The 143,750-nt window shown below is 45.0% G+C and overlaps 2 protein-coding genes across 2 annotated transcripts; both read left to right on the top strand.

Annotated features, from left to right (window-relative positions):
• The first annotated feature begins 26,501 nt into the window (after nt 1-26,501).
• SF3B5 (splicing factor 3b subunit 5) lies at nt 26,502-26,829 on the top strand. The gene has a single exon (XM_059835746.1). The coding sequence runs from the start codon at nt 26,533-26,535 to the stop codon at nt 26,791-26,793; it is 261 nt and encodes an 86-aa protein (XP_059691729.1). The 5' UTR covers nt 26,502-26,532; the 3' UTR covers nt 26,794-26,829.
• Nucleotides 26,830-55,217: 28,388 nt separating this feature from the next.
• On the top strand, nt 55,218-129,612 carry FNDC1 (fibronectin type III domain containing 1). The gene is made up of 20 exons (XM_059833123.1): nt 55,218-55,242; nt 84,843-85,052; nt 86,699-86,797; nt 88,636-88,750; nt 89,974-90,161; nt 90,822-90,929; nt 94,254-94,442; nt 95,246-97,615; nt 99,436-99,557; nt 101,329-101,440; nt 102,413-102,793; nt 106,433-106,498; nt 108,452-108,613; nt 110,617-110,847; nt 112,269-112,377; nt 121,795-121,874; nt 123,967-123,996; nt 126,265-126,426; nt 127,472-127,594; nt 129,065-129,612. The coding sequence occupies exons 2-20, from the start codon at nt 84,851-84,853 to the stop codon at nt 129,178-129,180; spliced, it is 4,965 nt and encodes a 1,654-aa protein (XP_059689106.1). The 5' UTR covers nt 55,218-55,242; nt 84,843-84,850; the 3' UTR covers nt 129,181-129,612.
• Nucleotides 129,613-143,750: the final 14,138 nt, after the last annotated feature.

Genomic DNA, 143,750 nt, shown 5'->3' with positions numbered 1-143,750 from the left:
CCTCTTTTTTCTTGCTTCTCGTCTGTAAGAGCTCGAGGAAACACCAAAAGTCATAATCTAATGATTAGATAGTTTGCCTTCTGGAGGTGTGATGAGGGGTCTGGAGCACAAGTCTTATGAGGCACGGCTGAGGGAACTGGGGTTGTTCAGTCTGGAGAAGAGGAGGCTGAGGGGAGACCTCATCGCTCTCTACAATTACCTGAAAGGGGGTTGCAGAGAGGTGGGTGTTGGTCTCTTCTCCCAAGTGACTAGCAACAGGACAAGAGGAGATGGCCTCAAGTTGTGCCAGGGGAGGTTCAGGCTGGATATTAGGAAAAATTTCTTTACTGAGAGAGTGGTGAAACACTGGAATAAGCTGCCCAGGGAAGTGGTGGAGTCACCATCTCTGGAGGTGTTCAAGGAACGTGTGGACGTGGCATTGTGGGACATGGTTTAATGGGCATGGGGGTGTTGGGTTGATGGTTGGACTTGATGATCTTACAGGTCTTTTCCAACCGTAGTGATTCTGTGATTCTGTGATTAACTCCAATATTAACAACTATGACAGAGATCAGCATTTCAAAATCTTTCTGTGGCCTCACTGAAGGGAAGTTATCTTTTCTGGAGTTTCTTGGATTGGGCAATGTTTAAAAATAGACAAAATGTATTCAGGATTGAAAATACATCAGTTAACACAGAACAGCAGTTATAAAGCTACAGAAATCCAGCAAGAAGCTGCAAATGTATTTGAAGACTATTAGGCACTACCCACTTCATACTGTAGTCAAAGCAGTGTGTACAGCAGAACTGTGTACAGCAGAACACCTTCTTTATACTTTCAGTCACCCTAGTGAGAAGTGTATGCAGTTGCAAATGTCTCAGGGCAGGTTGGTTTTTTTTCCCAAAAGCTTGCCTGAAGTGTCAGCTTCTCCATTTGTACCAGAACAAGTTATTTAGTACAAGGGGATACATGCAGAGAAGTAGGGATGGCTCCATTCTTTGCAGGCTATTTCTGCAGCTGTCTGAATCTCCAAGTCTCCAGTGGTTCCTTTCCTACCATAATGGCTAGGAAAAGCCTAGGGGAAAAAATTAACATTCAAATAGTTTGTTGCCTCTAACTTAAAGTAATGAGGCAATAATTGCTTGAATACTGATAGCTTTGGAGGTTCTTTGACTTATCCCAGTATTCAATCTCTTCACTATAAAGTAACTCAATTTTTGTACCACGGCATATTGGAAATTCAAGGATCTAGGCTGCATCTCATACTTCCCAGAGGTATTCAATAAAGTTAACTATCTTGGTATTTTGCATAGGCTGGCTATCAGGTTTTCCAGACACCAGTATCAAAACTAGGAGAAGCTGCTGGTGTATATTAAATGCACACATAATATGCATTTCATTTTTCATATATTTATGAAGAAATTGGCAAAAAACCTGAAGTTTTAACTTGTTACTACACAATAGCACATGCTAAGTAAACGTTATTCTTGCATTGGAGAGGACAGCCTGTTGTATATAGCTTGACTGCTACTATTTACTGTGTTGTCTACATTTTCATTGGAGAGCTGTGGATCACCACTGACAAATGTTCAATCCTGGATAGACAACAGGATGGATTCACAGTATCTTGTCTTGAATTTTTCTCACAAGTTACACTAATGAGCAATTGAAACTAGATTTGGCTTTGTTCGTGTGGGGAGCCTGTACCCACGCTGTAAAAAAAAAATTTCTCCATCTTCACTACATGGCCCACTGAAAAGTGTTAATCTTCACGTGCATTGTCTGAACCCTCTCCCAAAATTGCTAACTCTGCAGCAGTCATCATGCTTCTGTATACAAATGGAAGTTAAGGATGGGAAAGGCTAATGCACACCCCAAATGTAGCCACTTCCTTTTCCTTAGGATGCTAGAAACAGAATATATAGTTAGCAACTGCAGATATTGAAAACCTGCTAAATCCTTGGAAACCTTGAGACCTGTGAGCTGACTCCAATCAGTTTTATCATGCACAGCTTGCTAGAAACAGAGCACCATTACAAAGAGTAGATGAACATGCACAGGACTGTTTTTACCCAAGGAGAGGAGGAACAGCCCCACCATCGCTCCCCATCCAGTGCTTTTCAGTACATGCACTGCACTGTGCTACTGCAGTGTGCCCATCCTTCCTGCCATAGGTAAAACTAAGGTCTTCAGGTAGAATTGGCCTGGATGGAGACAAGGGGAGGGTGAACTGTACCTCCACAGGCTTGGCAAATAGTTAAGGCAGAACCATACCACTAGCATAAACAGTGAGACAGCCATCCATGCATTTCTTGGCAATTACTACAGCTTGGCATTGTTATGAGTCACTGTGCAAGGAAATCAGACGACGCACTCACAGGCAGTGCTGTCGCTGCAGTGCCGTGAGTATATACATTATCTAATTAATCACCTCGGCTTCCCTGAAACACATTGGCTCAGCAAAGTAGCTATGTACATACCACATTTATATAACTACTATTGCTACCACACAGTGGTATTTATAAGTGATTAAGACATTACGCTGGCATCTGAGCAGAAAAATGAGGTTGCATGTGATCATCAGTCAGAAGCAACATGTTCTAAAGACATTTTTAAATGAGCACAACAGCATTACTTTTTAAAATACGCATATATTTAAAGCTTGTAATACAGTGTTACAATCTGAGATCAAGTACTCTTTACTTTAAAAAATCCCTTTAAGATTAAATACAGGGTGTTTTGTTGGTTCATGTTGTTCATGTGGGACAGTACACATGAGGCTTAGTTCCGGATCCTACTGCAAAATCTACACAACCGTAACTGGACCAAGATAGTTTCAGTCAGGAAATAACCCCCACAGCCACACACGCATACCCACAGTCTCAGCCCCAGGACATCTCAGGCGCTGGCAAGCTTTGTAGCAATTATTCTACACTGTTTAGATGCCCATGGGTGTTTACAGGCCCCTTTAAAGTACCAATGAAGTTGAGACAAGATACAGATGTAATTAGGGACACACTGGCCAGTGGTACTTAGAGAATCTGTTCCTGACTGGGCATATCCAAAGCTCAGGCAGGCTTTATTCTTGCTTTCAAAAATAGGGGATTTGTCACTAACACAAATACAGCATAGAGGAAAGGCACAGGAGGAAAAGGTGGTGCGTTCAGTACTTTCTTGGCTTTTGTGAATGTGAGTTTGTCAAGAATAATCTTGGCAATTAACAGGTTAACTGTCATAGTAGATAAAGCAAAAGCTGCACGCATGATACGCCTTCTGAAGTCAAGATATGTGACATCATTCCCTCTGTGATAAACTACAGAAATATGGTCTAGATGAGAAGTGCCAAATACTTTGTGTGATAGGCTACATGAGATGTCATAACGCTCGACAAAATCAGCAAAAGCTATCAGAACAGCTATAGAAACTGAACTGCACTGCCCCCCTCATGCGGAGCCCCCCCACTCCCCATGAGGGTATTCCCAGGAGCCAGCCCTAGGCAGGAACAGTGCTGCTGCTCCCTGGGAATGATGTTCCTCACCAGAAATGGCTCACATGGGGGCCACATCTTGGGGGGCAGCCCAAAATGCAGAGGTAACCAGAAATGGCTTCTCTGCAAAACTGCATAGAAGTGGTAACCCCGCATTCGGAGCTGAGATGAGTTTATTGGATCAAGTTAACATTGTCTCAGTAATTTCTGCACTGTGCTTTGTCATCCCTGCACTACAGGGATATCCAAAGAGTCAAAGAAAATTGATGGGCCAGATAAAAGATAATGGAAAGTATATCTGGTCCAGCATCTTCATACTTGACACAGCAGTTGTCTTGTCATTGTCAGAACTGGTTTTGAATATGCCAACATTATGATGGGTTTCTGTCACACTAGGAAGTTACCCATATTTTCCATTAGCAACTCGGAGAGTGGAACCAAACAAGAGCCTGTACAGTCTCAAGGTGACACTGAACTGGAAGGGGGTGGAAGCAAGCGTTTGGTGGCAGAAGGGAGGAGAAATGATGAGAATTTAAGATGATCTTGGCAAGTAAGAGAAGTACTAACAAAAATAACAGGGAATTCAATAGAGCCGAGCCTGGTATCGTACTTTTAGAAGAACTTATTTGCACATATAGAATGTAGGGAACACCTAGTTTGGTAGCAGGAAAGCATTGGTGGGGTTATACCAGATTGCAAGCTAAAAAACAAGTGCACAATATAATGCCATTGTAAAAAACCCATGTCTTATATGAGAGATGGCATGGGAAGGACTGGTTTTACTCGGCTTCGCATAGGTAAGGCCTCAGTTGGAATAATACATCCTGTACCAGTTACCAAACTAGGAAAGTCGTAGGATAATGGACAGTATCTCCAAATGGTTTAGAAAATAACAATCCTGGAGGAAGAGGAGTTGAGGGAATTACGTTCATTTCATGCAGAAGACCAGGGAGAGAGGCACCGCGCTCTAATGTATAATAGGAGTTTACAAAAAGAGAAATGATCAGTTTGTTCCCTGTGTTGACATTGGAAACACACAAAGTAATCCATTCGTTTCACACATGAGATCTATGTTGAGCTAGCTGTGACTAGCTGAAGATTGGACCAGTTCTCCCTGGGAACACTGTGGGGCCCTCTTCTTTAGAGCGTAGAGAGAGGCTACAGGAACACTTCTCAGGTCTGGTTTAGGTGCACTGCTACAATGTACTGAATGGATTAGGTAACATCTTACGGTCTCCCCTGGCCCTGTGTTTGCATGATTTGTTCAGAGCCCTCGCTCCCAGTCTCGCTGTGTGTTCAGCACAGTGTATATGGGAGCACAGGCGAGCACCGGCCCGCTGCCCGTGCTGGGGAGCAATTCGGGTGACTCTTTTCACTCAGAAGATTCTCTTCCCTCTCTATTATTTCCGCACCAGCGGCAACTACCATTTCTCCTTTTGAAGCAGATCTTGGTTGCTGTTACAGTGTAATGCAAGGTGTCAGACATGGAGCCTAATCCCACAGCACCAGAAATCTCCCACACTGTGATATGAGCCTTCCAGAGAAGGGCAACAAAGCTGGTGAGGGGTCCAGAGCACAAGTCTTATGAGAAGCGGCTCAGGGAACTGGGGTTGTTCAGCCTGGAGAAGAAGAGGCTCAGAGGAGACCTTATCGCTCTCTACAATTACCAGAAAGGGGGTTGCAGAGAGGTGGGTGTGGGTCTCTTCTCCCAAGTGACTACCGACAGGACAAGAGGAAATGGCCTCAAGTTGCATCAGGGGAAGTTTAGACTGGATATTAGGAAAAACTTCTTCACTGAAAGGCTTGTCAGACACTGGAACAGGCTGCCCATGGAGGTGGTGGAGTCACCATCCCTGGAGGTATTTAAAAGACATGTGGATGAGGCGCTTAAGGGCATGGTTTAGTGGTGGACTTGGCAGTGTTAGGTTTACAGTTGGACTTGATGATCTTAAAGGTCTTTTCCAACTTAAATGATTCTATGATTCTATAATATGCACTTGTGTTCCATAACACCATGTTTATCTGTGGTGTCCAGGAGATACTATTATCCCATTATCCCCATTTTAAGGTCTCAAGAGATTTTATGTACCGTGCTTATTTTCTTCATGAAGATCTCTTAAAACAACAGAGGTTAACTTTTAGTTTTAGTCTCAGCCAAAACACCAGATACGTTTGCCATATGACTTAACATGCAATTTCAGTTTCAGAGCAGTGGTCATACAAGGCAGTCAGAGAAAAAAAGAGGTGAGAAAAAGGTCTTCAGAGATGTTGGGCAGCTAAATCATCCTTTCTTAAGGATGACCTTTAGTCTGTTCATCTGTTAGAACTTTGGTCTGTTTTGAATTAAAAAAAAAAGCTATGCTCATCTTGTAGCCTCACCACTTCCATATAAAACTATTTAAATAGCAAGTAACACCAATGGTAGGACAGCAGCATCCTTCAAATTGTATTCTCATCTTAAAAAGCCTTATATTGCCATTCTGATCCCTGACGGCTTAAGAAACGGTTCCTAAAATACCATCTAAAGAACAGGAGCAAGAAGTGTGAATATCCGTTTTAGGCCAGTGTTATTCCTCTAGTCATTTCCTTTCCTGGTATCACACAGTTACATGCAGTGTTCTCAGACATACACGAGTACTAATTCTTTTTGGCAGGAAAGGAGTATCAATTAATAGGAAGCAATCAAAGAACGCTAACTTTTGCGCCCACTTGCAGATCTGGCCATGCTGATGTCCAAGAAAGGAGAAAAAGCTATGATATTTTGCACAGAAACCCAATTTCCTACAAAACCTGCTCTGGAGCTATTCATAACCACATGTGAGCATATTCATAACCACAGATGAGCACTATAAATGAAATGTTACTACTCGCGCCAGACCAACAAGGCAGCTGGATGTGCAGGCACCGGCTGGGACTGGACGAGGAGACTCGTATTTGAAAGCGCCTCTGGTTTTCCCCCATCCTGCGAAAAACCCACCCATCCCTTCTGCCCCTTTTGAGGGACCAGAGCTACCCGAAGGCAGTTAAGGCACCTCGGGACCCAAAAGCCCGGTCCCCATCCCCTGCCGTCCCTTCTGCCCCCGGGCTTCAGACTTCCCCTCTCGACTCAAACGCGGCAGTTTCCTTTACTCTTACGCAAAACCGAGTTGCAAAGCGCACCGAAACCCCCGCGGCTCCTCCCGCCTCGCCGGCTGGGGCCGGGCTGGCTGCCGGGCACCGGCCACGCACCGGGACTCCCCCCGACAGCAGGGGAAGGGACGGGCTGACCGCCACCGCCACCGCCGTAGCCCAGCACTCGGCCCGGCCCGGCCCAGAGCTGCCCTCGGGCCCGAAGCAGCTCCGGGCCGGGTCGGCGCCCGGGGACCCCGGCTGATGCTGAGCGGGGCTCGGGGATACGGCAGGGCTTCCGTCCCGGGAGCCGACGGCGGCATGCCCTCGGTTGAAGGAGTCCAGCCCGGCCGGTTCCCCGAGGGAAGCGACGTCTCGTCCTCCCCCATCCCGGCAGGTACTCACCCCCGGGCAGGACAGCTCGGCCGGCCCCGTCCCGGCTCGCTCCACCCGCGCTGCTCCCCGCGGTGCCGCTGCCACCTCAGCGCCCGCGCCGTCGAGGCAAGCGCTTGTCCCCGCGGAGCGTCCCGCCCCCGCCGCCCGGCTCACCCGCCTGTTGGCTGCGAGAAGGGGGTGATTTGCATCGCGGCGCCCCGCCCCCGCCGGGCTGTCAATCACCGCCGTCGCGGGGCGGACGGAGGGGCGGCTGCGCCGTGCCCCCTTCCTTCTCCTCCTCCGCCCTCCCCTCGGGGCGGCGCTCGGCTCGCGCCACTTCCTAGCGGGGGGAAAGTCCGCCCCGTGGGTGCTGGGAAGCGTGGGTGGGCTGAGGTTGCCCGTTTCTTTGCCGCCCTACCCGTGGACGCCCCTGCCCTTTCTTGCCCTCGCCTCCCCGCCGGGAAGTGGGGCGTTCCGGCCCCCGCCGCCGGGCTGCGAGGGGGGTGAGGGGGCGGTTGGGGGGTGCGGTGCCGCCCGGGACGGGCAGGGAGCTAAAACCGAGGGGGCGTACGGGCGGCTGAGGAGGGAGCTAGGGCCGGGCGCCGCCGTGAGCGGGGCAGGAGCACGACCCCCCCTTATCCCCGCCCCCCTGCTTTTGGGGCAGCGACGTCTGTCCCGTCCTGCGGGCTTGAGCCTTGCATGACGAAATAGGACGTCAGAGGAGCCTGTGGGAACGTAAATTAAACAAATCGCTGCTGCTTAGTGTGGGCAAGGGAAGGGGTGCTCTTGGCACGGTGCTTCAGGGTGAGAGCCAAACTTGACACATTTTTGGGTGGTGACTCCGACTCTGCTAACTTTGACCATGGCCTTCCCCATCATAGTAACTTCAAAACAAAATGTGGCTCACACAATTGTTAACACACGCTAATAACACACATAAGTAAGCCACACAGGTTGTTACAGAGGTTGTTCAAGCCTTTCTGTGACGGGAAGTTTTTCATTTTCTTGAACATCTTGAACATTTATTTGGGTGTACTTTTTTCCCCCTTTCACCACAAAAATTGGAGATAATTTGAATCAGGAAATTTTAAAACAGCGACGTTACTTTTTTGTTGGTGCCAGGTAGGAGCTGAAAGAGCATTTGTGCTTTCCTGCGCCATTGTCAGTACAATAAGGCTCCGAAATGTCTCTTACCTTGCATCAACCCCATCCTGGGCATGCCGAGAGAAAATTCTGTCATGATGGAGACTTCTGCGGAGGCATACAAAACTTCCTCCCTCCTTATTTTCTATGCTGTTGTTGCGTCAGGAACAAAACTTCAGCGGTAGGTAAACACCTGAGGTTTTACAGTTAACAGTCAGTTAAAAATGCATCTGATAGAGTGGCTCTTTCTACTTGAAGGAGAAGTTAAAAAAATCCAAGACCGTACTGCAGGGTTCTTCCATGTGGAGTCTTTGCTGGGATTTTTCTCTTAGACCTTGATTCTGGAGCTAAATTTACATAGGTGAGCCTCATCGGTCCTCTAGAACTACCTGATGGCATTGAATTATGCGTGGGGTTTCCCTCCTTTTCCAAGCTGCTGCTTTGTGAGACCAGCTGCAGCATCCCCAAAGCTTTCTCCTTGCCACTGGACCGCAGAAAGCCAATGGGCCTTTAGCGTTGTTAGTGCAAGTGGAGCTGAAAGTAAAGCTGCCTGTTAATGCAACTTCACGGGTAATCAAAGATATAGGCTGCTTTGCATGGCATGGAACAACAATTACAAGTCAACCTGCTGTTGTTCCAGCACAAGCAAAGCTATGGGTGCATTGACTGATGGGCCTGACAACCCGGTCAAGAGCAAAATTCTCATCTAGAAACACCTGGTATATACCGTATAATTTGTGAGGAGGGTATGGAACACCAAACAGACGAGCAGCAAGTCTCCTCCGCTTTGGGAGAGACTTCAGTTAAAATTTCAGTAGCTGAGTAGCAGGCAAGGTAGCAATATTGTTCTAAGAAAGGAAATGGAGAGTGAGAGGACATTATTATTTCTATAAATTTTGTCACTTAGATTAGACGAGGTTAAAGGAGGTTGACAAATTTCAGAGACGGCCAGCTAATTAAGCTTCATGAATAGGGAGCTAAAAATAATTCACCATTGACAAACAAGGAGCCTGAAGTGCTTGAGCATATTATGCTGCTAGACCCTACAAAGGGTGCCCGTTTGCACGGTGTCATGAGAAACAAAACCAGGTAAGTCATATGAAAAGATTGTCGTGTCATCATACATAAAAAAGACACTTGTTTTGGATTATTTTGCTCATTTCAGTCACTTTTGAAATAGTGTGAACAGTGGAGATTGATAATGAAAATGATTAGACAGAGAAGTGATTTGCACATAAAAGAGATTTAAAATTTTCAGTCTTGTCATTTCATCCTTCTCTGAGTCCTGAGCAGCATTACATATAAAGCTACAAAGGTAGCAAAGTAATTTTTTTGCACTTTGTACTATCTCTCATTATATGAGAGACATTTAATGAAAAATTGTCATTTATCAGTGAAAGGAAGTACTCCGTTTACATAGATAAAGGCAGAATTCATTAGTGTAGGGATCACTGATGCCAATAATTTTTTTAAAGGAGTTTGGGCAACATAATGGGCAATACATCTGGAGGCAGGAAGCCTCCCTTTTAGTTCTTCTTTTCTCTGAAGAGCTTTGCTTTTCCTTAAAGATTTCTAATCCTGACCTAGATCTTGAGTGATGGCTTTGGATGAGCCACATTTTACTTCCAGTTTCCTCATCTCTGGAAAGAGGAAAGGCGTAGTTACTTTCAGTGCTCATAAATGTGTAGTGAAAAGTAATATATAAACAATTTGGAGTCTCATGTATGTTAAAATACCTTGAGGATGTCTGGTAGTTCAAGGACAACCCACAAAGCAGAAGGACTGTCTGCGCCAGGGAGATCCTTCGTCTCTCTGCTCTGGTGCCTGATGCTTCTAACCAAGTTGCCTACCAGGATAATCATGGAATAGCCTGATTGAGTTCCTTCCAAAGCCCAAGAAGTTAGAAATTACGTGGATGCAGATTTCTCTTTGTCACCACTTACCGACATCTCTGGGCATCTGGGTGTTCTGGGGGTCTCAATTTTGGGGAAGAGCAGTTTCACCAGGCCACTTACATTTATACTTCCAATTCCCCACGCTAATCTGCTATACAGAAATACCCCTATATTTGTCTCGAGTTTACCCATGTGTACAGAACAGTTTGCAGCTGATACCAAAGATGTAAACAGTCTAGTTAGCATACAAAGAGCAGACCCCTTTGTGTAAACTTTGTACAGATAAGTTAAGAAGATACTGCGTCAGATGAACTGAAATATGCGTTAGTTTTCCTGGAAATGGGCTGGCTGTAGTGTCTGGTTGTTTTGGGTTATGTTGATGTTGTTTACCTTGAGATAAACAGCGTACTGGGATATAGCACCCTGGAGGAGCTTCTGGGTCTCCAGAAAACAACTGATATACAACCTTGAGACTGGGTGTTGTTTACAGACCAAACAGCAAAGTCAGTGAAATGCCCCAAATGGGTGTCCTAAGGCTGACCTACCTCATTATAATGTGAAAACCACATCTCCTAGCTAGAAAAAGCCCCCAACCCAAATAAGCCCCCTACTCTCTGGGCATGCGTAGTGAATTAAGAGAGAAGTGTATCTTTAAGATGAAGTAAGAAAGATCCTAACCAATAGTTAGTTAAGCGGTGGGACCAGTAGGTGTAACTAACTTTGTTAACTGTTTAAATAATGTCATGATTTCAACTGGGTGTGTGTGCTAGGAGGAGAAATCCCCCATGCACCCAGCGCTGCAATAAACCAATGTCGACTTTCTAAACTATCATTTGGTTTGGAGAGTTTTCTTGGTTACGATTTTCTATAACACAGCCATAGCACCTGTACTAATTTCAAGTACGGAGTTATAGTGTTGTCAGTCTCTCATAACTGACACTTAGGAAACTTTCAGCTAAAAATAGAGTGAATTGCAACCAGTTCAGTTCTGTAGCACAGAGCCAGCTCTCAGACACATATAAAATCCACGTACACTTTTCTGGGTGTGCAGTACAAATGAGCCTCTTTTAAGCTAGAATCAGGTCTGATGTAACCTAGCACACATTGATTCAATGAAATTACTGTTTCATGGTCCTGGACAAATAACTTTATATTAATATCAATTTTTTTCTTTTCAACCTCATGGATCATTAAGTGCTCCTGAAATTAAATATTTTATCAATTGCCAAGGTAAGTGGAGTGTGACAGCGAGAGAGTGATGCTAGGAAATTCTTTCACTGTATTCATTTACCAGGGAAACTGAGTCTTCAGCTGCAGTACTTCCACTGTGAGTAAGGTCCATCGAACACTCCTGCTCTGAGTCGTTCATATTTCCTTGTAGCCTCTGACAAAAGCTATTGCCATTACGGAACAGCTTCTTCACTAAACGTTGCTGATGTAAAGAGATCCTCTTTGGTTGCATGAGGAACAGACTGCTGAAAAGTATTCAGAAGCCAAGTGTCTCCACAGCTAGCTAAATCCACCTTAATTCTTTGTTGAAGCCCATGGAGTGACTTGGATTTACAAGGGATAACAACATAGTGCTCTGTGTATTGAGTCCTGCTGCTGTTTTTCTTTTTGCTTTCCTTTTCTCTCCTTCATTAGGAAGGAAGAAGGCTGTTTGTCAGAAAAGGATGAAGTGCTGAAAGCTGTACAGATGTAATTGCTTCGAAGTCAGAGGATGTCCGTGCTAGGGCCCGGCTGTCTCTCTTGCTTGTTTAGGAAAGGATTTAACATTCTTCTCCAATTATGCCCGAAAGGCATGCGAAGCCAGCCCTGGGTGTAATGCCCCTGAATTCCTTTTGAACCACAACTTGGCACCGGTACATGGCTTTGAAGGTTCATTACCCATACATGAGTTCTTAAAGAGCTGCAAATCTAGTTACAGTTGTATTAAATGCCAGATTGGATGGACTGGAAATAGCCCTAGGACTTCTGTTGACTCACGAGATGACAGCAGGTGCCAGCATGTTTTATTAAGCTAGTAACCAGTAAATGAACAAATTCAAAATATTTTCACATAATGGATGTAAACAAGCATAGTTAACTGGAGCCGATGGAGCGGAAGGCTTGGTTGATTATCAAGTAAGCCACTGGATTTCTCTGCTGCTGTCACAGCTTTTGAATGCAAGAGTACAACCCAAATGCATAACATGACAAGGATCCTGTCATATCAGCTGGCCTAATGAAAAGTATTACCTCAACCTATTTCTACACTTCAGTAAAAATGTGTATTCTAACTCCTGTTATCAGACAGGAGTGAGGTATCTCTTCCGTACATTTGCATGCCCATAGATTAAGAGCAGTTAGCTTCTGCACTATAGGGAGCACTTTGTAACCTGGCAGAGCAGAGAAAAGGACATCTTTATGATAGTCAAGAGGGATCAAAAAGCCAGGCCGGGAAGACATATAGCACGCACTCACATTTGGGTATAGTCCCAGTAACAGCAAAATCATATTGCCAGGGGCAAAATCATATTGCCAAAAACTACATGCCCTGTTTTTCCCTCATCACTACTCTCGGAGCAGAAAACGGCCAGGCTGTATGTCAGGTGTGAAGGGAGAAGTATGCAAGCAGTAGAAACATCCAGGGGTTAAAAGCCATAGAAGGCTTAAGAAGGGTGTGGTAAAGAATAAATAGACCTTCACAAAGAGAGCCATCAGAAAATGAGAACATTCCCATGGCTTTTTGGAGCATCCTTCTCAAATTGTTAGTCATTCAGAGAAATGGTGTTTTTTTTCTAAACCCCACCAAGTTTCGATGAAATAGAACAATTCTACCCTAAAATCATGTGAGCATGAATTTTGCACAGCCATGTTGATGGATCACCTTATTCATGCTGCCAGTGCTTTTCAACAGCACTCTACAATTACCTGAAAGGGGGTTGCAGAGAGGTGGGTGTTGGTCTCTTCTCCCAAGTGACAAGTGACAGGACAAGAGGAAATAGCCTCAAGTTGCGCCAGGGGAAATTCAGGCTGGATATTAGGAAAAATTTCTTTACTGAGAGAGTGGTGAGACACTGGAATAAGCTGCCCAGGGAAGTGGTGGAGTTACCATCACTGGAGGTGTTCAAGGAACGTGTGGACGAGGCATTGTGGGACATGGTTTAATGGGTATGGTGGTGTTAGTTGGTGGTTGGACTTGATGATCTTACAGGTCTTTTCCAACCTTAGTGATTCTGTGATTCTGTGTGATTCTGTGATTCTGTGAAAAGAAAACCCAACTAACATACAATTATGCAAGAGAAGATCCTACATAAATAATAATTTAAAATACTGTTCACATTTAATATTAACTCTACAGCATATACAATTGCTGTAAATACCAATTTGGTGTGGATTTAAAATCAAGAATAATTTAATAAAATACTTCAAGAACAGATAAACAAAAATAATCTCCTCAAATATCCAAAAGCAAATTTGTTTAAAGTTCACCAATAATCAGTACTCAGAATACATCTAGAGAAGCAATTCTATACTTCATTTCCATTCCAAATAACACACTGAATGTCTGCATATCAAATTTTATATGCTCACTACCTGAAGATGACAGGAGATAGACACGTCAATTTGTGATGAAAAATATTTCTACTATGTGACATGGCAAGAAAGTTTTCCAAGTGATGTTTGAAATCTTGCCATATCTGCAGCTTTAGTGACAGCTAAATTAATTACATGTAAGATAATCCTTCTTTACAGAGACTTTTTCTCGCCCTTCATTCCTCAAGAGGGTCAGGTCACCCGCTCAATTGATACTGTGCAGTCCCCTCCTTTAAACCCTATAGCAAACATGGGGGGCCAAAAGACATGCTGAGATGACAGATTCCCTACATTTCCGTCTCCAGCCACCTTGGAATATACAGTTTTCTTAAGGTTATTCCATTACCTATATGGCTCTACTCCTCTGTATCCCTCTGACTGGATTCTCCACATAGGATTTAGCCCCTTATCAGTCACAGAGAAGGTCATAATTACTCTTGCAATTCAAAATCACAGCCAATTTGTTGGGCTACTCTGGTCAGTGAGAAAGTATGGACGTGAGGTTTGGAAACCTTAGTAATGCTCTCACTGCTGCCTTACACTTGGCTTACTCTTGGGAAAGAGCAAGCAGATAAATAACCCTCCCTGTTGCTGTAGAGCTGTATGACCTGGAAAGTACATTATAGGTATAGGAAGAGTTCTTGCTCCCTTTCCTTTCCTTTTGTAAGAAAGTCAACAGTTTTGGGATTCCCAGTATGAGGAGGATGTAGATGAACTTGATCGAGTCCAGCAGAGAGTCACCAAGATGGTCAGAGGGTTGGAGTGCGTGACCTGTGAGGAGAGGCTGAAGGAACTAGGCTTGTTTAGCCCAGAGAAGAAAAGATTTAGGGGACCTAACAGCAGCCTTAAAGTACTGAAGAGGACATTACTGATACAACCCAAGTATATGGCAGGAGAATGAGAAACAATGGTTATAAACTGAGATAGGGCAGGTTGCAGTAGGATATAAAGGAAAATTCCCCACTGTGAGGGCAATGAAGCATTGGAACAGGAGCTTGCCTGGAGAAGTTGTGGTATCTCTGTTTTTGGAGATTTTCAAGACCTGGCTGGACAAAGCCTAGAGACACCTGGTCAGAAATCAGGTTGACTCTGCTTTGAGCAGGAGATTGGGCAAAATAACTCCCTGAGGTCTCTCCTAATCTGTGATTCTAATGTGGTCCAAAATCAGCAGCTGTAGAGGCCAGATCTTGGCGTTGAAAGATGCCTTTAATTAGTAAGTCCTTCAATCTCACATCCTGCAGTGCAAGAGCAGCTGGACTCACCATGCAGAGTCCGGTACTGCACGAACAGCGTCTAAGATAAGCTCATTAGCTGCTACAGCAAGGCCAGCTCTTCATTAGTCAACATTCTCACTGCAACACCCCTGCATTCCATTTTAATCTTGGTTACCAATCTACTGGGTTTATTTTCCAGAGATGTGTTGTTTCTAATGATGCATGTCTGCAGTTCAACCATTTGTAGCTTTCTTTGAAAAGAACCGTCTTCGGTCAGGTGTCTGGGTAGAGCAATCTACCTGCACTGTGTCTGTCAGTGCAAGACATAAAACATGCTCGCCTGGCAGCAGCTGATGGCCTGACAGCGTACGTTGCCAAACTGATACTGGATTAGCAGGTGCTGAGGTGTATCCAGGCTGTTTGTGATTTGGTCAAAGAATTTTAGCAGGCAGTTCAACAGTTTAACAAGTGTTTGAAGTATATTACAAGTCATAAGACAGATTGATCAGATGCAAACAAGCACCCTCCAAATTCTCTTACACACTTGTGCCCATCAGCCTTCAAACCTGTACTACATGGAAATTTTCAGAGTCTTATTCCCTGAAGACGAAAGGAGATAGACATGCCAGTTATTGAAGGACAACATTTCACTTGCAAGATGATTTTCTAAGTAATGTTAGAAACCCTGCCATACATGTGGCTTTGGTGACAATTAAGTTAAGTTGATGGACTAAGCTAGATTTTCAATTTATGTAACAACAATAATAATATTGCATTACATTTATAAACTGTGTTCCACTTCAAGCTCTGTAAACCAATTTGCAAGCAATTACTTTAAAAATCCTGCTATGTGCATTGCTACCCATGTATTATAGATGGGAAAGAAATCACAGAAAGTGTCAAAATGCCTACAGGTGTACAGGAAGCCTTGATCTAACTAGAAGGTGCATCCAAATCCCCTGAGTGCTAGTCCTCTCTTTTCATGAAAAGATTACATGCCTTTTCATGTCTCTGCCTTTTTCTTACAGGTATTTTATTCCTCTTAAGGCTTATGCCTCTATACAGCCATCTTTCTACTTCTCTCCTTTAAATAATTCCTTACATATGAATGCTATACAGTTGGCATAGAAAATATGGTGTGCTACTTCATAAGAAGTCTATGCCAGTTAAAAGTACTTGCCAAATTCTGCTTTCAGTGAAGTCAATGGAACTTTGAACATGGCATCAAGTGAGACAGGCCCAGTATTAAAAAATACAGGAAGCGTGAGATGGAGGATAGGTAGTGGGCTGTTTTGATACTGGTATAGAGTAGAATCAAAACATAATGGTCATGTGTCCAGGTGAGTGAATAGACCATGTGTGTCCTCTAGCCAATGCCCTTAAGACAAGAACCAGAAAGCAAAATGAAATTAATTACACAAATGCTCTGGCAGCTGGCTTTGGCATTACAAGATGTATTTTTGATGAAATGCTTCCCAGACCCTAGAGACAAGCCCAAACTAGCCCCCAGAATACAGGTGCTTACACAACTGCAAATCACAACCAGACTTGTGATTGTCCCAGCTTCCTAATGAGCTGATCCAAAAATCCCAACTCTGATGCCCCAAACCTTGGGAAAGTAGGGGTTCACACCCAGATACAGGCATAGCAATCCAAAACCAGTACTACCACACATCTATAAGACACGTTTTTCACTAGCGTACCTTCATTAGAGTACCTTTCTTAGAAAAATACTACTACCAAAGGTGTGTCTAAGCCCAAAGTTTGTTTCTTTCACAAGCCATTAATAACATTCAGGAGAAAACTGTAAAAAAGAGGTTGAAGGTGAGATAGCCCCCTAATAACCAACAGTTGTGGGATTTCTGAGACAGAGGTTGCATTCAGGCATTCAAGCGGTTGAGAAGAGACTGTCAGAGCCAATGTACAAATTGTTGTTTGTATGGAGCATATTGGTAGAAGTACTTTTAAAGTGTATTCAGGTGCACGCACCTCCTCCCCTCCCCCCCGGCTCATCCTGGGCAAACTCAAATGATACTCAATCCTGAGTTTCGTTTTGGTTTGGGTAAGAAAGTGAACATTTTCAGATTTGCTATAAAAGTGGTAGAACTCGTTGGAGTTAGACTTATGACTATCTCTGCATACAAATCAAAACGCAGCTCTCAGAGGAGCTCCGTGGCGTACAGTGTGAGAAGAGTGAGAAATGTGTCAGCGTGAGTGCGGGCTCAGCTCAGACTCTACTCAAGGACGTAGGAGGAAACAGAAACTTAACTGACAATAAAATTTTCCAAAGGGCTAATTTACCCAAAGCAAACCATTACGGTCATAACAAGTCTCACCCAGAGATGATGTGCTCAGCTGAGTCAGTGACAAATCTTCAGGGAGAGCTGGAGGCACAGCTGGGCGACGGGCACAGTGCAGCGCCAGCAAGGAGCCTGCTCTGCCACCAGTTCAGTGTGGGGCTTCTGGCAAGGGATTTCATCGCTACTGGTGTCAACGTCCTCGTCTATTCCATTAGGCTAGTATTTTCCTTTCTTAGTACGGCCGCCAAGAGTTAGTGCTTGTAGCATACAATACAGTTCTCAGAAGAAAGACTATTGCACTTCCTAATATGTTTTATAAAGGCAACAATGCCATCCATAAAGCAGATGACTGCCCTCAATACTATTTTTTCTCTAGATTTATGACTAGCTTTTTCTTAAAGCACAGTTACATGCTTCTGTTTCTTTGGCTGATAGAGCATCAGCCAAACTACTCTCTCTCAACGCAAATTTTTTTCAAATTCCTCTTGAGAATCAGATCTTCTGAGCTAAAAGGCCATTTTTTTCTCCCACAAACAGCAGTCAAAACAATATACCTATATCTGCAGGAAGATTTTGGCTTATGATTTCCATGCCACAGTTTTGGAATTCTACACATACACAAAAGATCCACCTTCTTTCCTAACCCTAACTTACCATTGAAAATAGTTTATTGCTAAGTCCTTTAAATAGGGTAATAATAGTCCCTTAAAAAAGGTGAAAAGCACTGGTTCTGGGTTTTTGACTTAAGTTCCATGTGAGGATCTGTTGGGATAGTAATGGTGCCTGGTTTTAGTAGTGAAGGAAAACACAGATTATTTTTTTTTCCCTGTGTGAAGGTAGAAACACTTGGCCAGATCCTGGGGGTTATAGGAGAGAGAACTGAACAGCAGAGCATTTCAGAAGGCGACATTCCATGGGTACCATTGAAATGATTCAAACTGTAATTAACTATCCCTGCTATCCCAAAATACAGGTGCATTTGCATTTGGGAATGAGATGAGTATCAAATTGCAAATTGAGTCACTCGACAAACTTGTTTTACCCTTCCAATTATGCAAGCAAGTTTGTGACTCAGCATCTACACGAGTCTGTTCTCCACTGACAGGACAAATCAGTTCTGCAGCTGAGTCAGTCAGAGCAGCCCTTTTCACAGTGATAAACTCAGCAGGTAGCCACTGTATGGAAAAGATTGTGGAGCCTTTATTCTGTGTGCAGTTACCTATGTGAGGCAGAGTAAATACATTTTGAAGGAGAATAATCTTCAGCTCATCTTCACACAAGGAACTAATTAAATGGGGGAGAGAAAAGCTGTCATGTGATTCCACTGATCAGTGTTCATGGTCCTTTAACTGAAAGAGGTTAGATTTTCTTTCCAATAGCATTTTCTGTTGCTACTGTTGTGTGTTCATCCCTTGCTTATAAAAATGATCCGGCAACTTGCTGTACTTGCAATTGTGGTTGAGAATGAATTTCTTTAATTGTCTTTGACTTTTGTTTCAAGGGTTGCACATGATTTCCTACATTTTAGAGTGACAGGGGTGGAGATATCATGCCAGTTACAGGCAGTCACAGACTCATGCACACATTGGCGTGGGAATCTGCCACAGCCTGTTCCTAGAATGCCGACTTTTTTTGCTGGCACATCTGGAACCAACAATAATCTTTCCTTACCCTTCAGGCTTGATCCTTTTGAGGTGCAAAGAATGACTGTTGCCAGCGGTCTTCACACTTGAAATACCTAACCCTCAATGCCTAGGGATAGAACCTCTAGGCTGCATTTGGAGCTTAAAGTGAAAAACCCACTGGGTAGATTGCACTTCCCTCTCTCTGCCTGTAAGAAATATATCCCATTAGTCCTCTTCAAAACCAGGTATCTTTACACCCAGGCCCAGAGTTGAACCTCACCAATAGCCACATTAGTTGGTTTTATAATAATCCTACTGTGAGGCCATGAATGAGGCCCCACTGGGTGAACTGCAGTACAAACACTGCAGGAGAACGCCTTAGCCAAGAGGAGCTTGTCGTTAAGTTACACGAGGCTGAAAAAGATAGAGAAAAGGCAACAGAGAGTTATGGTTTGCGAATGTTTTAATTTCATACTGAAGGCTTTTCCAAAATGTCAAAAATGGGTTTCAATACACAGCTGTACGTGAATACCAAATTGTCTATTCTTCACAACAGCTATTCTGAGAGATGCATCAGCCGTCTCCTACATGATCTACGCACATCCTGTTGGGGCTCCAGATCACAACCCCAGCGCCGACAGTTTTCACAATGACTGGTGCTTTTCTTAAAGCCTCTGTCCCTGCAACCATTTGAGCATGTGAGCATTTCAGCTTTAATTTTCTGAAAATAAGTACTTTCAAACATAATATAAATAAATATTTTCAAACATTTATGGAGAAAAGCAAATCAAACTAAGTGAAATACGGAATCTCAAAATGGAAAAAGAAAAAAAATGAAGGCAAACAATATCTGTTACTCAAAAACAATAGAAAAAGTCACAATTTTAAAAGCTACTTAAAAATTTCCAGGTTCGGGTAATTTCTGAGTGCCTGGGTTTGACAATACTTTGTCCAGCAGTTTTTTTTATTTTGTCCCGTTCAAGGTTCCTCAATCTGCATGATGCTGAGGAGGTGGGGGGAAATATTACAGTCTAAAAAAGATAAAATCTTTCTGCTGTACTCCTTGCTTATGTTTGCTTTCCAAAATCAACAATTCTCTTTCAAGCTCTCAAATCACATGCTAAAATGCATAGGTGGGATGGCTATCATTATACATTACTAATATTGCCCAATCCTGACTATAAATACCTTGCTTCCAGTGGCTTATTCCCTGCTGAGTCTCAACACTCTGGGTTTACTTTTTTATTCTGAGGAATTGGTGAATTCTAAAATTTTCAGCTTGTGACAAACAAGAAATTCCAAAGAATGAAACCAGCAAGCAAGAAGACATTTCTCTTGAGTTATCAAGAGCTTTGCTTTGAACATATAAATTTCACTATGGTGCTTGGTGTTGTGAAAAAATATGTTCTATCTGCCTGAAATGCAATAAACGACAATACTTTGAAAAAGCTGAAAGTGGGATACATTGCATAGCCTTAGTAGTGAAAGCTTTACTTTTACAGTAAATGCAAGAGGCTTATGTACATTTCCTATTTCAAACGAGGAAGTTCCCAACCCAAGCTGAGAAACAAGCGGTTAACTAGCAGTTACTGGTTTGCCTTTTCCTAGAGATGCAAGGAAGGAACAGTTGTATTCTTCCTTCTGTAATGACGCTAATTTCCTAAATATCCATTGCGGCCCTCTCTCTCCTTTGCTGTCTGCCCCACAAGCAATCCACAGCCTGAAACTTCATAACATGAATTAGTACAACACACACCAAATAGACGAGCTGATGACTCCCTGATATCGGTGGCTCCATGCTTCTCCTGCTATTATTTTTTACTTTTATGACCTGACTCGCTGTGCATTAACAGATGAGTTTTGCCCTTGTGCAGAATGCAGACGATGATAGATTTTTGTCGAGATAAGGACGATGACACCAATGTCCTCCGTGCTTACTGCAGAGTGGGAGGTGAAATGATGAATATTTGTGCATGTGTGTGTAGAGGGGAAGCTGGAGGGGGAAAAGGCTGGTTCCAGATAGGCTTCCTTGTACAGAACGTTTTTAAGTACCGTTCTGAAGAAATCAGTATTTTTAAGACATGATACTTATGTCGCAGATGAAAATAGAAACAGCTGCATTAAGCAGCTTCAAGAGTCAGACTTAAAAAAAGAAAAGTCACCTCTTCTATCCTTACTCTTCCCTGAACATAGAAAGAAGAGAGCGATATGATATACAGAGCTATTCAATGGTCTAATTAATTTCTGCTAATTTAAGCTCATGTACACTTCTGATATCTTCTCTAGGGCCTATTTAAAGATGTATCTTTCGTCATTGCTACTTTTGTATACTTTATTGAACACAATCAATAGCAGTATTATGTGCAACAGTTTATCTGGGGTGAAGGAAGGGAAGACACCTGAAGAAAAGCGTGGGCAGAATACAGCTGCATCTTGGATAGTCCTGTAGCCTTCCCTAGTTTTATTACATTTACTATTATTACTTCGTTTTAAAATTCATGACAAGAACAAACCTTTCCCATCACAAAAATGTATACAGAGACAAGCAATTTCAATTCACCTGGCAGACTATTATTAGCTCTACTTTTAGCCTGAAATGGTAACTAATCACATTAGTGGAGGGGCTTTGATTTTCAAAGTGATGGCTTTGGAATCGAGAACTTCCCTCTAAACAGCGAGAGCTGCCTCTCCCAGACCTCCGCTGTGCTCTCTGTAGAGGTGTTCCATCTTCTCCCTCTGCACCACATTTCTCAGATCACCACCTTATTTCAGAGTCTTATCTGTAAGAGCTGTTCTAGTGACCCCTACTGTGGCTCTACTTTTAGGGTGCTCCTACACCATGCTAGGAGAGTCTCAATGGCATCTAAATTAAACTAATTAAATTGTGGTGCACACCTAAGGCACATAGGTGTTACTCAAACATATACAGAAGAAGGACTACTGCGTCATGGTAATAGTCACAAGGAAATGATGGAGTGAGAAGCTACTAGACCAAATCTTAGCGCTCCGTAAGCTGCTCCTAGGCAAGGGACCATTAGTGCAGGTCACAGATCTACTCAGTTTGATAGAGAAGGGCCTAACACAGGGTCAATTAACCTGATCAGGACCTTTACATTGTCACTCTGCCATCATGCAACAATAGTGAACTATAGAATACATTATTTTATAAACGTTTTAGGGAGTTTTAATACAGCTTAGTGCATAACTGGTGATAGATGATATCATACTGTGATACTGACTTACAGCAGTTAACTAGCAGTTACTGGTTTGCCTTTTTCTAGAGATGCAGGGAAGGAACAGTTGTATTCTACTTCAGATAGCTGACATTAAAAAGAGTTGATTTTCAATCCAACATTTCATTTCCTTCAAGCTGCAAATCACGCAGTACAACAGCCTCCTGTCCCAAGTTTCGATACACCGTAACATATCAAAGCCTAAGCGTGGCAGTGCCCAACTCTAAATGATGCCTGTCCTGAACCTCAGGCCAAGATAATTTTTCGGCAGTGAATTTCTCCAGTTGCAGTCTGATTTAAAATAATACAATTCCCTTTTCCAGACAAGAACATTGATACTCAGCAGCTTGAAGTGTATGCTTTCAATGGTAGGATACACAGTATAGTTTCTTTTCCTATTTTTTATTCCATGTTCTTATCTGCCAGCTTTGGCAAAGACTCAGCCGCACGACCCTAAAAGAAGCTTTCAGATGTTTGAGTATTCACACACTATAAAATCAAAGCATAGTTTCTAGTGGTGGAATGAAGTTTAAAACTTAACCATGCTTGCAGGAACCCTATTTCCTCCATCTCAGAAGCAGCCCCAAAAGCTGCAGGCAGTTGCCGTATTAAGGCATATTCTTACACTGGAGCAGATTCACAGTTCCGACTGCAAGGAAAAGAAATTAGAGGACCTTATGCAAAACAAGGTGGAGAATGATACTGGCTTATGAAAAATGTTTTTCACAGGACCTCTGAAAAAAGCAGTAAAAAGATCTTTCACCTGTTACAGGCCGAGGAAAGGGCTTCCTCAGGCTGTTAATATCGGCAGGCTGTAACAGCATTTGACAAACTGCAAAGGCTTTCACAGTGTATGTGATGACACAGGAAATCTGAGAAAAAAAGATCATGCAATTAAAGAAAGGTAATTTTTGCAGCCTAAAATTGCGAAGTGGTAATGTGACCTCTGCAAATAATGATTTAAGAACCCTGTTACAGTAGAAGCAACATATTTCTAACGAAATTGGGTTTTTAACAAAAAAGGTAATTTCCCACATAAAGACATCAATTTCTTATAATTTTTTAATTTCTAGCACCATTCTTCCCAGGCTAATGCAATCTCAAACATTTTTTTTTCTCTAAAATTTTATTTGTGTGCTAAATCAATATAGTGAAAAATAGAGGAATTTCTGAAAAAAGTATGGCACCCCTCTCTTCTCCGTTTTATCATCTTTCTGGGTGTGTGTTGGATTTATCTATTAAAATCGTTGCATCCCCTTGTTTGTGGGGTATTTATGTCTTAACTCTTCTACCCAAAGAGTCAGTAGGAGATTCAAAAACTCGGTGGTATCTTCCAGTGGACAGCTACTGTCTTTCTCTGTTGGTCCGGCTGCCTCCTCTACTCTCTTCGTTTTGAAGGAGCAACCTACTCCCGTTTTCTGGAAGAAGAGTTTATGCAGATCCAACCCTGACATCCAGTGGCCACTGCCGTTCATGGCATGCTCCCGGTGTCTCGACCATTTGAAACTTGGTTTGAAGTGATACGGCTTTAATCTCCAAATAGATTATCTCAGCACTTAAATCAACACATTTATGTGATTTCCATAAGCAAGCATTGGTTGTTTCAGACACTAGTTATTTATCAACATGACTTCAGAGACCAAGAAAAATATGAAATGTTTTGATAATTATATTTAATGGTATTTAGTACAAAAACCTTGAAATATTCTAGAATGCTAAATTAGTCAAGAATCCTAATCACACAAGCGTGTTACCACTGCGTGATAATTCTCCCGGTATATATCTATGTCTGTGCACACATGCATACTTACATACATCCTCTCCCTCCCTGCAGTCACTTAATATTCCTAAACTTGAAATGAAAAGTGCCCAAAGTGCAGGCATCCATTTTGCATGGACCTAACAAGATTTTATTTTTGTGTGGAAGAAGAAATGAAGATTAAGTGAATATAACTGAATGTAATTCTTCAAAGCTAGCAGCTGAAACTTTGTATTTTTCAGGTGAAACTTGAAGTTTGGCAATTACTTGTAAATATTTGTTACTTGCCTGTTGGCTGGTGATTTGATTACCTGTTTTTCCCTCCTTTAAGCTTCTCTTGTACTCTCAGAGGTGTTTTTGATCAAAGCCAATACAGAGTGAAGTTTTTGTACATATTTTCCCAGTGTTCTGGATGCCTGAATGCAGTGTTTTAATCTGGCCCATTATCAAGCTTGCTGAAAATTTTAGGTTTACACTTCCCTTTCAGGGTGTTTTTTTGAACTAGAACTCTAATACCTGTTTGGTTTAATGCAGCTATTACTCCTAGAAACTCCTGCAACAGCTGCAAGCGATGGATAAGCTTCTGGGTGTCTTTTCTATTCTGAAGACTGATTATTTTAATCAATACATTGCCTGGCTTAGAGTTTCCACGATGATAACTTGAAAACAACTCTGAGATCAGCCCTACGTGTCACTGTGTTGGCAATGAACATCTATCAAAAGTTACCATTCTTCATACCGTCCCACTCTTTATAAAGATACCATTTAAAAAAGAAATTAAAGCTTTCCCATGTTCAGAATATGTCTTTCTTTCTCTTTCTGTATACCAGCATATATAGGAACTCCTGAGTTTCCTGCATTTGTTTGTTCGTTTTTTCTCTCTTGGTCTCTCTGGAAGCAACCGCAGAATGCAATTGCTGTAGCCAGCTGTGTAAACTGCTTCCTGCTAAGCAAGCCTTGATAGCAATGACTCAACAGATCCTTGTAAGAATAAAAAAAATTATAGTCCTCATTTAGTTCTTTGCACTAAAGAGTACAGACACTTCAGGACATTGATTTGATGTTGCTTTCCTTGGCCTCGGTTTTATAAGATGCTTGCTTTAAAACAAGGGGCTTAGAATCATCTGGGTTTTCACCCAACATTTCTGTGGATTTCTTTTGACTACAGGGCATTTTCAAGGACAGGAAGAAATAGCTTAAAGTGTCCTATTGGAAAATTTCTGACAATGTGTCTTTCCTATTTTAAAACAAGTAATTAGGAACACGACTACCATACGAAAGCATGAATCATTTAATGGATTTTAAATTTAACATTATGTAAGCACTTGAAGAGAGCTGGAGAAGAAAGTCTACTTATTTGCTGGGTGATAAAATTTATTTCAAGCTCCACTTTGACCAAATAAGATAGGCAATGCAATTTTTAATTTCTGTGCGTTTGGTATCTGCTTGTGAGTTTAATATTCACGTAAAATACTACCTCCACTGTAAAAAAATCTTTTTCACCAGTAATACTTAACTTTGGCTTAAATCCTTTGACCCTGCTCAGCTGCAAAGCCTGCTTGGGGAAAAAAACTCTGCACCTTACAAAGGAACAGGGATGGAACCTACAGTACTTTTCTTCAGCTGCCTGTAACAGAACTAACCTTACCAAACTACTTATTTTGGGAGGACCCACAATTGCTGTCCCACACTTCTTTAGCCTTTCTCTATACGGAGCTCTTGTGCGAGAGCTACCACATAAAGTGCTGCGTTGCCCTCTAACCAGGCAATGGGCTAAGGAAAAGGAGTGGTTTGGGTTGCTTTTGGCATCTCCTGGGCTAGTTTTCTGGTAGCTTTTTCTTTCTTCAGAGCCAGACTTCCCACGTCACTTGTTTAGGAAGCAGAACTGAGATGCAGTTTATACAGGGACGGTGTCAGGAGCTGAGCTAAGCTGCGTTTTGCTTTTCTGCCTTCTGAAGTCTCCTGGCACGGAGACTTTCTGATGTTGCTCCCCATGTCCCATTATCTAGGTATTTTGTAGCCAGATTTGATAGCGTATGCCCCTTTGATTCTCGGGTGAATTAAGCAGTAGCTATAACATCAAAGCCATATCTTTGCTTTACAAATGAACTTGAGGCTCGAGGCTCGGCCTTGTCCCTGTCTTGAGAATACGAGATCCTGAACTAGTCGCTAATTCTCAAGTATGTGCTTTAACATAACGATGTGTTACGGTTGCCGGCCTTACGTTGTAACTGCCATTTGGCTTACTATTGGATTAGGCAATGAGAGCAATTAAACCAGTAGTAAATTATTTTATTACAGATCGTATTAATATTTAATCATGCCAGGGCCCGCCCCGCAGCCCTCCTCCCCCCCCGGGCAGGGACTGCTGCCCTGGCAGGCCGCCTCCGCGCCAAGCACCCCCCGCCGCAGAGGGGCCAGGCCGCAGGGCCCGGGCCGGGCCGGCACCCACAGTGCCCCGCAGGGCCCGGCCTGCCGCGGGCGGGGCGGGGCGAAGACTACAACTCCCGTCATGCCCTTCCGGGCGCGCATGTGCGCGCCGTCCCTCCAGCTGTCGCGCTCCCATCGTGCACCGCGGCAGGAAAGCACAGGCACCACCCCCCCGCCCCCCCCCCCCCCCCCCCGAGGTGTTTCTTTTTAATTTCCGTTCAGAGCGAAGCGCGGAGCCGCAAATAACCCGCGCCGGCCCAAGGGCCGGGCTGCCAAAATAGCTGCTGCGCCCCGGCCGGAGGGGCGGAAAAGGTCCCTGGCGTGAGGGGGCACGTCACTTCCGCTCGCCATTTCGCGCAGCACCTTCCCGCAGGGCCTGGGCCGCCCGCACCGCCGCAGCCGCCATGACGGACCGCTACACCATCCACAGCCAGCTGGAGCACCTGCAGTCCAAGTACATCGGGACGGGCCACGCCGACACCACCAAGTGGGAGTGGCTGGTGAACCAGCACCGGGACTCCTACTGCTCCTACATGGGCCACTTCGACCTGCTCAACTACTTCGCCATCGCCGAGAACGAGAGCAAGGCGCGCGTCCGCTTCAACCTCATGGAGAAGATGCTGCAGCCCTGCGGGCCGCCGGCCGACAAGCCCGACGAGTCCTAGTCCGCCCCGCCCGGGTCCCGGCCCCGAGGTGGTGTTCCGTAGGGGCGGGTTGGCCGGAGCGAGCGGCGGCAGCGCAGAGGCCGCCCCTCCGTGCGGGGCGCGGTGGCGGCCCAGCTGGGCTCCGCTGAGGTCGCCTGCCCGCCGAGCCCGAGCCCGGCACCGCTGGGCTGCCCCTACGCCTGCGGGAAGGTCCAAGGAGCTGCTCCTGTGAGCACGGGGAGCGTTGGCGTCTGCGGCCCTCCGGCCTCGTGGTCCTTCCGCTTTCTTCGTGTGGTGTTCCCTGGAAGGACTGTGACGGGGAGAAGACCTGTAAAATGCCTGCTTCTGGACAGCCTCGAGTCTTTTAACTGTACAATCGTTCGGATTTTTTAAAATGAAAAATAATAAATCTTACTGGGCATTTCTAATGTTTTGTTTGGTAATAAGAGCTCTTTGTTCTGGAAGGAGTGCTGATTACTCAGTATTAAGCGTTTCAGTACAACTATCTGAGGTGCAAGTCTCAGCTACTTTACAGATAGCATTTCTCAGGGCTTGCTTACCAAAAGTGTGTTTTGAGGAGGGAGAGAGGGGAAATTTGTTGACATTCAGAGGGTTTGATTTGTTAGAATTTATTGTGTGGGGTGATTTGTGACACAGCATAGATCAATTGCTCTGGTGCTTTAAAACTCCAGAATGGCTTTTCTTTAAATACTGGGGGTTTTGCCTCATCTTCCTCTCACCTGTACTTTGAATTTTCCAAATCTTGATTCTCTCTGTTCCGGCTTAACTACCTTTTTTTAAAAAAAAAAAAACAACTAATGCTTCCTAGCCATTTAGTAGTTATATTTTTTTTTTCTATGGTACTACACTAAAGATGTGTATTAATGTGGGGTTAGACACTGTTAATATGGAATAAGTGGTTCAGAGGCTAGGGAGAAGCTAAACCGTTTTTCCAGATGACTTCTCCAAATTTCTCTTTCCTTCCCAAGAGGAACATAAGGGTTACCTACTACTGCTTTCAAGTAAAATGCCTTGAAGTGACACAGTCTTAGATCAGACTGCAAAGTGAATTGATGTTGATTCTGATTTGTCACCTAAAATAGACTTTCTGTTCACTCGTCATAGTAGAAATGAATTTTGAATTCTAGTGAATGGGAAGGCCTCAGAGTAAAACTTGGAGCAATTCAAGGTTCATTGGAGAAATTCAGTGCTCCCATTTCTGACATGGAACATTGTAACTGTGGATGGGGGTTTTTTTTGGTGTGGGATTTTTTGTTTGGGTTTTTTTTTTACATTGGAAAGTTCAGTGTTTTTTCATCCTATTAAAACTATGCAAGCTTATCAATGATTTTTTTTTTTCTTAAATCAGTGATCTTAAAACTTTTGAGTGATAAACTTCTCACCCTTCATTGAGTCTTACAAAACTAAGCTATGCATAGTATTGTAAGAAAAAGTGTGCAAGCTCCTGAGGCCACGTTCAAGTCAGTACATCCATCTTCTGAAGAACTGAGATGGCATTTTTCCAATTTTGTTGCACATATTGAGATAAGGGCAAGGGTGAAGTGGTCCTCAATAAATGTTACAAGTTTTGTGGGGAACTACTGCAATTTCCAATAAATGAGAGGGATTTGTAGACAGCTCCTGGTTTGCACTTTTCATGCAAGCTAGTGCAGGTAATTTGAAGAGCATCTGTTCTTCACACACTGAGGAAAGTGGCTGAAAGATTTTCCTTAACTGAGTTCAGGCACTGGCTAGTAGGCATGCAATGCAGTCTTGCAAAAATCAAGCAAAATTTGTATCTAAATCAAGCAAGTTTCTTGTTACTGTTATTCTTAATAAAACTGTTCTATGACCAAATCTTAGAAACTTGCCTTTTCCTGTACAAACAGGCAGCATGCTTAGCGGAAAAGGGTGGCATGGGAGAGTCTCACTGGGAAAGCTGCCATTCCTGTTTCTCTTGCATTACATACACCATAGCTGCTCTGTCTAGAGAGGAAAAAGAACAGAAGTATCAATGACATCACTGCATTGCCTCACAAGTCCTTTCATAAGGTGTCTCGTCTGCTGGCAGCCAACAGGTAGTTGATGTGTGCAACAGACAGCAATACCATGGTCAAGTCAGTGATGGCAAAGGAACTTGAGCCTCAGTGCTGGGACTCAGGAACTCGAAGAGGTGGAGTGAGAATACAGATGCTTTTGTAATGGGTTGGAAACTGAAAGTGCAATGTTTTGTGAAGACAAGTCTTTATTCTCTTACATGGAAGGAAAAACAAACTATGCAACTTAATCTGCTTCTGCATAAATTAGAACTTAAAAAATTCAAGGAAGATACTTTTTTGAGTATAATCTGCTAGCAGCTCTATCCATGGATATTCTCCATATTTGTAGTGTGTTTTAACATGTGAGGAACAAGTATATGACACGTAAGTAAAGATTGGTGCCTACTTGCAGGCCAACTCTTCATTATAGGCCAAACAGCCTTCGGGGACAAGTAGGAGTTATGTGGTGAGTTAGCTCGCTGGTTCTGCTGGGTATACTCTTTTGAATCCTCTGTTTTAGTGTGGTTGGAGAAGGTTTTTGGAGTGTCTGTACTAAGTAGTGATGACGAAACACTACAGACTCTTAAGAAGTACAGAAAACCAAAGGGAAGCTAGAATTCCTAAGAATTCAAGACAAACTTGAAGAGAATTGGGAGACACTGAAGAGTGTATTTCTGGACTATGGTATTTTTCCTAAATCCCAAAACATTTTTAAAACTAATGAGGACAGTGAGCTCTTTTACATTTTAGTATCGGAAAGGGTAAATCATCCTAAGGATAGAGTTAGTGATGTGTCCCACTGGGGTGCATCTTTTTTTGAAAGATGAAACGTACTGTTTATTTATAAATTGGCTTGATATTTGCATTATGTTCTTTTTACATCCAAGTATGGCTTTAACTGAGCTTCCCCCTGTGATCTCTGGCTCATTTTCCTAAGTTTCTGTAGCTTAATTTCATGTAGTGTGAAGTGTGAGAAATACAACTATTTCCAACATGATGTGCGTTGTATTTGGTGAGAAGGAATTTCACCTGCTTTTGTTCTGCTAGTTAACATACCTTTGTAAATTCTCTGTAGCGTAGAACATGTATGCACTTTTAACTAAAAAAATCTAATAGATATTATATATAGTGTTTAACGACTGTTTAGCTAAAAACAAAATACTGAAACAGCGTTACTTAAGATTTATGAATACAGTGAGAAATATGAGGATGGCAGGTGAAAGGAGAAAGGTTTGCTTCTCGTGCTTTAATTATAGATGAGTCAAGAGAAGAAGAACCAAGCTTGGCTCTCACAGAAAAAGCAAGCAAAGCTTCATGCTAAGTTGGTTTATTTTACTTATAAATAGGATATACTTAATCCAGAAAATATTATCATAGAAGTGCACTACCATCTTCATTTTTAATTATGTTTGTTACCATTCTTTTGGTAATGTGTCTGCCTTCTACACCAGGTAGCATAAGTGTGAGGTTTACTAATTATTTTATAAATTAAGATACCTTGGCAGTTTACTCAATTTCTATATTCCAGTTACTTTTCATTGTAAGTGATGTATTCTTTTTTTGCTACACCAGAGGGCAGCAAATGACGCTGCTAGTCATCTGAAGGCACAGATAACTAATAGAATTGCATGCTCTCTTGCAACGTTCCTTTGAAAAAATAGATGGATACTAAAAAAAAATGTTAAAACTTTCCAATAGGCAGAAATACTTAACTTTTTCCTCCAGGACAGTTCTAAGGCTTAAAACATATATTATACCTTTTATTCATCGTGGGTGAATAGAGCAGTATGGGAGCCCTAGCAAAATACCATAGCTCTATAGTTCTGAATACCTGAATTTTTTTATTTTCTGTTTTATCAGAATGATAGCAGTACATTAGTTAACATTTGCACAGTGAAACAATAGCACTAGTGAGTTATTTTCTGCAAACTTTAAAACTTGGGCCACTTCTTTCACTTTAGTCATATTCAGCATAAAACTCAATTGTTTTTTAGGATCATTTACATATATTAAACATTCATGGATGATAACATTTGTAGTCTGGTTTAGCATCAGGATTTTGCTTCAGCACATTCGGTAATTCCTTTTTAAAGATGAGCTATTTTAATCATCACTGGTTTCAGAATCCTCATCAGAGGTCTGTTGGTTCTGTGCTGTTGCATCACTAATTCCATAGATTTTTCTAAAGCAAAATGAAAAAAAAAAAGCCAAAAGACATATTTGGTTTCATAGTACACAAAGGGGACTTAAATGTGCATTTACCACTTTTTTATTTTTTTCTCAGTCATTTAACAATGCAATATTTTGTGACTTACTAAAAGTGCACGCTTTCCACTGCTCTGAGGCTAGCTTTATTGCCCAAAAGAACTTAAATCCATTTAAAACTGATCAAACTGTGGGACATTTCAGCAAGTTAGACATCCTTGTTTGAAAATTCCATTAATGTTCCCTTATTCCTTGTCTATTTGCCATTCTCCTCCTATATTCTTCTTTTTGCTAATTTCAATCAGATCTGTTTGGAAAAAGACCTATGAATATAATACAATATAGTATATTCTTTGGTGCCCTTTGAAACTGAGCCATGAGTCTATGCTATCATGAAGAAATGTGTAAGGATGCTGGCATACCTGAATGTTTCTGACTGCTTTAAAAATACAACTAGAATAACACTTTCCTTGGGTTCAGAACTGTAACCTTTTGCTTTCTCATTTTCATGCCAGCTTGATAATTACTTTTTGTTGCAGTAGCACACAAGATACGCTGGACTTCCCCGCCCCCCCCCCCCCCCCCCCATTAACACATACCAGAAGAGTCTCTGTCACAAATAGTTCATAACTGTAATTTATTTTGAAACCCACCTTAAACAGCTGGAATAGTTCACCTCTGATAGGTCTACTCAGGCTCCTTGTTTTTTGTGAAAAATGGATGGATGACAGTTCAAACTTCATCTGAGTTACAAAAAAATACATAATTCCATTTTGAGGTGATTCATGTGAAATTAGAATTTTAAAACAGATAAATCACAACAGCATTTACTGAGGTTCAAGTGAGGCATAGTTGCCCCATGTTTTCTTCTGTGGCACAGCTGGCTTAGAAGCTGTTCACAGTCTGATGCCTCTTGGGTAATGCTGATATTGGTGTTTGTGGGGCTGCAACGTAAATCACATTGCTGAGATTATGTTAAGATTAAACTTGCAAAGTTAGGATTTGTAAACATCCTACGAAGTCACAAGGTTATGTTTAATGTCTCACTTCTCTCTTTGGATTTACAGCTTGACCACATGCGGTACTGGCATAACTGAATTGTGAACTGCCATGAACAGACTGAGAATAAGCAACTGGAAGCACAAACATTTTTAAGTGGCTTTTGCTAAGGAAGAAAACCAAACATGTTTTATATTCTGAGCCTGAAGAATCTGACCACTATGATTAAACATTGATTACAATGCACAAGGCAGACATCAGATGGCATAGGCAACCAAGTCTTGCATTTCCTTGTGTTTAAGTAGACTCTAAGCATTGTTCTTTTACTATAATATTAAAAACCCCCATCTGCTTTCTGTTTTTTTAAAAGGGAAATTAATCCTAATATTTACCAGTCTAGCAATTTTCCCATCATGTATCAGCAGCTACGCTTGATTCTCAAATTTTTAATATGTGTCATGGACTTATTTTGCTTACTGTCTGAGCTACAGAGTGAATGGAGAAGCTAAAGGAGGTGGAATGTTTTTGTTAAATGTAGTTTTCCAAGAACAAGCAGTGAACTTCCAATCTGATGTTCAGGACCTAGTTAAAATTAGTTAAATTTGAAGCACATTTCTTCACATACTACCTTTTCCAGTGATAGCATGGACCTAGTGTTTAAATACTCATCGTTATTATTCTGACAAAATTTCCTGGAGGAACAAGAAACATTAGGAAAATGGTGACTTTGACAGTTACTGTCTTACTAAATGGAATGAGAACTCATGGAAGAAAATAAAGCAACCTCTTTCACCGTATGCCAGTCTATGTTTGCTGGGGGAAGAGATACTAATATGAACAGGGAAAAAATATGATCTATCAAAGTCCCATAGTTGGTACCTTTCAAACCGAGAAAATAGAGAGTACTTTGTTTTGATCTGAAAAGGATCAAAGCAGTTGCCAAGGTTATGGGGATGCTCTCAATGTCTCTCTCATATCTTTCTAGCACAGGGCATGTGACAGCATCCCTTTTTAACTGTAAGAAAAACAGGCATTCATGGATTGTGGTGAATGACATAGCTGTCCTTCAACTGTCCTTCAGCTGTATCACTGCCAAGACAGTATTGCATGTAAAACATTCAGGCCTTTAGCTGTTACTCCTCTGCTCTCAATTTTGAAGAACAACTATAGGATGAAACTCATCAAACAACTTAAAAAAGATTGAGGATGTAAGTACATGTAGCACCCATTCCTCCTTGCCTCTTACTTTTGCAAAAATAGTCTTCACGTTAGTAAGTGTCCAAAAGCTCTTATTCAATCTATGGAGTAGCAAACCCCACGAGAACTAAAGGAAGACATGTTTCTTTAGTATTCCTTTCCTCTTTCTGGTACATCGGTAAAGCAACAGTCTGGTGAAAAACAAACTAAGCTCTTTTCTACTATCTTAGCACGATAGCGTGATTTCCTGACACACTCTTGCGATTGCAGATAAGGCTGATGTTTAGCCCTTGGCTGAGCTGGGGCTGGTACAGGATTTTCTGAACTTTGCAGCATTCTTATTTTATGTCCTATTTGGTATAAATGAGTATTGAAGAAACAAATGTATGGTGCTGATGAATGTACAATAGTAAAGACTCGTGTTTTCTGTTCACTGCTGGCAGGGTACTACTAGTATAACTCACTTCACACTTGGACATCTTGAGTGGCATGTGTGCAGATTCAGTATGTCATATTAAAAGGCTGAGGGTGCCTTTTGCATTTTTAGACCACTGTTCATGTTGGTTTATGAGATGACCATAATGAGAACGCTAAACTCACTGCTTCACCTACAACTGCTTGACAGTTCCTTTGGGGCGCCCTTCAAAGCATGGGGCTGGGGGTGGACCCTGCAGGGTATCACTGGGTCGGACCTGGTTGAGCGGGGCTTCCACGGGCTGCCCCAAGAGTGTGACAGACCCGGCCGGGAAAGGGGCTTGTGCCCATGCAAGAGCTTTGTGACATGGCTAAGGAGGTGCAACAGGCCTTCAGGCAAGTGGCAGTAAAGCCTGCTGTTTGAAGAGCTATACGCTGCTTTTCATTGCTTGTTAAAATGTTTTCCTTCTAAGAAATTGGTTCTGAAGCAGCTATTTGCAGACAAATGTGTGAGCAATTTAACTTGTTGCACTGCAGAGCTAACTGCAGCTGTCCTGGGATGGCCCTGGGAAGCGGGAGCGAGTGAGCGCCTTGGCAGGCAGCTCCCCCAGCGCTCTGCTTTGTGATTTTATTCCCAGTATTTTGACTGGTTGTTTATGATGAGGCTTTAAGGGAAAGAGATGATCCATATGCTCATCAAGCAAGCCACAGAAAGCAACTCGGCCTGTGGGGTCCCAGCAGCAGCATCGGAAGACTGTCTTGGTGGAAAGTCAAGACTTGGGGCAGTGCAGGGCCACGGGTTGGCCTTACGAGGCTTTGCTCACTTGCAGGCTAGGACTTACCAACCTGAGCAGGGCACTTGGCTATTCAGTCTATTAGTCGTCCAGACCTGGGTTGTATCCAGCTTTTGCCATGCTAGCTGGAGCTTCCCATTGAATCCCAGACCAAGCTTCAGGTACTCAGCATCTCTCTCGAGCAGGCCTTTAGTTGACTTCTCATCTCTGCTGATGAAGTCTTGTATCCTGCTCTTGAGCCAGGTGAAGGAACAAGAATCTGTATCTCTTTTTTTGAAAACACAGATCCATATTGTAACTGCTTTTACCCTAGCCTAAACATGGTGAATCCAGATACCCAGTGTCACAGTAGCTTGGTCTCATCACAGTGCCTTATGGACCATAGGGATTGTTTTGGTCAGTAAGCAGAGATGAAGCACTCCAAGCTTTGGCACTTTGGCATACTGAAGAACTCATGTGAGAGATAAAATGTTCCCCTCCCTGTGAAACTGTTCCAGATTAGGGGCAATCCCTTCTCAGCTTTCACTCTTACAGTCTGCCACCTGTGCACCATCCCTCTCTAGGTGCTTTGCAAGCAAAGGAGAAGCCCCCAAAAGGCTTGCAATCTATTCAGAAGAAATGTATATGTGAAACCCAGTGGAAAAGAGGGTCCCCTAGGAAAGCTGAGGGCCAGGGGCATCTCTTTCCAGCTGCATGAACTTCATACCAAAATCTTGTGGCTGAGAGCTCCAGAACATGGGCCTCATCCTGCCAAGGGTATCACTCTGAGCTGCTGTTTCCTTCTCAGATATGGGGCAAGGTGCAGACGAGGCAGATTTTGGTTGATGGTTGGACTTGATCTTACAGGTCTTTTCCAACCTTAGTGATTCTGTGATTCTGTGATTCTGTGAGGCAAAGAAAAGCCAAACTTAAAACTCTGAAAACGAATTGGAGCATCACTCCCCAACACATGCATCTCACCAGCGAGACTGCCAACACCAGCAGAGAGAAAGTGGGCTGGAGTCAGCAATGTATGAGGACTGTGTTAAGGCACTATCTTTTGAGCATGATATATGTTTACTAGGAAATGAGGAGGTGAGAGGCAGTAGGGTTGAGGTATTACAGTGCTTAATTATTCTTTGAGGAAGAGATTTCATCCCTCATGCTACCCATGTGGCAGTTAACTATAAGCCTTTTGCTGAAATCTTACCTCCCGCCACCACTTCTCCAAGGACACTACCAGAAAAGCTAACATCATGAACGAGGAACAGAGCATTTTTCTTGGCAAAGCTGAGCAGAGAACTTCAGGACTTGTCTGCACAAAGAAAATAAGGGAGGATGTGAATGCAAAGTAAAATGCCTTTTCCTGGCTATCACTCTGTGGGAATGCTCTTCTCCTGCAATAAAGATATCTTAAACTGAAGATAAGGACTCAGGAATAAGTTACTTGTGATAAATGAACTGTGAGGACACATCAGCTGCTCCTTAGCTAGTGCCCATTGCACATCCTTACTTCAGTGTGAAGTACAACATCTTCTACCTCTTTCCTTGGAGGCACTTTCTTTGCATCACTGGGGCACTGCAGGAAAAACAAAAACAGGGCAGAAACCCCCCCTCAGGCAGCTGCCACAAAATAGTTATCTAGTGTGCTGCAAGTCCAAACCCTGATTCCCCTTGCCATAACTTGCATGTCTTCGGTGAGAGCCCTTTAAGAAACCAACTGCAGTAATTCAGGATGTCTCTTCTGCTGAAGGATAAGAGTGCTTCGGCAGACCAGGGAGCAGAGGGTTTCAGGGAATTTACCAGGGCCCTGTGACTGGGTCCTAAAGACATAGGGGATGGTAGCCAAACCAACAGGGCAATCCTTGCTTACATGCATCTCCCATTTCTCCATGGTGGGCAGGTGAGAAGGTGGCTCAGGAGACCCAGGGTTGCACACCCACAAAATACTACTTCCCTTCACATATGTCACAGCTTCATCTGGTTGTTTTTGGGGATGTGTGGTGGGTCATATAAAGAGTTTTTCTTAGGAAAACAGTAGCTGCCAGTCACAACCAGAACGTGCCAGTTTAGTCGTTTGCCAGGCGAAGTGGATCTGTGAGCTGTCTGTATCTCTGCAGGATGGGGCAGGGGTGCTATGGGGCGTTGCCGAGGGCACACCGCACCCCTGCTGCTCCACAGGCTCCGCCAGCACTCGGCTTGTCCCACCAAGCCACAGGCACCCACCTGAGGCCCAGTGGTCGACCCTATAAACCTTTGATATCGTTGGGAAGGGATTCACACCTCTGAGGGCAGCTACAGCCTTTGGTGACCTGTTCCTTTTCCCTGACAGTCGAGCCCTCTCTGACTTGCCTCCCACTGAGCTACCACGGGGGTGCGAAGGGTGAATCGAAGGAGTAACTGGTTTTTCTTCAGTTTTCTGCTTGGTTTGGAGACTATCCTCATGTGGTCCTGCAGCTCTGCTTGCAGGTTTTCTTTTGTTACCTGCCAGGGTTTGATCAGAGACAGTTGTGTCCCATCCATGTTAGTGCACAGGGGGATTAAAGAAAGGGGACAGCTGCTGCTGCGGTAAAGGGGACAGCATTGTGGCTGAATTCCCAAGGGGCAGAGCCAAAGTGCCACTATTTTCCCCTAAACTGGGGAACCAAAGAATTCCAGGCCTCTCTGTGACCTCCTTCACTTTTAATCACTGTTTCCCTGATGTCAATGGGTCCCCAAGCAAGAGGTCAGCGCTGAGCTTGACTGTTGGCCTTGGTGTAGCCTCAGTGCAGATGACTGCATCCCTCTCCTTACTCAGTCTTCTGTCTGTCCTTTCCATCCCATTTTTCCCCTCTAAGCAGCTGGTTACACTGTGACACCCCACCCACAGCAATAGCACTATTTTGCTACTGCTTGACATCCCAGCCACGCACACTTCTTCCTGGTGCTGATACCTTGGTTTCTTCTTTTAATGACGTTTGAGAAAAATAAACAATCTTACTTTAGCAAAGCCCATTAGCCTATGAATAATCGCTCTACTTTGGGCTGTCAGTGAGCAACTGGCTTGCATCAGCTGCCCAGAGAAATAATTTGGGGAAGACTGCAGCTCCAAATTAATTCTAGATATACACATTTTGAGATACATGTGCATGAGAACCACAAACCCGGGCTGGAGACCTTCCAGAACTGAACTCTCCCCCCCAAGTCGCTCTGGCTAGAGTAAACAGCGAAATGCCATCCATGGAGTTTATAAAAGCAGTCTAGGTGTGGAGCAGTAACTCCAAGCAGCTTTTCCGTGGTGCCAGGGTCCAGGCGGTGTTAAACCCACATGCCCGTTGCAAGGCCGGGCACTAGTGTGATGTGCTGCAGCCCGTAAGTCACCTGCTGATGTGCTGCTTCCCACGGGGACCTGCCTCTCTCGCCATACTGGGCAGCTGGCAGCTGCCTCACTGGTGAGGAGCGCGGCTGCAAGGGGATGAAGGCCAGGCGCTTTGCCAGCTGTGGCTGCCCATGCTGGGGTGCAAAGGGCTGGCTTCTTTTGGGGAACGTAGCTGGATGAATGGTGTACAGCTCTAATTGCTTTTTCTGCTGGTAGTGCCCCTGGAGGTCATCCCAAATCCTGCAGTCAGGCCCCTGGGAGCGCACTTTGTACTCCATACCAGGCTTCATATCTATAGCATCACGCAGCATGTGCTTGCGTGTAGGCCAGTCCCGTGGGGCTGTGTCATTTCCTGGACCGCAGGAGCATCCTTCAGCTCCCCACAGTGCCCTGACTCATTTGCCCACCCCTTTCAGCCTCTCCGACAAGGGAAGCACCATTTTACAGAGTCACCTGCTTCCCCACGCACTGCTGGTAGGTGGGGTGCAGCATGGAAAAGATGGCATGTTTCTGGGAATCGAACAGTCAGAAGGTATCAATGGGGAAATGACTGAAGCTGATTAGCTAGCAGGAAACTTTTTACCTCAGCATGGATTTCTGGGGGCAAGGAGAGGGAGTACTAAGAGAAGGAGAAGAGTGGTGAGGACAAGGCCCTTTTTAGCCCTGTGTGTCAGGCAGTGCAGACAGCAGTCTGTATGGTGTAGTGGAGGACAGGCTGCATGGTCCAACCCCAACATCCTACAGGGTGGCTGGATCCAGCCCTTCGCCTGCCTTCCAAAAACCACATCCAAAATGCTCCTTAAAACTGTCTAGGTTTTACTATTTTCCCTCTCATGGCATAGGACCAGATAGCCTTGGGGTTTTCAGGAGCAGCAGCAGGAAAAAAAGTAATCTCATGTTGAGCTGACGCTCCGTGTGTGTATGTGCGTGTGTATAGGCGCATGTGTATTATACACAGACTGGGCCAGCAGTTGGATTATGTATTTTTAAGTGCTACTCCTTCCAAGTATCATCTTGGCACACTCTAGATATCTATCTTCACTTGCAAACCATCTTGAAAACTTGTTTTCTAGACACTATGAAGTTGCAGCTTATGAAAACATACTCTTCCCAAGGATGCTACTTTGTTTATCATTTCACATTGCATAGATGTGTTGAGGATGCGAAGAGCCTACAAACAAACCCCTCACCTTCTTGTAAGAACACTGCAACAACTTGCCAGATGTGCCAGAAACAAGTACATGCCAGAAACAAAACTCAAAAAGGGCAGGAGTCTGCACCACACGCAACACAAGAGCTCAAGCACTCTGAAGCAATAGCAGCTCTTGTCGTTCTGGTTTTACCCTGCTTTTCAAACAAATTGATTTAACATAATGAGATTGTTGTACCTACTGGGAAGGCTACTCACCATTGTGATTTCTCCTTTGTTGCTGTGTGTACCTGGAGGAGAATCCTGTAACACCCATGTCTGCTTATTTTCAGCTTCAAATCCCCCCTTAAAATATTTTTTAGACATAGTACTTCCAAAAGACTTGACAGTGGTTAGATCCTGAGTGAGATGGCCACCTCTTGGGCTGTCTCCCTGTTTCTTCATGCTCTTCTACATCTTTCTAGAGTCATGGCGTGCCCCAGCCTGTGGTTAGACCTTTGATGGTTATGGGGCTGGTTTAGGTTTGTGTGTGCTCACTGCCACTACTGAGGAGAGAGAGAAAACTGCTTAAAACAGCAAGATTAAGTTATTTGGGTGGTTGGTTAGATGGGCTTTGAGCTATTGGTTCAACGGTGTTATCTGTGTGTCTTTCCTCATTCAAATGGTCCCTGCTTCGTACCACCCAGTTGCTCAGAAACTCATTTACTGGCAGGGCAGGATTTAATGCACACAAGTGTGGCGAGCTGGGCTGCCACCAGTTGCAGGGGCATCACCAAGTGAGTTGCAAAACCATGTCAGCTGCAAGCCCCGGTCCCCACTGCAGGAGCAGGGTGACAGCCCCCACACAGGGGGGCTGGATGTGCACACGGAGGGGGCTCCTACAGCTGCTGCTCTGCCAACACCCACCCTGCCAGCAGTGGGGCCCGGGCCAGACCCCAGGCATCTCCTGAGCTGCTCATCCCTGCGCATCTGCTGGCTTCTGCTGCTCCCTGGATGGGTGGCACAAAACTGTCACCCCAGTCCCTCTCTTCCTCCTACCCTGCTCCCATTTTTGGCCTCCCCAGGGTCCAAGAGGCAGCCCAGAGACCTCTCCTCCGGCCCTCCACTGCCAAGCTGCCCATGCACATACCGTGGCTGAATTCAGGCACTATGCTATTAATGGAAAGATGACAACGTGGCTGAGCTTAGAAGGTGTCAGCGCTATGGTCCTGGCAAAATGTAATGTGTCATAACAGGTCTTCTGTGGGCTCTGCCAAGGTAGTAACTACATTAGGACATCCTTCTTCTCTTGCGGAAACCAGTTTGTTACTTAATATGTTCCACTCAAGGACAGCAATAAAAGAGGTTTCTCCTGCTTTTCTTCCTTCTTCTCTCTTCTCCTTCTCTTTCCATTCCTCTTCATCCTACCTCTTCCTCCTCCTCTCCTTCCTCTTCTTTCTCCTTCTCATTCTCATCCTCATCCCATCCTCATCCTCTTCCTTCTTTTCTCCTCCTTCTCCTCCCTCTTCTTCTTTCTTCTGCTCCTTCTTATTCTCCTCCTCATCCTTTTCCTGCTCTTCATCCTCCTTTTTTAATCTTATTGACCCTGACAAATGTCAGCGCAATCTCTGTGACCTTCCTGTGAAGGAAGCCTCCCTCCTTGTGCCCCGTCCATACCTGAGCTCGCCACCAGTGCCACCACGTCCCCGCTGCAGGGGGTTGACACATCCCCTCAGACAAGCAGCAGGCCCGTAGCCACGGATCTCTGCTCTGCACCAGAGTCTGCACCATCTGCTGCCTGAAAAGAGGGCTGCTCCGCTCACGATTCCCACTCTTTCCCTCCGTTCCCACCTTTCTTCCCACACGTGCACACAACCCCTTTCCGAGACCTGTGGAGTAAAGTTAGCTCACTGATGTTTCCAGCTCCCTGCCCTGGAAACAGCCCCGTACAGGGCTTCAAGCCAGCGGTACAGTTTTGGGTGAGCCAAGTGGCAAGGGCAGGCTGTGCTGAGCAGCAGCGTGCCCTCTCCCCCGTGCCCGTACCTTCTTACCTGAGTGGAGTGCAGGAGGGTTCAGCCCCAGCGGCCCTTGACCTTCTCCTGGTGCCTCCCGGCTGCCGGCACAGCCTGGGAAGGGGAAGCTGTGGCTGGAGGAAGAGGCAGCCGGGGCTCCCCGGCTGCAGGACGGGTGTAGGCTGGTCCGGGTACTCACAGCAGCCTGGGCTGGCTCGGGTGGCAGGAGGATGTGTGGGGAGAAGCGCAAGAGAGGAGAGGCCCAGGCTGATGGTCCAGGTCGAGATGTTCAGCTGCCTGTTTGAGCGCTTCATCCTGCTGCTCATATCGCTGCGCCATCCATACCTGGCGCTCTGGTTTGGCCTCCACACTTCAATTATTCACATCTTTGCTGAACAGCATCTAAGGGAGGAAGTCGGTGACGCAGACTTTGCCAACAAGCCGGGGACCCCCACGTCTCTGCACCTGCTCCAGTGTGCAGAAAGAGAAGAGGTGGTTGGCCATGAGCAACACAAAACAGCGCTCTGGGGTGTTGTCTGGGGAGCATCCCCTGTCCTCAGAGAAACTTTAACATTTCAGTGCATATTTTTGTTCACTTCAACGAATTGAAAAAACAAAATACTGAAAGGTTTTGTGCAGCAAAGTATTCCAAACTGTTTTGGTTAGGGATAGTTGAAAGATAAAGTTTATTTTATAGTGTGACAGTTTACACCAAGTGAAGAAAATGGAATCTAACATAATAAAACCACTTGAAATAAAACACTACGATGCCTTTTAAAACTATTTTGTTAACACTTTGATGAAGATCAGTGCATTCTCCTGAAATAGTTCAAGTGTAGTTAAGGCATTTTTCTACTTCAATACTCTTGTCTTGAAAACTTTTCACCGTTTTCACTGGACCTAGAGCATTGTCTCTTCCTGCAACTTAGCCATTCACCAGAAGATGGGGCTTAATGTCTTGTAAGTGAACTAGAATGGAAAGAGAATTTTTACAAAGTCCTTTGGATTCAAGAGCTTGAAATCTGTCTTCCCTACTACCTGTTTTGCAGAGGAAATCCTTCTGGATCAGCGTGACAGGTCCCCAGGCCATAAAACCTCAAACTCGGGAGTCTTAATGGCCCCAGCCTGTCTGGTCCCAGCACAATCTAATCAAGCCAAAATATCGTCACCTACGACACATCAAAGTCCAGAACCTTTGTACCAAGAGCAAGAATCATTGTGCCCCTGGAGATGCTGCTGACTTTGTTCAGGATTACTGGGAAACTAATGAATGGGAGAGAGAGGAGCATTTGTCTCGTGTTTCTGCCCCAGTCTCAGAGTGCAGTCCCTGTGTATCTGCAGGCCAGAAGCTGGTCAGCTTGATTGCTGTGTGGTAGGTCACGACGCTGTGCTCCGTGCACCTCTTGGCAATCTTGGTCTCACACAAGTTCCCAAGAAAGCTCTCTCTGGCACCCAAACCACTGCTGCCTTGCACTGGAGAGTGCTTCTCTACCAAGGTGCTAACGTGTCAACTGTAATAGTTATGCTGCAGTAGCAGGAAGCCTTTTGGATAGTATGGACCCAAACCACACAGTGCTTCAAGGTCAAATGTCTCAGATATTGAACCCGAATGAATTCTTTGTGAGGCTGTGACAGAGCAACAGGGGTGGATGAGGGTGTCTGCAGTGACCCATGTTACTAGGATGCTGCACAGCAATAGGCTGCATGAAAAGGAGCTTTCTCATGGCTTTCTGCTTAGATACACAATGTTGCTTAAGTCCATTCCAGGTCATGCTAGGTCATGTTTAGGTAGATAACTGGAAGCTGGTTAGCTTTGGCTAGCTGCTTTATGGATGTGCTCGGGACTAAGACTTCATACTGAACAGTACTTGACTAAAAACATAGCATCTCCCTCAACTTTCCTCAGCTGTGGTTTGGGAGGAAGGATAGCTGCCTTCTCTGCATGATGCAGGGAGTGTTTGACTCAGAGCAGCCCTTGTTTATGATCCTCTTTTATGGGCCAGAAAGATGCAGTTTGGGTTCAGATATCTTTGGTGCGAGTTCATTTAGATCCTTTTCCTGGAGGATGTGGGTGGGATGAGGTGTTGACACCTTCCCCATGTGTGAACTTTCTACTGAAACTGGGTGACCAGAGCAGCTGCCCTCTGTAGTGGCAACTTACATCACAGCCAAAGAAATGTCTTTTTTGGGTCACACCAAAGTTTCATGTAGATCAGTGTCCTGGTTTTGGCAATAGCCAAAAGCTGATGCCTAGGGAAGAGAATAATGGAGCAAATGCATAGTGATTTTTCCTTACAGTACTCATCTGACCAGGAGCGATTTCCAGCTAAGGGATTCATTGAACTAGAGATGATGCCATTAGGTTTGATTCCCCTTTTAGAGACTTCAATCAGTTCTAGTGGGCAGTTTTCCTAGCTTCTGTTTGTCCTAAGGCTAAATTTCCACCGCCTCAATTTAGAGACACTTTGAAAAATGTTTAGCTGTAATGGACCCATTGGAAACCACTTCAATGTTGAATGCAACAGATTCCTTTATTTAGTCATCTAGGTGCTGGCAACATTGATTAGTGAAGATCCAGTTCTTTCAGTTTTACACCATTCTGATGAATGGTACAAACCCATTTGCTCAAAACAGCAAAACCCAAGAGGGGTGGCCAAAAATTTGACCTATTGAATCAGAAGGAGTGGTTCAGTGTCCTCTCATGAAAAAGAAATGAGAAATAATTTTCTGCATATTTTATTTCAAAACAATAGCTTTATCTCCATTTCAATAAGTGCGTGGTTTGTTAACAGTGAAGATAAGTCCCACTGCATATTCAAAACATTCCTCTCTTTTGCATCCTGAAAAGCAATCAATAGACTGATAGCAATATTAGCACTTAACAGAAGTTAACCACAACTAAGGGTGAGGTTAACAAGGCAAACCCACTGGCTCAGGAAGTTCTTGAGACAAATCTGAAACTCAGTGTTCCTGTCTGGCAGCAGAGAACAAATTAAGCATTTTTCTTAGCTCTTAAAATGCATTTAAATGCTAGCATTCTTATGGGGAAAATAGGTTTCTGAAAAGAATTTGCATCAAAATTATCTTTTTACCCACTTCCCTAGAAAAGAGTTGATTGTCCTTTATTTTCATAACCTCTGTGCCAAGTATCCCAAGTATGAGGAAATACTGAATTCTGCATCTTACTTGCAGCAGCGGTTTCCCTTCAGGCAGTGTCTTCTCCTGCCAGAAAACTGATGCCAGTTCCCCTTGCAGCACAGTTTGAATGGGGCACTGCCACCCAGCGCAGCTCTGACTCTGCGGTGCAGCAGCTACAGACCTTGTTAATTCTGGCACCGCCAGAGCCCAGTGCAGGTTGAGGTCTTGTTCTTCTGGCTGTTATACAGCAGGAGAAAAGAGATGAACCCTGCCAAGAAGTGCCTACAGGCAGAAAAAGGAAAGTCATACAACAGCCAGGCACCGGAGACTGCTGAGAAATGACCACGATCTAATGAGCGTTTTTCCAAGGTGGGTGCCTGCGGAGGTAATCTAGATTACTTGGAAGTATAAATGCGAAGGGAATTAGTTAAATCTCATCTCCATCTATCTTGCATAGGTGTTCTCATTTAAAGTGAAGATGACTTGATGTTACCAAGCTAGTTTCACTTCACAGTTTTCATGAATTCCAGTGAATTTTTCTGAGTGTCCCAATGTGGACAGGCCATGGTACAACTCCAATTTCCAAGCCAGGGCTAGAGGAAGGAAGGACGGAAGGAAGAGGAGTCATTCTGCTTAGACAGAGTCAGAAATGAGAGAGCTGAGTGCCTTGTTAAAGAGATGATGCTTGAGCAGAGACCAGACCTTCACAGCAATTTGTCACATGCAGAAGGTCTATATGGGAGAAAGCAAGGCAATGTCAAAGGCTGAAGGATGATAGAGACTGAGAATGGGAAGGTCTGAAAGGTGAAAAGAGAAGCCTTTGATGAGGCTTCTTGATGAGGTGGAGCCAGTGGGTGCTAGGAAGCAAGAGGACAAAAATAGAGAGTTAAGAAAATGATTGAGAGTAATGCCCTGAAGGGAGTGGGTGCAAGAGCAGACAAAACTGGAAAGGAGGAGGGCCGTGAAACGATGAGAGAAAAAACAACAGATTTTAGAGAGGCTGTGGAAGATGAAGAAAACTGAGACATAGAAACAGTCATATCCAGAGGAGGGAGCAAGTGAAAGGTGCTATCCAGGAAAAGGACCAAGGGGACTTAGAGGAAGCTGGTATTGACCTGTCAGACACAGAGGGCAGTGCTAAACCAGAGATCAACATCGCAGTCAAGCACACCATCAAGGGACCAGTCCATGGCAAAGGCAAGATCCATTTCAGCGAGTATGAAACATAGACCACAGCTGCAGGGCAAATTAGAGGAAGAGAGGAAAGATGCCAGGTAATCAAATGGGTGCCAGTGTGCAGGTGAGAGTTGGAGAGGGTGTGGTTGGGAGGTAATGATGTAAGGGAAAGTTAAAGTCCAAGGGCAGTCATCCAAGACTTATCATGGGCCAGCAATGCCAGGATGGGGCAGGAAGAAGAGTTGGATGAAGTGGTGATGATGGGAGGAGGGTGAGTAAGAGCAGGGAGTACTGGAATTAGTAATAATGAGAAGAAAAGCCCAGCAGCTTCCCGCCACTTCCTCTCCCTGCAACAGACGACTGGACCTAGTTGTTAAGAAAGGTATGAGAGAGGAAAGGAAGGAGTAAGAGGACCATAAGGATGAAAAAATGGTGAGATGCTATCTGAGGATGAGGGTTGAAAGGTAAAAAGGGAGGAAATACGACTAGGCAAAGGAAAACTGAGGGAGGACAAAGCAACAGTGCTGGAGAGGACAGGGAGGTGGGTGCAGTTGGAGAAGACCTTTTGAAGATGCTACTTGGACTCCAGGCTGCTTGCAATTCCTAACAGAAAGGTAGGGAAATGCAGGTCCCTGAGACTCAGAGGTGCCTCCTGCAGCCACAGCATGCTCAAACCATCACTAGCTCTTCCTCTGCCAGGCTGAGGTCCATCTCCCTTTGTGGCACCTGGATCCCGACAGTCCATAATCCACACTTCCAGGCCAGGTGTCTCAAATAAAAGTAGCTTGTCCCTGAAGCAGAGAAAGAACTTCATCAATGCAAAGCTGAAGGATAAAACACCCTGAATGACACAAATACCACAGAAGAGCTTTGCCAGGGTGGCCCTATGCTGTGTTTCCAGACTGGTGCTTCAAGTATGCGGAGCCATCATATGTTGGAAAAATCTTTCTCCTGAGGCAGAAGCAGCAGACCTGTGCCCCTCACAGCGTGGTGGTCTCATGTTCAGCGAAGCATCCTCCTTGTTACCAGGTCATGGGCAGAGCCAGAGCATGTTGGTAGCATCTTCCAGCCCCATCCGGCAGCCCCAGCTGTGCCTGAGGGGCACGCTGCCCTCCAAGCTGCCCTCCGTGAGATCAGCCAGGCAACGCTGTGCCACCCTGGGGCCATTCGTCTGAGCCTACGGGTCCGATGGAGATGGTAACTGCACGTTCAGGGAAACCTTCTTTGGGCGAAGAGTTGCAAGAGCTAAGTATCAGCAGTGCCTGCTGACGAGCACTGTAGCAGAAATAACCGGCTCTCGTAGGGTGGCAGCCAGGGCTTGGGGCGGGGATCTGGCCTTCCTCGTGGCCCTGGTGACAGGAAGACCATTCATGAAGAAATCAGGCACAACCCTTCAATGTTTTGGGGGCTAGCTTGTGCAACAGCAGTATTGTTTCCAGTCTCTAGGCTGACATGAAGATTTAGGCAATCAGGCTGCTTAGTGGGAGGGCTCTTTCTGAAGAGGAAGGGGAAGTGCAGACATCTCAGTGCTGCAGGAGACTTGCTTGAAGCGTGTGAGGAACCAGGGGGGCTCTGGCTAAGTCCTATATGCAAAATGAGTGGGAAGGAGGTGGCCTTGGCCAGGATCCACCTTTGAAGCTAGTGTTAAAATAGCCTGCGCTGTGCATGGGTCAGAGTGTTTAATAAGTCTGAGTGATACTTTGTCTTTATGCTCATCATGTAGCATTTTGTAAAGCTCTTTGGGAAAGCTTGACTTGAAAATATATATAACATCAAATTTTTTGGGGGGAGGGGGAATCGTATTTTTCAGAAGATCTCTTGACCTCAGAAAAGTTCATTTGTTCTTCTTGTCTCTCTAATTAATGAAAAGTCTTGTCTGGTCAACACTTTTTCAATTATCTGTTTAAGATCTGCAACCACAAATAACTCCAAGTATTTTAAGTCTTTGTGAATCACCCTAAAGGTTGAAAATCTTTTATCTTTCTTCCAAATGTCAATAGATACACCCACAGTTAATTCCAGGTATTAAATACCACAGGTTCAAAGTCTCCTAACTCTGCAGATCACCATCTGCACTTTACCATGTTTTCGGGGTACTGTTACTGAGGGATAACATAACCTCAGCGATGTGACTGGCAGCAAATTCATGGGGTCATGCTGTGTAGCAACTGCAAGAATTAGTCTTGACTAGTGAGATGCCTCTCTGCCTTGTAGCTGACAAAATCAAACACTAGTTTGAAATTCATTGCGCTGGGTGCCTGCCAGAAAATGCAATGCAATGCAGTTTATTTGAATTCCAAGTGTTCTGAGCAGGGCTGAAGCTGAAGTAAACAATATCCCTAAAAAACCACTGTGGAGAGCAAAGCAATTGCAGTCATTAAGGAAAAAGTAACCCCAAGCCATTGATCAATCTTAGGTTTTTTCTTGCCAAATAGAGACATAACAATAGCCTGCTTTTTTAGCAAAAGGACCTCAGAGAAGGAGTATGCTCTACTGCTGTAAAAAATAGAGTTGCCTTTTCACTCCAAAGTTTCCAGGAACGTGAGTTTCTCGGAGGTGCCTATCGGGAGCAGGCTGTCGATTGCTCCCTGGTCGGGGAGAGAGAGAACGTGATGGAAAACGAGCTTGGACAAATCGCTAAATCAGCAGAGTTTATATGGGTCCAGCAGACATTTATTAGAGTTGGGAGTTGAATCCTCAGAGGCTCTCATCTTCACGAAGCACGCCTGATCCTCTCACAATCCCTGCAAGTGCTGAGCCTGGTGAGAGCCCTTTCCTCCCAGGACCAGTGCTCCCTGTCCCTGTCCCTGTCCCTGTCCCTGTCCCCATTCCAGTCCCCGCCACCGGGCTGGCACCACAGGAGCTTCCCTGCAATCGCCTCTCTGAGCTGCTGGTGTCACCAGGCAAAGAGGAGCAGTGAGTAAGGGCAGCCCCTCCTGTGCCCTCAACACTCCCAATTTCTGGCAGAGTGCTGTAGCTCCTGCTGTAGGAGTTAAGGGGAGGAGCGTGAAAATGGGGGTCTAGAAGTCCTAAACTCTCCATCACGTAACCAGGCTGTGCTGCAGTGTACGTCCATGGAGCTCAGATGCCCTCTACCCCTTGGAGCTATGATGGAAATCAGCTTATTTTGGCAAAGCGGCATAAGTCAGGGGTTCATTGAGATCCCCAACCTCTGTCTCCACTTGAGGCTTTTCTCCAGTCCAGTGTCTCAACATTACCACCAGCTGCAATGTGGAGAAACAAAAGCCATGCAGGAACTGCAGCTTTGAAACTCCATGTGCCTTTCCAGTTCAGTGATCTTCTGTTGTGGGGGGCTCCATGCAGAAGGATAAGGTATTTTTTCCTGTTTTAGCAGCAGCCATGATCGTGTTTAATTTGGAAGAACCGATGGTAAGAGTGGCCAAGCTGACACTTTTGTTAGACTGCTTCTTGCCAAGATGAAGCTTTCAGGACTCAATACTTCTTTGTGCTGACTGTGAGCTTTAGTAGTTGAAAAGGTCTTGAACCTGGTCAGCCAAGGTTGCGTCTCTCATGGTGCCCATCATCGAAGTTCATGTCAGTTAATCTTTCTCCTGATAGTCCCCAGGGTATGAACACTGATGTCCAGGCATCACACTGGCAGAGGTCCTATACCTCTGGGGACTGTGAGCTTCAGGCAGTCAACAGCACCCAGGTTTGACAAGCTTCAGTGCTTGCTTCACTTGCCAAGCTTGCTTTTCAGTGAGTTGTCAGTCCCAGAGCTGGGCTCAGGTTTTGTGACACCACACCAGAGCACAGGGAACTTGTTCTTGTGGCTTTAGATGTAAATTTTGCAGACTTTCATAAGCAGAACTTGGATTCTACTATTTTATTGCTGGCTAGTTGCAGTGCTGAAAGGTGTCTGGTGAAGCAGCAAAGGCCACAACGCTACGTGGCTGAATTACATCAACTCAGTTTTTGCCAAGAGATGAGGACTGGGGAATCATGCTATTGTATTCTTACACTCACTGTTCTGACAAAATCACATTGTAGAGTAATACGGTGCTATCTCCATATCCATAAACACTCAAAGGAAAACATTTGTTTGCTCTAGAAGCTGAAGCTGTTTAATGGAGAGGAGCAGCTATCTCTTACTGTCACCCACTCTCATCATGTCAGATAATAAGTCTCTATATAGGCAGAGTAGTGAGAAAAGAAGATGGAGAATGGGGATTTGGTGGTGGATGCTACCATTGTAGCAATAACTAAGACACTCCCCCTGAGGCAGACTGATAAAAAAGTGAGAAAAATGACCAAATGAAAGAATCTTAGAATAAACAGACTAATATAACTAACTTCTGAAGGAGGCAGGCTGGGGTGCCGTTCCTTCCCAAGGCTGCAACCCCACAAACCCCCAGCTCCCAGCACTCTCTCGCTGTGAAACCATTGGCCTGAATGAAGCCACGGTGCTTTGCAACTGCTCTGCTCACACTGCTCTGCTTCGTGTGGTTGACTCAGCCTTCACCAAAGCCCTCCTGTCTGGGTGGCCCGACCAGCTGTCTCAACAGCCATTTTCATGGGGTTTGCTCTCTGGACCAAGGCGTGCTTGCATGGCACGTGCAGGCAGAACAGTGTCTGTTCGGGGGAGGAGGTGACAGCTCATGTTGTGGCATTTGGCATCACAGGGCTGCAAACCAAACCTCCTTGTCTTGGCTTTGTGGGAAGGAGGAGCTGCTAAATTGGAGCACCAACAGATGTAGTACTGGGCATTTTGTCCCTAAAAGTCAAAGCATCGGCATTTGGGTGAGGAGGATGGCATGGAAAAGATACGGTTTCAGGCATAAACGACTCAAGAAGCAAGGAATGCCAGCTCTACAGCTGCCTGAAAAACCTTAGTTGCTCCTTGTTTGTGTGCAGGCATTTGTTAATGACATAATCTCCTCTTCTTTCATTTTTGTTTAAATGAGTCTACCAGATGGGCACATAAGAATTCAGACTTCATTGGCATTCGTCTGGCAATTTCATTTAACTCTAGCTTAAACAACTTTTCCATTTCTTCTGACAGTTTTTTTTTAACCTGTACCTAGAAGCTGAATTGGGTAAATACCCCAAATAGCTTCATGAACGTGAGCCTGAATAATTTTATTATTAAAACAATGGAAATCTTTCTTTGGTTTCAGTGGGGGGTTATCAAAGCACATAAACAGAAGTAATTAACAAGTACAGTAAAGAAACTGTTTGCAGGCAAGTGATCTCCAGAAGAGACAAAATTCAGCACATAAATTAGTGACTACTAGTGATTTGGCCATAACAAGTGTATATTCTACCTTGTCTTCTTTTTAAAAAATGAGCATTTATTTTATGTGATGAAGCTGTCTGTGCTTCTACCAACCTGTGCATATGCTCATGCTGAAACAGGACAACCTGCAAGGAAGAGGGGTGGTTACCACGTGCTTGTAGGAGTTTTACATGGCTGGAAGGCATTTCCTGGCTCTCTTTTAGCCTCTGTTCTCTCTGTTAGTGGCCTTCAACAGAATTGAATACTTCAACTCAAAAGCATTACATGATTAACATACTTAAAACTGTTTCTGTTCATCTTGAAGTAAAATAGATGCTAAGCTTATGCATATAAATAATCCTTGCACTTTGTACAGGTTTAATGTTAAACAGATGCAAAATGTTTACAGGACAAGGGTCTCAAATAATTTAAACAAAGTTGTGCTGAGTGATGATCGCCATTAGAGTAAGTGGTCCGAAACTCCCTTAGCAGTGTTTAATGAAGCATTCCTACTTTCTTGTGCATAAATAAAGCAAATGTCACTGGAATTCAGTGAAAGGCTGCTATGTTTTCACTTGGATCCGAAGTTGTGATAGCAGCTTGTGTGGAAGCTAGCTCTCTTAGACACTCGTCGCAGCAGATGTGGCTTTAGCCGCTGGGTGCTGAACCATGCCTGTATCGCAGCCCATGCTGCCACATCCATAGCTGTGCTGATGCTGCGGCCAAATCCTGCTTGCTTATGTCCAAGTGAGCTGCAGCCAGCGCTCTGGATTGCAGAGGAGAGAAACTCTCTGTACAGAACCCTTGAGGTTGCTTATAAATATCTGGGCAACTTGGCTTACTAAAATTCTTCTTTTACATGCCTCTGTCTGTCTGTCTCTTCTATTTATAAACCTGCCTCTACAAACTGGTGGGATTACCAGTTCTACCCCAGAGGCTGCAGCTATCTTTCCTCTGCATTAATGACAAACATTCTGGAAGTCAAGAGTGAAGAAGTTTGTTTGTCAAATGCAAAAAGCTGTTTCATTAGCTGGTATAATTAGCAGAGCTCTAAAGAGGATGAAAGGAGATGAGGCAAGGAGATCTGCTAGATTGTGCCAACTGAGGACCTGCTCCAATGAGTTCTTTAGAAATCCAGAAAGCAAGCTGCTGGTGTGCTGCATCTTCTCTGCTCGGGGATTCTCCAGCGTACAGTGGTTATTTATCTGGCTTCATGTGGCTTGAAAGAGAAGCATTTGCACAAACAAGAGAGAAAGTACCAGCAATCCCAAATATGCCTTGTCTTGGTTTGGGCTATAATTTAATCTTAGATGTTACACTAATGTCAACTGGGCTAATTTCAGAAAATGCCTTTCCTGCAGAAAAACAAATTCTACATTACCATAGGAACAAATCCATACTCATTGAAACATGGCATCTTGGTTGATTCCTGAGTTATTCACATTCTCAGTGGAATTCTGCCTTTTAAATGAAAAACCTCCAAGGCTGCACAGCACGTGCACGTGAGCAGGGTGGGTAGCTTCATCCAGGTGGATGGCTGCACTCCTGCATATTCAGTCCTCTGTCTCCCCTGGATGCACTTGCACCAGGTGAGCGGTGAAGAAACAACTGAGGGAAATACAAACCCTTCCAGATTTGTGAACTCTGCAAAGATTCACCCTTTCCAATAGATCTATACACGATTTTCTCTCCAGCTGGAAAGTGCAGTGGTTATCCTTTTTCAGAGCTATTATTTAAAAAGCAGCAAGTGGGCTTGAGCCTGCTGAGCGATGTCAGCTCCCATGGAGGGTCCTCTGCATTGCCTCTGCCACCCATGACGAGCTGGGGGGGCATGTGGGTGCTGGGGGGGCATGCTGAGGCTGTGCCTCCTGCCTTGCCAGGTACCATTTGCTCCTGAGGACAAGCTCAGATGTCACTGCCAGGGAGTACTGGCACAGCCACATTGTCCAGTATCTACATCCACTGCAATTCCCAAATGGCCACCATGTCCAGCAATGCCGTCCTAACACAGAAAGGCTTTTGTTACAGATTTTAGGCAGGATTTAGATTTCTGTGATGCTGAGATCCCTGACTCTAATAGATCTTTGCCTGAGTTTATTTGCTAAAACTTTCAACCCAAATATTCAGCTCTCTCGGTTTGGGTGGTAGTTTTTCCCCTAGCTGTCATGCCTTCCTAGTGGAGTTTACCTTCCCTCAGGAACAGCTGGTGCCCCACGTGAGAATTGCCTATGGAGTTAACTAGCCAATGTTCAAGTCAGTCCTTGATTCATAATCCAGAAAAGGCCTTTAAAAGTTGCACTCAGGGTGGAGATGGCATTTCAGGTACAAGGTTAGCTAAGCTCAAGTACCCCACTGAACGACTGCCGCTATTGCACTGTGGACCTCATCCCCAGGAGGCCCCTCAGGAAAGGGAGAATCAAAGCCAAAGGGCGATAACAAAGCCGTGATGCTCAAGCAACAGAGCAACGAGGGGAACAGCGAAGAGCAAAGAGAAAGTTGCCAATGTCGCTCGCTCCAATATGGAGCCAACAGCTTTAATAGGCAGCAATATATTGAACGTGTGGTATTACAGATATGCCTTACCATGACTTGTCTGAAACCCTGTTATCTAGAGACTCCTTCTCTTTGGTATGCTGCTTTGTTTTTAAAAGCGTCTCTCGCGCTGCAGAAGTCAGGTTCTGGGAGGAAATATTCCAGGAGTGGTGAAAGACAGTCTTCTGGAGACCCCCACAGCTAAGGGCTGGGACCGTCTCCCTTTGCTTGTCATGGCATGCCCATTTCCCTTCTGGGGTACAGTCCTCAACTTGTGCATAGCTGCTTAAATCTCAGCCCGCTCCTGGGCTCCCGACTGGTGCGGAGTGATCACCTTGCTCTGAAACAAAACCCAGGTGCAGTTCTGCAAGGGGCTGCCCCATACCCCGTATGGATGAGCGGGTGCCAGGTTTTGCTCCCTGTGCCCCACAGAGCCCTCCAACACCACCCCTGCTGTAACATCACCAGGGTATGCAGCCCACAGCGTTTTTCTATGAAAGCACCATTCAACTCAGCAGTTAACACTGTTATACCCTCATTGCTGACACCACAAACTGACGAAAGCACACACATGTAACACCCAGGGCCCAAAGGAGACTGCGTGCCCGCTGTTAGCAGCGGAGAGAGCGCCCGTGTGCTTGGGGGCAGAGGGGTCTGAGCAGCTCGGGCAGGAGGGCCGGAGCAGCGAGCGGTGCAGGAGTCCCTGGAGCAGGTACGTCTGGCAGCAGAGATGTAGCCTGAGATTTCGGAGCTGGCTCTGTGCTGGTCCCCCACGCGCTCAGCCACAGGGCTATGCAGCCCCGTGCCAGGATGGGTGTCTGGGCAGAAGCAGGTGCGGAGCTGGCACCTGCCAGATTCCTGTGCAAAGCCGGCCCATGTTATTTGCCTTTCTTTGAATTGTGCTTTTGCTTGTTTGGTCTGTTTGGGGTTTTTTTGCCAGGAAATGTGGTGTTTATTTTTCCCAGCGCCTGCAGAAACTCTTGTATCTTACCTCTCCCCCCATAGCAGGCAAGAACTGCAATGCCCCCCCCTTCTTTTTTTGTCTTTTTTGTTTTGGCTTAGTTTCTTAGTTTCCGCAGCAGAGGACCCATTATTGATTGTTGTGAAAATAAGGGCCTCCTTCAGCAGTGCAGCAAAACTTAGATGGGGTGGGGGGAGATAGTATGAGCTGGAGAAGTCTGACTGAGAAGTGCAAGACTGGACTGAAGCAAAAACCCCGGCTAGATTGTGGGACAGAATTTCAGGAAGAACAAAAGATGATATGAAGAAGAAAAGACAACCCTGTGCGGAAGTTCCATCAGCTGTCCATATTCCAGCTGCAAGGTGATGTTGGGGGTATCCCTGGGCCTACCCCCTCCTGCAGCGGGACCAATAGTTACAGTTCCGTGACTTCCGTGCCATGCCAGGCAGCTGCTGAGGGTGCAGCACCCATGGGCTAGGGGAAGGGAGGTCAAACCTAGCGAAGGCAGGGCTGTGCAGGCAGGACCGGGGTGCCACTGTGCTCCCCGAGGAGAGGCTTGGGCAGGACGCGGTGTCCACACTGTCACCTGCACCCAGGCCTGAGCCCAGCCTCATGCACCTCTCGATTGCTTGGGCAGGAAGGAGCGCAGGTGGGAGGGATGGACACCCAACCCGTGCCGGGGAGAAAGGTGGTGGGCAGGCCCTGCCCGCCCGTGCCCGCCTGTGCCCGCCCGGGGGTGAATACCCACCCCGGCTGGGAGGGCGCAGTGCCACGGGGGGCGAGACGAGGGGAGCACGGTGCGTGTGTACCGGCGTGGGCCAGCTGAAAGTCCCCTGGGTGCCGAGGGCCGGGCTCGGAGCTCGTCATCTCCCGGGAGAAGCCTTCTGCAGGAGCCAGGAGAGCGCACGCCAGGGCAGGGGATGCTGCTGGGACCTACCGCCGGGGCGGGCCGGCTGTGCCGGGGCGCGGGCAGCGCCGGGGCGGGCAGCGGGTGCCGGGCGGGCCCGGCCGGGGCGGCGGGGCGCCGCGGGGGGCGGAGGGCCGTCGCCCGCCTCCGCGGGGCCGCCCCGCTGCAGTCTCCCGGCAGCCCGGGAGGAGGAGACGGCGGGGCGCGCAGGAAGCAGCGGGGCAGCCCCGCGGAGACGGACGCCGGGCGGGCGGCAGCTCCGCGCCCCGCCGCTCCCGCCGCCCGCGCCCCGCGCCCCCCGGCCCCATGGCGGGGCCCACCGGCCGCCGCGCCCCGCCGCGGCCCTGGGCCGCCCTGCTGCTGCTCGCCGCCCTGCTGCCCGCCGCCGCACCAGGTAGGCAGCCGTGCCGGGCGCCCGCCCGGAGGTGCCTCCGCTCTGCGCGCGCGTGGGTGAGCGTGCGCCGGCCCACGCGTGTCGCTGACGGCCCCTGCGCCTGGCGTGCCCTGCTCGCCTCCGTGGCCTGCCCGGCGGGGAGGTGTGCCGCGGGGCGGGCTGCTTCGGGGCGCTGCGCTGACGGGCGACGGGCTGCTCCGGGGCGCCGTGGCGCGGCGCGGGGATGCGGGGCGGCGTCGCGCCCTGCCGCCGCCCGGCCCGGGGCCAGGCGCCGCGGCGGCATCGCGGGGGGACACCCCGGCGAGTCGGGCCAGCCGTGCCGAGCCGCGCCGCCTCCCGTGCCCCGGCGCCGCGGCAGAGGCACCTGCCGCTCCTCCGTGTTTGTGCCGGTCGCTCCGCCGGGGCGGGCGGCCCGGCCGCTGCAGCGCTGCCCTCCCGGAGGCTGGGGAGGGAGACCTGAGCGGGGAGGGGGGTCTGCAGCGCCGGGGCCAGCCCCGACGCCGAGGGACTGGGCGAGCCCCGCGGCTCTCGGGGACCGCGACCCGCCGCCGCGGCTCGGCTGCGCTTGGGGCAGCGCCGGGGCGCGGGGCTGCAGCCCGCGAGGACGCTCCCGGCCGAAGTGAGCTGAGGGCAGCGAGAGCTCCGTCCCTCTTGGCTTTAGCCCGTGTGTGCCTTATTCCCGCTGGCACCCGGTGCCGGTCCCTCCGTCCCGTTTGCTGAAGAGCCCCTCTCACTCGGTTGACGGGGTGGGGTTGAGACCGGGCAGCCCCGCGCTGAGCATCTTTTTTGCAGGTCAGGCGGGATCCCGCTTTTCTTCATTCCCGCCGCCGGAGCCCTGTGGATCGGGCCTGGAGGTGGGGTGGTGGGGTGGGGTGGCAGATCTTCCCCGACCTCTCCCCCGTGGAAGCGGTGTACGTTAACTGCAGCCCCCGCGGCACTGTCCGCACCGCAGGCAATGCTGAGTCCCGCATCTGTCTCGGCTTGTGCCCACAGAGTCTTTGCACCACAGCACGGCTAGAGGCAAGGTACCGAGGGACATACGGAGGCATGTCAGCACCAGATTTTAACTGCTGGGGTTACCGTGGCCAGGGCGGTACCGGGACACCTGCTCCCTGGCTCTGAAGGGGATGGGTGGCTGTCCCATCTCCAGCCCGGTGCTCTGGTGGCAGAGGAGCCAGCCAAGGACGATAGCATCTCACCCCCGGCAGCTCTGGGCTGGGCAGGAGAGCCCGGGACCTAATGTCACCGTGGCTCCTGGTGAATTTTAGTGTGCAGCTAAACGAACTGGAAAGATCTACTTAACCTGGAACAAGGAAAAGATCTTTGAGTCCAGTTCGAAGACCCTGAGCAGCCCTCTCTTTGCGGGCTGCTGAAGGTGTGTGGCTCGCAGGGTGCACAGTTGCAGAGTAGTGGCAGAGTGCCTTTACAGGAGGCTGAGCACAGAGGAGCTTTGCTGGCAGGTGCCCATGTATCCACTGCTGTCTCTCTTCCCGTGACATGCTGTGCCCGTCCAGGTTAAGCCTGGGATCACTCTCCTGGAAGGGGGTTTGCAGTAGCGCTGCTTTGTGGTGGTGGGGAATGGAGGGGAGACTGGATCTGCTGTCCCTGGGGCTGCCTGCTGGCAAGCGAGAGGAGAAGGAGGGAAGGGAGCAGGGGAGTTTTGTGCTGATAGCATGGGTGACATCCATGGGAAATGTCATAGCCTCTGAGGAAAAGTGTTAGCTGTTGAGCACAGGCAGGCTTTTGCTTCTCTGACTGTGTAATGTCTAAAGTGATTCTAGGGGAGTCTGAAACTTCACTGAAAATTTTGGATGTAACATCCATACAGTCTTTCCTCGTTTGCAGTCCCACACCAATGCACTGTAAAACCAAGCCAATTTCTGAACAAACCCAAATGTCTTGGCATAGCGCTGCACAGAGTGCTGCGTGCTTCCCAGCTACAGACCTCTGGAGCGCACCAAAACCTGCTGGGGTGGGAACACTGTGCTGTTAACCCCAGAACGGCTGTGCAGGACTTGGGTGTGGGCTGCACATGTGCTCCTTGTCCCTGGTGGTGTGCTGGCCATGCTAAGTGGGCACCACTTTTCTTCTCCAATCTAGAGAGTGATTTATAAGCCGTTAAACCCAAACTGTGCCCTGAAGAAGTGCAGTCTTACACAGGAGGTCTGGTGGGTGCTGGGGTCCTTTCTCTGGGAGTAAAAGCTATCGCTGAGCACCTTTGCTGCCCTTGGCCCTGCTTTCTCATCTTCTGGCTGTGTTTGAAATGGTCCCTTCCCATTCTCCTTTCCTTGCCTTTCCAGCATGCGCTCTGTCTAGGTGACCTGTCCCAAACTCACTCTGCACTTTGGAGCCTTTGCCTGAGTGCTGTGTCTGGGAGACGGGGAGGCTGCCTTGGCTCAGCGGCGGGGCTCTGACAAATGAAGTGAAAGAGCCCTTCATTTTTTGTCTGTGGAAAGAAAGAAAAGATTTTTCCCCAGTGAGGGTCTGGCATTGGGGGCTGGTGCTGTCATTGACTGCTTCTGTTTATCAAAATGGAAAGTCAGCGTGGGGCCTGTGCCCGGGATTGCTATGTGCAGTCTCTCGGGCCAAGGAAGCATAAGAGAAGGGTGTTGTGCTGGAGCCAGTTTAGGGGCAGGTCCCATTTGTGTTTTGCCAAGAGAGATTTTTGTTGCTTGTTGCCAGATCCCGCGTGTGGAAGGATGTAGAGCACATACTGACAGCGGAAAGCAGTCCTCCTGTAGAAACCCTCCTCGGTTGCTTTTATACAAACAATATTCAAGCACCACCTGTGACCAGTGGGAGAAATTTGGGAGGAATGCTAAGAAGAGGCTGTGCTCAGAGCGAGTGCCTTTCTGACAGCATCATTAACTGTCATTTTCCCTCCTTGTCTAGACTGTGTGACATAAACAGAGAAAGCAGAAGGGTCTCCAAGGGAACTTTCCACTTCATTTAGCTCTAAGGAATGTATCTTCTCAGTTATTTAGGACAATGCTGTAATGGTCTTAACTGTATAGCTCTGTACCAGTCTCTGGGTGTGTCAGAGGTATGAAAGCCCTTGTGCCGTCCAAGTCTGTAATTCCAGCTCTTCAGACAGCACATGGACTGAGGTTGGCTGGACATGCGGTTAAGAAGATGCTCTCAGAAGCTGATCTATGCAGAAAGAAAATAGAGGGGGGCTGAGTAGGTCATGGAGCAAAATGAAGACATGGCATGCTTTTTCTCTGCCTGCAGAGGGAATGGGATCTCGTCTGTATGATCCAGTGCATTGAGTGAGCATTCATATGCCCAAAAAATACAGGTCCCCCATCAGACACATTCAGTGCTCAGATGACATTGATATTTCTTGTGGACACTGAAACACTAAATGTGGCTTCTGAGTCTTAAGATAACTGAGTCTTAAGTCTGAGTCTTAAGATAACTGAGGTTGGACTTCATGTCTGCTGCAAGTAATGTGTAGCTGTCTGCAGGTTGTCTGTTGTCTTCAGATCAATGAAGCAAAGCAGTGTTTTCACCAGGCTCAGTTTCTGGTGCATGTCTGGGACCCGTGGTTTCTCCAGCTGGCAGCTGTGTCACCCAGCTCTCTCCATCACTGGGGAGGTGCTCAGGAGTGTGGCTAAGGTAGCATTGGGTCTCTTAAATTTACACTGCTGTAGCTGAGGTATAACCGGGACTGGAACCCTTTCCTGACCAAAGCTCTCTAGAGTGAGCCTGTGTTTGGTAGCCTGAATGTGATCCCAGATACTCAAAAACCTGCAGCCAAACCAGCACCACTTTTTTCTTTTTTTTTTTTCTTTCTAGTTTTGAAATGTCAAGATCCTCTTATCATGTTTAGCTTGAGTTATCTGTCTTCATAAATTAGCATTCCTTAACTCCCCCCTCCGCTTGCCCAAGCGAACCGTTCATAACTAGGTGTTTGCGTGTATCACAGGAACATTTACTGCTTGTTGCGTGTGTGATTTCTGCTAAGGGGGAGGAGGGAGCACAGATGTTTAGCTGTGCCTCCTGTAGACTGCTAACGCACTCAGCAGGTGACGTGGTCACTTCTCCAGACGGAACGGCGTGGACATTGATGTGCCTTCCTCTTGGGAAGCTCCGTGCTGCTGTTTTCTCCCCGAAGCTGCAGGCGTACTGCGCTCTTGTGCAGCCTCGCGAGGGCAGTCCCAGACCCTGCAGACACCGCGCTGATCCCTCGGGCAGGTATCAGTGCTCCCTGTTGTGCTTTTCTCCCCCCCAAAATTGCCACCTGTCTTTTCTGTTTTACAGCCCCATAAAGCAGCAACGAGTTCACTGGCGTGTTGCACTACTAAATTGCTTTTATTCCTTTGAGTGCAGTTGAAATTTTATTTGCTTGGGACTGTGAGTGTTTTCGTTATTTCCCAAGATGAGAGAGCACTTCACCTCTGCAGTCCATGCCCCTGCCCAGCATGGAAGAGACGGATGAACCACCTGGGTGTGAGGCAGTGAAATCCAGAGGGGAGCAGCAGGTGTTGAAGCTGGGGAGATCCTTTCCTTCCGGTTCATGAGGAGCCCAAGTATTTTGATTCCATGTGGGCTGAGAACTTGCATTTTGGCTATGTTTGCGCTGACATCATAGCCCCTGAGGAGTGGTATGGCTTACATCTTCAGGGCAATAGAGCAGTGAAGGGTGTCTTGAAGAAATGGGAGGTCGTCTGGAAGATCCTTCGCTGTGCATGATCCAGTATAAAGCCTTTGAAATCACATTTATATTTTCTTATATGTGTTTGCTATACTGCCGCTTATTCTGCTGCGCTGTTGGCTGCAAAACCTACAATCTGTGTTGAATGTTCACAAACTGCAGTGCCAAAGTAAGCCCTGCCAAGATCAAGACAGTGGCTTAAAAAGCACAAGGCTTAAAAAACAAGAACTGATGAGAACTTTTGCTTTGCTGTCTGTTCTCTGAGTTTTGGGACACACGTTTCTAAGCTTTCCTCCACACCCTGGATGTCTAGGGATTTAGAGGGACAGTACGGCTTAGTCTGCATCTCCACTGCCTGCCTCTTACCCAAGAGGCATTTAGACCAGCGAGAGGATTTTGCACTGACTCTGTACCTGGCTAGATGGACTCCTGACACTCTGATCCCAGCTCTTGCATTTATTGTTACTTTGCAGGCACCAGCAGCGGTTGCCTGCAGCACCTGCTTAGTTGGATTCATTTCCTTTGGGGACATACAAGCACCTGGAAGGTGTCGGGTTTCCCCGGTTCCTCTTTAAACTTTAGAAAAGCTTGTAATGAAAAGGAGCTTTTTCTACGGTGAACCACACGGTTGAGTGCGTAGCTACTATACTGGTAGCACAGTTAACAAGAGCAACATGAAACAGTGTTTACACGACGGCTCCTTCATTGTGTGGTCTTGTCTTGCCTGGGGAGATAGGAGGTTGTGCTGAGAGCTCATATGCCTCTGGTCCCCAGCAAGACCTGTGCAGGCTGCTGAGCTCCCTCTGGCTTCTTCGTCCTGGAGGGGATCCTGGTACCCATCTCTCTCCAGACCTCTCCTCTCATGTCCTGCCCTCCTAAGGCATGCGGCTTCTGGGTTTCTGACACACGTAGCTCTGAAGACGCCAATTCCTCCTCCCTGGTTCCCTGGGACTGCTCTCTGGGATGTACTGTAAGGTCTTCCTTCCTCCTCTGCCCCTCAAGAGTTTCTGCAGATGTATGTTCAAGCTTCAGCATGTTTTGTACCATTCACAGCATTTTCAGGATGGTTAAAATCTGTGTAGGTTATATCATACGTTTGCCGAGCAGCAGTCACTGTACCTCACTCTCACCGATCTCGTAACCCCTGGCACACTGTTAGCACTTCATAAATTACATCTGTGCCGTGGGACGTGGGAGCTCTTCCCGTGTGCATACCCTGGCTGTGTCACACCTCAGTGCTGCAGTAAGACCTGACTGTGCTTCAGTGCCTCTGAAATCGGTCTCTGTGTGTGGCTCCATTTTGGTGTAGGTGCTTGCATTTGACAGAGTTGGTCTATATTTAAAGCAAATAGCCCCAAGGAGTGGAGAAGCAAGGAAAGGTGGAAGAAAGACCCGGGTCATGTAGAAATTGCATGCTCTAAACAGAGAGCTTTTCCTAAACAAAGGGAATATTGTTAGTTACATCAGATGAAATACTGAAATCCTGTTGTAAGGAAGGCAGTCCAAGCTTCTTCTTGCCCTGGAAGAAAACTTAAAAGGTTCATCCAAATTTAACTATGTACGTATTAGAAAGCAGTCTGGAGAAGTGTGCGTTTTAAATCAGCCCTCTTCAGTGAGTAACTTGATCATCAAATCAGTTCTTCATTAAACAGAGCAAATTACCCTTTGAGGACTGTGGAGTCCTCATTGTTCCAGCGCAGCTATTTTGCTATCACTCAGTCATCAAGTCCTCTTGGGCATCTTGCAACGCTCCCGGTTCCAGCAAATCTTTCCGACTGTTGTATTCTTCTGTCATTAAACTGATTATTTTTCCACTGGAGGAGTCGGTCATTCCTAATATATACATCTGCTGTAAAATAAGAGGCAACTCTTCGAATGGTTATTTGTCGTCATGTTTACTGTATAGTTGGCTGCAATATTTTGGCTGAAATTTTTTTGGGGAAAAAGTCGGAACTGCTGGAGCTGGAATATTAGTTTTCCCTTGTCTCTAAAAAGAAGACAAAAATAAGAGAAATTGAATAGCCAACATCATTTGTTGTGGTACTCTGTAATGAAGTGCTTTACCCCTCCTCTCAGAGTGTCAGCCTTGGAAGGGCGTACGCGGTTGGTAACAGGCGGCAACTACTGAGTTTACCTCAAAACCCCCACAACAGAAAGCAGCAGATGTGGCTGGCGAACCATGCTGCCATGGCTGGTGGCTCGTGGCGCCCAGTGCCCGGCCCGAGCCCTGCCACCTGCCTGGCCAGCCCTCGCAGAGCCCCCGGATGCTCCTGCTGCCGAGGGAGGGGAGTGTGGGAGCAGCACAGCGTGCCCACCCTGCCGCCCCTCCGGCCGCGTCAGAAGCAGCGAGCCCTGGGTGTTTGCCCTCTGCTCCCTGCTCTCCTGCAGCAGAAGTAGCCGGGCCTCGTGTTTTCAGCCTCGGGAAGCCAGCATTTAGTTCTGCCTGTGCTGCTGAGGTCCTTGGGCCAGAGCATCGCAGCATGCAGGCTGCAGCCAGATGGAGGGCTGGATTTAGATGCTGTTACTCCTGCTGGGTAGTGTCTTGATTCATGTGGCAGCCTCGCTGAAATACCTAACAGCGTCAGAATCCGGCCCTGCATGAACAGTTGAGCTGCACTTTCGCATAGTCTGAATAGCTTTCCCTTTCATCACCGTTTGAAGCCATGCCTAGTTTGGTGACATAATTGCGTGGTCTTTAGCATCAGATGCTTTGCAGATGGCCCCGCAGCTCACGCACGGAGAGGTTGTAGCAGCATGAAGCCGACAGCAGTCCGGGGACTTGGCAGAAGGCTTGCCACACTTCGCAGGAGTGGGTGCTCTGGGTTATGTGTTCGCAGCCTTACCGTCTCTGTCAGCTGAGCTTCGTGTTGGCTTCTCTCCTCCCTGTGCTGTCAGTTTGATGTTTCTGGTCTCCCAAAGTAAATGTATTATAAACAATTTAAGAGTGAATGGCAGTGATGGAAAGGCTCCATCTGGCTCGGCTGGGCTGAGACTTCAGCCTGATTTCAGGTTGCATGTATTTTTAATATATGTATTTGTAAGTGTCTGAGGTCTTATTACTGGGGAGGTGGGCTGGGCATCACGAGACCTGGTTTCACTCAGAGGTCCGAGACAAACTTTCAAAATGACATCTCACCTTTCCTGTGCTCCATTGGCCCTGTTTTAAAAATGAGTTGAATGTTTTTTCCACGCTGTGGTGCCGGAGAACTGCCCAACCTAAGCCGCTATTCTCTTCTACTTGAAACTTTCCAAACAAGAAGTAATGACTGAGATCTTCTGTGAGATGCTCAGTAGTATCCCCACAGGGTCTCACCAAACCTCAGTAAGAGACTGTTGGTTTTGTATGGTCATCGCACATAGCATCCCTGCAAAGCAGTGAGCTGACTGTCCCCTGAGGTGGAGAGGGGTACGTGGGCTGCAACTCGGGACACGTGTTCTGATGTTGTCCCTGCTGTAGATTCCCTCTTGTCTATTGTGTTTTGGGCTGTGAGTTGCAATATGCTTACACACATGCTTATCTGCTGTGTGTGGTGGTACTCCCTGAAATCACTGGACGACACAGCTGAAGGAAGTACATGCATATGATTTTGCTGGATCGAATGTGCAAACTGATGTGGCTTGGTGTCTGCCTCTCCAATCTGGGAATGTTAATCCAGCTGCACCACAGAGAGGTGCTTGAGGATAAATTCAGCTTGGGTGAGCAGGTCATGTTTCTCTGGTGAAAGAGACTGTAAGCACAGGCTTGGAGAGCCTGAAAATGTAGAGTGTCCCAGCTTTCCATTTATTCCGATCAGTAAACTTCGGAGTCTGCTTGGGAATGTTTAGAAAGTGATTTTTAATTCCTGCTTTTTATTGACTTCTGTGTTCCTTAACTTGTTTGTTTTGCAAGTGAAATGATTTACTATCAATCTAGATACTCGCTGTGTTGTAGGATCTTAGGGCAGCTCTGGTGATGCTGCAGCCCTGCTCCTGAGTCTCAGGTCCAAAGCTGTATGTATGCAGAGGAGAGGGGAAGAGCTGCACTCGGAGCGCGTGGCTGTAAAGACCTGAATATCTTTTCCTACTGTGATGACCAACCAAGAAGGTCCTGAATGGCATCCATCCCTTGAAGTGTCTGGTGCTTGCAGACACAGAAGAAATTGCTCTCTTCCCAAAGAAACAAAGCCAACAGAAAATTAAATAAAATGGAAAAATAAGCTCTTCTGTGACAGCACAGCAGCAGTATTGAAAACCTAGAAAGTCTAAACCTTAAACAGCAATATTAGCAAGCCAAATTTGCTGGCTAGATGTGTATAGTAATGTACTTTTTTGTTTGCAATGTGATGATTGCTGTGCCAAGGCGCTGAGTTCCTGTTCTTCACTCTTAATGGCTACAGTAAGTCAAGCTGGTCCTCCGAGAACGTGAGTGCATGCTTAAATTGGTGTCAGGGGACTGACCTGCAGGCACCCTGTGCGTCTTCATGAAAGCCCTTCCCAGTCAGGGTCTGAGCTGCTGGGTTTCAGTTGCTGAGTGCAAGGTAATACCTGTTTATAGCCATGAGACGTCTCAGACCATATGTGCTCCTCAGCTGCCCTCCCAGCAGTTCAATCCCCAGTGCAGGGTGCCATGCCCTTGGAGGTGCTGGTTGCTGAGGGCCAGACACCTCTGCAAACACACTCACTTTCCTCTGCAAAACCAGCTGTTTAAATTACCCTCAGGGAGGGATGTTGAGTGGTAGGAGATGTTGTGGGGTTCTGGTCATGTTTGGTACCACGCTGTGCAGGTCTGGCTGGAAACCTGCAGCTGATGATGTGACATGAGAATGGGAATGAGCGTGAAACCTTGGTGGGATGGAAATAGATTTCAGACCACCACTTTAGTAAGGTTAAAAGAGAAATGGCTTTGTATTGGCTTAGGTCTTTCCTTGTGGTGGTGACAAGCCAGCTGTCCCACATTGTGCTAGCACAGGGCAGTTGTAGCTATGCAGGAAGGCTGGTGTGGGCACGGCTGTGCCTGCACAGTGGTGCAGTGGGAGTGTGTCTGGGAGAGGATGGTTTCCACACTCCCCATTGGGAATGGAGGGAAGGAACCATCCATGGATGTGTCGGTGGAGGGGAGGGAGAAGACAAGAGAAACCAAAATTTTTTTCTAGCACCAGCAGGGAGAGGAAGCATGTCAGCCCAGTGGAGAGAGCTGAATTGAGAGCTCAGATAATTGATGGACCTCAGCGTAGCTGATGAGTTAGTATGGATGTTTCTGAAAGAAGGTGGTGTGCCTGAAGAGAGGGAGGATTATTTTTAGCATGTTCCCACCATTCTACCTGTTGCTTTCCTTGGGGAGCAGCAAGTTTTTTCTTAAGACCGGAGCCTTGCAGAACAAGCTGCTAGTAATTGCAGTAAGGGTGGCAGAAACAGACCCTATGAATCCAAATATAAGAGCCTCCATAAAATTAGCCATAGGGTTTGCAAGATTTTTGGCAATGAGAAAGGAGCCATTTGGCTTTTTCAGCAAGAGGGCCCTCTTGCAAATACATATTTTAAGCTGCTTGTGCTGTATAAATACATATTTTTTAAAAAAACACTTTTGTTATAGTTACAAGCAGTCCTTGTAAAAACCGAGAAGGCAAACAGTGAAACTTTGAAACTTTGTAGGAGCTTTTGAGTAATTTGGGGCCCCTTTTATGGAAGGAAATCACTGTGTTGCAGGAAGCTTTGCTGCTTTAACAAAATGTTTGTGCAACTGAATGGTAGCAGATGGCCAACCCAGAAGACGGTAGCGAATTGCTTAAGCTACTTGTAGAGCAGTGCAAATGTCTTTGCCTTGCTAGTAGCGGCCAGCCTTGGTTTGAGGGATTCAAGCTAGGGCTTTGTCTCTGCAGGGCTGCTTCCCCAGCGTTGGCCACGCAGAACATCCAGATCCAGGCTGCCCATAACTCTGTTGAGTAACATCTCCTTGCATGCCATGCAGGTCTAGTCAAAGCCCTGTGACAGTAGAAGATGTTACTGTCATAGAAGTATGGTTTGGTTTTTTGGCAGGAGCTCATTATAGGGACTGGCCAGTGTTGGTGATGGGATGTTCAGAGCTCACAAGCAAAGCGGGCAATACTGAATGTGTGTTTTGGTATTTGAAAGCTTCATTCCTCTGAACTGCACCAGTGCCAGTTCAGTGTCAGAGGGTCACCTACCAGCAGCCAGAGAGTGTACTGTATCAGTACACCCTTTCACTCATCCCCTCCTTCCAAATCTCCCATTTTGGGTGTTCAAACAACAATACATGAATAACACAAAGTAGGAGTCCGTGCGCATTGGTAATGTATGGTTCTGGCAGGCTGCTAGCTATGGCATGTTAAAAAGTCTGGAAGTCTATCATGGTCCTTCCTACGACTTGCTTTCCTGATTTTTGCAGAGGCTTTGTTGACTTGAAGGGTTGATTTTCTTCCCCAAATGCCTGTCTTGCTGTGTATCCCACTGGTCAAGGATGCTCTGTGCCATGTGGGGAGAAGCTGCAAGTTTTGCATCTCAGCATTGGAGGCCAAACCATCAGTTGCTTTGTAGATATTTGTATTTTCAGTTCAGGCTAAACCAAGGAGGATGGCATGGATTCTCTTTTACAAATCTGCAGAGCTGTGAGTGCATCTTTTCGATATGTTCAGCTGGTTTTCAAGGGTATTAATTGGGCAAAATCTTTGCTGACCATCCCAGCTAGTAGTTGACAGACCATGATGTGTAAACTGATGTGATTGCAAGTGGCTGCTGCCATTTGCCTCAGTCATGTCTGCTCAGCTATGATAGGACTTGTTATAGAGTAATGTGTAATACAGCCCAGGGCTTTGCATGAAGACACTGCTTTGAATATGACTGCAGAGGTTTGTTTTTTGAAAATGAAACGAAATAAAGACGTCTTTTATCAGTAATGAAGATCTGTGCCTATCCATTTCTTACCTGAGCCCAACCTAGTGGAGAGCTCCTAAGGGTAGCGATAATACTATTCTGGCCATTTCCTTGGCATGCGTTTTACCTAGTATCTATGAGTTTTGCACTTTGGGAGACTTGGGAGTGTGTGCTGCCAGCTTCCCTTTCCAGGGTACAAAGCTACGTATGTACTTTTTGAAAGACCTTTTACAATAAATAAAGTGGAATAAAGTTATTTAGAAGAATCAGGGCTGGTGTTCTTTCAAGACATGAATTGTGAACAGTTTTATGTTACAGGTAGATAAATAATGTTTTAGTGTTTTTTATTTGCATTTTTCATGATGAGGAAGAATTGAAGATGATGTTTTAGGATGTACTTTTTCCAGTCCCTGTGAAGAAACTTAATCTATGAGAGCTGCTAATGAAGAGCAGAGACTAATATTGAGCCGGTGTTTTGTTCTTAGCAAACCTGTACCTTGGGACACTCTCAAACTTTTCTGATTTATGAAAGGTTTGCAATGTGAAATATAAATGGAGAGTTTTAATTTTTTTTTTCCCCTTCAATGCATGATGAAGCTTGAATTCCTGCTCTCTGACTTCGCGAGTCTGAGGCATTTTTGGCAGTTTCTTGTGGAAAGTTGAACGTGCACTTCAACTACAGAAGGAATGGGAAGACTTTACATAAACATGCGAATCTCCAGTAGATTTAAAAATCGGTGGCACTTTACAGGCTAAGGGAGCAGGTTTAGATATATTGAGGTGTTTTGGGAGAGAAGTGTAAACCAACCCTCTCACATCCAAGTAATCCAGAGCCCTTAAGCAGGATAATTACGTGAAGTCTGTGATATGCATAAAGGAATGATCCAAAAGCAAAGCCACACCATCCAGATTGCCAACACTTTGGAGCCAAAGCTGATCTTTGCTTCAGAAATGTCTCACTGACCCTCTTTTTCCTTTTTTTTTTGTGTGTGTGTGTGTGTGTGTGTCTGTGAAAATCACAGTTTTCTGGGATTTTCAAAATCCCAAGTTTCTAATGAATGGTTGAAGTCATGAGTTTTTGGCTAGTTGTGGCTTGGTTAACACTTGTTGCTGTTTCCACAAATGACTGATGTAATCCATTTGGTGGGTGTTAAAGTGCCCAAGATGAATGGGTTTTTTAGAGGCTCTGTAGAGTGGGGATGTAAAGGTGAAGGTGGCAGAGAGTTGTCAGTTCCACCCCACAACCCAACAGCCCAAACCAATACAGAGAAGATTAGCATTTGTCTCCTGCTTTGAGGATCTGCCATAAAACGTCCCAGCAGCCAAAAGTTGAGCAAGGTTTGGAAGGAAATTAGGTGTTTGAATAGGAGTATTTCATTAAAAATATGATTCACATGTAAAGTGAATAATGAACTAAACACATAAAGCTTTGCGCTTTATGGATGTGGGTAACCACTGCTTGATGAGGTTAGAGTGAAAGCTGGTGCAGAAAGAGAACTGTGCTGCCTGCTGTGACTTTCCATAAGCCTAGTCCGTATCTCCCATCAGGATTATTACGCACAATGTTTTCTTCAGCCTTTGAATGAGCAGGGCCTCATTCTTCACTTGACTGCCTCTGTAACGTGCCACTGATTTTAACGAGATTGCACTAATGTGAAAGCAGAGCAATGGAGTGAAGATTTGAGGTTCAGAAGAAGTAATCCAGGTGCACAGCATAAAGATGCTGCTGTGGCTTAGTTAGCCTCCTAATGAGCAGTGCAATTTTAGTAGGTGTGTTTTCCTGCCTGGAGATCTGTGGCCATACCTGCAGGAAGCAGGACAGAGGTTGGCTCACAGGAGCGCATGCTCTGGCTCTGGCTTGTGTCCCCTGCCAACCCACTTCAAAGCTTGCTCAGGCCACTGGGACGCGGGGAGGGGAGCAGTGGTGGAGGGGGTGCATGACAGCCTAGAAACAATACTCTCTCTTTTTTTACTACCTCGCCTGCAGGCACCCTTCGAGGCCCACCTAGAGGGGTGAGAGGGCCATCTCTATAGGGGTGAGAATAAACATGGGTAGGCTGCAATGCAGTGACTCCCCGACCCAGGTCCCGTGGCCAGACTGCACAGAGCAGCATCGTGCAGCTCCATGCTGGTGTCCAGTGCTGGGGAGAAGGGCATCTGTGGGCTTGTGATCCTGCACAGCTGGGTCACCCTTCCCGTCTAGCCATACCTATGTGGGCATCAGCTGTAGGTGGAGAAGTACCAGTTTCATCTTCAATTTAAAGAAAGCTCTGCATATGTTCCCTTGTGTGGAAATCTCTAAAGAAAGCTTTCCCTAGGTGGCAGCTTCACGGAATATGAGAAAGCCACTGAGATTAAGTCAGTGTGAGCAAATTTTTTGTCTTACTCCATGTTTTCATGAAACCATCAGAAATTTCAGATAAACGGAGCAGTGCTAGCAGATGATGTCATTTCTTCCTACTGCCGTGGTGGATTTTACCAAGTGCATTTGTACTAGGGTCAATTCTTTCTCATAGAAACATGTAGAGATTATAGCTCAGAAGTGACAGCTCTCAGCGTGGGAATCAGTATATTTTACAAGTGGGATAATATCCATCCTGGTGCAAGCTCTGTGTTATCTTCGTGCCTTCTTCTGCTATTGTCATGGACAAAATTGCCAAGTTGTTAGAGGAGAAAGAGTGTTGCTGCTCATCACGGGTTGTGCAGCCAAATCCTGCCTGGGCTCCAAGAGGCACTTCTAGTAGCCCCACGCCCCTGACAGCCTTTGAACTGTTTGGGGGACAAGCAGCAGACTGGGGCAGCAGAGAGCAAAGGGGAGCCCTGCTTTCCAGGAGCCTGCAGTGGAAGGGCCCATTGAAACCCATGGGTTTACCCTGGGCACCAGTGGCAGATGGATCCTGCCCATGCAGGGAGATACGCTCATGTGTGTGAGCCCTTGGGTCTGCCCCGAGGAGCCATGGAGTCGCTCAGGGGGATCCTGCTGCCTCGGGAATCTCTCAGGGGACTGTTTCTTCTCCTACCTTCTTCTCCTACGCTCAGAGAGAGCAATGTAAAGTGGGCTTAAAGCCATTTTCTCTCCACTAAGGCAAGTGTTACCCCTTGCGATACCAATGGGCTGCTTTAACAGCAGTTAACTGTGCATCCAGGGCCAATGCAGTTAAAGGCTCCACGCTTTGTAGAGGCGGCTATGAGAAGTGCGTAAGGATGGTGCACGCATGCAGGTGGAAGTCAGGGATGTCCCAGGAGAGATGTGGCTTCCAAGTATTCAGCACTGTGTGGCGGATTTCTCTTATGTGGTGTCCACCTCTTCTCTTCAATGGACAGTGTATTTTCAATGCCTGATTTGACAGCAAAATATGCATAAAAAAGCAATATGAGTCAGGTGACCCTGATTTTAAAGAGGAGACTAACCAAAATTGTATGTCTCTTAGCTTTGTGGCAATGTTACGTTTGCTCTTTACTTTCCTGACATGGTTTTGAGGTACTGTATGCTTTATTTTGGACTGTCAGAAGCACAGAAGTTACCTCACTTTTGAGTAAATAAAGAATGTGACTATGAAAACAAGAACAAATTGGAGGTGAAAATAATGTGGAGACCACAGACATGTGTGGAAAGACACAAGATTTTGAAGGGGTATGGTTTGTTCCAGACAATGTCTTGCCATGGCATGAGTTGCTCGGTGTGGGTTGACGTTCTGATTTTCTCAGGCAGGTTTCCTTCCTGTCACTGAACTTCTGACTAGGGCTAGAGAACAGCCTATACAAGGATTATCTAGAGGAAAACAAGCTCAGTTAACTTTATCCTATGCTTTTGTCATGTTTGTGATGGCAGTCAGATTCAGACTTCACCACTTAAAGCGCCCTTAGGCTCTGATTTATCTCAGAAGCAGGGCCTGAGATGTTGTAAGTTGATATTTGTGCTATTTCTGCCATTGAATATCCACTGAAGCCAAGGAATGTGAGTTTATTGCCCACTAGGAAGGGTCTGAGCATCACAGGATCCACCAGCTGAGGCAGCCAGGAGTCCTGCGGGGCGGTGCAGTGTCAGCACTGCACTTCAGGTGCATCTCGGGGGAGAAGCACTAATATTCGCTCCTTCCTGAGGACAAGGGACTGAAGGGATGTGCGTAGAGGAATCGATTGGGATCAATGGCTTATCAGGCTTGTTGACAGCTCATGCTATTCCTCTTTGTCGTATGGATGGTGTAAAAGAAACAGGTTAGCTTTGCTATAAACTTGCTTTTCTGTTAAATCAGTGAATCCCCCTTCTTGTAAACCAAATTTCCAGTGACAGGCATGATAAAGGAGAGGTTCCCGCTGAAGCCAGGGAGCTTTGGGTCAAACCTGCAGTACCACAGAGGTCCAGTCCCTCCTTACCCCCTTCCATTTTTAAGCCTGGAAAAGGTCAGCCTTAAAGTCAGTAAACAAAGATTAAAAGGATACCTGCATATACATTTGAAACTCACTCAAATATTATAGATTTGACATTTATTTGTTATCGAAAGCTTAAAGGCTAAAGGCTGTAAACCTAATTCTGCTGATGGTGCCACCTAATCCAGCTGTGCTTTCATCCTGTGACTGTTCCCTGGAGTCTCGGGAAATAGCCGGAGTCAGAGTTGTGGCTCTGTCCTGCATGGGAAGACAAATCTTTACGTTGTCAGTCATTTTGCCAGTACCTCTGGCCAATGCCGTTGAGCCATGTCAAAGGGAACAGTACGCCAGAAATAAAATTGTTTTCGCCGGATGAAGAACTTCAAATACTTCAAATGTAAGCAAGCTAATAATATCAGGACCTTGAAAGATGCATTGAAGAGAATCCCAAAGGAAAATTAGAAAGAACAGTTCTAGCAAGAAAAACAGAGTAATACCAAGGTGAGTTAGTATTAGCCAGCCAGGTGGAAGAGATGTATCTAGACAAAGGGATAGTTCGAGTGACAGGTTTAAAAGCCGCTTTCCAATGCTGCTTTTGAAGTAGCCAGTTTTAAAAACACTTCTGAAATGGGTCTGCCAAATGTTCAGCTTTTTCCATTTTTTGTTTATTAGGGAGTGGAGAGTAATTAAAGTTTTTATGACACACAAGTACATTCTTCACTAAATGTCATTCCATTTTCTCTAGCAATTGAAGATTTTATTGTAGAAGCGTTACAGCTCTACATACTGTACCTGATTTTACAGTCTATGCTATATCCCTCCATCTCCACCTCGCTGCCTGGTGCTTGGAAGTTTTCAGGAGGCCTGGTGCTGGAATGGGTTTCATGTTTTATCCTCCCAGAAGTGACTGCTGAGTTGAACAGGGGGCTGTACTTCTCCAGCAACCAAAACAGTGGCCTGATGTAAACCATGTGTTTTGGAGCCCGGGCTGTGCGCTTTGTGTGGGTGCAGCAGGGAGCCCCGGGGGCCCGAGCCGTGCAGCCAGGAGAGCTCGCAACCCTCCTGCTCAATTCTGCTGGGCTGTTGGGGTGGGTTTTTTGTTGTCTCCATGGACCTGAAGGAGCAATGACTTGATGTCTCTCCCTGTCACCACTCCGGAGTGAGAGTAGGTTTCAAAATAAGCTGGCGACAGAGGGTACTACCAAGGTTTCAGCTGGGAGCGCACCAAAGAGCTTTGGATGAAGTCTTGAATCAAAGAACTCAAATGCATGTGGTGAGGGATATTTTTAAGTGCTTGTGAGACAAACATCAGTCTCCAAGTGATGATCATAAGTGAAAAATACATGCTGTAGTAACACAATTACGTAAAATAAAGCGAAGGGGCTATTCTTGAGACATAGCTCTCCACAGCATCTCTTGAGAAGACTGTGGAAAGGGAAAGATGGAAAACGCAAGCTTTCCTTTTTGTAAAATTATGATAGTGGTGAATCTGGGAGCTGTATGGCTCAGAATAGATGGCTTTTGCTGTTACTGCTCTGAGCCCAGTTGGAGGAACTTTTTCCATGAATTTTTTGTTGCTTGGTTTATGCATGCAGCAAAGCCTCAATTCTCCTCTTCCGACTGTCGTGTTTTTACCCCCTTGTCCCGCTGGCTGTTTGTGAGACGTTATCAATGCCTTTTGTAGTTGTCATTCTGCAGGTAACCGGAGGTGGGCTTTAATCCATCCCTGTGTTTCTGTGCTTGGTACATCGTTGTTTTTGTCTGGGAATCTTGGCTGTCAAGCCCTTCACAAGGGATATGCTCTGGATGGCCACACTGATACAAATGAAGTTCAAGCCAACCAGTCAGACCTACAAGGCAGCAGGTTTAGAGGACAGCGCTGTCCTCATGGGAACTGACAAGAGGAGGTCGTCCTGCCAAGGAATGTGCAAACCATATACCTGTCATCTCTGCCTCATGTGTAGTTGCAGTGACTGTGCACGTCATTTTTTTGATGCTGGTGTTCTTTGTAGTGCCCGTACCTTCCTCATGAGCAACATGGTCACTGATTTCTTCTTGCAGTTTAAAGTTTTTGGCTGTATAAATACACTAGCAGAGTTAGATGAGTAACATCATGATTGGGGGCAAGATGCCAAGGGCACAGGGAGAACAGACAGACAATTAAAACCCAATAAATTAATGGAAAGGAGTGACTTCTCTGTCACCATGTATAATTCAGTTCCAGGTCCCTGTAGGGCATAGTATGGAAAAACAATCTGACACCTTCTGTGCTTGTCCCTTGGGATCCAGCTTGGTTCTGCTAGCTCGGAGAGGTGCTAGTTGTTAATCATGAGCTAATCATGTTCAGCTTGAGATACAGACCATCTTATAAGCCTGGAAAGCTGTAATCTTTAACAGAGAATTTCCAGAGGAAAAGGGCAAATCTCCCAAAAAATTACCAAGAAAAAAAAATGAAGAGGCTTAGAGTCACCAATAGCAGATACAGTAAAGGGAGTAACTAAATAATTTGTATTTAACTACCCCTGTACAACACCAAGGAGAGGACCAACTCTTTAACTGGAAAACTGTATTTTTGGAACCCATGAGAAGTCTTAGGGTTTTATACAACACGTAGGGTATCTGTGGAACTTACTGTGGGTAGATAATATGGAATCAAACAAGAGCAGTTGAAAAGGAAAGATATTTTTGTAACTTCCCAAATACACTGCATTGCCTAGGAGATCTAAGGAATAGGGTGTGTTGTATAGAGTAGAAGACTGCTGGTAACTCCTCAGAAAATGCGCGGATTCAATAGGAAGTGCTCTTTGCAAAGATTTTGCCAGTGCTTCTCGTGAGAACTCCAGCATCCATTTGGCATTAAGTTTTCAGAGACAGCCCATAGTGCCTCAGTCCCTGGGTGCTGTGATGTTTCTCCTGTCTTCTAGCTCCGAGGTCATGTTTTCTAGGTCTCTTACTGTGTTTATAACTCTCCTCTTGACTTTCCTCAGTAGGCCTGTATCTTTCTTAAAACATAGTGACTGGCTATGGGACACAGTTCTTACAGCAGTGAGTTCTCACTGCACAGTAGAGTAGAATAATCTCTGACAGATCCAGCCAGAATTATATTGATTTTTTTGGACAACATCGCATTGTTATTTTGGTTAATCTGTGAGCAACTACAACCACCAGATCCTTGTCTTGAATACTACTGCTTTGCATGATATTCTCCATTTGATGTTTACTTCTTTGTGGTGTCTTTTTTTGATTTTTCCAATGTGTGTTGTCTGTTCTAAATTTAATCTGTGAGTCATATATCTGTATTTTATATCCATGTATATATAACTATAGGGAAATGTTAAGCCTGCGAGCACATGCGTATTACTAGAATGTCTTTATTATTGTAACTTATTTTTCACAAATGTTAGTGTTAAAAAGCCTTAAACAATAGGAATTCAGGAAACTCCAAGTTAAAGTTGCAGTCTTGTCCCCATGGCGGTGCTGAAGTCTGTCCCAGATGAGCTGGGAATGTTGAGTCCTCTGCTTGCATTAGAGGGAACAGCCCAGCAGCATTTCTGCAGCAGAGCTAGTGGAAGCCTGTTCATGTGGTCGGTTAGTTAAGTTAAAAGTCAGTTGAGGGTAAATGTTAAATTGTTACTATGATTTATGGACCAGCTACCAGGCTCTTTTTCATGGTCTGGAATAGTATTTGGAATGATTTTTGCTGGTATGTACTATCATAGTAAAAGTACGTACATCTATCATTTTGGATGCGTCAGGAAAGGCAGGGATAAAGCTGTTGTCCGTACAGATGCTGTGGCATCCCACAGAGCCGTACTGCTTGCAGGTCTTCTGCCTTGTCCTTCAAGCTTACTGATGTCAAGCCATTAGGAAAACATCCCATTTTAGGTCATGTGTTTGACAATGGAGATGTGAAGTTTGCAGAGAAGGACACAGACTAGTTTTGACTTTGAACATGATTGCTCTGCCATGTGTGGGATGAATGGAAGTAATGACCAAGGCTGGGGTGTGAGAAGGTGTTCTGTGATGGAAAGTATTTTGAAATAAAGTGGTTGCAGCCCCTTTGCCCTCCTGCCCCTATAGCAGGAGTGCTTCTAAATCCCGTGGCTCAGCCCGGTGGTGAGGTCGGCCATGGTCAGGGCATCCCCACACCTTTGCCAGCTGGTTTCACCTGCTCTGTCCCCACAAGGAGCCCCCAAAGGTGATGTCACTCCAGTACCGCCTTTCCTCCAACTCAGTGAAGAGTCAGGTGTTGGACAACACCCCGGATGGACGCTTGCAGCCCAGGGCCATGGCTGCGGTCTGTGCTCACAGTCCCTTCAGGGTTGCTAGGGGTTTTTCACCACCACGTTGGTTTGGTCACTGGAGAAGCCTGGACGGGAGGCATCCAAAGGCAGCGGGTGTGAGAGAGGAGGGTAGCCCGGGCTTGGTGGCTCCCTTCAAAGGGCGCTGATGCAGAAGGAAACCTGTGCGTGGACGTCAGCGGGAGAAAGTGAAGCCTTCAATAACTCACTGTCGGTTGTTCTTAAGTCATAATACATGTATTAATCATGTAGAAATACGTTGTTGAGTTTGGAAAATGTCTTAGTCCTACTGTGCTTAGCATTCAGAGGGCTCTTCAAAGGGAGCACTGGAAACTTCTGTTGACGCTGTCAATTTAAAGAATGTCCTCCGGATGCCAGGTAACTCCTCTACAGATGTATAATGGATCGCTTTGCTTAAATCAGACATTACCGTTGGATGCTGGTCCTCTGCCCAAAACTCCTGGCCAGAGCCTGGTGAATTATGGCACACTTTCCATTGTGCTTTGCAGGAACGAAAGTGTTCCAGTCCCCGCTTTCTGCTCCAAGCAGAAGTGTGTGGAAATGTGCTGAGCGATTATTTTTTTTCCTGTGAGAAACAAAGGATGTATGTGTTGCTTGCCCCCGCTGCTTTAACTGATTGGCTTATTTCCAGGAGGAGATCTGATGCTGAGTGTATAAATTAGTGGCATTAAAAGAGTTGATCAGCCCACATAGGGACAAGGTTGACAGTGTGTTTTAAAATGCTAGGGGACTTACCAACCCGGTAAGCCTGATGCCAGATTTGTTCTCCCATTTCAGTCCTACTTTCTCTGATCATATACTTATGCTTTTACGCATGTTAACTGCTGCAATGCTACGAAGAGCCCCAGCAGACCTAGTGCTATGCTCTGTGCCACGGCTGGCCTGCAGTAAATCATTGAGCCCAGAGTCTTCTGGAGTTAGAGCAGTCAGCACACCTCGGTTCAGAGGGCCACATCAGCACTGTTTGAGCTGGCTCACCAACTGCAGGAAATATCTTTGCAGAGTGAACTCTTCTCAGGATGGCCCTGATCCAGCCCTCATTGAAGCTGGTGGAATTGCTCCCATTTTCTCAACGGAGCTTGGATCAAACTGTCAACTTAAAAAAAATTAAAAAAATCCAGTAATACTTTGCCAAAGTGACACGGTGCATTAATTTTTGGGTGGAAAACAAGTATTTTCCTGCGGTATTTTGTCTGTCCTCTTTCTTCTTTACTTTTCTGCTGATGTGGCTTTGGGATAGCTCTATGGAGATAGGTAACAGTGAGAGTATGTGAAGGCGAGGAGCAAAGCAGCCGCCCCTGTGTGGATTGCTGGATGAGAAAGGTGGGATGTTCTCTTTCCCTTGTGCCTCTCAGTTATGGTAAAATGCTGTTTTTCTTTTCCAGTGCATGTATAACAACTGGATTGAAAGCCTTGAGTTGCACAAAGGACTACAGAGCTTTAGATGCCTGGCTCTGCTAGTAAAGCTCTGCATTCTCCTTTTTCAAATACACTCTGTTTTGTAATTTACTTCAAATCAGGTGAAAAAATAAAATGGTGTATCGGAATTGTCCCAACCCTTAAAGCCAACGCACAAAGAGATTTACCTGCTGGAAGATGGTAGAGTACTATGTGGAAAACAACACCCATTGCAGGCATGAAGAAGGGATGGTCGATCATGTTGCAAAGTATTTTTGAAAACAATAAATTCTTTTTTCTGGCAAAGGGCTGGCCATGATACAGCCCTCGGTACATGAACACTGCCACCTGAGCGTGGTGCTTTCCCCCTCTGGCTTCTCTGGTGCCTCCTCCAGGGCTGGTGGCCCTCAGTCTTTCTGCACCCCTGAGCCTGTGATGCCAGTCTTGGTTTCATGAATTGCCAAACAAGAGCAATTGTAGAGGGGGCCTAGGATGTGTTTGCCATGCGTGCTATGAACTTGAGCATCACCACTTAAGCAGTTGCATTCAGGAGAGGCCGACACAATAGGTTTTAGGAGTGTGGGTGCTTTGCAAAGGGTCTTACCACACAAATGGAATTAATTTTAGAGTTGCCAACTGAAGAATCAAAATGTAGTGCCTCATTTTTTCTGTTCACTTACCCACTATCATTTTTTGCTACAAGTACAGATGATATCTTCATGGTGGTAGGGCTTGGACACTTATGAGAGTGCATGATATACAGAAGTGTTAGATCCCAAAGAAATAGCTTGGAGATCTAGGCACCACAGCTGGCTGAGGTACTTTTCTAGCCCTGGTGGTGGCTTTCGGGAGGGACGCTGCAGGGTGTTCGTAAACTGAGTTGCTCAGCTCTGAAACTGGATTGCACTTGCAGATTGGCAGTGGTGCAAGGTTATTACCTCAGAGGACAATTGGTTGTGCTTAGGGAGCAGTTAAGGACTTCTTGAGACGGGGATCTACTCTTTGAGGAGGGTGACTGAACTGAGCAGTTTGGCACATTTTGTTCAATCTTCCACTGTTTTGTCTGGTAAAGCAGCAGTAGTCTCAAATCCAGGGTACAGAGTCAATCAGTCTCGTTTGATGCTTAAAACTTAATTTTTAAAATAAAAATAATAATAAAACCTGAAACAACCACACACACCCCCCACCAGAACAAAATAAGCAAAAAATCCTACCAGTGTGCTGTTGCAGTGTAGACTATGATGATTTTTGGTCAAGTTCCCCATGACAGGATTTCATTTGCCAGCTGGCATTTTTGGCCTTTTCTAATGAAGGCACTTGATCACTTTCTAATAAATTTGTTATCTCTAAGCGGCTACAACGTCTCTTCTAGCTGTTTCTTTGCCTATGGCTGGGCCACTGTGCTTAGCCTTCCAAACTTCTGTCTGAAGTGAAAAGAGAGGTTGGTAGATGTTTATAGACTATATGAATGTTGTCTACTGACTGTGCTAAGTGTGTGTCCTCTCTGCAGCAGAACACATTTTATAGGTCCAGTTTTCCAGTAATGGCACATAGAAGGAGAATGTAGAAAAGTTTTTGCTGACTAGGGAAGGCAAAAGCAAATATTTTGTACCTAGGCTTGTGGTGGTAAGTTGAAGTGCCTGATTTTTTTTGAGCTCATATTTAAACTACTTTTTTGCACTTATATCTTAATAGGTTTGAGTTGCTTGGGATATTTTCCCCCACAGTTATAGATTGATTACTAGGGGTCAGTACTTCCCTTTTCTTCTGGGAAATAGAAAGCTATTTTGTGTTTTCCTTTGCTAGATAATTGATGAGGCCCTCTGAAGAATCTGTGTGATTTGGCAAATGCAAGCTGCCTCCTTGTGTGGTTGTTTAGAGGATCTTTTACTCTCAGCTTAGACCTCATGCTCTGGGCTTACTTAATTTGTAAAATGTTCTCCCACAGTCCTGACACGCAGAGAAATTTTGGCAATACTAGTGAACGTTTCAACTGTGAAAAGCCAATACCGAGGCTTTAATCAGCCCTGCATTTTTGGGGCCAAGATACTATACACAAATTCCTGCAGCTGTAGGTAGCGTTGGATTTCTACACTGAAGCGCACAAGGGGGTGACTCTTTCTCATTTTCCAGGACATAGAAAAGGATTTGATTTTATTTTAATTGCAGGTAGCTCTTCAGATGAGATCTGAAGATGTTTACCAGTTGTTTTAGTTTGGCTAGAGCGGAAGTCCAGAAAACTGTTAAATCAGTTTTGGAACCAAAAGTGAAAAAAACCTTAGTGATATTTACAGGGACAAATTGTGGGGAGATGGGGAAGAATCAACCTTCAGTTCAATCAAGCACTTGGTAGCTGTTCCCAAAATTTACTAGAAAAAAAGGGGTTGGGAGTGAATGCATCTGAAGACTTAGCTTTTCATTGCTACTGATTTGGGACCTCATCCAGAGTTTGCTGAAATCCAGTTGAGTTCCTGGTGTGCCAGAGTAGGTGTTAAATGGGGAACAGACAGCTGCAGTCCTGTACACTTTCATAAAGGTCATATCTACTGCCTCTGGTAGGAGAAACCACAGGCACAGTAGTAGCTGTCAGCGGTACAGCTTTCATGCTGATCCAAAATCTTGTCTTGGGACCTCTTAGGGCCATCTTCCGCTGAGGATTCAGGCAACATGCCCAAGTTTAGACCATTGCAAAAGGTAGGGAGAGATGCCTGGCAGGATCAGACTGCAGCCCAGGGAAGCGGTGGAAATGTTCCTCACTGCTCAGGGGCCCTAAAAGTGACTGGTGTCCTGGGCCATTTCTGGATGCCCGTTTATCCAGGTTGGACTCAGCTGGCCTGGATGGAGCTGTGGTATTGAGGCTGGGAGTGAGCAGCAGTGCGATGTGTCCATCCTGTGATGTGGGGATGTGTTATGCCAGGTAGTGAGGAAGATACGGGGTTTCTGTTTGTGCTTGGTCCTCCTGTTGGTAAATCTACCACTTCCTGCATTACTGAGAGTGCAAACTCCCCGATATACTCTGATGTGTCTTTTCTCCCTCTGGGAGGATGAGGTTTTATTTACAGATCTCCGCACCGCTGTTGCTGAGATCGGTGTACTTGTATACCTAGTGGATATTTGTGCTTAAGTGAGGCAATTTTTATTGTCACATTAATCTGTTTGGAGGAGGCTGGAGGATTTGTGCAAGGTCCTGTTGAAGGTAATGAAGCCCAGCATCCAGTGGCTGCAGCTCTCTCTAGTCCTTCCCTCATTTCTACCCGTGCTACTTCGCTCTCAGCCTTTTCTCAGTTTCAGCACTACATCACTGCATCAGATTTCCCTGTGTGTTCCCATTTCCATGTCACCTTTAATATTAATATAGTAGTGCTTTCACTGACTTTGATCTCCCCTGTTTCAACTCCTCCTCTCCATGCCTCTTTTCTTGGACCTATTCGTGTCTCCCTTGGTCTAGGATTGAAATGATGCTTTGATTTTTCAAGAGGTTTTGCTTTCTTTAGCCCAGCATGGCAAAAAAAATCCACCGCATAGTCTCCTGAGCAGGTTCAGATCTTGCCATCACCAAGTTCACATCCAGCACCTAGATGTGCAGTGAATGGGATCCTAGTGATGCAGGAGGGTGATGGGATGTGTCCTCACAGTGCTTGACCTGTGATGGCAGCATCATCTAATTCTTTTTTCATTAGCTGTGAGCTGTTCAAGACGATTGTTCCTGGGGAGTTCAGCATCCCCACGGGAAGGGACTACTGTGGGAATTGGATGACTTGAATGATGCATCGGATTTCTTCCTTCCTCCTCCCACCCCTTCCCTGATGAGTGTAGCTTGTTTAGGACAATGTTTTTGTTCTTTTTTTTTTTTTTTTTTTTTTTTAAGATGAATGAGCCTGGTGAGCAGGACCAAACTCTGGTCCTTAGTACACAGTGAGCTTTTCTTGTTGCTTAACCTCCACAGTCCCAGGGTTATCCTCCCTGTGGAAATCCAGGCTATTTCCTGGAGCCAGGATGGGAGGAGGAGACCAGGGCAGGGGAATGCTCAGGTGCAGCAGCTGTGATGGCAGGAGGCAATGACTTGCTGTCCCGTGGGGGACTTAAGGAGTGGGAAATGTCCTGACTGGGGATCACTGGCCCTACGGCACGGCCGAGCCCAGCAGGACAGCAGCCCTGCAGGTGCTCATACGAGGTGGTGTGAGCCCAGCTTCATCTTATTCCTCTTTGTGGCTGAGGTCAGGGCCTTCCGCCTTATCCCAGACCAGGCTGATGGCTCCCGGGCTGTGGGCTACAGCGAGGTGGGCAAGGTCCTTCTGCCTGTCTTTGTTTTTAATGAGAAATCCCTTTCTTGCGAGCCTGGCACAGAATTCACACAAAAATACTGGTTTTGATGGATCAGCAGTTACCAGCAAAGCCATTTAAACCATTCTCTGATAGCTCCATCCTGGATGTCTTCGGGTGTTTGCTGGTCACACTGTGACAAGGAAAGATAAATTGAAACTGGAGCTAACTAATGGAATGGGAACAATGGGCAGTAAAGTGTGGTGCTTCCGTGAGGAAAGTAATCGAAGCCTTAGAAAGCCCTGGTTTTAAAATCTCAGCTCATCCCCTGCATTCAGCATTGGGGTCTCTTTGCCTAAAGCCGTATTTGTTTGAGATTGAATACTTTCCCTATGACTCTCTGGCTGGGCTGGTTCCTTTGTCCCTTACAACTCTCTATTTTCATTCCAGTTGGAAGCTGCGGCTTTGACTGGGGGAGCAGAGCTGATGGGCTGCAGCGTCCCTCCCGGCCACCCCGGGCCAGTGGGCTCTCGGTGCTCCGTGGTGTACAGGGCCACCGAGACGAAACCCGAACGCAGTGCTTGCACCGCAGCCCGGCAAGCTGCAGGCGCCCCGGGAGAGCGTGTCTGGTCGAGGGGAGGTGTTACTCCTCTCCGTCCAGGGCTGGACTGCTCAGGAGAGATGTTGAGATCTGGGGAGGCGGCGGTTACCTATGGCACGTGGGCTACAAGGAGAGGCTGCAGGAGCGGGGCTGGCCCAGTCTGGCAAACAGGAGGACAGGGCGACATCCCACAGCAGCCAACTGCTACTTGACTGGGGGCTGCAAGGAAGCCACTTCTTGGTGGTAGCAAGCCACACGTAACGCCGTAGTGCTGGGCAGCAGCCACAAGTTGCTGTTTGGGAGGTTTGGGTTGGACATTAGGAAAATGTATCAGAAACAGTGTGGCCAGCAGGATTAAGGAAGTGATTGTCCCCCTGTACTCGGCGCTGGTGAGACCGCAACTCCAATACTGTGTTCAGCTTTGGGCCCCTCACTACAAGAAGCACATTGAGGTGCTGGAGCGTGTCCAGAGAAGGGCGACGAAGGTGGTGAGGGGTCTGGAGCACAAGTCTTATGAGGAGCGGCTGAGGGAGCTGGGGTTGTTTAGCCTGGAGAAGAGGAGGCTGAGGGGAGACCTTATCGTTCTCTACAACTACTTGAAAGGAGGTTGTAGAGAGGTGAGTGCTGGTCTCTTCTCCCAAGTAACAAGCGATAGGACAAGAGAAAATGGCCTCAAGTTGTGCCAGGGGAGTGGGGTGGGGTTTGGTTGGGTATTAGGAAAAACTTCTTCACTGAAAGGGTTGTCAAGCACTGGAACAGGCTGCCCAGGGAGGTGGTTGAGCCACCATCCCTGGAGGTATTTAAAAGACGTGTAGATGTGGTGCTTAGGGACATGGTTTAGTGGTGGACTTGGCAGTGCTAGGCTAATGGTTGGACTTGATGATCTTAAAGGTCTTCTCCAACCTAAATGATTCTGTGATTCTATGATAAAAGCTTTCACCCTAGGCAGCTGGTGCAGCACTGGAGCAGGTCCACAGGGAGGCTGTGCTATCTCCATCCTGGGAGGTTTTGAAGATTGAGCTAGGGAAAAGCAGGGCTGGCCTCCCACATTGTTGGAGATAGTTTGTCTTTGAGCAGGAGGTTGAGAAGAGACCTCCAGGGGTCCCTTCCAACTGGAATTTTGCCCTCTTTCAGTTCTCCATGGTGGTGCTGTGAATGAAGGCTGTGTGCCTACAAGACCAGTGACTAACGAGCTTTTGAAATCTGTGTTGAGCAACTGCTCAGGAGAGCAAGAAAAAGAAACCATGTGGGAGCAGGTGTTCTTTTTTAATAGAGTGTGTGACTGAGAACGTTCTTTGAAAAGTGGTCAGGGAGCCTCATGAAAGCAACCATTTTTATTGTATAGCAAAGAGCATTTATTGTTTGTTAAACACTTAGGACCAGATCCCCTGCTGCTATCCAGCTAGTATATACTGCTCTGGCAACACCAAGTGTCTGTAAAACCAGCTTAATTGGCTGATTAATCTGGGTTTATAGCTGCTTCGTTTTGCTGGAGTGGTGAGGAGCAGCCAGAAAAGAGAAGCTGCTGAAGTCCATGTGTTTAAACCGATGATCCGTCTCTCTGTAGGCAAAATAAAAAGGCAAGGTTTACCATGCTGAGCTGCTGCCCAGTGTTTCAGAAGAAAAGCAGAGTTCCCTGCATATATTATACACCTCATCAGCACTGAAACCTTGCATTTCTCACAGGGATTTCAAGAGGCGCTCTGCAAACAGCTTTGAGAGTTGCTATGATCCCTTCCAAAGGGTAATTTAATAGAAGAACATTTGTTGGGAGTGTGTAAGAAGATGCAACCTCATCAGCAGACCAAGACCAGTGAGCAGTTTGGTTATAAAAGGTGTCACTGAGCAGGAATATTGGAAAAGGATCTGCTTTTGGTGTACATAGGGACATGCAGACATCAATACATACTTAAAGTAAGATGTTTAAGTGCTCTCATGAATAAATATGAGCTCCTGAACTGGTGCTGGAAAGAGGATCTCACTGTTGCTCTGACAAGTGGTATTTTTGTGCATTGTCTTTCCTTGTCTGTCCGGGTCTCTGGCAGCTGTTGCTGTCACAGTGTCTTGTTCTCTTGACATTGCTGTGATTGCAATGACTGGCTTAGCCAGCGAGTGAGAGGGTTTGAATACAGTGTGTAACCTCTGTACTGGCAGGTTCACACAACCTTGTGCTTCGTGGAATGGCGTTGCTAGAAGAGACTGAGAGACCCGCTTTGAGTGCGAAATGTAAAAGATAAGAGGCAAAAAATCACTGCAAGTGTGGGAGATCTCAGTCCTGGCTGGTGCTGCCAGCACCTTTCTTCCTGCTGTCTGCTCTGCTTGCAGCCTGTGCAGTAGCATAGTGCAGGTCATATGCAATGGAGGATGCCACAAAAACTGGAGATGCTGGTCAGAGCAACCAAATTGGTTGCTTGAGTAATCCTTGCATCAGTGTCACTTCTTAAAAGAATGCTCCCTGCTTGCCAGCAATTGTAAAATTAAACGACTTGCATAAGGTACCTGTTACAGTGCTGGATGCTCAAGGGATCGTATAATGGGAGTTTGGGAAATCAAGAGTTGAAGCATGTGCAGAACAGACCTCTTAAATACGAGGCTTTCGGAGAGCAGAACCATTAGTGATGGGTTTAGGAGAAGAGAACCTGCTTTTAATGTAGATGGCTTTCTAAAAGAGAGTTTAAAAACAGTGAAACGATTCTGTGCTTCATTTTACACTGACCTTTAGCACTTGCCAAAAAAAATAATGTACTGGTGTGCCTGAACTAGGGAAAGGGGATTTAAAAAAAAAAAAAGGAAAAGATTAAACAGGAAAGCTAGAAGACATCCCCAGTTTCTGGCAGGAGTCCTTGTATTACGATATGTTTTCACTTTCGGTGTCTTGCACCAGTCTGTCTGAAGAGCCTGGGAAAAGACACTATTAGTATTGTACATCCGGCTTGGAAAACTTGTTACTGCAGTTGGGTTTTATAGCAAAATTAAAAAGCTATAAAATTATGTCCTTTATTCTGATGTTATTTAATAGATGTGCTTGCAACAGACATATGCAGGCTGCTATACGTCACATACTTCATAATAACTGTGATGGGTTTTGTGTGTGTGTGTGTTTGCTTATTTTTTGAAGAGAAGGACATGCCAAACAGACCTCTGAGAGTGCGCACCCAGTCTCCAGACGGCAAACTATCTTTTCGGTGGAAGCCACCTTATGGAGCAGGCTTCAGGAGTCCTCGCAGCAGATCCCAAGGTTACCTCCGTGGGTACGGAGAGAGCAGCCGAAGGATGAGCTATGCTCCACTGCTGCAAGAGAAACAAAACCAGGAAGCGAGAAAACTAGGTGAGTCGGCTTTCCCTGATAGCGTCTAGCTGAGCTAGCACACTTCTGTAATCCCCTGTGGGGATCACAGGTCACATGTTGTTGTACCCTTCAAAATTACTTCTTCCTATAAATGAAAATGCTCTCTATAATTGCATTCTGTAACACGTTCTTAACAGAAAAATAGGATGTCCAGGGTAGAAAGTGTAGCAGAACTTGATGCTGTGTTAAAGAGACACCATGTGCGAGTCACTCATATTAATAGCAGAGGGAAGGGCTGGGGAGAAGAGCCATAGCTCAGATTCTCATTGCTCAGAAATCCATTGTTTCTTGTCCTCTTCTTGTACTTTGTGTCCCTATGTTATTTCAGGCCAGTGTTTCATGGGCTCCATACTAGAGTGTTACACTCATGTGTCCATGTTCTCTCCAGTTCCTTCATGAGATCCTGGTCACTAAGGGCTCCTGAGACAGTCAGGTTGGCCTCTTCTGTGCTCCCCTCCCCGCCCTGCCATGCCAGGGTGGTTTGCACTCGTGCCCTAGATCACCTGCCCTTGATGTAGAGGATTTCCCATCTAACGCTATCAATGGGGTTTGCAACGGTTTTATTTCCCCAGAGGCCGAGAATTTCCCTTTGTGCTATTTGTGATGCTTGCCTGTGTCGTGGCTGACCTGCCTCTGTCCTGCTGCCCGAGCTCCTCTCGCCCGAGCGGGTGCTAGGTCTGCGCTCATGAGTCTTACTTTGCTCCTGTGCTGTTCGGGTGTGTTTGCTCGAAGTTAGGCTTCTTTCTCTCAAAATCTCTCCTGTAGGCTGGAAGCCCATCCCACAGATAGTCTGGTCTTGGGCTAAAAAATGGGTGATGATTCCAAAATCACACGTGGCTGCCAGAATTCCTGGCTTTGCGATGGAAATGTCTCTTTCCCCTTCTGTTTGTGGGTTTTGTATTAAACATCTTTATCTCTGTTTCTCCAAAGAGAGAGAACTTCTCAGTCACTTTTATCAGTTATTCCCCCTTTTCCTAACAGGAGTCTCGTACTTATTTCTCATCCTTTCTCTAGCATTCACTTTTTCATCTTTCTATGCACTGCTGGCAGAGGGGACACTCTGGCATCTGTGCCAAGGTGACAGGGTCGGGACACGTACGTGTGGGAGATGCTCTCCTGTTTGTTTGATGCCCAGCACATACCACTGCTCTGCAAGTTGAGAGCCTGTCCAGGCAGTACAGAAGTCAGTGGAAATCTTGTCATGGACTTAGTGAGAGTTCAGTAACAAACTTAATCTTGATGAGAAATACCGTGTAACATGATTTGGAGCATCTACTTCTTGTTTTCATTACTTTTATACTATGGCTTTTTAAAGAGGGAGAACAAAGGTTGTTTAAATAATCAAATTATCAGAAGAACTCAATCCTAGAATATAGGACTCTTGTAATGGTGTTTTCACGTTAATAATCTGCTTTCCTGCTTATAAAATACCAATTTACTGTTCTTACTGCGTGCATATTGAACTTTCTGACATAAATGCTGTGACTCTAAATAAATTAACTTTCAAGTAAGCTTCTCCTTTGTATCTCAGAAAAGAATACAACAGAGTTCTGCCTGAAAAGACTAAAATTTTTTTCAGTGAAAAAGTTTACAGGAAAGCCTCTGTTCTTTCCCTGCATGTACAGCCTCTGAGTCAGTTCATGTGGTTTCACTGCCATCAAGGAACTCCCAAGGACGGAGCCAACCTGTCTATAGGCCATCTTTAACTAAAAGAAAAGTCACAGGTATGTTTCTTTCACATCTGCTGTCAATTCATGGAGACATTTGAACGCAATGATACAGCTTCGTGATTTTTAGACTGCAAGTCTTTTGGTGCTGAAGCTGCTAGGTTTTTCTCTGTACGTTAAAGAGCTTAACGGATGTCTCCGATTGCTTCTCTAATTCAAACAGGACTAATAAAATAATGCAACTCTGCAACATGATTGGTTGGGTTTCTGTTGTTGGGTTTTTTGCTTTTTTTTTAATGTCCTCCTCTCTAGCTATTGGCAAATGTTATGCACTGCAATAACCGCATGAGAAGACTTGATTAAATCAAAGGCAGGACCTTCACAACGGTATGCCTTCTTGTCAGGTCTCTGCCCCCTTTTCTGAAGGGTCGATTTCCAGAAGCCTAAATCTGGTCAGCAAAAGTTTTCACTTTCTTTTGGAAAGAAGGCATTACATACTGCTGCCAAGGTTAAAAAGGATGAGCGAGATTCTGAGTCATCTCCATGCCAGCGCCACTTTCTCACCCCCTCGCATTGCGATGAGAATGCTGTGGGGGTGGCAGAGTGTTTCAGATATTTTGATGGTGATGGAGAACACTTTTGTCAGAACTGGGAACCGTGGTGTGTTGAAATCCCACCTCACACCTTTTCTGGGGAGGTGATGCCATCCACTTCTCATGCTGACTTTCTCTCTTCAGGTGCTCCCATTGGAAAACTTAGTGAATAGGTCCGCTAAACCACTTGTGAGTAGTAGATGGGTCCTCTCAGCCACTTTTGTGTAGTAGCTGTTTGGCTTGGAAAACCTGGAATTGTCTGAGAACCCTCTGCATTAAAAACCTGATTGGAAGAAGTGAAATGTGCTTCCCTGCTGCCTGCCTTCTGTGCGAGCAGTGCTGGGTTTCACAGTAACGTGCCACCCGCTGAAGAGAAGGGCAATCTTTTCCTGGACTTCAGACATACATGAGTAAGGTCCCTAGAGAGCAAAGTTCATCTCCAGAGTTTATTGGCCCCTTTCCTTCCCTGAGACATCAATATTTTTCCAGTGTTACTCTTCTGTAAAACTTGGGCTGGAAAGGTATGCCTTGTGCATTCTGTACCTCTGGGAGACTTGGGAATGGTCACTCAGACACAAATAGGAAGAGTAATAAATCTTTCATGGGGCGGTAGGTAGATTACGCTGGAAAACTCTGATGGACAGATAGAAAAAGGAGCCTCATCAAAATTAAAAACCTCAAAAAAATCAAATTTCTCTCATTTAATTTTAAAGTTTTGTAAATTATTTGCAAAAGATGTTCTGATATGTCAAAACAGCCCACTTCAATTATTTTGTATTTTTTCCTTTAATTTTTTTTATTTTTGCCTTATATACCATAAAGAACTGAAAAGCTGAATTCAAACTGCCTGTTTGAAGTGCTCAAAAATGTAAAATATGCAGGAAGAATTTTTGACAGTCCCTGGTTTTATTGCACTTCAAATTGAAACAAAATTCTAAAATCTCAAAATTTTTCGTAAGGCAAAATTTCTGCTCTCCAGGCAGCTCTAGCAGTGTTTGCCAGAGACGATGAATGTCAGTATGTTAATAAGACATTTGCTGTAAGTAACAGTTTGGGGACTGATAGAATATTGAAGGACTGTAGAATATATTAGTACTCTGGTCTTGTAAGCAGACAACTAACAGAAGAAATGGTGTTTCCATGGGTTACCATCAGTAATTAATGTACTTGGTTTTTCACTACCACTGTATTTGTTATTCATCTGTGCTGTGTGTATATTATAACATCAGTTGAAGACAGTTACTGTTTTATATGAGAACTCCAATATTGTTATTAATATGCTATTTTGCTTTGCCATTTCAGAGGAGGAAGAGGTGGAGGTGGCACAAGACATAACTGTTCGGGTTATGTCCTCTCAGTCTGTGCTCGTTGCTTGGACAGACCCACTGTATGAAAAACAGAAAGTTGCAGCAAATAGGTAGTTAGCCCTGTGTTTTCTTTTCTGAATGCATACTGTGGGTGAATTGCTACCAACACACTGCTGATTGCTTTTGCATTTATTTAATTACAGTTGGTTCGGGGAATAATTTAGCTTAGGGCGTAGGAATTTGCATATTCCTACCTATGGCAGTGGCTGTTAGGGGATGCTTCAGAGAAGCTGTTAGAAACCTGATGTGGGTGGATGTGGCGTGATGTACCCTCCTTGCCTTGCTGCGCCCTGGTCTCTAGTATTTAGAGGTCTGTGTAAGTATTGGACTAGAGAAGTTTAGATCCCTTCTGAATATTGTCAGTACCAACCAGGTATATTTTTGCTATTCAAATGCTGGTATATCACCACGGTTGGCAAATCCCCATGTGTGCATGGGGAAAGAAGGGGTGAGGACAGGGCACAGACTGCAGAGAGGCAGAGGCGAGGTGTTGAGTTGGATTGTCAGAACAGACTACAGCTTCAGAACAACCATACTGCTGGTGAAGAAAGCATCACTGCAACGGAAAAGATGCCCATCGGTTCCCCCTGCATCTGCTGACCCTCCAGAAACTTGGTGCAGCTGAGGCTGAGCAGGTTAGGGTCTCCTGTGAGTGAGAGGGCTTGGCTCGCAGCAACATGACCAAAATAAACAGAGAAACGGGCTGGAAACTGCTAAAGGTCTGAAAGCGCTGGATTGTGTTGCTCAGCCTGGGAACAGTGAAGGGCTGTGCAACCTGGAGCTGAAACACCTCGAGGGGCACAGCAGGAGAAGTGGTAATTTTAGATGTTCTCAGTTTTGTTGTGGAAGCGGTTATCTGGGCAGACATGTGGGAACTGAGCCGCCAGCTCTGCTTTGGGAGCGAGGGGCTCGCAGCTCTCCGGCCATGCTCGCAGCCATGGGGCGGCGGGACGATGACGTGGAGCCCCTGGGACGCCTGGTTTGGTTCGGAAAGCCCTGCGGCTTGCCCCTGGGGCAGGAGGTGTTTTGAGTAAGAGGCTGGAAAGAGAGGTCCATCCCTTGGAGCAAAAGCAGTCAGACACAATTAGAGGAAGGCAGATGCTTAAAAGATGCTGGCTCTTGGTCGTAGTGGTACTTTGTTGTTTGCGTTTTGGTAGTTTCCCCAGTAAGCCCAGCAGGCTAGCTGAGGGGAAAGCAGCCCCATCTCTTTCTGATTCTGCTAATGCTAGATTTTGGGAGGTGAATTTTTATTTTTGTGTGTTTCTAATCTTAGGCAATACAGCGTTCGCTATCGGGAAAAGGGGGAATCAGCAAGGTGGGATTACAAGCAGGTGTCCAACCGGCGGGCGCTGGTGGAGAATCTGCTGCCAGACACCATGTACGAGTTTGCCGTCCAAATCTTGGAGGGAGAAAAGGAAGGCAAATGGAGCGTGTCTGTTTACCAACGGACCCCGGAGGCGGGTATGTATTCAAAAGGTCCTCGGGGTCACGCAAGTCTTAGGGTTTAAGCTGTGAAATAGGGCTGACTTGAGAGAAAGCCAGAATAAGTGGTTGCCTGGGGCAGCAGAAGGTTGGGAACATGGGAAAAGCCTCTGTCCTGCTGCCTGCGTCCCTGCAGCAGTGCCCTGGAGAGCACACCAGGGCTGCTCTTGTGGTGCAATGAGAACAGGGGGAGATGGTTTGGGTATTTCTGGGGGACGGGTCAGCAGCTTGGACCCCTGCAGCTGGGTGTGCCTCTTCCTTTGAGAGGAGCAGCCTGGCTGCTGTCCCTCTCTGTGGGCAGCAAATTTAAATCCTGCTTCCATCACAGAGAAGCCGTGGGGTCCCTTTGGTACAGGCAAGTGGTCCATAACAACCGAATTACCACATCGTTCCAGCTAAGTGACAGTAGCAATCTCGTGCAGACAGCCTGTTCCTAAAAGTATGGAATAAAATTTCATGACAGGAGACCGATACAGAGATGTAATACAGGCACGCATGGACCTGAGCCATGTGTGCGCTTCACATTTATCTTTGAAATGGCGTTATAGGAATTTCTGCTATGAGGAGAAGGAGCAAAATATGTATGCTGTGTAGGTCAACTTTTCTTACTTGTCCCTTCTGTGTACGGCTGTTTCACAGCTCCTGCCAGCGCACCTGAAAATTTGGATGTTTGGCCACTGAAGGGGAAACCAACCTCTGTAGCAGCATCCTGGGATGCTCTCCCAGAAAGTGAAGGAAAAGTCAAAGGTAAGTCATCACTGTTGGTTTTTGACCCCCTCAAAGAGCTGGTCTTCTCGAAGCCAGACTGCTGCTCTGCAGCAAACTGGAACCGCTGACTGTGCCAGGATTTTTTAACTTGTTAATGGCTTATATCCAAGCAAGATCTTCTTGTTTCCAGCCCAGCGTCTCCGCACTGCTGCTAGGAAGCCATCGTCACTGTGTGCCTGAGATGTCACAGAGCTTCTTGGGGTGTCACGCGTGCACTCTTACCTCTTCTTCTGTTAATAAGCAGGTCAAAATGGAGCTCAAGAAGGAAGTTTCCCAAAGGATTTTTAACTGTTAGGTGAAGAAGGAAAAGTTGCGTAGTTGCCAAGAAAGTGAGTGGGTTTATGTTGTGGTTTTTTTCTAGTTTATCGTGGAAGGAAAGCCTCAGCTTAAGAAGCAAGCACAAGTAGTGATTTCAACAGATATCACGCATAAGCCTTGCGTACTATAGCATTATTGTGCATGGTCATAAAGCTAATTTGTCAGTGGCTATTTACTTGCATGGAATTTAAAAAAAAAAGTTTTCTGGGATTTTTTTTTTTCCCTCTGTAAATGAACAGGCTGATTTTTTGGCCACTCCCATTCTCCAGTGGTTGACGGGATTGTGTCCTTGAGTTACACAAGTTTGTGGAGGTGCCTTATCAGCACTGTAGCATCTCAGGATTTAAAAAACCTTTGGCCTGGAGGGAAGTGTACCGTGTCTGCACACAAGACTTGCTTTATGTGTTCTTCAGGACAGTGGTGGAATTTCTTCCTCTTTGAAGTCAGTAAGAATCTTGCCAATTGCTTCAGTGGAGCTGCAGTTGTGTCCAAGAATTATGATTTCTTAAAGTAGGGTCATGCAGGGACATTATCTGAAATTTCAGATCTGCTCTTAATTTTGAGCAGTCTGTAGCCCTTTGTCCATTTTTGTCTGCTGATCTTTAGATGATTCATTCAAGGCAATCATTTTAAAGATACCTGATATTCAAGGGCTGAATGCTTATACGTGTCTAATATATCATTGTTGTTCTTGAGTATGAAGTATTACAGGAGAGGTCTTATTTTTAAACTAAATAAATGACAAAAGTGATATTTATACTGGCTACATGAAATCACTGAATTAGCACTTCATAGTTGTTTTGATAGCACATGTAATCAGGAATTTCTGTCTTCTGGTCCTTTTGTTTTTCAACCCTGTCCTTTTATATATTTATACCACATATTAAAGTAATGGGAGAAAATTCCCCCCAACAGCCATTTGAGAGTTACCAGAAGTTACACCAGTGCCTTTGCAACTAAAGCAACTCCTGTGTATCTTAAAAAAAACCAAACCACAATCCAAAGCCTACCATGCCTTCCAATACATTGAGGTTTGTTTTCAACTGAGCATTAAATGCATTTGCATATAAAATATTGATGATTTTTTTTCCTGGATTTTGATGACCTATGCATGGCTTAATTCTTAATGCAATGAATATGGGCTCATTTTCAGAAAAAAATAAGTTTCCTGTCTTTAAAGGTGTTATGTTCTACAGTTTTCCCATCAGGGCACTGTGACTCCACAAGTATTACTGTTTTTCTTTGTGTAGAGAGGGAAAACTGGCAGCCCTTGGAATTTATTTTCAAAACCCTGTTTTGATCCAATACCCATGCCTCTTATAGAAGATTGAAAAGAAAAGGAAGCCTGGGCATGGCTGAGATCTTACCTGCACTCCTTGGGAGTGCAATGGGAAGACTCCTCTTCATGCCTACAGTTATTCCTACAGGGGTGAAATTTCTCTCAATACAGAAAGCTGCTACTACAGAGCACAGGTACCACAGTAATCCTAAACTGAAAGGTGAGAGCAGGGTTTGTTTCTTAAGTGGCAACAAGACCTTGCTTTGCTCTCTCTGCAGTGCTGTTTGACCCTGGCCATAGTTACGCACAGTATGTCAGATTTCGATTTTGTTGGACAAGCATGCTATTGCTCCCATTTGGCAACATGCAGTGCTGTTATTTCCTGGTGGAAGTGTCTTTTCTGAATAAGAACCTCAATCATCCAGGCATGAATTTTACCTGCTGGCCTGTGGATTACAGCTAAAACCCCTCTAAGCAAAGACTCAGCTGGAAACACTTATATTTGTCTACAGTAATATAATTTCCAAGATTAAAGTAAGTGATTTGGTGTTTTCATGGGGATGCCCCTCGGGCTCCAGCACTGCTGAGGAATGAGTATATGGCCTTTGGAGCTGGTAGAGTTTCACCACAGTGGACTGGCAGAGCTGCTTTTGCATGACTAGGTTCTTAAAGTACAGTGCAATTATAGCTGTGTCAAGGCTGTTGGAAAAGTAGGATCAGGAAGTAATTAGTAGTAGTGAATAATGACACCTGATTTTAATACTGCTGTCTTGAATGATAATTATGTGAATACACCATTTTGTTCTTCTTCCAAATAATTTCTGTGGGAAAGAAAGTTTTTTAACATTTTTATTTGCTGTGGACATAGCTACAGTCAGCAACGCAATTGTGTGTTGTCCACCATTGTGAGCAAGTTATGTTTTGGAAGAGTATTCTCTGGATCATGTGTTGTTGATTGCAAATATCTTGGTAGCTAATCAATAAGTTCAGAATTTCTCTTTTTTCTTGGGAAGTCTAAAATCTGCTCGTGGTTTGTCAGCTGTAATAACATGGGTATTCTGATCATAGTGATATGTACTACCTAACATTTGCAGTCTTCCTGACTAGATTTCCACAAGTAGTAGGACAGTGCGTATTTTCCTGGCAATGTTCATACATGCTTTCTGCCTCCAGTGCAGTTCCTCTTTGTAGGTTTCCTCTGTTACTTCTGATTTAGCGCAGTTAATTTTTTCAGATGACTCATTTTTTTCCCTTTATTAGTTGGTGTCCAGAAACAAAAAAAGGTCTCCTGGTGCAGCACACGAAACCGTGCAGTAGTTGGTGCTGTAACTTTCTCATGTCCCCCACACCTTCTCTGGAAGTGTGCACGGCTGTCGTCCAGCTCCTCTTGGTGACACTTCACTCTGATGGGCATTGTTGCTTACGTATTTTTACAAAGGTATAGCTAACATATTCTGTCTCAGTCATTAGGTCATTGATATGATTCAATTTTGTCTGTTAAGATGAACAAATGTTCAACTTGCCTACATATCTCTCTCTCTCTCTCTCTCTCATGTCTTTATACTCCAGCTGTTGACTCGGCGTGCATTGCTAGTGTATTAATTTTAGTAATGCACGTTCTAATTCATCCTACCCATACAGTCTGTCCGCTGGAAACAGGACTGTTTTCAGTTTCCTCCTTCCAACCGTCTGCCAAATCATTTCAGAATACATTCTTTCATACGCCCCGGCTCTCAAGCCATTTGGAGCAAAGTCCATCACCTACTCTGGAGCTACAACATCAGCCATAATAGATGGTCTGCAGGCCGGGGAGCGCTATATTTTCAAAATTCGTGCAGCAAACAGGAGGGGACCAGGTCCTCAGTCTAAAGCCTTCAGTGTCGCCATCCCAGCAGGTGAGCACCAAGCCATGCACCGATTGTGTAGTCTGCCCATCCTTGCCTTGGTCCCAGTTACGTTAATTGTTGACTTAGCTTCCTCTGCACTCCATCTAACTTGTGGGATTTTACTTCCTTAATACTGTTCCTCTTAGCTCTTTTCGTCACTATGTTGTCCAAAGAGATGCTTGTAGATAAGCATTTGTCACTCTGCAGCATGTAAAAGGACATTTTATGGGCATTTTAACATCTTAAATAAATGCATACCATACTCTCTTTCCTGCATGAAAACACTATGTGCTCTTGTTATCCAATGGCCAAAGAATTCAATGCTTTGGGTCTTTGGTTACACTATTTCTGACAACTCCCTCTCTTGAAAGTCATTTAGAGTGGCTTACTCAGATACTACTCTTCGCGTTTGCTTCTTGCCAAAAAGATGCTGTTGTGGGGAGAGAAGATTTGCTGAGTTAACTAAAAATGTGGGCCACAGCCTCAGATGGGATAATGCAGCACCATGCCATCAACATGACTAAGTTCTGCTGAAGATTTGGTTCCACTGATAGGGTGTTGCAGTCCCTGCTTTTAGATATTTGTTTTTAATTGCTCTAAGTTTTACCCAAGCTGCAATAATTCCACATAGGTACCTTACTACAAACCAAAACTTACTCAGCTGGACTCCACAGACTGGTTAATGCAGAAATAATTATTGTCTCATATTCTCATAAGTTGTTTTGTTCTTGCTACCTGGCTGGTTTCTTCTCTTGTCAGATTTTTGTGCTTCTTCTATTGTTGTGAATAAATGCTTTTTTTTTTCCCCCCAGCTGCTCATGAGGATTCTGTTGCTCAGCAACAAACAAATATTCAAGATACTTCAGAGGCTAAAAAAACTGGGAATGCTGGCTCATCTCCTTCTCAAACGTCTTCTGTTTCTTTAAAAGTCCAGCCATCGCTTTCTTCTAAGCAGTCGTCTGTTCGTTCACCTAATGTTAGTGATAAAAAGAGTCTTCTTTCTGAATATAAGAATAAAATCTTGACTCGAGGGGTCCTAAGTAAATCTCAGTTACCTCCTAGAAAGACAGGAGAGCTGGAACCTGATCTCCAATCCACTGAGGTGACAGATGATCGCGATTCCTCTCAAGAAGCTCCAATGACGCCACCAAAAGCCCAGGATCAGAGGAAGAATGTTAGACCCTTGTCTCCTAGTCGGCCAGTCCACCCTGTCCTTGCCTCAGGGAGGACCTCTGTTCGAACCCACACATCAGAGGTGTCACGGCAGATGAGCACAGAGAAACATGACTCACCAGCACTGTTACCATTGTCGGCACAACACTCTTCTGCCTTGTCTGTTCCTAAATACACAGATAATGAAACAAAGCAACTGAGGCAAAGCAACACTAATGTGCCTTCTAAAACCTCTTCCCGTCCTCTGCCTGCCAAAAATAATGGTCTTGCGGGTAATGTGGAAGGAAAGCCAGACCCCATGCTGGTGAAAGTGTCTTCTAAAACTTCAGAGCCTAGTCGCCTGGCTTTGCCATCAAATCAGCAGTCTGCTGTCTCTCATGAGGTTGTCCCAAGCCATCCCAGTAGGTCTGGCTTTCTAGGTCATGCACATCAACCCTCTTCCAAATCAGCAGATTCCCATGCTCGTGATAGCCATAATGAGTTTGACAGTGAAGAAGCAGAGGACAGAGCAGGACAGCCCAGTTCTAGGTCACAGCAGACAAGGCTTCCCTCAGGCTCCAGTGCTCACACGTGGAAGGATTCGAAATTAGCTGCGGTGGCAGTCTCATCAAGGTCTGCTGTTTCTGGTCACACTTCACCTCACTCTCGCTCCTCCACCAGCGCCAAATCTGATGGAAAGGATGTTGATAAGAATTATAGGGAGGACTCACAAGATGTAAACCCCTTATTTCGTTCTCTACCCTCTTCCAGGCAGTCTTCTTTAGCAATCTATTCCAAGAGAAGAAATCCTCAGGTCGATTCTGATTCTGACCGCAGAGAGACACATGGTGAAAAGTCACCCCGCTCTGACTCAGAAGAACAACAAAGTCGAGCGGCTGCTCCAGAAAAGCATTCTCTTTTGCAGTCTTCTCTTTCCAAACATAAGCCTGAAGAGCAGGACAGTCGAGAGGTAAAAGAAATGCTTGCTCGATCAAAACCAAGTGGATCTTTGCCTAAAAAGACGTTCCCCTCTCATCTTCCATTGGAGAAGATCTCCCACTCAGAGCCTCCACAGAGGGCACAAACCAGTCCTTCCTTACTGCACTCAAGGGGCCGGCGCCTCCCATCTCACGTCTCGTCCCAGAGTAACGAAGAATTGCAGGAAGATGATGATGAGGATGTAACAGAAGGCAGTGACAGAGCAAGCAGCCGCCCTGTGTTTCCTAAAGAGGTGTCCTCTTCTAGGGGATTACCTGCATCTTTCTCTCAGGGAAGCTCAAGTTCACCTCTATCAAAGCAACAGCAGCCAGGTTCTCAGGTACCTTCCTACAAACCAAAACTTACTCAGCCAGACTCCAGTTCTGCCAGTGATACAACAAAAGACAACCGGTATAATCCAAGGTTGTCATCCACTTCTTCGAGACAAGCTCGTCCTTCATTACCTACTAGCTCAAGGGTCGCTACAAGAACAGTGTCCCAAACCGAGAAAAGATATGGCCTGTTGCCATCAAAAATGTCCAAAGCTGAACTTCCTCGAACAGTTCCTTCCTCCTCATCTAAATCTCGTCAGTCCATTTCTAATGAAGAGGACGATTATTACAGTGAATATGATCAGAAAGAAGTGGAAGAGAAACCCACATCTTTAGCAGCAAAATGGTCCTCTTCTGTTTCTAGAGGTAACAAAAACACATACGATGACACTACTAGCAATAAAAGGAAATCTATGGACACTCTTCTACCTCACAAAGTAAGCTCTGAAGAGGAAGAGAAGGAAAAAACTCCAACATTAAAAATATCTTCTCCCAAATCACCAGGAAGCTCTGCCATAGCATCACGGATTACTCAGTCCTCTAACAAGCATACCCCATCTAAACCAAGCTTTGTCTGGCCACGTTCTTCTGCATCTACCACCACACACACTGTTTCTCCAACAGTTTCTTCTTCCACTTTGTCCCCTCGCCAGCGGCTGTTGAACTCCAGGCTACGGAGCCCTTCCCAACGACAGTTTGTTAGACCTCCTTATAGACAAGGTATCCTGTCTTTGTTGTAGTAATCTCACTGAATTGTGGTTTTCTTAAGATCAGCAGTTAGATGAAAAGTCCTCCACCAGAATGCAGGTTCAGTTATTTAGTGTAATATATTACTTTTTATTTTGGTGGTTCTCAGGGAGCCCAGTTCTTGAGGACATTGCCTAATTGGTGTAATGTGGTGCCCCAGACCTTTGGTCCTGTGGTCTGATCTGCACAGGATCCCATGGTCCTCAGGGGAGATGACAGAGTTAGGTACTAAATTGGAAAAAGGGCTATGTTGCTTATTGAGCAATGACTTCACTGAATGGTCATTGAAAACACATTTGTACTCAGAATATGACAACCTCTCAGGTATATTGCTCTTCCTCATATGGATTATTAAAAGGCTTTTGTAGGTTATATAGTGCTACCTTGCCCACGCCTAGGCAATAAGGTGTTTCCTCATGCTGTCCTAGCATTCTATGTTTTCTTTAATTAATTTTTAAGTCACTTTCCTCTTTTTTCTAAGTGACAGCTCAGGGTTGCACATTCCTGTTGAGGACTGCTCACATCACAGTCAGGCCCTCTAATACCTTTATGGCTGTGATTTACCCCTAATGTTAGAGGCTTGCTTTCTGGCAAAAATGTCTGCTGACCCTGGGTAGTGGAACAGATGGTACACTACACATCAAGGTGTGTCACCTATTGATTCCCTGTGTCACCTATTGATTCCCCATGTCACCTATGGAGAATCCCAGATGGTCTCAGTGACTTTGCTAGGTAGAAACATTTTTTCTCCCTCCCATGCACAGACATCCAAAATAGTATTGAGTGACCCGAGTGTTTTAGTAAATACCTTCTATGCTATATCTAGGTAACAATGTTTTGTTCAATGTGGTCTCACTGTTATACAGTGAGGACCATTCAGTTGGGCTATTGTATTTGCTATGCTTTAGTCAGACTCAATGTTGTGTAGAGGTCCACCAGCTTGCAGAGCTTTAAGATGGGAGTGGACCTTAAATAATATCATGGAGGATGAGATGCATTGCATGAAAGAATAACAGATTTCTCTATGGAGGTTGTATACCAGCTTACCGCTAGCCATGCAATTGGGAAGTTAATAGCCAAAGAGTGTTCAGTTAATATTTTTTTTTTTCAGTTAATAAATGTATATATTTTCATGTATATTTTTCTGGAGGCCGGTCTCCGAGCTAGGATGTGAAAATTGCTGCCCTTTCTGAGCTGGGGGCCCTGTAGCTCAGTGCCACTGCTTCTCCAGTTCTGAGCTGAGTGTGCCTCTGTGTAGCAGTGTTTTTTCAGCTAGAGAAGGAGAGTCCTTTCTTTTACAGGTAAAAAAAAAGAAAAGGAGGTTCTTCCCATCCCCTCTCCTTTCAGCTCGCCACTACAGCTTTCTATAAGGATAGGATTGAACAAGTGATTGTGTTTAATAATGATTTCTTCTCTCACCCCACTCCTCAAATGTTTACAAAGATCACAAACATTTTAATGGCTGTAGTGGCATTTAGAAATGTTGCCCTGCTTTCCTAAAAAAACAAGAGGGAATAAAGAGATCAAACAAATATGGTAGAAATAAACCACGGGTGTTTAACCTCTTCAGAAGAAACCATTTCAGGTGCTTGTATCAGCTGTGGGGATCTGACAGTGTCACAACAGTTGCTCCAGGCAGAAATTAAATGCCTGGTTTGATGAGTGTGGTGAGGGCTCTTTCTGCTCTCATTTATGTCCGGATCGGTCAGAAAATGCATTTCTTTGCATTTTAAAATGTGGTTTGTAGTATGCACAGATTTCTTCAGAATAGTGTGTTTTCTTCTCTGTTTCAGGTTACAATGGCAGACCTAATCTTACAACGAAAAATGGAAATGGAAATGGAAAAATACTACCTGGTAATAATGGAAAACCAAGTGGACAGAGAGTAATCAATGGCCCTCAAGGAACAAAGTGGGTAGGGTGACCTTCTCTCCAAACTCAATATGCTTTGGCCTTTTATTGTACTTACATTTTCGTTAAGAAAAGAGAGGAGAACAGTGCCTTCAGTCAATGAAGCTGTAAAGTGAGGTTATACTTAGTGATCTAGTTTCCACTATTCCATTGAAATCTAATGACAAATTCTGCATTTAATTATTTGAACATATTAGATGTCTGATTTAAAACCTGATGGCTTGAATTTTCAACTATAGCATTACTCCTATAGATTTAGTGAAATGTTTTTTTCTCAAGGTCAGTGGGATTTAAGCTCCCCAGTGACTCAGGGCTTGTCTGCTGCGCAGTGTGAGTGGGGACTGCGTGGGATAGCTGCTGTGAAAGACATGTTCAGCAGTGCTTCTCCCAGACTCACGCTCCAGGGAGAAGCTCATGAACAAGAGTATCAAAATGTAAAGTTACTACATAAGCATCACGATGCTTTAAATGTACATACAAAGGTATCTTTAAGCATTTTGCCATTCATACAGACATGTTTCCAGTGGTATTTGCAGAAGAGCTCGGATGCCATTGATAGGAAAGCCCCACTAGGTGCCTACAAGCCCAGATCTTGTCTTTTAAAATCCTTTCCAGTGAGTTTATAGCCAACCAACACAGGGAAGGAACTGGTGTTTCCTGTGTGTTTGCTCAAACCCTGAGCAGGAAGAGACTGTGGCCAGCCTCCCTGGCATCAGTAGAGCTGCTCACATGATGCATGACACATAAAGACATTTATGGCCACTTCAATCTTGTTTGCATTAGAGGAAGATAAAAAGGTGCATCAGGTATGTCCCATTCAAGGGAGACATTTTGAAAAGCATGCCCAAAGCCCTTTAAATAGACTCCAGACAGTGGGCTAGAAAGGTCCTTGGGAGGCTGTGGGGTGTCTCTCTCTACCCCATGAGAGGAGAGCATTGCTGTAAACAGGACGAATACCTTGTAAAGTGAGAGGAGCCATGTCAACATCTGGGGCCTGGAGGCCTTCAGAGACTCATCTCATGATCTACTGTCACTCCTGCTACAGTCTTTTCCCCAACACCAAATGTAAGTCTGTCTTGCCAACCTGGAACTGCTGCTCACGTCCTCTTCCCAGTTTCCTCCCAGCGCTTAACACTTTTTGCGTTTTTGTGTTCTATGGCTCAGTGTATATCACCTCAGGTTAAAACGGCATACAATTCAGCTATTTTGGGTTGAAATAGCAACGAGGACTGGATTTTAACTGCAGTTACCTCTTCAATCCAAGCTCTCAGACAGATTTGTTTTGTGAGACAGAGATTTTTCTTCAGTCTCCTACCCCAATTAAAATCTTAGCCACTTTGTTTTCACTGATGTTTCAATCTAAATCAACTAGTTTAATTTTTCCTTTTTTTTTCATTACTAGACATACTTCTGAATCCTGTCTTCAGAAGGACTCAGGGTCATACTCAAATCAGTATTACAGGAATCCACCTTAGGAGTTGCGCAGCCCAAGAAAATCAAGGGAGTTGCTCCTTTGCATGTGAGAACTACAGTAGGGATATGAATATGGTGGTTGTGCAACTCGGAGCCCAGCTCCTGGGGATTTTCTTTCTTCAGCAGTGATTTTTCAGTGATTACTATACAATTAGTGACTCACTTTTAAAAGTGTGTGGCTGTTGTAGCTATTCCTGAACATCACATTTAGCATCTGAATTTCCCCAGGATTTCTGTTGCTGTGAAATTTCATTTCACCTCCTCTTGTGTTAGCTAAACTTGAGTCCATCTATTGCTTTTAGATTGTAGATCTTGACCGAGGGCTAGTGTTAAATATTGAAGGAAAATACCTCCAAGATTCCCAAGGCAACCCTCTCCGAGTGAAATTAGGAGGGGATGGACGTACAATTGTTGGTAAGTGACAGCTTCCTTCTTACAGAAAAAAATCTTCAGTTTTTGTGCACATGGTACAAGTCTTTGAGCTGTTGAATGCTTCAGGCATGCCCAGGTCCTGTGCAAGCCATTTGGAGTTGCCTCTACCTCAGATCTCCATCAGGCAGTCAGCACATCGCAGGACCTGGGGAGGCTTTGGGGCATCCTGTGGGGCTCTGAGATATAAGGCAGCAAGAATCACCCAAGTCCATCTCACTTGTATTAGCATTAAAAAGGACTGCAGAACTGAGCCTTAATAAGGGTTGATGCTTCTCTATATCTTTGTATACATATAAATAATTATTCCCCACCACTAGCACTGTACCGGCCATATGTATGTGATTATTTTATTCTTTCTTCTGAAACTGACCACGAATAGTAAAAAACCCTGTGTGTGATCTGTGAAAACACTTCTGTTTGCATATCAGTTCGCCTGTATAGATCTCTTGAATGCAAATTCAGTGCCTGCTGTTAAAATGGTTACCATGAATATTTGCAGTATCCAGAATTTCGCACACAAGTTTATCTGCAGTGACAGCATCTCACCAGCCCATCCCAGTTTTTCCTTGCACGTGTTTGACATTAGGGAGCAGAATATGGATTCATCATACCTTTTGTCAACAGTTATAAGACTGACTTAGATGAAATGCAGGTGCTGTCTGCACGTTGTGATTCTGAAGTGAAACCTCCATGCAGTCTTCCCAGGAAGTGTTTATCAAACAGGTGATAAAAGTGAAAACCACTGTGGTTTATCTGAGGTTCTTCTGAACCATTTCCCAGATTCCTTAGCCATGGCTCTTTCCTAGATAACAACCTTCTTCTCTGTCAGCTTAGTTACAGGAGGCTGTAATCATACTCTCAGTGCTCTTGTGGTATCTACTGTTGATAAATAGCATGCTATAAGCCTGAAATGGATTAATGGTGAGAATTTTTGGTTTTGTTCTTCTCTCCTAGATGAAAAGGGTGCCCCAATGGTGAGTCCTGATGGATTACCTTTGTTTGGACATGGCAGATTTAGTAAACCTGTGGCAAGTGCACAAGATAAACCAATAATAAGCCTTGGAGGGAAACCTCTGATTGGTCTTGAAATGATTAAGAAAACAACCACTCCCTCAACTACGACTACAACAATACCCCCAACAACTACCACAACAACTACTACAACCACTACAACAACTGTTGCTACAACTACCACCACCACTCCTGAACCAACCACCACTGAACCACCCACTGAGAAACCACTCCCAACTTGTCCTCCAGGCACCTATGGACAGTATGATGACGAGGGTAACTTGCTGTTGGGGTTCGATGGCCTGCCAGAGTGCAATGCAGAAGGTAACTTCCTTTTGTGCTGTTTGAATTTCTTTGGTTGTACTGTTTGTACAGCGCAGTTACATGAATGTAAAGCGGGAAAGAATCTGCCTCTGAAGATTTTGGTCCATGTGATAAGGTAGGAGCTGAGATTAGAGCGGCTGAAGAAGAGTTTGGGCGTTAAATGGTTTTTCATTGGAAAATGTCAACTTTCCCCAAAGCTGAAGTTTTTTGTGGAAATATGTTGATTTCAGCAAAATTCTTACCTTTTGTTGGATCCAGTCTTGTCACATATATTCACGCACATGAACACAAGTATAGGCAGTAGTTTTGTGGTCAGAGCATTCACTTATAAGGAAGTCCTCACTCCAGCTCAGGCCAGGGAAGGACCTGAAGGCACATACATTTTGTCTATTTTCTGTTCATTTCTCACAATAAATTTTGAAAAGTCTCTCTTCCGAGCCATGGTGGAACCAGCTTTTGCAAAATGAGATTCTTGTTCTCTTGCCAGCTGTTGGAGATAGAGATTGTCTAGCAGGAATGTAGCACAGCGTGGATGAAGCTGGGAAGAGACAACCCTGGCTCTGCACAGATAAGGCAGAGAGTTGTACACTGATTTCTTTCTCATCTGAAAATATAGAACAGTGTCGGTGCATGTCATTATTTCCCTGTTGCAGTTATACAAGCTTAGGATGTGGTGCCAAACTGAAATCCAAAGTAAACAAATATAAATGCACTAGAGTCATTGGGCGTTGAGGTTGTCCCTACCACGTTTTACCTTTTCATCACTTGAATGTTGCACTGCAAACCAGTTAGCTGCTTATTTTGCAAAACCAGATCAGGGAGCACCATGGTAGTCCTTATCCTTTCCATTTGTAGGTAATCCCCAACTCAATTTACAAATGGGCAGTAGCAGCATGGCCATAACCTAAACAACAGGTTGGCAGTCAGACATCTGCTAACTGCAGTAGCCAGTTTTAATGGGTAATGAAACCCTCTTACCTTTCCGCCATGCACCTGTATCTCTGAAGCCAAAGTAGACTTACAAGCAGGTCATGTAACCATGACCTAGGAAGCTGAACTATTGCTTTCAAGAGTGCCGACATGTGGAAAGATGAGGCTTCAGAGACTCACGGTGAGTCTAAGGATGGCATCTTTGGAAAGGATCTCAGAAGCAGAAGACTGAGAATTCCCTTACCAGCTACCCTGGGTAAGTAATGAGTCAGAGATGTTAGTGCCTTGTACAGATGAAATTATAATGATTTATAGTGTTAATATTTATCTAACAATTAGCCCTATGTGTGTATTTCTAGAAGGGTGCTTCCATGTGTACATATGCATGGATGTGTACACAAACAAATGTATAAAAATTACCATCATTAAATACTTCTTTGAAGATTTTTGGTTTTCCCTTTGGTGCTTTCATTAATCTTAATTGTATTTACAAAAGTGTTACAAATACTGTTGTATATGGTGACCCTGGTATTTTTCAAAGTTGCCTAAAGCAGACCATGATTTTTGGTAGGGTTGGAGTCCCGCCCACTCCCACCAGCTCCTTTTGCTTACCTTGAATGTTGCTTATATCCTGTAATGTTTCCTCTCTTTGGCCTGTGCTATTCGACACCTGAAGGACGTCTTCTGAGAATACATATTATAAGAACGATAAGGGTTCATGAAATATGGCTGACTTAATCCGAGCATAGGCTCGAGAAGCTGAACAACAAAAAGCTTTGCAGTATTATTTTTAGCAGAGTTGTGGGCTGGGGAATTTTCATGTGATTTTATGAACATTTGAAAACGTTCTACTTGGGGTTTTTTTTGCCTTCTACCGGATGGACTTGCTGAATCCTTGAACTTTGTTAGAGGCATGAATGAAAGCTAGTTTTTTACACAGGCTGAGTGTTCAATGAGAATGGCCCTTAAGTCACTCCTAACCTGTCTGGCATTTCGACAGTATGTCTGCAAACACATCACAGTGGAAGATTGAAAGGAAAAGATGATGCTGGGTTTCTACTTACCTGCTATATAGCTTGAGCAGTATTAGTCCCTACCTAATTATGAAAGTTTCTCTGAAGAGTAATAATTAGGATTTTCTTGATCTTACTATTTTTTTTTGCATCCTGGTGACCTGCCTAAACATTTGAGAAGTGCAGCAAAACAACCTGCCTGTTCCACAGAGGAACTTGCTTGAAAAGAAAGCATCTTGTGGCATTTGTTTAATGATGGCTGCTTTTGTTTAACAAATGCAGTGTCTATTTCAAGCGGGATCAACAACTAGTACTTGAACTATCAAAACATTAAATGCAATTTTCCCTTGACCATTTCCAAATCATATTTTTATGTTGTGTTTCCGTTTAATCTGAGTATGGAAAATACTCCAGATCATTTAATGAAATACTTATTCTGCCAAAGCTTGATATTTTGTTGCTAAGTGCTTTACTCTCAAACAGCCGGGGGCTGCAAGTGCCAAAACCCACCGCCAAACGTTCTAGTTAAGCTTTGGCAAATTTGCTTACTCTCTGGCAGGATTTTTGCTCGACCCAGCAGAATTTATTGTCAACATTTCACTAGATTCAGCAGTCTTTAACTTTGAAGAAGGACTTTGCCCGCACAAGCGTGATTTGTCAGTGAAATCAGCTAAACTTTTTTCATGAACTCACAAGGAAAAAAAGGTGGCATCTTAACCACTTGATATGTGTGATACAATCAAGTGACGGTTGCATAGACCGCTATCCTTACAGATGCCAAAAGACTATGGCAACCAGTCATAGAAAGGCTTAGCCTCATCTGGTACTGGCAGGGTTCACTGAAGAGCTGCAGCGAAGGGTGATGGAGCAACCTGGAGAACTGCAGCTGGTGTACGTGGAGAAAATTATAAAGCAAGACATCCTGTTGGATGAAACTAAAGCAGAAGCAGTGCTTTGGGATGACATGTATGTGCCCCAACCTGTAATGGGCATTCAGTCCACAGGATCAGCGTAGAGCTAGTGCAAAGTAAAACCCTGGGAAATCCAGCACCAATTACTTCATTCTACAAATCCGTTGTTTTTGGTCTGCATTACTTACTAGCATAGACACAGTCTGTAAATGGCATGGCTCTGTGGGTTGTTTGATTTTATTCCCCCGCAAAAATATTTGAATAGAAGTTTTCAGTTTATTTGAATTGCTTGGTTGTTTTTCTGCATATAGATTTCTCACATTTGCTGCTCCTGAGTTTATAAAACACTGTCAAACCCTGACCTGAGTGTTACGCAGTTGCTGGCAGCCTGCCTTTGCTCCATAGCTCCTGGGGCCAGGACAGAGCTCCTGGAAGGTGCATTACTCTCAATTTTGAGTAGCAGCTCTGAACCCATTTTACCCCAGCAAAACTCCTGGCTACTGCAGTTAGCTCCTTATCTGTTATTCTAAATATGCAGAGCGGGCTGTCACTGTGTTATCTGGAAACTAGGCAGTTTTTTTATTTCTTTACAAATCACAGATCACAGAATCACAGAATCATTAAGGTTGGAAAAGACCTGTAAGATCGTCAAGTCCAACCATCAACCCAACACATCAACTGGCTAAAGATTTTTATTTTGAATTTTATTTCAGAAGTATTTTACTAGGAGGGTGGGGATGAGACCATTGAATTCTTACAGCATTTTTTTCTTTCTCCTTCAATAGACACGTTCTCAGGACTGGATTCAGATGTGACAGCAACTCCAGAGGCATATGTGATATATGATGATGGTACTGTTTAACTGTAAAAGTCTATTGCAAGTGGCATGTTTTGGGTTGGGTTTTTTCCCCTCTTCTTTCTTTGGAATTGGGTTCGAGGGGACAGGTTGGTGAATGAGAGGTTAAGCAAGCAGCGGTGAGCTGGAAAAGCTTTCCAGAGTCCTGTGTCACATATGAAGCGCAAGGGTGCAAAGGCAGCTGTTTCTGGACATGAAGGTCCCTTTCTATCAGTCCTGCAGTCTAACAGGAACTTATTGTGGAAATAAATTACATTCAGAGCTGGGTCATACAGTCACCACTTCAATCTTAGACTTACTTTCTCTGGTACAACTTCTAACTCCAACCCACTCAAAGTCAATGAACTTTTCTAAAATACAAAACCAAAATATTATCTGAGCCCTGGAAACGTGAAATACCTTAGTGAGTTTTTTAGCACTCTACAGCACTGTGAATATGGTTTTTTATCCTTTTTTTTGATGTGTAGTCTGCATTTAGACTATAAAAGACACTCATACCAAATGAGATCACCTACATATAAAATAATGAATCTGCTGAATTCATGTGGAATTTAAAGAAATTTGAAATCAGATAAAAGAAGAAGAGGGAAAGATTTTTGCAGTTATATTCATGCCGTCTTGATACTATAATTCAGGACACACAAAACTTAGCTGAAGAGGGAGCCTCCAGTCCCAGCATTTAATTGCAAGTTTGCACAGGGAATGCAAATTCTCAGTTACTGGAACTAGCATTCACTTTCTGCCATCACTGACTTCTGATGTTCTGCTGCTTTTAATCCTCAGATTACTGCTCCTACCCCCACATATTAAAGCAGATGAGTGCAGACATCTGTAAAACTCAAAGTGGTTTAGTATTAGCTTTTTAGTAGAATTTATGGCTCTAGAATAATAAAAGTTTTTTTTCTTTGTGGATGCAGTGCTGTGATCTTTAGTCAAACCAACAACAAAAAAAGCAATTTAAAAAGGGAGTGCAGCAACTGAGAGGAAGGTATCATAGACTTTTTTGCATTTTATTCTGATCGCTTCATACTGAGGCCAACTAGGAATGGGGGGAGGAGAGGATGAACTAAAAACTGCACAAGTCCTGCATCCCACATTCCTTACATCCCCATGAAAGCAGAATGTCCTCAGTGCACAGGTCTTTTGCCAGGTCTCCCCTTAGGGGCAGGTCATCTGCAGAAAAGAGATGCTTTAGCAGTTTAAGCAGAAGACACTCAAAGCCATGGGCATAGTCCCACAGCCTGTATGAGGACACAGCAGGGATGCCAAATGCTTCTTTCCCTTCATTTTGTCTGTCAATCTGGTAGCACAGTAGCTTTTCAAAGAGCACTGCATTTAATAGGACTGAATATCAAGAAGGACTGAATATCAGGAGATTCATGCTTGCCAGTTTGCCTTTCCTCATGGCCCTAATGGGACCATGAATGGCAAGTAGAAGACTCCACACCTCTAAGTTGCAGGAAGGTTTAAAAGCAGTATGAACCAGCTCTAGCATTTTAGAATAATAACACAGAATTTTCTTAAAAAGCAGTTTTCTCACTCCCTTATCTCCTTCCTTTGGCATCTGAGGGCTGTGGCCAGGGATTCAATTTCTTTGGGGATCGTAAGGGGAGGTGGCAGACAGAGCATGTTCAGGATATTGCTGCATGAATACATTTGTTTATTGTTACCCTTTTTACCTGTGTGAGCAAGGTCTAAATCATCAACAACACTAGTATTCTAAGGCAAAGACTTTGTGCTCGCTGTCCACCAGTTTGGTAGAAACCCTTGCAAGGCTGAGGTGTGATCAACCGTGACTTGGAGGCCAGTAAGGAGTGTGCAGTAGCTAGGGCAGGGTGCCTGGCACTCGTTTGGGATGGTGGCTGGTGACAGAAATGTTTCCCTTCTCATTGTTCAGCCAAAATAACATGAAGCAAACTAACATTTTCATCTTATGTTTCCTCTGAAGATTACGAGTTTTTTGAGAGCACTTTGCCACCAACCACCACCACTGTCACCACCACCACTGCTTCTACAACGACAGAATTGGAAGTTGTCTATCCAGAGACTAGTGTTGTTGGCACTGGCCCTGTGTCAGAATATGATATTGCGGGGAAGAAGCGGTTCACTGGTAAGGATACCCTTTGTTTTATGTAGCTTATTACTTGTGCTGCAAAGAGTTCTTGTTCTAGCAAGGTCAGCCCTTAGGCTGAGACCATTGCGCAAATATGTCCAACAGACTAGTGTGTGACCCCTGTAAGGACTGCCACCTGGGAAACCCAAACAGCAATAGTTAGTTCATAGCTTCGATGCTTGCATGTCTACATGTGAACTCACACTGGTTTGGTTGAAGCAGTGCAAACCTCTTTGCAGTCTTTCAGTGTAAGGGCTCTGCTTTGTATTCTGCATTGTGTTTGGTTTAGCTGAAGTCAGTAAGAGAGCAAAAGTGACTGCTCTGGTGCTCAGTTCAGCTCAACTGTATCATTTCAAGTTCACACCAGTAGTTCAGTCAATGCAAGTCTCCAAGTAGGTGAGAGTCTTCCTCTGGGGGACCTAATTCTTTCCCACTGGCCCATGCAACCCCAGTGATTTCACCCACCTTGTACAAGCATTTACGTCAAAGGTGTGCTTCCAAGACAAGGAATGAATGGTATTTTGGATATGAACTTTCCAAAACGTAAAACCAATAGAGATAAATTTGGCTTTGCTATTTGTGTCTTTGCTCTGTAGAAGGAACTTGGTGAAGGAACCCACAATACATTGACATGAGCCATGAGGCTGGCTCCTGTGTACGTGAGCCATTCAAGTGTGTAGGTAGGTGTTGCAGCTCTGACTTCAGAGCTGCTCTGCTTCTTTGTCAGAGAAGCAGCTGGGGGACAGACTGGAGGAACTTGAATGTGGTAGGGCACAGCCTCCACTCCAGACTGGTGACCCCTCCTGCAGCCCTTTACAAACTTCTGGCATTTGAACAGAGGTCAGGTCAGCTGCTGGCTCACCTGGTATTTCAGATGGGAGTTCAGGGGATGGAGAGTCAGCTTTGACTCCTGTCTTGCCTTCCCTTCCAATATTCACAAGCTTCATGTGGCTTAGAGTGGAGCTCTGCTGCTGGAGTAAGAGATTTGGTTTTATATACGCCAAGATTTTTTCCAGTGCATCTTCAGTTTCCCAGACCAAATAATTTCATGATGTTTCTATTCGTCTCTCACTGACGGTGCTTCTTGATTCATTTATCTGGAGAGGCTAAAATTAACTTCATTGCAAGATCTGGAAAAAATCCCTTTAGGGCATGAAATCCAATAAGATAAACCAAGAAGCGTTGGTTTATGAACATTTCAAGGCACTAGGGAAATAATATTACCATTTCAATGAATGGTATTATTGCAACTGAATAAATATTTCCAAAGCAAGTTTTATAGTCCTTACTGTGAATGTTACAGTGACTTTTAAGGCAATAAATGATGGTTTAATCTTTTCCTGAACTGAAGTGCAATTCTGGTCAGTATAAAGCTTTTAAAAATAGAAGTTACAGGTTGGGAGTGCATGCCTGGAAGGTGGGAACTTATGACTCCTGATCCCTTAGTGCCCAGGGGACCACAGCAATAATTCCTTTGTTTAACCTGGTCGGACTTCACCTTGGAATTACTCTTCTTGTTCCCTCTGTTGTTTCACTGCAGCTTCAGGATGTTTGTGTAGGAACCAACCAGTAAGACCTGGTAAAGTCTTAGACATTGATCTAAGGCCCTGGCAGGGATCTGTTCCCAAATGTGGAAAGGCAAGAGAGTTCGGGTGACATTTCCACCCCACATCCAGAGCAGCTGGAGGTAGTGTGCAGAGGGTTCTGCAGTCAGACCGCTCTCTTCTGCCTCTCGTAATAAAGACGATCCTTCCGTCCTTGCATAATTGGGTACAGTTGTGAGTGTGGGGTAGACCTGAATATTGGCATCCCATTCCCCCTGCTCATCAGTCAAATTGAGCGCGAGCCATACATTGTTGGCAGCAGTGAACTGTCTCTGGGCTGGAAGGGGAGGAATGCATCACAAAACTTGACTCTCTTCAGGAAATTGCCAGCCTGTGTACTACTTTGACGTACCTACAAACTGCTAACTAAACACCACCCTTCCCTGTCTTTTCCAGCTCCTTATGTGACCTATCTCAATAAAGATCCAGCAGCCCCCTGCTCCTTGACAGAGGCCCTGGAGCACTTCCAAGTGGAGAGCCTCGATGAAATCATCCCTAATGACCTCAGAGAGAAAGAGCTGCGTCCTCTGAGAGCCCCTCACAACATCACCGTCGTGGCAGTCGAAGGTTGTCACTCCTTTGTCATCGTGGACTGGGCGAAACCTGCTCGAGGAGACATGGTAACAGGTACTCTCCTGAGGGGGGAATGGGGAAGGGGGAGGTTTTCTTGAATGACCATTTTTACCTTAAACTGAGCCAACAGCTCATGAAGTTCTCACTCCTCTGCAGTTCTCAGCTACTTTCTGAGGAGCAAGAAAGGTCCCTCTGTCAGCCCTCTGCCAGACCAACCAGCCCATGCTGGTCCAGATATTTCAAAGATTTTGGCACTGCTTTTGTGCCATCGGTTCTAAAGGCGTTGCTTCTCACCTGGATGCTACGTGTGATAGGGCTTTGCTCAAATGAGCGCTTCTGCCCCCAGGTAGTGCCCTCAGCTCCACCGCAGGCACCTCTCAAGCCTGCCTTGGGAGCATCTTTCACACTTGGCTTCAGTCTGCTCTGAGCTAAGGTGACTGTGTAGCTGGAGCCGGTCTGGGTCCTCCTTGGCTGTGAGTGTGGCTACAGGAGTGGTCTGCCTGTAGAGGGGCTTCTGGCTTGGTGGTCTTTTAGTCTGCTTTTTTGTAGGAAAAAAATGTATCCGAGTTAATTATGTCCAGTGGAGTCTGTGGCCCAGGCTATGCTTACCTTGTTTTACTGAAATTTTGCTCAAATATCAGTCTGACAAGTGAGGTTCAGGGGTGGGGAATATGTTGAACAAATGTATTAAATTAGATCTCCTTTAATGTCTTTAGACCTTTTGAGAGCCACAGTGAAGCCCAACTGACTTCAAGAATGAATCTCAAAAGTTGCTGGAAAAACACTAGAGTAAATAAATAACCAAAATATTTCAGAAATTAATCAACCCTTATTTGTCAGTGGACCCAAAAGATCTGAAGTAAGCATTGGAAAAGGCCACTGCTTTGGTGCTAACGCTGAGTTTTTGAAGAGCCTCGCCCAGCTCTGGGGCTCACAGCAATGGCAGAGGGGTGAGAGCTGGCAGAGACGACCAATGGTTGGGATAGTAGCTGGAGCAGCGATAATGGTTGGGAAGGGCGAAGGTGGCACTTGAACAGGCCATGTGGTGTCTGTTCCACAGCGTTTCATTCTTCAAGGCTGTTGATCCAGTACCTTACCAAGTGCAGTTTGCACAACATTTTTTTTTTGTTAGAAACATGGCATTTCTAATTATATTAGCTTCTGCACAGTCAGTGTACCACTTAAAACAGTGAATGGGTTCACTCTGTCATCTTTTTGCCTTTGCTGTGTTTTAAATCAGTATTTGTACCTGGGTACCATCCTTTGATGTAATGCTCCATCATTACTGGCTAATACCAGGAAATTCTTTTAGCCTGGGATTTTCCAGGAGAGTTAGGCATCAAATAATTTTCATATTCAAAGATGCTTCCACTCCTTTTAACCCATAAAATCTACCACAACTCCTGGGACTTGGGATGTTACTTATTTAAAATTTATTTAGAATCCTCACAACTATTCGTCTTTCCCATTTACAGGCTATCTGGTTTACAGTGCGTCCTATGATGACTTTTTAAAGAATAAGTGGTCAACCAGGACTGCAGGGACTACTCATTTGCCAATTGAGAACCTGAAGCCCAACACACGGTAAGGATTTGATCCATTTTTTTTCAGTTGTGTTTGAGAATTAAAACAAATTCTGAGAATTGTCAATAATTTTTCTTGGCCATAGTATAAATGTTTACATCTGATCTAGATTTTGCTCATTCTGTTTGATGGCAAATTGTTTTATAAACCGTACAGCTACTTACATGATATGTTTACCATATTAACCCGGGAGCAGGTGACTGTGTGTACATGCATATATGTTTGTGTATATAAAAACACGTATCGGTAACAGAGAAAATCTCATTTTAAAAATACATTTTCTAGTCTTATGCATAACTGAATCAAATTTGGGGGGGAAGGGTATACTAAAGTATATCCTTGGTGTGGTGTGATGTGGCCATTCCCACATACTGGTATGGCCAAGATTTGATACCTAAGGGCTGGTGAGGAGAGGTGCTGCTCTCTAGTCTGTTTTCACTGTCTGTTCACATGAGTTGTGTTGGACGAGACGGCTTGGTGGTATATAATGAGGCTCTGGCAGTTGCTTAGAAGTCAGTTTGGCAGGAGCTTTTGGTCTTTATCTTGCAGAAAATGTCACTGAAAAGGCAGAACAAGGATGAATGTTTTGCGTGATATTGGAATAACTCATGGCAATTGGCTGGGAAGTAAACAGCCACAAAGGGACTACATTAAAATTACTTCTTTAGACAGGCGCTCAGTGTCTCTCATACTTTTCTCTCAGATTCTGAGTCTGAAATACTTTTGGTGCTGTCTTGGGCTAGGTGATTGCTCTTCACGTGCTGATGACTACAGTGTCTTAGACACTGGTGTCAGGTGGTGCGCCTGTATTTGGTAACGTGGGAGATGCACTGGAATTGTGGGCTGGGACTAGCATGCCTCACTTGATGATGAGCTGCAGATCAGAGCATCCACTCCTAGGACAGGCACATAGGATTTAGAATCATAGAATCATTTAGGTTGGAAAAGACCTTTAAGATCATCAAGTCCAACCATTAGCCTAGCACTGCCAAGTCCACCACTAAACCATGTCCCTAAGCACCACATCTACACGTCTTTTAAATACTCCAGGGATGGTGGCTCAACCACTTCCCTGGGCAGCCTGTTCCAGTGCTTGACAACCCTTTCAGTGAAGAAGTTTTTCCTAATACCCAACCAAACCCCACCCCACTCCCCTGGCACAACTTGAGGCCATTTTCTCTTGTCCTGTCGCTTCTCACTTGGGAGAAGAGGCCAGCACCCACCTCTCTACAACCCCCTTTCAAGTAGTTGTAGAGAACGATAAGGTCTCCCCTCAGCCTCCTCTTCTCCAGGCTAAACAACCCCAGTTCCCTCAGCCGCTCCTCATAAGACTTGTGCTCCAGACCCCTCACCAGCTTCGTCGCCCTTCTCTGGACATGCTCCAGCACCTCAATGTGCTTCTTGTAGTGAGGGGCCCAAAACTGAACACAGTATTGGAGTTGCGGTCTCACCAGCACCGAGTACAGGGGGACAATCACTTCCTTAATCCTGCTGGCCACATCATTTCTGCTACAAGCCAGGATGCTATTGGCCTTCTTGGCCACCTGGGCACACTGCTGGCTCATATTCAGCTGGGTGTTGACCATTACACCCAGGTCCTTTTCTGCAGGGCAGCTTTCCAGCCACTCGTCCCCAAGTCTGTAGTGTTGCATGGGGTTGTTGTGACCCAAGTGCAGGACCCGGCACTTGGCCTTGTTGAATCTCATACAATTGGCCTCAGCCCATCAATCCAGCCTGTCCAGGTCCCTCTGCAGAGCCTTCCTACCCTCGAGCAGATCAACAGTCCCGCCCAACTTGTTGTCGTCTGCAAACTTACTGAGGCTGTACTCTATTCCCTCATCCAGATCATTGATAAAGATATTAAACAGAACTGGCCCCAAAACTAAGCCTTGAGGAGCACCAGTTGTGACTGGCTGCCAGCTGAAGTTTAACTCCATTCACCACAACTCTTTGGGCTCAGCCATCCAGCCAGTTTTTTAGCCAGTGAAGTGTACACCCATCTAAGCCATGAGCAGTCAGTTTCTCCAGGAGAATACTGTGGGAGACAGTGTCGAAGGCTTTACTAAAGTCCAGGCAGACAACATCGACAGCCTTCCCCTCACCCACTAGGCGGGTCACCTGGTCATAGAAGGAGATCAGGTTGGTCAAGCAGGATCTGCCTTTCATGAACCCGTGCTGGCTGGGCCTGATCCCTTGGGTGTCCTGCACATGCCCTGTGAGCACCCTCAGGATGAACCTCTCCATAATCTTCCCTGGCACTGAGGTCAGGCTGACAGGCCTGTAGTTCCCCGGATCCTCCTTCCAGCCCTTCATGTAGGTGGGTGTCACATTTGCTAACTTCCAGTCAACTGGGACCTCCCTGGTTAGCCAGGACTGCTGGTAGATGATGGAAAATGGCTTGGTGAACACTTCTGCCAACTCCCTGAGTACCCTTGGGGGGATCCCATCTGGCCCCATAGAATTGTGTGTGTCTAAGTGGTGTAGCAGGTCACTAATCATTTCCCCTTGGATTAGGGGGGCTTCATTCTGCTCCCCTTCCCTGTCTTTCAGCTGAGGGGGCTGGGTACCCGGAGAACAACTGGTCTTACTATTAAAGACTGAGGCAAAGAAGTACCTCAGCCTTTTCCTCATCCTTTGTCAGTATGTTTCCCCCCGCATCCAATAAAGGATGGAGATTCTCCTTAGCCGTCCTTTTGTTGCTAATGTATTTATAGAAACATTTTTTATTGTCTTTTATGGCAGTAGCTAGATTAAATTCTAGTTGGGCTTTGGCCCTTCTAATTTTCTCCCTGCATAACCTCATGACATCCTTGTAGTCCTCCTGAGTTGCCTGCCCCTTCTTCCAAAGGTCATAAACTCTCCTTTTTTTTCCTGAGTTCCATCCAAAGCTCTCTGTTCAGCCAGGCCAGTCTTCTTCCCCACCGGCTCATCTTTTGGCACAGAGGGACAGCCTGCTCCTGCGCTTATAAGATTTTCTTCTTGAAGAATGTCCAGCCTTCCTGGACTTCTTTGCCCTTCAGGACTGCATCCCAAGGGACTCTGTCAACCAGGTTCCTGAACAGGCCAAAGTCTGCCCTCTGGAAGTCCAGGGTAGCATTTGTGCCAGGGCAACACAGAAGAGAGAAACCGTGTCACCTAAACTATCTTTTCTTTCCAAGGTTATTTATAGACAAAGGGAAGGTTCTGTGGGTTAAAAGCAGTTGATTGAGAACCTCAGCCTAGAAAACAGAGAAGAATTGTTTGAGCATGGCCTTCATCTAAAATCTTAATAGGTTAAATAATAAAATAAGATTAAATAAATCAATAATGAAAAGTCAGTGCAGTGTAGCATTTGGGTCTCAAATATGACGAGGCATATTTTTTCTGACCACATTACAGCACTTCTCTGCACAGTCCTGACTTTAGCATAGACTCAGACACACCTTGCCCCTGCAGCTGCTACTGCTGGCCCTGAAACATCCAAGCATCAAGAAATCACAGTATGTGTTAAGAAGGGGGTGCTGCTCCCTGTCTCCTCCATGGAGATTTCCCTCCAACCAAAGAGCTGCATGCATGCATCTCCATGAACCTAGTGACTCCCACGTCATATATTAAGGTTCCATTTCACAGTAGGGAGCTTCAAGCAAGTGCTATTTGTTTTAAGCATGTTATTTCCCCACCATCTTACTGAAGAATGGTATAATCCACTGGCCTCTGTTGTATGCTCTGTGGAGGCAATAAAGGCTTCATGTGAAGTCTGTGATGGGGAAGGAGGGTTTTTTACAACAGAGAAATTGTGTGTATTGGCCAATCTCATTTACATTCTCCAAATCCACAGACTGAATTGATTGCATATTTTTTGTCTTAAAAATAACTCCATAACCACTGGGAAAAGACCCCATGCCTAACTAAGAAAATATGGTGTGAAATCTGAAGTTAGTCTAAAAATTTTGTGTTTGCATTGATTCAGTCAGATTTGCTGTATGCAGATGCTATTGACTTCTGGGTGTCCCATGAGGGGTTATTGGTGGTGCAATCTTGCAGCATGCGCAGCATATCAGAGAAGGGTTGGCATCTTGGCAGAAGTCAGCCCTAGAGAAGGTTTGAAGCTGTCAACATCTCCTGGAAAACATCTGCCTGGTGTTTAGGTTTTACAAACAAAACGGAAGTCTGTGTTTAACCCATGTCTTAAGTTTTCTTCTAAGGCCTGGTCTAACCTCCATTTGAGAAGTGGAAGTTTTTCCATTAGCAAAACTCTGGTCAGCTTCAGTGGGCACAGGAGCTGCTTCCTTGTGACGTGTGAATGTAAATGCTAAAACTACTTTAAAACTTAATAAATCTTAAAAACAGCAGTCTTGACAATGTCTCTTCCTTAACCTTAATTCTCAGCTGTCACAGAGGGCTGATGCAAAGGGCTGGACAGCATCTGCTGAACCACTAAATCCAGTCTCCTGCAGTCACAAACATTATAATCCTCGTCATAAACATTTCAATCTCTTTCTTGAGCCTGGTTAAGCTTTTTCCTGCCTTTCTGTGAGAAAGCTGTGGCAGTGCCTGATGGGAGTGGCTAGATAGTCTCATGATTTAAAACACCATCCTTTACCACTCTATCTCCATGTCTCATCAAATCTTTTTCCCTGTCCACTTGGTTTTTATTCTCTCCGGGGACATTTGGATCCCACAGTGCCTACTACCAATTCCAGTGTTGTACAGAGCATTTCATAGGAGGCTCTCAAACATTTACTCAGGGCTCACAATTGCAAACAGAGCCTGGATCTTCTGGCTCTGGAGGCCAGATGCACCGAAAATTTCTGTTTCCTTTCTGTATCTCTGTTAAAGCAAAGCCACAGTATCTCTAACAAGCAGTATCAGCCACAGCACAAAAGAGGTAAGATGTTAATGAAACCCTTGTCCTATGCAAGCGGTAGATCTGTGTGGCACATACCTCCCTCACACCAGCTGTGTAGGAAGCTCCTCTTCCAGCTCTGCTCTAATGTCGTCTTATAGTATTTGTTGTAAATATTCATGATGGATGTAGTGCTAGGCCATTTTTGATGGAGGGAGACACTTTGCACTAGCCTGTGATCCTGCAGGCAGCCGATTTACGTGTTTTTCTTCTGGAGGGATGGTGCAGTTGCAGGAGGAGTGTTTCAGCTTTTGCTGCCCTCTCCACGTGCTCGTGGGAGGAAACCTGCCCAGCCTTCCTGACCCCTTGCAGCCTCTTTTCCCCCTCATCCACTGATCCTGCTGGGCAGTGGGTCTGTGGGGTGCTGTCGTGTTGGCTCGTCCCCTCCCCTTCCTGGGCAGCGCGTGGCTCTCCCTCCCAGACATCTGCACGTATCCTCTGCGCATCCACCCTCGTGATCACCCAGCACTGGTGGAGGTCCGGCAGCAGCCATCCCACCGGCCCCATGGCTGGCATGCAGCCGCGGTGCTATGGCTCCCGCCCTGCCACCTGCAGCACGTGCGGACGGTGCCGCTGTGCGTCCCACAGCTGGCTGGCATCCCGCCACCTCAGCCTGCAGCTGGACGGGGTGCAGGGCTGGGGGTCCATGCAGGCATGCCTTCAGAGAGTCTGGAAAAAGGTTTTTATGGCTAATGAACTCTTTTAAAAACAGCTGTTTCCCTAATTAGCATGCTGAGTGATTATCTCACCTTGTGGCTGTGAGTGCCAGCTATTTAATTCGAAGAGAAGGGAGACACCTTGAATTAAGTCATAAAATTATTTTGCTCGAAGTGACAGGTATGGTGATACGATTAGTCATATAGTCTAAATGAATAAAAATATTACATATTCATTGCCCCATTACAGTTTATTATGTCCTTTTTTGACATGTCAGTAAAAGAGGTATATAAAATCTCTAAGGAGGTTTATTCTTAGGAGGAAAAGCTCTTTTCTTGTCTGTATTGAAAATGAACAGTGAACAGTATTGCATCTCTTGCAGTTGTGATTCTTCTTTGTCTATTGGTAACAATTCATTGTGATTCTGTCTAAGCAAAGAGTAATCAAAGCACAATCAACTTACATATTACAAATTTTGTTCATGTATTTATGTGATGAAGAACAGTTGAATTATACTGATTTGAGATTTCCTGGCAAATTCATCAGCTGAAGGATTCTGACTAATGAAAATGTCAGATGCCTGGACCTAGGAGGGCTTTGGCAATTTCTCTTTTATTTGTCATGTCTGAAAAAGAAATATATCCTGACTGCATTATTTTATTGATGTTCTTAATACAGCAATCATAGCATTGTCTATGTTTAAATCACAGGTCAGCAAGTCATGAGACCTGGCTCTCTTTCTGGCACTGCTAAAGGCTTATTGTGTATATAAAGGCTTAGGAACTAATTTTCCAATTTAGCGAAGAAAAATATACTCATAACTTCATCGCTGTTTTTTCCAGTCAGTCAGGCATCTTGAACAATCATGTGTCCCAGACAGGCTTTTATGTACGTATCAGGACACCTGAATGCACAGTTGCTGTGATTGTATAGGTAATCAGTTCCTGCATTAAACATTAGATACAAAACTGTATGCTCTTCCCCACTTAAATGGATGCATTTTGAGCACGAGGTTCTTGGGCTGCTCTCTCCTGTTTCAGATGTGGATCATGGCACATATGTTTCTCATGGGAATGTTTTTAAGCTAGCATTAATACACACTTATTAAGTGCATTGAAAGGGTTGCTCAGCAGGTGCCACTGTGTTGCAAAGGCGGTACCTAATTATACCTCTTTGGAAGCAGTGGGAAGTCAGGCGTCCATACAGATGTTTTCACCATGGTTTGAAGCACTGTGGAAAAGATGTAGGCTGGAAAACATTTTTCTCATGCTCTTCTGAAGTACTTACACCAAGTGCTGGCCTAAGCCAGTGCAGCTTGGTGCTGCATTGAGGCTATTTCGGGACCCAGCATGAGGAATCGCTGCCCTGTGTCCTGTCCTTGCGGTCAGCCTTGCGCCACCGGCCCCTGTCCCGATCCAGGTGGAGAAGGTGCAAATGGGTGAAGGAGGTATGGATGGATGCCGGTGTCCCGTGAGAGCATTGGCAACTCAGGGGATTAAAGCAGTGCTCAGGCTGCCGTGCTCTGCTCGGGTGGCCAAAAGTAGAGGAGCACACAGGAGGCTTTTCACCTCCCCTCTCTTCTTTCTCCAGCCACCCTAAACACTCACAAGCTGTGGTCAAGAAATCAAGGCCAATAGTTAAAACCACTGGCAAATATTTCTGCTAGCAAGAGGATTGTGCTAGGAATGAGCAAAAGACACAGCCTTGCTAAATTTCACTATTTAAGGTGGTTTCTTTTTGCCAGTGTGTGTGTCTCTTCATAGAAAGCTGCGAGTCCTTTGTGAGCATCGTATAGTCATTAATTACAGGCAAACTGGCTGCAGAAAGCAGGAGTGGAGCCGGTTTTTGGTGTCAGCTATGGGATGCAGGGGACAGGGGGCATGTCCCCCATGCAGGGGTGGGAACGTGTCCCACAGAGGGTCTGACCAGGCCTGTGCTCCAGGTCTGGCACGGATACAAGGTAAAGCTTGTGCCAGGGATGAAGCCCAGAATATTTCAATTCCTGTAGCTTCCACACTGATCTTACCTAGAGGATCCGCCTGTGATTTTAATGAAGTGAACAAGAAGATGCCCTGGCACATACTTGGGAGATAACTGGCTTGCTTCATGGCAAAACTACATGTTCACGTGACTCCCACCGTTCTGCTGAAGAAGTGGATGTTATTTGCACATTTTCAGCCTTTTCATAGGGATCAGTTTGTTTTTGAGGTGAAGCAGTTCACTTTGTATGAAAAAAGGCATTCTTTTTAATGAAAAAAGAGGTTCGCCTTTGCCAAAGGGCTGGTTCAACGGGGTCCTCTCTGGTTTATCAGTGTGAGTAGTTTCGTATGTGCTTAGCTGGTGCTTAGACCAGAGAGGGTCCTTTCAGGAGCGACCTCCAGGCCCTGCTCTGTGGCTAAGTCCTTGAGGACCGGATACATCTTACGGTACAGGAAAGTGTAGACAGTAAAAACTGAGTGGCAGACTAAAACTAGCAAAGCTCCTGCAAGAGGATCGTGTTGAATTTTCCTGCGGCCTTGTAGGCTGTAAATCATGAGCATCTTACATGGCATTAAACCACATTACACTCTTAAGTTGCATGGGCTACTGTCATTTCTTGTGGACAGAAGAGAAGAAAAAGGAGTAAAGTTTTTGATGTGGGTGGTGTCCACGCTTGGTGCGTAAACTGTGCCAGGTGGCAATAGCTTCCAGGGGAGGTCAGACTGCTTTTGCTCTGAACCATGCTGTCTCAGCCCAGTGTGGTCCGTGCAAGCGGAGCAGCGCTGGCAGGTTTCTGTGCAGGATGGGGACAGCTTTGCCATCAAAAGCAGCCTGATGTTTTTAATGGGGCAGGCTCACTTTCACCAGGAGCATCAGGCTTACCACTCAGATGGGACATTGCCATGGGAGGTAATCCAGCACTCAGTGGTACCCATCCCTGCAAGTAAGTGCTCACCCTGTTATATGGGTCATGTATGGTGCTTTTGGAGGTGTCTGCTTTTGGATGAGAGGCTAAATCAAAATCCAAATGCTATGTGGATATTACAGAGGCGTGGCCATTTTTTATTAATTTCTTTACAAGAATGAAATTGTGCAAGCAGGCAAGAAAGGAAAACCTAAACTCAGGCATTCTTCCATTCTAATTGGTTTCTGCTGGATACAAAGAAAAAAGGGAAAGAAGAAAACATTAATCGGGGGAAAGAATGTCAGGATAAGCATCAACTAAAAATCCTTGTATTTGGAAATGAAATAAAAATGTGCTTACACATATTCTTCTGTAAGAGTGAGAAAAGTTTGGCTTCTATCAAGCAAAGAATGGAGTTCTAGTGGCACATCATGTGCTTTGAGTTAAGCATGTGATTTAAATACTTTGGGGAATCAGTAAGGCAACATGTGAAGCTTTCTCATATTACTCAAGTATTGTGATCTTAATGCTGCTAGAGTTTTTACAGAAAGGGCAAAAGCTTAGCTTCTGATCTCTTATAAATCTAATCTAGTTTTAGTTTGCAGTGCACACCACTGCTTTTGTAGGATTTAATCTGGTTTAAAACTGTTACTGACATCAGAATTTAATTTCCTTGCAACTTTTTCTTTTAGTCTATTGCTATTGGTTGTTTCATATAAAGTGGATGTAGTTGTGTGTGTTTTTTGGAAGGGGGGTGATAAAAATAAATGATGCAAAAATATGCATGTGAGCAATTGCAAAAAGGAGAAATTTGTTTCTAACAGCCAGCTCGTACCCTGGCTGAGTATCCAACTCCATTTAATGCAGAGGACACCTGAACTCAGTGGAACTCTGCTGGTTTGATTCTCACCCTGTTTTAGTATTATTTATGATCTAGCCATTGCAGTGGAATCAATGTTTTAATCTTATTTTCCCTCTCTTTTTGTTTCAGGTATTATTTTAAAGTCCAAGCAAAGAATCCCTTTGGTTATGGACCTGTTAGCTCTTCAGTCTCATTTATCACAGAATCTGGTATGCTTTACTTTTTATTTTCATCTCAAAACTGAATTCCTAATAACAGATATGGCAGGGCAATGACTGAAACCAGCACGGTAATAATGGTGATTATCCTGAACTTGCTGCTTTGAGGGGGTTTTTTAGGTTAATTATTTGTTTTCAGTAAAGCTAGGAAAATAATATGCACTCCTAATGCCACTATGAAAATGTAAGTGACATTGAAGTGAGCTTCAGGGGAACAGGAAGTTGAATTTAAAATACAAAAGACTACTAATGTTCAACAATACAGAAGCAATGGGAAGTTTAATGTCTTTGATAGATTGACCAAACATTTAGTAAATTAGCTTCCTAATTGAGAACAACTGAACAGTTGGAAGCGATTGTCTCTGGAAGAAATATAGGAAACAATTGTTCCATCAGCCAGGCAAAGTTCTCTATTCTTTTTTTGACAAGGCATGCTGCTCTTTCGCAGGGCTAATTGTGTGTTCATGAGAAACACCCCCTTCTAAAAATAGTATGTTAAATGAGCTATTTTTACCCATTTCTTCTTCTTCCATTGAGCTAGAGGCCAATGACTGCACTGAATATTAAAAGGCAAATTATTCAGTCTTTACTTGAGCAAAAGGTCTGTTGTCTCTTGCAAATTTTGCCCTTTTGACAACATGGGGTTTATGCAGTCTCTGTCTTTGCTCATTTGCCTTCAACCTGTAGTGCTCGCTTCAGAAGCTCCATTAAGAACCATGGGAATAAGTCTTCACGGAACGGAGACAGAGGTGCAAGATTAGTAAATGGTCCTGCATAACATATTCAGATTTTTTTTAAAGGAGTAAGAAGCTCAGGTATAAATCCAAGCATAATGTTTAACATTGGACAAATACAGCGTGCTGTATCTTGCAAGGAGTTTTGCTGATTAGCTGGCTGCCAGTATATGGGCCTGCATGACTAGTTTTCCTATCGAAAATCAGCTACCTTGTGAACTTTATTTAACAGGTTAAACCCACCAAATTTGAAGTTTTATTTGTAGCGCTGATCTTTTGTTTGTCATGTGGCCAAAGGTGGCTTTCCGCCTGGCACAAGTACAAAAGCAGTTGCTAAATCTAAAGCTAGATGGTATAGTTACAGTGATGGAGTAGGTCAGAAGAGACAGAAATTGTTCAGAGTGCTCTTCTAGTGCAATTGAAAGATTTGAGCTGATGAGAATATTCAATAAAGAATGCTGTCACAGGATCAAGCAGCTTATTGAAAATGTTCGATCTTACCCTGGTAACCCACTGAAGAGAACAGAAAACCGTGGTTCTCTTTCATCAAACTGTAAAAACTCCCTGGAATTTTTCTTCCCCATCAGTAGGCAAGCACCGTGCTTTTTCTTCCGATACTTTGGGCACAATAAGGGCTACTTAAGAGGTGACAGAAACTGCAATGTAATAAAAACAGACAAGCTAATGGATTAGATCATGCCATTTTGTTATCCTTACTCACACCAATTCCATCCTTCTTTCTTCAAAAAAGAGAGTATTTCAAGTGAGCAGAAGCTGCTGAGATAGTGGACAGTGCACCCTGCGCTGCCCAGGAGCTCCTGCAAAAATTCTGTCACTATAACAGAAAGAGTTAAAATGATAAATTTCACATATTTATGAATACCACTAAACAACTGTACTAAACATGATGGATGTCTGAGACCAAGATTTGCATACAAGAGGTAGGTTACATTTCCCTGTGGAAGGTAGGCCTGCAGGTGTAACTTAGACTATATATTCAGAAGCCTACGGTGAAACTGTCCTCCTGCTCTGAGGACCTTCTGAGAAGAGGACTCTGTTTCAAAGCTGGCTTTGAACTTTGGTTCTAATCTCAGTAGAGTTTTTACAGTATTAGAGTAAATATACAATCCTGTGGCAAGTTTCATCAACTGAGAAAAACAATGGAATAACAAAGACTCAGGAGCTCCGCAAATTGATGAGACATTCAAATCCCTCGTTTACATACACATAATGTAGCTAAAGGCAGTTACTCTGCAACTGACATTCTCTTGAGTGACACTCTAGGTTTCATATTATAAACCAAAATTTGGAACAAAATATTAATTTTTTTATTTGTTTCATTCTTCTAGACAATCCGCTCCTCATTGTTAGACCACCTGGTAAGTCTTATTCTGCTGTTTCTTTCATGAAGTGCATAAAACCTGTGCAAAACAGTTACAATGTAGATGTTAGAAGCATATTAGCACACAGTTTGAGTTACAGTTTTAAGCCCAAACAGGTAGTAATTCATTGTGCTAATTCACAAAACATTTTCTGTCTTACGACCCCTTATTCTGGTCTTTGAAAAGAAATCTTGTAAAGATATATTAGAATAAGCACTTGACTTTGGCCCATCTTTTGCCTGGTACAACAGCTTTAATTGCTTAGTAATAAGCACTAAACTATATTGCTTCTGTATCTGTGTCCTTCAGTTGTCTGAGCATAGCTTGAACAGCGGGATCAGGTTTTCCTATCTCTAGCTGTTATGCTCATCTGTACTGATCATCATGCCCATATAAATACTAAAAAATTCAAGGATTTGTTACTGACCTGAATGATATGCCACAAAGCTGTTGAGCTTGCTTTGCATTTCCAAATTTGCGATAAGCCAGTTCAGCCCCTAATGAGGAGAGCTGATTTCCTGGTGCTGGGACCACCCTTGCTGACATGTACATTGATAGGGTAACCCCAGGTAGCACACGCTCTTGGAAGAGATGCAGGAAAAAAGACCTCCTAGTTATTACACCCTGTCAGCTTTCCTAAGCAGTTCAAATGGTTGGTTCTGGGGCTTTTTGACTACATTGTTCATGAAAACAATGTCCAGTGTCTCCCTCCCTTCTATGTTTTATTATGCTTGTTCGTCTGTTTTTTCCATGTCCTCTCAGATGTCTCTGATGATGCACAGATACTGGAGAGCACGAGCACACTATGTCTCGGGCAGTCATTGTGGGAGGCCTCTGAGAGCGGTGGCCTTCCTGTGCCCCTGGTCACCTTTAGGTTTTTTGCTGTCACTTATTTTGTGGGTCTGTTCATGGAAAGGAGGTTTTGGAAGGTGATGGCTTTTTCACTTCTAGTTTTGACTGGACAAAGAGAAAATATTTTTCTGTAGCTGCAGTGGTAGAGATAAGATAGACCAAAAAGAGGTGGCAGAGCTCTGGGAACCTGTGGAAATGAAGAGCTTCTGAACATCTAGCGCAGCTCTTACAGGACATGCTAAGTTTATCCTTCAGCATTTTTGGAGGTGGGCAAAAGTGACGGACAAAAGCAGACTATTCACAGCAATAAAACTGCATTCAAGAAGTAGGTAGTTTATTGCTTTATTCTAAAGAGAAAGCTGTGGCCAAAATCCTGCAATCCTTTCACCATATAACTGATTGCTTAAAGTCAGTCCAGTTACATTTGCATCCAAACCCGTGGAGTTCTGAGGATTGCTGATCAGTGATTGCTTCTCACATGCAAGTGTCTGCAGGATTTGGTCCATGTGCCTAGTGAGAGGAAGGAAGAATGGCTAACAAAAAAACCTTTCAATCTCATTTGTAAACCACCTCAAAATAGCACAGTAAAAACAGGGCTTTGTGCTGTAGCTAGAGAGAAACAAACCCTATTATCACATTGGAAGCTTTTCGTGTAATTATATACACATTACTACAACAGCAATTTCAAAAGAAATTATATTGTCTTGGTTAGTATAAAGAAAACATTTAGGCAAGCCAGTAGGAATATTTAGTCTTCTGCGATACAGTTAAGCAGTCTCCTCTGCAGCAGTGCTCTGGATAGAGTTCCCCAGGAAAGGCCTCACTTGTCTGTTATTCGAACCTCATCTGTTTTGATGTAATGTGGGAAAACAAAACAGAAAAGTACATTTCTGATTTGATCTTTTTAACCAAATAGCAAGAATAGACTTTAATTCACATCACAGACTGTTACTCACCGCAGAACTTTGAACATCTGTTTTTTAGCAAAAGGGTTAAGTTTTGTACTTAGTGTTAAAATGCAAGTGACTCTATTTAGACAGTGTCACTGTCAGACCTAAGATCAGGCTCTGTTTAGAAAACAAAATGAGTATCACAAGGTAGAGAAGATGTCTTACTAAAACCAGTGAGACTATTTGTTTACTTGAAACTGTGGTCCAGTACATGAAATCATATTTTTTTATCATTTTAAGAGTTATTATTGTCTACTGCCTAGAAGGGATTTAATCAAGTGCCTTGATTTTTAATTTTTTTTTTAATATTTGTTCTTGAAGTAGTATTTTTGGATATATAAAAGTCATGCATTAATCTGCTGCAGCATCTCTTGTAAAACATATTATCAGATGTTAACCTCAGCAAAACTCAGAGTGAAATGCTGAAGTCTGTCCTTAATGTTGAATTTCTTTTTTCTCCAAGGTGGTGAGCCTATCTGGATCCCATTCACTTTTAAATACGACCCCACCTATTCAGACTGCAGTGGCAAGCAGTATGTGAAACGAACTTGGTACCGCAAGTTTGTAGGAGTGGTTCTTTGCAACTCCTTAAGGTACAAGATTTACCTCAGTGATGACCTGAAAGGTAGGCACCAAGATTAATTTCTTGATATATGATTACTTGTCATCTCCATCTTCTCGCTTTCTTCACCTTGTCTGTGAAAGATTTGTGTGACGGCTGTCTGGGAGTCCTCTCGAGAAGGTCTGATGTGATAGCTGAGCTGTCCCGCTTTTGCATTACTCTCACATCCTAGCATTAGCAGAGCTCTTTAGACAGAGGACAGGAGGAAGCTTCCCTTGAAAAGCCTCTGGTTTTGTATCCTGAGAAAGTAATGTGCTTTCTACTGTGAAAGCAAAGTTCTGCTCCCCACAAGTCTGCCTGGGAAGTCCCACACTTGCTCCATAGGCCCCAGTTGCACGCAGTCAGATAGAGCAATACACTCTAGAGAGTCCCAGGGCAGATCGAATTGGGGAATGGTGGAGGAAAGACTAGTGTTACAGTGACTGGGTGAGCAGTACTTCCAAGGGTTAACAGTAGCTTTTACACAGGTGTATTTGATGAGAGATAATGAAGAAAAGTTTCCATATTGTTGATCTGGGGTACTGCGATTATCTCAATGCCTTTTCAAATTATGCTGATGTGTTATTTTTATTGCAATGCATTTGTATAGTTTAAAGGCAATGTTTGAATATGCGATAAGAAACAATCAGGGCGGTAGGACCCACCTCATCTGCTAGAGAAGAGCTCCACTGTTTTTAGTTTTCATTTGAAACTGCAGTCAACGTGGTGGTATTGACAAATGGAGTAGTTTTTACTTTCTCATGACATACTGACATGACTGGTTCAGTTGACTTTCCCTCCACCTGTTACCTGTGGTGCAGTGTCCATGGACTTGCAAAATGGGGAATATTCCTTACTGAGCTATAACCCATTTCTCTTTTCCATAATTTCTCCTACCATACTGTGAAGGTAGTGTTCTCCCTCTTTTTAGCCACTGTTTGTTCACTGGTAATACTGTGTTCGTCACTGTAGTACTTCTGATTTCTCCCACATCTGCTTTCCTGGGGGTAAAGAGCATCCCAAACAAAAATGGTGCTGGGTCAAATAATCTCTCTGTATCACCCTTCAGACACCTTCTACAGCATCGGGGATAGCTGGGGAAGGGGTGAGGACCACTGCCAGTTTGTGGATTCACACCTGGACGGAAGAACGGGACCTCAGTCGTATGTTGAAGCCCTGCCCACCATCCGAGGTACGGCAACGTGGGAGTGGGGTGCTGGCCAGGTGCCTGTCATCCCATCCATAGGTTTAAGGGGTAGGGAGCGGGGCACGGAGTGGGGCACAGAGCGGGGCTTTTTGTCCGTGGCTGCTGGCGGCTCTCTGAGGACCCCCGCTGATGCAGTAGGTGTTGAGATGGTCTTGTACTCAGGTCCAGCTGAACAGGTTATGAAAGTCCCAGAAGGACTTGTGGATGTTGAGAGAGAGAGAGAGAGGGAAAGAAAGAGAGGGGCATATGATGAGAATAATTTACAGGAGCAAAATGCAAAAACAGAAAGAAAAAATTTGTATATGTCTATGAAACCTTTCTCCCAATTACAAGATATGCCTCATTGAATAGAGGTGCAAACTCTTCCACATGCCACAAAGGACCAGCTGCATGTTTGCAAATATGGCTTTTGCAAATGTTCATTCAATGCAGAACACATAGGACTATGTCTAGTGACTTAAGGTCAGACTGCAGAACTTTTATTCTGGCCTGATAGATATCTCCCTCCGAGTGAAAATTCTCACCTTGAAGGAGTTCCTCTGAGTAAACTGCTCAGCTTACATAGCCAAGAGGGTGATGGCTTGCTCCACAAAACAAACCCAATCATGAAAGTCAGACAATCTTTTCAATAAGTCAATTGATTTAAATTATTCAGTTGGCTTTAATGGTTTCCATGTTAAGTTGTTTGTTAATATTCTTTTCATGGTGGCATTACCAGAAAGAAACTGAAATAGTCACTGATATTTATATATCACTGGGAAGTACCGCATTTCTTAGTTCAAAAGAGGGATGATTAATCCAGATGTGTATTACTAGGTCTAGGAGACAGAGAGCACTCAGAAATTATATTATTGGCACCAGACATGAGTGTTTCAGATGTTCCAGTGCACAAGCTATGTGGAGAAGAATGCTGCACCTCTCCTAATGCATTAAGCAGCCACATTCTTTCTGCAGATGAAGAAAAAGGGGGAGAAAGGGCTTAATTCCATATTTACTGCGTGAAATGATACCTTTTTGTTTTGTGAAAAGCTGATGTTTGTTGATAGTCTCTTGAGCCCTATGAGATAATACGATTTGATGGTATTTTTTGCCCCAGAGTCTTTCGTGTATTTAAACTGACTTGCAAACTTCATAAACACAACTGAAATATAGCTACCTTTTGGAGTGAAATGCATAAGCGCTTTGGCAGACCACAGCATTACACAATAGTTCAAGAGATTTTGAACAGTAAAACCAATTGAAACTACAAGAAATATAAAGGACCAGAGTTAAATTATCCAAGAAAGATCTAGGCCAAATACCAGGGCTAGCAAATACCCTTTTGACAAAACTGCCTACCAGACAGTTTCTAAGTTTTCATTTGGGCTGTGGGATTGACTCTCGCTGTGTCTGTTAATTTTGTTAAATTACTATGTCTTTGTTTTGAAATGCAAACGGGCGTTTTTCTCCTGACAGGGTATTACCGCCAGTACCGCCAGGAGCCTGTATCATTTGGACGCATTGGGCACACAACACCCTACTACTATGTGGGCTGGTATGAGTGCGGCGTGCCCATCCCAGGGAAATGGTAGCAGTCTGCTTTCCTGTCTTAGGCAGACCATGCTTTTCAAATGATTTCTACCAGAGGACTGTGAGCAACTGATTCAGAAAAGAAAGAAAAAAAGAGAAATGACCCAAACCAGTGAAGGCCAACTGATCAAGAAACCCCTGCGGAGCCAAACATGGTCCCTACTTTACCAGCCTAAATCTGTGGTGCTGCTTGATTTCTGCTTGGAAGCAGGGACAGGATATAAGTTTGGTGTCCTACCTTCCTCCTCTGTGTCTTTAAGGCACGGAGAGGCGGTTGCAATGTGTGCGACCTGTGAAAACTAGAACTGTATTAGCCATGAAAATTTGAAAGTTTCTTATATCTTGCAGAAACGACCTAAGCATGCTGTGCTTGCTTAATGGGATGCTAAACTGTCCTTTGTTGCCCGCTGGGGCTCCCCCATGCAATCATGCCACGTAACCGGCCGCCCACCAAAGGCAATATATTCACCTGAAGACTTACCCTGTGGGTTTGCCCACTGCTGGACTAATCACCAGGTCACAGTGTAAATTCACTTTGAGATATCTATATCTATATCTATATAAATACAGTACTGTACATCTGCGAAAGTACTGCTTAGAGATGCTGATTTTTTCTTGTTCACTAGATAAATATGTTTGGAATTTTTATGTAAAAGGTGCTGTTAATTCTTTGAGACATTGCTATGCACAATATATTAACCAAGGGAAGAGCTGTATTCTTCTTGTGAGTACTGTTGATCTAACATTTGAATTACTGACCAAAGACCTGTGTCCTATTTCCTTGGCAGCCTATGGACTGGACGTTCAATGGGAATCTACCGCTCTATACATGTTAGAGTGGCACTGTATAGTCCAGCAAAATCACATATTCAGCAGTTTATCGGCATGAGTTAAACTTTCTATCCTTTACTATTTAAAAGTTTTAGTGCAACTTTTCTTCAATCCATTCTCATCTTAGTTGATACCCTATTTATTCCTTGTCAGTTTCTTTCACTTCACTGTGTGGAGGCATGGGATGAGTAACTTGCAAATTAGAAACCACTTTTAACTTATTTGCCTTCCAAAAAGAAGCCCAAGCCACCAATACAAGAGTCAACTACCAGGAAACTCCTTTGACTTTGATCCATTCTGGGGACAGATTGGGATACAGTTCATTTAAAATACTACCGAAATCTCTTCCATTCAGATCAGAAAGCAAAAGCTGACATGGATGGAAGGTGTAATGATGATTTTTTTTAGCAGGCATTTGGAAGCTTGCAATAACGTAGGATTTTAGTAGTCCTTCTGGGCAATCTAGCATTAATGGCTTACTCAGTAACTTTCATGGTCTTACCATTTCATGGTAACATCTCAACAGCCTTTGCTCATGTTAATAAGACTCTACCACTCTGACAGCCTGGGAGAGTAGCAGATTACCTGGGGGATGGATCCAGTCTCTGGTCCATCTCTCACTCTCATTCCAGCTTACATGTAGTGTAGATCTAACACGTTTTCAGTTGCTTCCTGTAGTTATTGTAAATTGTCTGGGGACAAAAAAAAAGGTACTAAAGTGTTTAAAAGAGCATTTTATTTTTCGTGGTGATTTGGGTTTTAACATTTTAATTGTTCTCACATACTTTTGCTTCAGTGCAGTGCCAAATATATGGTCTTGAATTATAACTTGTTTCCCTAATAAACCTATGATACATGGTTCCATTTCTATTTCATCCTTTCTGGCCATCTGTGTCAAGTAATTTGACAAAGTGACAAATTGTTAGCTTTCAAAAAGTCTTCCTTGAGAGAGGAGTAGGTGTCAACTTTTTCTAAGGGACTGGAAGTATGTGAGTGTGTTGTTCCCTGATGAAGGTGGTTAGCAGCTAGCATGAAGTTACCAAGGGCAAATCATGCCTGACCAGCCTGATCATATTCTTTGTTGAGATAACTGGCTTGGTGCACAAGGGGAGAAAAGTGGATGTCATTGACTTTGGCTTTTGTAAGGTGCTTGGCATGGGCTCCCACAGTGTGCTTGTAGGCAGACCAGTGGGATATGGCTTGGATCGTTGGACTTAAGGTGGATGTAAAATTAGCTGAGACATGAGGCTCAAAGTGTTGTGATCAAAAAAAGTGCAAAGTCCAAATGACAGCTGGTTGCAAGTGCCACCCCCAGGGGCCAGTACTGGGGCCAGTGCTGGCTAATGACCTGGGCGATGGGATGTGGTGCTTGGATGGAGTGCATGGACAGAGTGCATGTCAGCAAGCTTGCGGTTGATAGTAAACTGGGGCTGGGGAGGGGCTGATGTGCTGGAGGGCAGAGCTGCAGATCAGAGGGGCTTTGACGGGCTGGAGAAATAAGCTGTCAGGACACTCATGCAGTTCAATAAAGGGAAATAAGAAGTCCCACATGTGGGATGGAATAGCCCCTTGCAGCAATACAGGCTGGGGTGACAGTCTAGAAAGCAGCTTTGCAGAAGAGGACTTGGGGGTCCTTGTGGACAACAGATTGCATGTGAGCACTCCAGAAATCCATTCCAACCTAAATTATTCAGTGACGTTTTGTGATTCTAGAGGAGGCATCCAACAATAAATTTTTTTTTTTCTTTTATTGAATTGAAGTCATGACTTGGCCCAGAGCCCAGTCTTCAGCATGTGTGAGTAGGACTTGTGCCACTGACTCTAAGGAGCAGTGCCTGGTTTCGCCAGTCATGTTTTGGCCTAATGTTTAAAGATGGATGTTCCCTCTCCACAGCCAATGTATTCTGCATTTTCACCTGCGAAGACCACAGGTAGGTTTTGATTTGTTCATCTGCAGAGGTATGGTTCTTTCATTCCCTGCTGGAAATACCCTTGGGGTGGGACAGTCCCATTCAGGGATGTCATCGTGGGTGAGGAGCTGAGGCCATCATTTTTTCTGCAGCCTCAGCTGGGGAGGAACTGGGGGGTGCTGGGGGCAGGGGTGGAGAGCACTGTGCACTGTTCCCCTCCAGTATAAATCTTCTTTGAGGCTAAACCAGCTGAAGCAGAGTCAGCAGTAGGACCGAGTCAGCAGTAGGACCCAACAGGGAAACATGAAATGCAGTGGTATGCAGTCTGTTCCCTTCACTTTGGGGTCTGGGTAAGCTCTTGGTGCTGTATGAGGTGATCCGATCGACACATTTGCATCCTTTGCCCCATGCACAGGGTAACAAATTATTGTGATAGTAGGTAGTTTCTCGAAGAGATGATATTTTTGCACACTGCTCTTTGTTTATCTAAGAGGTGGTGGGATTAAAGAGGCAACTAAAGCCATGTGGGTCAGGAAAGCCACTTCCCATCCAGATCCTCTCTCCAAGGCCCTGGCAGTGCCCTGACCACGGGGCCACCCTCCCCTTTCCTTCCCCCCTTTCCACTGTCCCCGTGACACACTGTTCCTGCTGTGCCACCATCAGAGAAGCAGCATGCCTGCTCGGAGGTAAACCCTGTCCCCATCGAAACAGCTGTACAGCTTTGTGACTGCACTGCATGTCAGGGGACATTGTAGAGCTCTGGATGGTGCTAATGGAAGACGGATGGGTCTTTCCCTCTGTCAGCTCTTCTCCCACGCCCCCCTCACTGGCAAAGCCACATCTGCATCTGGTCTCCAAGCCCTCCACACCAGCTCGGAGAATGCCATGTCCCTTCAGAGTCTCTGAGGGGTGTTGCACCAACCCCGTCTTCTTGTCTGAGCGATCCTTGAGGGAACGGGATGGAGAAGAGGGAGGATCCCCACAGAGAGAAAATTCACACAGCTTGTGCCTGCATCGCCTCTGCTCCCTGTCTCTCTGGGGCGGGGAGATGCCAGGGCCCTGCCCGGTGGGGAATTGTGTAGAGCTGGAAAAGAAAGGGAGAAAAACACAACGGGGGAAGGGATGGGGTGGAAAAGACAGGCAAAGAAGTTGCTTGAAGCATTGTCTGGCCCTGGTCAGTTCCAGATGCTAATCTCTGATCACTGTACCGTATTTTTGTGAGAATTGGGATTTCTGCCTCAAAGGCAGCAGGAACAACTGCCAGCATCCAGCATGTGAGAAATGCCAAGGGCTCTCAGGGACAACCAAAGCCCAGCATGTGGACCCGGGGTGTGAACAGAAGAGTTTTTTGGTGATGAAAGAAGCACTGGGCGTCACTTGGAAAGATAATTGAAGGCCTTCACGGGAGGTAATCCAACCCACTGAACAATGTTAAATGCTCCTTGTGGTTCCTCCCTACAAGAAACTATATGGTTTTCTGTCCCCAAAACCCATGTCCTTTTTTCTTGCCAGGCAGATAGATACTATTCATGTGAAGAGCTGTCTTCCTCTGGCAGAAGAGAATAAGGTAAATGCAGAAGGGAATGAGGTCAATGCTGCAGCAGCCTGGCGCTGCTTCCCCAGGCAAGGCTGGCATCCATGGATGTCTAAAAAATCCCACCCCTGGAGAGCTGCCGGTCTGCCTGGGGGCAGAAAACAAAGCCATGCCTTGTACTGCTGCTGCCTTTCTCATTGTCCTTCTGTGTCCCATAAAGCAGGAAGCACTCCCACAGGACTTGTGCCACATCGGTGTGTGGCACCGACAACAGTCAGTGAAAAGTACAGCCCTGGTAGGAATGATCACTCGGAGCAGAATAATGCCAGAATCGTAGCTGAGTGCGAGAATCGTGGTGTCAACATTGGGATGTCAAGTGTCAAAGGCTATGGCAACAGCCTGGGGGCCAGGTCCTCAGGTGCTAACAGTTGCCGTAACTCCCCAGTGCCAGTTGTGTTGCTCCTCAGTGCCAGTTGTGTCACGCAGCTCCAAACACAGCCTGATCAGCAGAAGAGCTGGGAGAACCTCCACATGGCACACGCCAAGGAAGCACGTACTTGCAGCAATGAAGGTCAGCCGCAGACTGAGCTGTATTAGCAAAGGCACAGTCAGTGGGCTCAGTGACATACTTCTCTCTTCAGCACAGGTGAGCCTGCATGTGGAGTACCATTGGCCCTACAGTACAAGGCAAACTGGAGTGGATCAAGGAGAGGGTGACCACAATGGTTAGGGGGCTGGTGCACAGGATATACAAGGAGAGGCTGAGCATTGGGCTTGTTCAGCCTTGGCGAGGGAAGGCTTGGCTGGCGGTGGTGGACCAAATTGATCTTCAACAGCCTAATGGGATTGTAAAGAAGACGGAACCACACTTTTCTGAGAGACACACAGTGAAAGGATGAAGTGCAATGAACACAAACTGCAATATGGGAAATTCCAATAAAGTATTAGGAAAATATTTTTATTATTGGGATGATCAAGCACAGGGACAGCAGCTCAGAGAGGTCGGGGAAACTCCATCCCTGAAGGTGCTCATACCCGGCCTGGAGAGGGCCATGAATAGCCTGATCTAGTTTTGATGTTGGCCTTGCTTTGAGAAGTGTGTTGGACCTGACTTCCAAAGGTTCCTTCTAACCTGAAGAAGTGTACAAGTCTATGAATAATATCAACCGATACATCATGCAGCCAAACAAAACCATAACCAAAATTTCACAGAAGCAAAGAGCAAACTCCAGGAAATTTTCACAGTGGATTTATTTATTGGGCAAAAATGATCATAGACTTACAGAATGGCTGAGGTGGGAAGGGACCTCTGAGGAACATCTAGTCCAATCCCCTCTGCTGAAAGCAGGGTCAGCTACAGCAGATTACTCAGGACCGTGTCCTCTCACATTTTAAATATCTCCAAGGATGGAAACTCCACTGTCTCTCTTGGTAACCTGTGCCAATGTTTAACCACCATCACACAATAAAAAGTATTTTTCTTTTGTTTAAATGGGATTTCCTGTATTTCAGTTTGTGCCATTTGACTTCTGTCCTGTCACTGGACACCACTGAGAAGAGCCTGGCTCCATCTTCTTTACTTCCTGCATCAGGGATAAGATCACACTGAGCCTTCTCTTCTCCAGGCTGAAAAGTCCCAGCTCTCTTAGCTTTTCCTTATACCAGAGATGCTCCAGTCCCTTCATCATCTTTGTGGCCCTTAGTTGGACTCTCTCCGTTATCTCTCTTGTACTGAAGAGCCCAGAACTGAACACAGAGTACTCCAGGTGTGGCCTCACCAGTGCTGAATAAAGGGGAAGGGTCACCTTTTTTGGAATTAAACCCCTTCATTAAAAAAATAATGCCTTTTCTTTTTTTTTCTCTAAATGGAATTTGCAAGCTGGCTCCCAGAGGAAGGTGTTACCATTTGTGAGGGAGGCTATGGGGGCAAGAGAGGGAAGGAGTGTAGTCTCCTAGACTCCCGTGAAGAATTTCTGACCTTGGCTTCTTGCTGTGAGTAGTTCTTGCACATGCTTTCCAAATGTGACTTGTGCAAGCTCTCATCTGCATCTGGGGATCAGGTCAAACGTGAGCATTGGAGATACTCTCATGCTTATGCAAAAACCCTCTAGATGGCAGGAGATGCTATTTGGCCAGGCCTTGCAGCAGGCCCCTACAGCAGTGTATGAGTGGCAGGAGTGCAGATGACACGTACATTCAGCATTTCACACACATAGCAAGACAATTGTTTTAATGAGAGCACGGTTTTGGTTCAGGAGCAGCGAAGTCCATTCCCAGGTCTTGGAGAGAATCTCTAAGAAAGAGCCCATTCGTCACAAGGCAAAACTTGCAGTGTGTTATGTCTAAAGCTTTGGAAGGTTATAAGTAGAAACAGACAAAGTGCAAATACACAATGTGCTCCTGCTGTGCTTTCTCAGGAGATACTTTCCTAAAATTGCAGGCACTGTGATTTTCCCTGGAGTACTGTGGGCAGCAAGAACCAGTTTATCTTGCAGTAGAAGTAAAAGCATTACAGACTATTTCCAAGAGGCTTTCAAACTCTTCTTGAATGTAATTGCTATAGTGTTTCTGCCCACCTAATTGCTTTCCACACTTCATCATTCCAGGGGTCTTTGTCCTGTGAGCTGCAGGTCCTCTTCATCCATTAAAAATACGGGCTGTGTTTATTTAAACCGCTAATAAAATCCCCATTAGCTTTTGCTGATTCTCCCTCATTAACCTCAATTTTTTCCCTTCACTGGCATTCTCCCTTGTGTAATTGGAGAGCCTTTTTTGGAGCTGAGTGAAGCACTGACTGTGTCCTGAACGTATGGTCTAAGTTATGACCAAAAATGCTTCACAATGGAGCACTCAGAGGTTGGTGTTCCCTCCTGGCACCTGTGAGCATGATCTGTCTTGTCCCACTCGATGTCTAACCAGATGTTTAACCTGCCTTGCCCACACATTTCTCTCCTGCATAAACAGAGCAGATGTTAATGCCACAACTCTGTAAGTCCTCCAAAAACACCCAGTAGCAGCATTTCCCTCTTCCCTATGGTCAGTAGCATCATGAGGGAATGAAATGGAGGCAATAAAAGACAGGAGAGGACCTGAGATCGAATCTTCTCCATTCCTCCAGCTCACCCAGCATCTCTGTCTTCATGCTGGCCCCTGTCCTGCCTGACCCAGGCTGCAAAACTTCTCCTGCACGAGTCCTTCTTATGCTGCCCATGGGTGTCCCTACTGACCAGGAGTGCTGGTATCACATCTCTTGCTTGCTGCAAGCTCATGGGCTGGACTCAGGCACTACTGAGTCACCTCCTTCCCCCAGCCTACATGTGCCATTACACTGAGTGGTGAGGATCATTTTGGCCAGCCTTGGAAGGTTGGTATTCATAGATCAGCTGCGGAGAGGAGGGAAGGGGCTGCTCCAGATGGCTCCTCAGAGGGTCCTGGCTGCCTTGCTTTTTGGTTGGGACAGCCTTGAGAAAGGCAGAGGCCATCTGCAGAGCTGCACCTCTTATGCCACCAGACCTCCTTGGGCAGATGCTGGGAGTCCCATCGCCCAGGAAAGGGCAGGGTGAGAGCTGAAACTCGTGTGACATGGTCACCCGTACAGGCAGAGCTGTCTAAAGGCACCAGCATACAGATGAGAGAGGTCCACAGGTTGCAAAGAGCAGATACACTATGTGTTTTGTGTTCTCTACCCAAACAGCAGAGTATGTAAATACAAGTCAGCTGAGGTTGTGTTTAGTTGATGCTGTTAATCAGCAGTGAACAAACAAGAGAAAAGGGTTCCAAGCTGTGAATGTGTTACCATTTCCTCTCCCTGAATGTGAGAAAAAACAAGACCTACAAAATGAATAGTATTGTCAACACCGGCTTTAGGCAGTGTAACCTAAACAAAACAGAGAAATAACTAACCAGAATGAGGACTCGTCCATTCATTTCCAATAACACTATGGTTTATTATTATCTCTGCAGTTCATTTATTTCTACTTTCCTGCTCTGAATGTTTACCTTTGAAAGCTGCACACTGATAAGCTTGTCTGCTGTACTGCATCAGCCTGGGCTCCTGCACAGAGCATCCATGGTGATGCTGCAGCCCACCAGGTCTTCTGCCAGGTACTCTACTAGTCTTCTGTCTGCACAGGCTCAAAACTGATCTTTCCGACAAACACGGCATGACTTGCAAAGTGATGGGGAATCTTCCTCTGGTGGGAAAGCTGGTGATTCCCAACTTTCCCACTTCTTTTTTGCATAGAAATGGTCTAGGGTAGGCTAGAGCTTCTTATAACTGACCAGCCAGTTCTCAGTTGCCTTAATGGCTGCTGCAGCTATCAATTTACATTTTAAGTTACACTATTTTTCCGGATTTTCAGCTTTCCTGCTAGAAATATGCTTTAAGATCTTTTGTTCCAAATAAAAATCTGCTTTGGTTTCTTCCTTTTGAAATTTTCTTTTGAAAATTATTCTGGAATCACGTGTGCTAAGACATCTGCTTGGATTGTTTTTCTTTAAAAGTCCAAGGGTTCATAAACAAGAAAAAACACGTTGCTCAGAGTAACTGAAATGCCATTTATTCATACAGTTATTCAATTCTTGTGTATGTCTGGAGTATATTATAACAATGTATACATCAATTGATATATTATATCACATCGCATTTGATTAACTTGTACTGAAAACAGGATTGCTTCAAAAAGCAATCGTATAAGATATAGAGACAAAAAGCTTTATAAGGATGGTTTGAATTGCATCTGAGGAGAAAAATGTATGGCACTGAAGTATAGAGTGGATGTACAACACATGGTACTATACAGCAAATTCTTAGTGAGTCTTAGTGATACGCTAATGTTTCCTAAAAGTGGAATATGTATATACTAGAAGAGTTATGATGCTTATGCATTTTGCCCAAGACTGAGTTTGTGTCCCAGGACAGAGTGAGGGCACAGGGTTGCTGTCATGCTGAAGACCCAGCACAACGCACTTCTGCAGACTTTGCAAGGTTATTTGACCTGCTTTAGAATCCCAGCAGGGGAAGGAAAAATATCCTCCTTAGACAATGGAAAGATTCGCTAAGTGCCAACACTGAGAGAGTGACTTAGTGCATGTGAAACCCATGTGCAAATTGCAAGAGCTTGGAAAATTCTGAAAACATTTGGAAATCTTTCACTGGTCCACCTGCCACGGCACTCTCAAGAGGTTGCGCAATGTCTCTTGCTACTGCCAGTGACCCCAAACAGCTTGGGGTCGGTTCAGCTGAGTGATCAAAATGTGATGCACTTCTTGTGATCCTTCAAACTTCTGAGATTCCCAGGCCTTGGCTCCCTTTGCAAACAGGGAGGGCTGAACCATGGTCTGCCAGTTCAAGTATGTTTGGTTCAGGAATCTTTGCCCTGTCATCAGCAAAAGCAGGCTGCTGAAGACAGGTGTCTAGTTTCTCCATGCTGAGGGGTGTTCCTATTATTCTGGTGCCTAATTGCAGTTTTCCATTCTTTCCATCCAGATTTTCATTTATACAAATTTTCTGTGCACCAGAGGGATCACAGTTCCAAAGAAGAGCTTCAGGCTTGTGAAGAACATTTTCTTGCAATAATTGTGTAATGTATCAGTTGGGAGGTAAAAATATTGTAATGTGGGTTAGTTTCTGCAGCATATTGGGATTTTTGTAGCTGTTGTGTAAAACAAGCGAGATCGCCGAAGTTGCCTCTCTCCATTCAAGGCTTTATTTGTTGGCTCCGTCATTGTGGAGGGGAGTGTGCTTCTGCATGGTATGCATTCATTTTTCTACAGCTATCAGCTGCTGTCAGCCACATCAAACACAACACATTTGTTTTCCAAACAGAAGAAAAGGCAAGAATCAGTATGATAGCTAGTTGTCCTCTGGGTTTTTCCTGACTTTGCCATGTGTCCCTCATTCGTCCCTTTATGATGATAATATATGTCTTTGGCATGCAACTAAACCTCAGGTCTTCCGTTCAACACCTGGCATTTCATTCAATAGCAGTACAGCAAACGAAGGCTGCTTTGGTCCTCTTGGATCTCACCCTGCCAAGGAGTAACAGGAAAGGAGATTGCAAGAGTGTCAATGGAGCCATCTCTGAGGGTTTTTCTGTATAAGAGAATCCCCTGATAAATACTATCCTTGTCTTAACGTTGCTGTATGCAATTACAGAAGTATAAAAGGGACCTTCTGGAATCCCCACTGACTCCTGATGCTTCACAGGGCTGGGCTCAGATATCTTGGGGGTCTCTCAGCATGGGTCAAAATCTGGCCACGGGTTTCTCCAAGTTTCACTGTTCCCGGGAGACTTGTGCATTGTTTAGGAACACCAGTTAGCTCCTCAGTATGGGGCCTTGTTTTCAATCTTGTGTCTCTTCCACCACCTTCTGTTTCTGTTGTTACTGAGCCTGAAAAACTTTATGAAAAGCCACTTTGGTACAGGATCCACACTTCTCACACACATGGGTGTGTAGTCCTTTTTCAGGGCCTCAAGTAACAGCCAGAATTGCAGGTTCCTCTGTCATTTGGATACCCAGGGTGTGGGTTAGCCAGCTGGTAACAGCTGCAAGGAAACAGTCTGGAGCTGGAGGCTCCAGACCAGCTGATTAATTCCTACCTCATTCCCTAGATTGCAGTAGAAAACCTTTTCACTTCTTGAAAATGCAAAATCTGCCTTCTGAAAGCTGAGGTTTCCTATAAAAAAATTACATTAATTAGCAGTAGTTGGTTGCCTCAGTGCTGCGTTGGGGACAAGTTTCACATCAGTTGTCAGCCTCAGGAGAAGAATATTTAATGGTCTTGAATTTGAATTGGTATATAAAATTGGACAACTAACTGTTTACAGATGCAATAAACTGAATGCTTGTGTTCGGACCCACGTTGCAGTTTCCCCCTCCATGTGCTGCCAGCAGGGCAGAGCAGCCATGACAATATACCCACGTGGTATGTCAGCAGAGATACCTCTGTTGTGCCTCACCTATGAGGCTCATTACTTTTAGGGTTGGAAGTGACTACAGAAAACTTAGTATTTTAGAAAGAGCAAACAGTGCTGTGTAAAGGCTTGTTTGCCATTTCCCCCATTCCTGACTCATTCTAGGAGTCTGTTCTAGTCACACAGCAAAAGCGGCTTTCTTTACATGCATATTATCACTGTATTTCCCTATTTTATGAGAAATGTTTATTTGGCTACTGTTATGTTGCTTTGCATTTTATGATGTTGAACTGGGAAGTGGTTCAACAGAGACAGTCAAACCCCAGATGAATTTAAATTCTTCCACTTAGGTAGGAAATGGGGATCTTAATATCTGGAATAAGCCAACAAAGCAGTGGCAGGTTTACATTTGACTCCCTTGCTGTGCGGATGCTCCAGTTGTTGGCTGTGTCGACATGGACAGCTTAACCTGCTCTTGAACTCCAGAAAGCATCTCAAGGAATGGTGCATTCACGTCTGAACATGTCTTGCTTGCTTAGACTTGTCTTCCAGAGCTTTCAGGTTTTTATATAGAGCTTAAATAGACTACATTCAGACACATGTATTTGCTTATCCAGTTTGTCCCTGTGAAACTAGCAGGAGCTAGCCAGCTGTAGAGGGGCAGGAAGCCAGTTATAGAAGAGACTTTGCTGTTTCTGAAAACAGTCAGTCAATTAGTCACATGCTTTTTGCAATGTTGTATGATGGATACTTCATATGAACTAGCTACAGGGGGAACTCCGTATAATAAATGTTGGCACGGTTACCAACATTTGATATTTCGCTCTTGCAAATGGTCTTTAAAACAAACTGCACTGTGCTTCCAGAGTTTCTGAGCAAACAGGCTCACACAGTAATTAAGCATAATCTAGAGTTGCAGGAGAAGGAAATGGAGCATAGAAGTGATTTCTGATCCTCCAGAAAATAAAAGGGGCAAAAAATGAATTAAGACGACTAATGTGGGTGTTCAAAGAGACCTTTTGCAGGTCTGCCATCATCAGAGAAGGAGGTATGTGAGCTAGGACAGTGCTGGACTTGTGTCATAGGGAGATGTGGGAGTTACCTGAGACCATGGGGCTTTGTTTTACTGTAACCTTTCTGTGCTCCTGGTGCAAGGTAAAAGAGCAGCCAAATGCCAAGACCTCCACTGGAACTTTGCCAGAGTGTTTGTTTCTTTCTAAGTCGGTAGCATAGGTGGTAGTAAGAGATAGGTAAGACACATTCCCATATAAGAAATGGTTGAAAGCAAGTAAATTTGAGTGTCCTTCAATGGTCAAGAAAATTGAGACAGGCCCATAGCAGGGTGCAGCTGTCCCAGGAAAGACCTGGAGATGAGAAGGACCCAGCAGAACCCCAGGACAGGATGGTTAAAAATCCCTTCCCCTTTTCTTGAGGTTGGTGTGGAAGAGGAGTAGCAGAAAACTTGGCATTCAGTGTGTGGAAAGCCAACTTGTATGTAAGTGGGAGGAAGAAGAGTTAATTGCTGAGTGGGAGGGAGGCAGAACTTCACACTGGGAGGTTTTACTTATTTTATGGGACTTGCTCTGGGCTGTAGAGCTTTTATGGGTCTCTAAGGAAACATCTGAGCTGGCTAAAAGTTCTGCTGAGCGGGAAAGAAGACAAAAAAGTACAGTGAGCTGGAGATAAGAAAAAATAGTTAACCCAATTCATATTTACCCTTTTTGTAATCCACACATTATTGATATGCCAGTATTTGCTCCCCGCCCCCCCCCCAATAAAGCTTTCAAAGCACTGAAATGTCAAAACAACTTTCTTCTAAAGAACACTGCAAAAGTCCCTGGAAAAAAATGTTACATTCCTAAGCCCTGCCATTTCCAGGATGTTGGGGACAGGGACAGAAATCCCTCAAGAAATGAAAATTCATCAGCTTGGTTTGGGGTTTCAGTGGTTTCACTCTTTGGCCTGTGCTGAGAAGGCATTCCAAAATACACAACTCCTGCTAACGCCACTGCCAGAGTGCTGCTCCCTCACCCACATTTTAAAGAGTCTTCTCAAACACATGAATTAGAAGAGAGGGCCAAGAGTGGAAAGCCTGAAGACCTAACAGAGCCAGAACATTTCCAAGGCAGGTACCTACACGTTGCACCCAGACTGGGGCTGGCCAGGATGAGTTTGTGTCTGCTCTGTACTGCCACTACAACACAGATTGGTACAGGGCAGCTCTAACACTGTGCTTTCAAGCCCAGTCACTTCCCTTTGTGATTGAGACATCCTATTCCAGGTCCAGGTCTCCCTTGCCTCCCGGAAGCCACAGGTAGGTTTTCTGAAGTAAGCAGCTTCTACAACTGTAGCTCATTTTCCACTTTATAAATACAAAGCAGAAACTAGAATGCCATTGAAACGTAGACCCACATTAAATACCCTGTTTAGCACTTCGAGGAACTATAACAAGCCCTCTGGGGCTTCGTGGAACACAGCGACCACCAGTAGAGCCCCCACCCCCCCACCTCTGTTAAGTCTCACTATGAATCCACTGGTAACCAAAGACATGATCTGAGTTCAGCATCTTCTGACAGGGAAATGCTGAGCTATCTGAAAACTTTTGAAATGTGATCTTTCCTTCAGAGCAGGGGTGAGGAACATTTTCCTTGCTGAGAGCCGAATAGGGCCAAGCACTTTGGCAGGCCAGGTCCCTGAACGATATCCAGTAATGTAATAACATGAGCATGGAGGGAAGTCAGATGGCTGAGGACCATAAGAATGACATCACAGGTCGTAGCTGTTCCCTGGCCAACCTGGTCACCCATGCCCTCCTTCACAAATTAGACCAGAAGACTCTGCTGTCATTGTTACCCTAGTGATCAATATTATCCCTGCTTCCCAGCATCACATGGACCAGGATAATTTTAAAAGCTTAGTCTGTAAAGTATTTTCTGATGTGTAATTATATTAAATTAATAAGGGGGAAAAAAGCCCTTCTGTGAACAGAAGGCAACATTTTATTTACTTTGTAACTATTTGCTGGCCCAAAGCTTGTGTTACTCTGCACTCAGGTCTGTGTCAGAAGACTTTGTTCCCATGGGGAGAGAAGGCATGTATCATGCAAGCTCCAGATGAGAAATATCTGCAAAAGGAGCAACAAAACCACTGATGTATGTGATACGTGTATGCACCATATGTCAACTATGGGCACATGATCAGATGCAAATGGCTCATGGTACCTTCCTTTCCCCTTCCACTGAAGCTAAAGTGACGTGGCACAGACATGAAATTGGTGTAGACACAGAGCTGGACAGTGTTTGCTTATTTACTCAGCTCATTACAGGAACAGTGGAAGCAGCTGGCTTTTCATACTCATTAATTAATTATCCAGCCTAATT

This window comes from Gavia stellata, chromosome 2 (assembly GCF_030936135.1).
Source record: "Gavia stellata isolate bGavSte3 chromosome 2, bGavSte3.hap2, whole genome shotgun sequence".
In the NCBI taxonomy this organism is placed as follows: domain Eukaryota; kingdom Metazoa; phylum Chordata; class Aves; order Gaviiformes; family Gaviidae; genus Gavia; species Gavia stellata.
Note: the sequence above shows the minus strand (reverse complement) of the source record. Positions and strands in the feature narration are given on the sequence as shown.

What these genes read in the sequence shown, in the direction of transcription:
- SF3B5 (XM_059835746.1), top strand. Translation starts at nt 26,533, where the DNA reads ATGACGGACCGCTACACCATCCACAGCCAGCTGGAGCACCTGCAGTCC.
- FNDC1 (XM_059833123.1), top strand. Translation starts at nt 84,851, where the DNA reads ATGCCAAACAGACCTCTGAGAGTGCGCACCCAGTCTCCAGACGGCAAA. An exon ending in ATATGTGATATATGATGATG is followed by an intron (nt 106,499 to 108,451) that starts GTACTGTTTAAC and finishes TTTCCTCTGAAG; the next exon opens with ATTACGAGTTTTTTGAGAGC. An exon ending in GGGGAAGAAGCGGTTCACTG is followed by an intron (nt 108,614 to 110,616) that starts GTAAGGATACCC and finishes TGTCTTTTCCAG; the next exon opens with CTCCTTATGTGACCTATCTC.